Source organism: Telopea speciosissima, chromosome 4, assembly GCF_018873765.1.
Source record: "Telopea speciosissima isolate NSW1024214 ecotype Mountain lineage chromosome 4, Tspe_v1, whole genome shotgun sequence".
Lineage (NCBI taxonomy): Eukaryota > Viridiplantae > Streptophyta > Magnoliopsida > Proteales > Proteaceae > Telopea > Telopea speciosissima.
The window spans coordinates 10,995,504-11,139,682 of NC_057919.1; the positions used below are offsets into that span (position 1 = coordinate 10,995,504).

Sequence of the window (144,179 nt, forward strand, 5' to 3'; positions counted from 1 at the left end):
TCTGTTAAAAGGGCCAACTGATTTCTACATAAGATAAACTCATTCCTTAACAACTGGCAATAATACATGTGTAATTCTCATGTGATTCAATTTAATATATATACTATTTGTGCACTCACATCTGTACCCCTAAAATTACTAGTTGAGAACGTATTAGGTAGAAAACCTAATAAAACCAACCATGTTCCGTTATTAATATATCACGTATAAAAATAATTAAATTAATCCAACTAATTAAATTCGGATCTGATAAATATATAATATTCTAACAGCCCCTATAGTGTTTTTTTTTTTTTTTTTTTTTTTTTCAGGTAAACAACAGCCCCTATAGTGAGAAAAGATAAAAAGTGTCAACAAATACCAAGTAAAAAGGAGAATGTAAAAACTACCTGAAATATGTACATCATTTTCCCAAGAAGAATAATGTAATAGACTTCAATTCCACCATATATACAAACTCTATAGGAAGGATAACACCAAGATCTTAATTGGTTGTGGACCCCGACCCTGTAAGGGCGGTCCCATAAGGTGCCCAAGTTGGTATTAAAATAAATGAAAATGGATCATTAGCACGTAAATACATCTGAGAGGTAACCACATGCCCCTTTTGTTTTCATAAGTACCCCTCCTCTTGTAAATAGCAAAAATGAAACATGTAAGTGCGGAGGAACTAGACTAAAAAAAAACACCTTAATGAGAGAGATTTGGGAAAGTCTTGGCATAATCTTGATGGTGTGTCAACCAATCCACATTTCTCTAATTAGAAATGTTGCAATCACCCACAGGCCTCAACCTTAGCCTGCAAGATATGAGTTATGGGATTCTTATGAGCGTGACACAATGAACAGAGGCGAAGCAGGAGGATTTTTATCCTCTTTAAGTATGGTGCACTGCCCAGTGCATTAGACTTGAGAATCCAACCGTCTACCCAACACTTGAGAAGATGAAAAGACGTCATTATCCATATTTTTATGGTTAAATTCTCAAGTGTGATGCATTGGACAATGCACTGCACTTGAGAGGATAAGAATCCAAGTGTGAGGAGCAACCATTGGCCTTTGATCAAAGAGTCATGGGTGGTCCAACATTGGATACCCTTTCCCCCCTATTGCAAGATGACAAATCACTAAAATTGACTCCATAGGATATGAGCCAACAACGACTGTTGAATTGGAACAAATATCTGTTTAGTAGTACACTTATTTCGTGGAGAATGCCATAGAAGAGACGTGGTAGGAGGTGTCACCCACTCACCCCCTCCTATGAAAATGAACAGAATAGTATTTCTTGGGATTCTAATAGAGAGAACATATTAAAGATTAACTCACATAAAAAATTTAATAGAGAGGAAATGATAAGGATTAGCCATATGTGTGACCGCTATTTAGTTTTCTTTCGTGGTCCTAGATTCTTCAAAGTTGTATTTTTTCACTTGACAAACTCTATTTGGACTGAAATTTAACATGTGGGCAATAAACTTTGGTTGTCTACAATACTTGGACCCCTAACATAGCTTTCATGCGAAAGATATTTGGGTGGCACAAGAAACCCTTCCTAGGTGGTCTGTGCCGAAAGCTAGAAATCTTTCATAATTATTCATAACTTTGGATAAACTTTTGACTCATAACATGTTCACTTTGGATTAGAACTGACCAATGAAATTGACGTGAGGTCTTCTATTACATGACTCCTTTTTTGTTTGGTGGCGTTTGTGACAACGATAGAAATTTACTCATAATTGTGATGTTTTTCATAATCAAAAAATAAAAACAAAATAAAGTTATGTTCATCTTCTTTTTTTTTTAGGGCGGGGTGAGATGAAAGGTGAATCACCCTTGCTTTTAATTTTTAATTTTAATTTTCTACAAAAAAACAAGGGAGAAAGGTATCTATCTAGGAGTGTGGCCTATCTCAACTCTTCCATGAGACAAACTCTCTCCTCCCTAGATGAAAAGATACCTCTACCCCTTTTGTTTTGAAGAGGAGAGAGATAGACACATGAGAGTACTGACATAGGCCACACTCCCGGACAAACCCAAAAGATAAATAGAATAAAACTTATCAGATTGACCCACTTTGATAAACTTATCAATTAAAGTGGTTCTAATATTTTCAAAAAAATGTATGAAAACTCAGTCTAAAACCTTAAAACATTAGGCAAAGAGAACTCCACAAATATTTGAAGGCACCAAGGACCACTTACTATTTGGCCACCGGTCGAGCCTTCGGATTGCCATCAAGTAACCATCCAGAGTAGGTCCTTTATCAGCTCAGTGGCCTAACCTAACCTTTCAGAGAAAATTGTGTTTGCATCTTCTGTGACTTTGTAGGGCAACATGTGTGGCTGTGATTTGGCTAGGTTAAAGGGTAACTATAAACACCTTCCTTTGCAATCAAAGATGAAAACTGGAATGAAAGGAGGAACCAACCCTCTTTGTAGTCTTTGGCTGTTATTGTGAGTGGGGGGACCAAGTAAAACTGATATGGCAATACAACTTCAAAAGGAAGGAACACCACTTTTTCCCATTCTTTCCATTCTAGAAGGATAATAAACAAGGAAACCCTTCATAGTACTAATCAAGGCTATATGGGTTTGGTTAATTTTTCCCTTCTCCCTCTCTCTCTCTCTCTCTCTCTCTCTTAAGTCTCTTATGCCACTTGAAAAGGAAAAGATAAGGAAGACGTCAAATCATCCTTCGAAGGATTTCTACGCCTAAATCCACTTGGAAAAAAGAAGATGAGGAAGGCGTCTACGCCTAGCTTCCAAGGTTGCTTTCATGTCTTCGTCTCAACTTGCTTATAATCCTTCCCTGAATACCTTTTGAAATTTGGTTTTTTTAATAATAAATTTTCCTTCCATAAATATTGAACTTACTTTGTTGCCAAAGTGCCTATATAAGTAGCTTAATTCAAAATAGAGTACGGAGAATCACTAAAATGTGAGGTGGGGTAAGGAACATGGTTTGAGGTGGTTTGAGGAATTGAATTCTGATTGTTAATTTTAGCTGATTCATACTTCATTTCCATGGTTCATGTCGATTCCGTTGCCGATTTCATTTACTTGAACCATGCAAGCAATGAGTCCCATGTTGAAGTGATATCTCACACATACATACACATGGATTATGCCCATGTCAATACATGAATTTTTATTAAAAAAAATATATATATGGATTAATCAATTCACCTTGATGTGATCTTGTGATTGGATTCTTAGCAAATGAATTTCATTATTAATTAATTCTCGTATTTATTAAATATAAAGTCGATAACACCCTTCCTCAATCTACTTCAAAAGTTGATTAGTTGTTGTGGTTGTGATGAAGGGAAACACGGTCCTTAATGTGTTGAATTGTGAAAATCAATTTGATATCTTTAACCCAATACATGTGATTTGTGAAAGAGATTCATGAGACTATTTAGATGGTAGCGATTTGGGAGCAAGGTCTAAAAACCCAGACTCAACATCCAATCGATTTCAGATGATTCTGATCGAGATTGGAATGAAACGATCAGGATCAATGAGAAATCGGTAAGAATTGGTCCAAATATACCCTAACTCTGGTTTTCAAAAGGAATCGACCGAACCAGGTCAGTCAAAATCAAGATCAGCTCAATCCCAATCTTTGAAACCCTAATAGGGAACCCTAAACCAGTTCATGACAAAGATGGTACTTTCTATAAGTATATTTTTGTGCCCGTTCTTAATTAATCCGGTCAGGTTTTGTCCTCAATCGATGGTCAGGTTTAGCCCATCAATGTATTCAAAACAAACTCATTCTATGATAATGATAGATAAAAAAATAAAAAAATAAAAACTATGAAATCATATGGGTCATGTCATTTTTTAAAAATTTCCCCCAAAAGGTTCTGTTTGTTCGATAAATTTCTAATGTTTTTTGGAGAAAGGAAAGAATTAATGACCAGCTGAGATGATGGAGGGGGATGGGGAAAGAGTCTATACAAAAATAGTTTTGTGTATGAGATTGTACAGTATTTGCAAGCCAGTCCTTAGAGTGATTTCCTTCCCTGAAGCAAATATTGAAGGAAGAAGATCTGAGAGTGGAAACTTTGTACTTGATTTGGTGGATGGTCTCCCAGGCTTGCCAGTAGGTAGAGGCGACATCATTTATCCCATTGATAGTAGATTTTGAGTCTAAGTAGATTATCACATCAGAGAAGCCTGAGTCTTTGGCAGCATTAAGACCACGGAGAATGGTGTAAAATTTATCATTGTAAAATTTTTCAATGTTTGCTCGTCTTTTATATTTTTCATGGTAAAATTGATTAAAATAATTGCGTACGAAGCTATTGTAACAAATTTGAATTAGATAGATCATATTATATGGTTGTAAGAACCAAGTATAAGTCATATGTGATCCAAGGCTACAATGCAGTCTCTTTTCATCAAAATGGGTTTCCCACTCCTATCTTTGATTGGGATTTGAGCTTTGATTCTTCTTGTGTGGTGTGGTGCGGTGTAGTTCGGGGCTGAGAGTATGGATTAAAATCCTCTCTAATTCCCGAAAGTGCACATGAAAGTTGTGCTAAAGAGTGCACAGCCCCTTTATGCTAGCATGTGTCATTGATCAGAACCCGACCCAAAAACATGATTCTAAATCCAGTTTGGTCCGACCTAAGAACTCGACTGACCCAAGAACGTTAACCCAGTTTTGAACTGGCTTTGTTGTGAATCAGAATATATGGCCTACGTTTTGTGTCACTAAGAAGGACCATTTTCTGTACTCTTATGGTCTCTACGTATCACATGGAAAGACAGTTTCTATCCTACGAGAGTACAAATTTTGTGCTTCATGAAGGTTTCGGAGGATATTTTTTTGTGCTATCATGGTGATACATGTAATATAATGTGTTCTATTTGTAAGAAACGTCACCTAAATTGTGAATTATAAAAATGTCTTGAGGAAACTTATCATGTGGATTAAGTGCCTATAGTTCGTGACAACAGGAAATTTCACAAGGAAGTCTATGTCACAACATTATAATGTTTAAATGGATCATGTGATGATTCAAAATGTCACGATTACATAAGGTAGTTTTTGATGAATTTTAAGGATCTCATATGTCACATAAAAAATTTTTAGTGACAATTTTTAGTATATTCTTGGGTTCTCAATGCAATTTATTTACAAGATTATCACTAAAGGACTTGAAATTGCCATATTGTCATCAAGTCCATAAAAATTAAGTTACAAACAATCTTTTGAGTCTAATTTAAGGATTACAGATCCATGCTATGGTTTAGACTTGTATTAATTTCCCTAATTGCATTCAAGGACGGATAACCTATTTTGACTCCTATTCTTCTTATTATTATTGTTGTCATTGGTGCTCTTGGCATTGTTTTCATGTTTTGAGACGGCTTTTGGTTTTAAGTAGGAATACAAGAACAAGAACAGACCAACAACCTGAGTCTATGGCCTATATACCTGATCTAGATTGGATGAAACTTATGGGGTCTTGTAGTATGATTTGTAAATTATTTGTAAAATAATTTGAAACCTTATTATATATTAATAATTATTTTTTGAGGTTTTAGAATATATTTATGTCCAATCGATGGTTCAGATTCTCTGAATATGATCATTGAACTGGCGGACTAAGATGATGACAACAATTAATTCCATGTGTGTCGATCCATTATGTAATATTATAAAGTAGAGGGACTAAATAATAATAAAACTATAATTTTGGTGCTTAAATGTTAATATCTTATGTGGGTGATCTTATCTACAATTATCTTTATTTCGGAAATAAATATTAATTCAGACAAGAAAACCTACGTAGAATCATCAAATAGGATTCCACCACTTAGCAATTTGAGAAATACAATGATACTAGAACAGGACAAGTATAATTATATTCAACGGAGACCTAAAGACACCTTAATAACAAGAAGTGAAATGATTCCGATTGAAGGAGCTAAAAAAGCGAGGGACAGGCAAAAAATGACCATTTGAGAAATGGTGAGGAAGGACATGTATAGTCTAGGTCTTTGTCCCAAGTATCACCTTTGTTAGAGCCTATTGGAGGGCAATGATCCATGTAGCAAAGTCCATTTAGCTGAGATTCTCTTGATGTGCTAAGTTGTGCTTCTTTCCTCTTGTCATTTTTTTATTTATTTCCATTTTTCATTTGATATTTTCCATTCTTCATTTCTCTTCTATTTTTTCATCCTTTTTTCACCATCTTTTCTTTCCTTTTTTTGTCAGAACTCAATTTTTCTTACTTTGTTTTATTTGGATTCATATAACCAACCCCATTAAGTTGAGATAAAATTGAATTTGTTGTTATTTGTAAGTATATATTAGATCGGATTTTCTAAAAATAAACAGCCGAAGGGGAGGAGAAAGAGACTAATTCCAACATGGAAACCCCCCTCTCTCTCTCTCTCTCTCTCTCTCTACGTTTCAAAATTTTTTTGAAAGACAACACCTCTCACATTGCATTGGCGGTGAAGAAATACTTGTCGGCTGACATGTTTAAATGTGAAAAGCGAATAAAAAATAATACTTTGACCTTGGGACTGTTTAGAGATTGCTAATCACCTATTATTTAGTCAAGAATTACTTCATTTTCTCAGAACCCAATAAATATAACTTCAAACCTTCTACGGGCTTCCCACAAGCCAACAAAACCCAAATCTTTTGATCTTAATAAAGAACGCTGGAACAAAGATTTGGCAAAAAGATACTCCTTTCATGTATTCATTGGATTCTTTCTTTTCCCTTTCTCTCTATATATCCTCGGACCACCTCCCAGGCTCCCACTCCATAGGGATGTGTGCAGCGGCAGAGGCAGCCTATGCATGTTCAGCTCTGAGAGGTTAAAGATTTGTTATTACAACCTAATCAAACAGTTGGAGATTATAAGAAATTTCTATCTAGAAAAACCCAGTAAAATCATGTGAAACTAAGTATGAATCACATGACTCCTCTGAAACTATAGGTTTAAAATTAACCAAGTTGGAAAACTTGATCTCCAGTCAAATGATGCAGAGAGAGAAAGATAGGTATAGAGGTTATAAATCAAACATATGTGACCCTCAATAATCATCTCCAAAACTCACTAAGCAGACAAGGAGAGCAAGAGAATTATGATGGGTTGGTACTGCAGATCATGGGTAGTTTTCCTTGCATTTACACTACTACTGTTTTCTCTAGAAGCTACCCAAGTCCAAGCGAGAGTTCTTCCATTACAACCACAATCTTCAATCATGCATTCCCAAGCTAAGGACTTGCAGGGAAGCATGAAGAAACAGCCCATGAAACAGGTGGAAGAAAGCTTCCGCAAGATACCTCCGAGCACATCAAATCCAATCCAGAACAAGTAACCTCCCTGCCACAATACCCAATCGTCCCTTCCCTTACGTGTTTAGTTTTTCTCTTCAATAAAACAAGGCTAGGATTGAAATGTGTTATCATCTCGACATTGAACTGTTCTTGTTTCCATTCATGCAAGGTCAAAGCCTAGTTCTAATGGCTGGAGGAGAAGAAAATCAAATAGTAGTTGAAGGTTTTTCTTCCACCACAAAACCATCCCCAACTTTCTGTGCCGCCGAGTGTGGAAGTGGCATCTTTTTGGCAGTCTTATAGTTTATACTTTTTGTAGGCTTTACTGTACAACAAACAAGGCATTCCTTCTTTTATATACTTGTATTTCTTATATAGCAATACAGAGAAAAAAATGGGGAAAATCAAGAAGCTAAATATAAATTCCAAAATCTGCTTTGCCACACACCACAGTTTTAGCATTGGCGATAGGTTATTTGATAATTCACATGATAAACAATTCAATGAAGTGATTCTATGTGACTAACGATTCTCAGGATTGATTCTATACCCAAAAGACATACCAAGTGCTTGAAAGTTTTGCAAAAAAAAACAGGGAGGGAATGAAAAGGAGCTGATAGAAACAGTTTTGGTTAAAAAAATTCACTCAAAAGATCCACAAAATTGTTCCCAGTAGTTTACTGACTCAGGGTCGCTCCTGAGATATAGAATCCTCAAGGATCATACCAATGACCTATTTATAAAGGCAGCCAATTTCTTGGCTTCTCCTTTCCTATTGTTATTCTGCTTGATGAGTCCAGAATCTTGGCTGCGGCCTCTCTATCTCATATTTAGAGAATGGAAACTTGCAGCACAACTAAAAATTAAATAAAATTCAAAAAATAAAAATAATAGTTGAATCATTCGTTTATAATGAAATATTTCATAAAACACAATTCAATGTTTATATAAGATAGATGGTTTAGCCATAATGTTCAAAACTGGACCAGACTGCCAGTCAAACTTGGTTTCACCAGTTTTCTGGTTGTCTGAGTCCCAGCTAAATCCCTCATTTCCCCACCCCCCCTTTCTCCAAACCAAAAAAAGCAGCGAGTGCATCAAATCAAGATTATACATAAATTGTTCATCAAGCAAAACTGATAGAGCTAATAAGAAATCTTTGATATTTAAGAATATGCAAATAAATGTATAAATAAGAAAATCATAAGGTTAGGGAACATGTCTCAACTCAACTATTAGTGACCTCCATGAATGTAGATTGTAGACAGGTCGATCTCATTATAAAACATCACTGGGATCTACTAAACCATCCTTTCAATTTGCTTTTACCTGGGTTAAACAATCCCCACCTCTAATTCAGTTTCCATGACTGCAGTACTTCTTGATCATATCCTCACAATTAACAATACAATATCCAGGGACTTGTTAGAGGAAATATTAATTTTATCTTCAAGCCGACGTAGAAATTGTGAATCATTTGCTACAACTCGAAATGCATATGTTCAGGCCAGAGTACAGGAAGTTGCGAGATGTGCCCTCGGAGGCTCTTTCCCAACTCCCATTCGTTCTCATCCATTCCCTATTTTTTTCCCCCTCAGTTTCTCTATGCCAGGACTCTGGTTACATAGAACATACTTCAATCTAAAGCATGTTCAGACATTTGCAGGAATCGTAAACCCAAATTACCATGTCGTAAACAGGGAAGTTTTCTAAGGTTGACTTGATCATATTATCCAATCCCTACCTGAAAGATAATTTATTACCATTTCAAAGCCACCTCTCTGCCGATGCCTGAAAAATTGCTAAGGATTATTCAGGTTATGCAAATATTCCAGATTAGCTTCAGGACTATCAGTCTATAACCACGCATCCTATCTGCCCCATTATAATACATTACTGATAGTAATTTTTTTTTTAAAAAGGCTCAATGTCTTAAATAATTCCAAGGTGATAACCAGCAAAAGATTATGATTAGATCATAAATTCACAAGTAATATTCTTTCAATAAAGCAAAGTTATTGAGGGAAATCCACTAAATGATGGGCATTCATGTTTCTACATCCTCAATACAATATTTGGTAACTATAAATATTGAATACACATGGTGTATCTAATTGAGCTTTGGGTTCCTTCTTCCCAAGGTCAGCAACAAATTTATTTTTTTTTTAATTTATTTTATTTTGAGGGGGCAGTGGAGGACAGATATGGAATTTCTGATTCTTTCACCTTTTTTCCAGGTTTTGGACAGTTTTAAAACTAAGAAACATCATATGACATGGCTCATCACCTGCTTCCACGTGCTGCAACAGGGAGAGGTTGGACGGCTGCCAGAGGATTCACCTGGACAGAAAATGCCAGTTGCCACATATCTACCAGCGCTTTTTTCACAGATGAAACTTTCCTGCTAGCAATCCTGAAAGAAAACAGATAAACAAATCTGATGTGGTCATACCTCTATTAAACATTATCAATCATGCCTATCTTTCAAACCATTAGCATTTTTTGTTCACAAGCTAACATGAAGGCAAGAGTAGATCAGGATCAAACTGAGATGACTTGAAGTGATTCTTCAGTACTGTCAAATTTGATTTATTCCCCCCCACCCCACCGGGCACCCAAAAAAAAAGGCACTGTCAAGTCAAGTTCCAGACCCCGCAGTGGCGGGAGCCTCATGCACTGGGTATGCCCTTTAAGTCAAGTTCCAGACCCAAGCAAAACTAGTTTCTTTGTGGCTCCTTGTCTAGGACATGAATGAAAATGAATACATTTATCAGGAGGGGTTCTAATCAAATGTAAGAGTAAGTCAACAGCAACTTTTGAGTCATAAATGAAGTGAGTTCATCCGCTTGTTTTGGAGGGGACTGGGGAGAACTCAATAAGAACATGAAATCACCTACCGTATTTTGGGGTATGACTATAATTTATTTTTCTACGATACACAATCATATTACAATGAACCTTTAAGAAAAGATGCAGAAATCCCCCAACAGAACTTATATAAAGTCTTTCCATATCACAGTGAAGTGAACAAGAAGTAAACATAAAGTAAAATGCTGAATCTAGGATCCCATTTACTAAATTTCATACATGACCTTTTGGTGCTCCATATTTGAAATATACAAGTAGAATGGCAACAGGAGAATATCTTACCGCCTCAAAGTAACCCGTTTCTGCCGAAGAACATAATAAATAACAACAATTAATGAGCTCCAAAGCACAATCTTTCCATGAGTTAAGACCAACCGAGCATTCCCAAACTTCAGGTTGACAGTACGGGACCACCAGAAGCATTGGTGCATCCGTTCTGAAAGTTTTAGAATGGCCTGGCCCTGTTTTCTTCCAATCATCCCATCAGATGAATATCCAGCTTTTGAAGATCTCAAAGATTCATCAACTTCAGATATACTTCTCTCTTTGACAAAAGCAGCATGAGCCTTATTTACTTCTGATAACGAAAGTGAGTCCACAGCTCGTGATGATTTGGTGGCTGATGGAGAATACAAGGAGCATAATCTTCTCAAAAGTTCCTGCAAAGTATGGCACCAACTAAAGAACATGAATCGAATTTTAGAAATAAATAGCAGAACAATAAGTATACTATCCTCCATCTGCTGACTTTGTAAGGTCTCTCACTCTACTATTCTAAATCTGCAAACTTTCTAATGCCCATCAATATGGTCCACACCAGCTGATTAAACACAATCCACTTGCCAACTGGAAGCATGAAAAGGAAATTAATCTACAGATGCCTTGAACTTGTAATTCTAAAAATAATAAACAATTTATAAAAAAAAAAAAAAAACAATGCCTTCAACAAGAGGCCAAAATACAGGGTAGTTGTGTGCATAGTTGTCACGGCGTCACCTAGGTGCCTTGTTGGTGTCTCCTTGGTTTTTTTGCCTAGCCTCATTAACAACTATGGTTGTGTGGTGTCAATACCTCTGCAGGATTTCATCAACATAATATAGCAATAGCCAGTCTGAAACAGATCATGTCTTACTTGTCGTTTTTCCTCAGGCAATTCAGCTTTCTCCAACCAGGATATAGCAACATCTTTTTCATTTAAAACCATCCCAAGAAGTGTTATGGTGTAGACCTCCACAACTTCCAGGTACTTGTCCACTCCCAGTACAGAATGTCCATCATATCTTTCATAATGATCCCCAAATTGTCCAGCCTGGCCATCCACGTATCGCCAATTACTCAAGAACTCTGAAAGGAATTCCTGAAGACCAGAACAAGAACTTTCTGATATCTGGAAGCAGGCCCTGACAAGTAAAAAAGTGCAAGAGAATACCCACTTTCATGAACACTTCAAAGCCACATAATTCCCTCCAAATATGTAAAATAATAATTCATCGATAAGTTTCAAAAATCCATGTCACATCAAAGGAGTAACCTAAATGGTAAAATAATAAATAATTCATCCAGGGGAGATGAATAGATACCCGGTAAGTACAACTTGAACGGGTATAGCAGTCACAGAACCGAACAGAAATTTAAGTTCATTCAGCATTTCAGGTGTCCTGCATGATTGAAAAAGAAGGATGATAGCAATAAATTAGATTCAACTAGACAATTTTATTCCATAGGAGCCATGCAATAAGAGACATAGCATGTATGCCTAGGGCACCTAGGCAACCTTTCATCGCCTTAAGTCGTCTTGTTGACAACAATGGTTGATCCATTGGATTAATAATCAGTTTTATATAATCCAAATAATAAATAGATTCGAATTCGGATAATTGTCAACTTAGGTTGCCTTGTTGACAACCATGGTTGATCCATTGGATTAATAATCAGTTTTATATAATCCAATTAATAAACAGATTCGAATTCGGATCATTGTCAACTCACAGGTCCTCGGGCCAAGTATAGTTGTTTTATCATCAAAAGCATCCCAACCCTAAGAACTGAAACTTCAAACCACAATCATGTGTAATTCAATTTAAACAAGCTCCATCAAGATCTAAATTACCTACTTAAAACCTGCCAGATCAAACCCAACATTCATGTTGGTTTTGAATGGAGATGAAAATATCTTTAGTCACAAGTGGGAGTATCAAAGCTACAATAATAAAGTGGTTTGGAACATTTACAACTCATTATCAACAACAGATTGAACTCAAAATAAATTGGATTTGATTTCTCAATGACTCAACATGAGTTCAACTAACTACTTGAAAAACCAAATGCAAGCACAGTTAGAATCAGGTCTCTCCCCCACCCTTTTTCTCTTCCATAGTGAATATTATGACGATGGATGAGAAGAGAAAAATTCAAAGGAGAAAGAATGAGCTGAGTGTAGAAAACATATATTGTACCTCCTCAATTCCTTTAGGCCTTGTTGGTTAGTAAGTGAAGGGAAATAAAATATTAACAGGCAAAATGAAGTGAAGTGAAGTGTATGGGGAAAAAAAAAGACTTTCTGAATGAGGTGTGGTTGGAAGAAAACTGAAAAAAAAACCCGTAAAAAAAATACTATTACACTTTCACCAACTTCACACCTAACCAAAAAACCTTAAGGACTGAACCCTCCCTCCCCTCTCTCCTAGTGAAAATTATGATAAAGCATGAAGAAAAATTCATAGGAGAAAATGTAGAAAAAAGAATTAAGTTACCTCCCCAATTCCTTCAAGGACTGAACCAGTATCATACCAGAAGACTCCATCATATCCTCCAGTTGAATTTCATCTATTGGTGCATCTGAATTACAAATATGCCTCAAGATAGAAGAAGCAAGAGACACCGCCTCCTCAAACATACAACACACGAGAAAACTGCAGAAAGAAAATAAAAATAAAAATAAAAAATATTAACAGTAATAGAAAATGGTAAAAAAGTAATAAATTATACCAAACAAAGTCAACCATAGATCAATATGACCACATTCAGGGGCTCCTGAAGTAGCTATCCACTTGGAAAACATATTTCCTAAAGAAAGACATACTGTCATGGGATTGACGAGGACAGAAAAATAAGAAACTGAATGGACAAATAGAACATCAACAAAGTTTATTGGTACTAATGAGTAATATCGATTTAAACTGTTGAAAAATAAAAAATAACATAGAGATAAAATATTCTGCATACTTAGAATATAAAGAAGACTAGAGCCAAAAAAAATATGCCCATTGAAATGAAAAATACAAATCTTTTGGCTATACATCAAAGGGGAAGAAGAAAATTGGGGTAAACAAGATAAACACAGACGTGCCGTGCCTTAAGCTGAAATTGTCAGGGACACTAATGCATTTCATCCATACCTAAAGGAAGAAGTTAACTGAGTGGCTAAGAAAAATAAATGAAGGGTTAACCTACCTTTTGGCATGAAGCAATCATATTAAAATTGATGTTACTTTAATGAAGATTTCAGAGGTGAAGGGATTAATTCATCTCCGACCAAACTCACAAGGAACTTAAATTTTAGTATTGTGTATAATAGCTAGTGATAGCACAAATTTAATGTGAATAAAAATTTATCATAAGGGGAAAAAACGGGACTTCAAATGAGGGGAATAAGTATATTGACAAATATAGAAAATTGATGCATAAAGCCAGCAATTCGGCAGTTTTCTCTGTTACAGATATTGTGCGTGTGTGTGCGCGCAGTCAAAATGAGAGAGAGAGTAATTGAATAAATATGAGAAACATGTAAAATCCATAATTTTGCAATATAATTAAACTAGAAAACTCTGCTGACCACAATTAAATTTTTAAAATTTTGGGCTGAAGTTAGAAAAATTCAATTAATGGGTGCAACAAATTAAGGGGAATCGACATTATGTTTGTAACTATTAAAGGTATAGTTTTTGTCCAGAGAGAGACAGACACATGGGAGTGCAGGCATAAGCCACACTCCTGGGCAGAGTTCTTTTTCACAGCTAGGTGTGAAAAAAGATGGAAAAGGAAGAAAGCTGTCGCTTATATTACTAAAAAAGCAAAAAATATCAATTTCTTCCGAGTATCAACATTTTGCTTCTTTTTTTTAAGTAACCATTTCCTTATGAATGATAAGATATAAACCAAATGAAACAACATCGAAATCTAAAATTCTTCCAAAAGAATTCCCAATTTGAGATAATGACTTGCACAGAAAATGAAAACAAAAAGTATTTTACGCTGTGATTCTTCCACCAATATAGGTAGGACAGAAATATCAGATGAACAAAATAAATACAGAAAAATAGATTAAAACATAGATACAAACAGCGTTTAAGAGCTAATTATTAAAATTTCCAATAGAGATTAAACGGAAGGAAATTTGCATTACTATTACTTTTCTGAGCGCTCGATTTCTTCCCAAATGGAAGAGTTCAGGAGAGATGCTTCCATTGTTCTTCACCGGGAACAGAAGAGTCGGTTCTCTACGTGTCACAACGTGTTTGTCACAAAAGCAAGGTGTCGCCAATGCCTGCTTTGATGCAGTGAGAACATCCGCCTTATACTTCAACTTCGAGCCTTGCATCCATTTAAGACAATAAACTCAGATTGTTGGTCCATTCTTGGATATTAAACCTAAGACGAAAACCCATCTCAAAACATGAAAACGATGCCAAGAGCACCAACGACAACAGCAATAATAAAAATAAGAGTCAAAATGGGTTATCATTCGCACTTGCATCATCTACTGTTGTAGAAAATAATTTCCCTTCAAGTCCTCACTCAACCAATATCTTACTAATTGTTTCTCAACTATATGCACCTAAGTGTGGAGGAGTCAAGAGTCAAGACCATTGGTCAAAACTGTTGGAATTTATATTAATTAACATATATATGATTCCAACTATTAGAGGGTTAAGGGTTTTGTCTTTTCCTAATAGACACCTAAATGACCAATAGGTGGATCAATTGGAAGACTTGTTTGAAAGGTCAGCAAACAAGTCTTGTGAGAAAAGATATGGTTTGTAGGCATATCTTCTGGAGACATCCCTTGAGGGAGTAGAAGTCTTGCCCATTTCTCTAAAAATTGGAGACAATCTCATTTTTTATTTGGCTCTCTCTCTTCTTTGTTTAAATCCAATTGAATCCAACTCTCCGTGCCCTTAGTAGCCTAGGAAGCGAAGTGCATCCCTACTACATAGTTTCATGTTTGGGGTGTTGTTTTATCTTGGAGGCTGATTCGCAAGGACCCCGTTTGCACCATAAGGTGCATCTACAGTCTTAAGGAGAGTGACTTTTGTCACGACTCAGCCCCACCGGTTCCTTAAGTTTCTTCATGACACATTACATGGTGCTTGAGATTGCCGTCATCAACTCCGGTTTTGTCTACAATTAAGATAAGTACTCTATTCCCCTATTTACATATGTTAATATGTATGTTTGGATGAATTATTTCCAACAAAAACTCGCCAAACTTTCGCAAATTTTGATATGTCCGAGATGAAAGATGAGGCAAAACCCAGAATCGGCAATGTTTCACCAAAATTTCGCTCATTTTGGTCACAAAAATGCACTGTTTCATCGAAATTTCAATATTTCAGTTGAAAATTTCGGTCACAACATGCGTGGGACTCTTTAGCTTAGCTTATTTCCTTTTTGTGTAATTGCTATCAAACAATATATAATTATAAGAGCCTTTAGTGCTCCATACAATTTAATGAAGCTTGAATTCTCGTTTTTCCCAATGACTGCGTAAAGCAGTGTAGGAGAGAGTCTTAAGTGAGGTGACAGACCTAGGTGCAAGTGAGAGGCTCAAACCATCCATCCCCTTCTTCTCTATTTTCTGTTTTTCTATTAGTTTCTATTTTGATATTCTGTGATTGACCCATCCCTGAGAGACACTCAAAGCTTTGTTGAGACTACTGATTGCTGATGTTAGACATTAGGAGACTGATCTGTTGCTGCTACTTCGAGTTCTGGTGGAAGACTGAAGAACAACACCTGTGGCTCCACTGGCTGTTGCTATATTGCAGGGAACTTCAATCTTCAAGAACTTCAGATCCAAGCATCTGTTTCAGCCCAGTTCTTAGCTCTGTAATACCCTTCCCTAGACTCTCCTTTGACCTTAATTTCACGTTGATTAAGGCTGGATATGTCCAAGGACAGTAGTTTCCATTTTGGACCCCTACCTTCTAATTCTTCTGATGCAATTTTGAAGAGTTGTTCAGCCTTAGGAGACCTACACTCGAGGGGGTTGTCAGTCCCATCAGGGTTCTCTAGTTACTAAATCTGTAATCACTTTGTTTCCTGAATATTATGTCTGTTTTCTGTGTCAGCCAATAGACCAGACTTGCCCTAGTTGTTTTCCCTGTGGCTGGACATCAATCAAGATACTGTTAAGCATTGTCAAGAGTTTTAAGTGTTTTTTACCTTGCTGCTCACCTACTGTTAGGTCATTATTTATTGCTGAAACCATCGATTAAAGGCCACTATTATCAGTTCCTATGATCTTACTGTAGGTTAGGACTTCATTAACCTGGACCTACATTAGTTTTCCATAAACAACCTTCTATACAAGAATCAATTTGTCATTGAAAGTGGAAAGTATAACGATAAGCATTTCAAAAGATCTTAACTAAAAAAAGGGATGCACCTTCCAAGTCAAAAGTTCCAAAATAGTAGGCAACTCTCCATCCATGAAAAACTAACCTCACGTACATTTCTAGTTCAATTTTGATTTGCCTTTCTTCACTAACAACCCCAGAAACCATGACTACCACTTTCTCCATCAAAGTATGCTTCTCCTCTATCCTTGACCCACTGACAATCCATAAGATCTTTCACACAACAATCCACTGAATATCCCATTTCTTGCACACCCAGTATCTAAATTGGAATCTTTTAAAGAGGAAAAGGTAGCTATAATATAAAACTAGAGCAATTTAAGAACACACACATGAGCTAATCCTAGCATCCTCCAAAGTCTTGGGAGGTCTTCCAGCTCAAGAATACACTCTTTTATAGTTGAAGGAAGATGGGAGGGGGAGGGTAAAGAATCTCGAGGGGAGCTCAGAATTCTATTAGTTTTCCCATACGCAATCACAGATTGGGAGATCATCAAGCGAGTTCCCCAATTGGCGGATCTCCTACAAGATAAAAGATGCTACCATGGCCAGCAGCTAGGTTGATATGATAAAATAATTTATACCCACAGCAGAAACAGAGTATAGTTCTTGCACATGCACAAGGCAATTGAAGATGTGGCAGCACACTGCTATACCCAGGACAACCCCATCAATAGACTGGGAAAACCTTAGAACTTCTTTAAAGATTGAGCACCCGAAGAACAAAAAATCACCCTTATTTTAAGATCAAAGTTGTGGTTAAGGAAGAGGAAACATGCAGAATGCGTTGAATCTCTGGGTTCTGCGAGTAAACACGGCAGCAAATTCTTTGCAAGTGGTGTTGTGCAGCTCTTTATCATGGCTGCTTCATGTCCCCCTCCCCCCCCCCCCCCTTTCCTATCCCCTCTCTTGCTCTAAAGCAACCAAATAGTAGTCGTTATGACATATAAGGAGGAAGCAATAGATCGTTAAAAAATCCCCATCGTATCCATACAACCCCCACCCTCCCCCCAAGCAGGAAGGAAATCCCCATCGCACCCCACAAAACCCCTCAAATTTTTTAACAGAAATAGGAGACGAACCATATACGCAGGAAGCAATAGCTCAGACGCAGGAGGCATCGAGATAACAGGAACCAAGTGTGAGAGAGAGAAAGGGAGAGAGACGTACCTACAGAAGAGATGTCGGATGCCTTAGAAACAAATGGAGTTCAGAAATTTCACAACCGTAAGGACGAAGCACAAAACCTGCAAATTAGGAAAACGTCAGAAATTTGGCGTCACCGAGAAAGAGAGAGGGAAGGAAGGAACTAGACGTTACCTCCAGGAGAATCGACAACCGACGGCCGACGGGTGCGCCTTCGCGATGGTGAATAGGTGGTTCAGACAATCTCAAAGATAGCAGAGAGAGGATTCAGGAAGTTGGGAGAGGGAGAGACAGGAGTCGAATTGGGAGAAGAGCGTCGGGATCCACCGATACCGATTTGTGTTTTTTTTTGGGGGGGGGGGGGGGGGGGGGGGGCGGAATTTCACGGACATCCCTATAATTATATCAAATATCACGAACACCCCAAACATTGTCAAAATATCACAGACATCTCTTGTATTACGACTTTAATTCAACTTAGTCCACTCCGTTAGGTTTGTCCAATTAAGACGCTGTTAACTCTTTCTCTATCATTATCTTCAAGACTAAGATTAGAGTAGTCTTTTAGAGATCTAGTTTCAAAAATAATAAGACAGACAAAAAAAAACAAAAGAAGAACTGAACAAAAGAGCTATCTAGAAATGGATTGGCGCACCCACCTTCTTCTATAGTTGGAAATGCACTCCTCTATGTGAAAGGGATTGGATTTTATAGCTTTAACCACAAGCGATACTGAGACTAAGAGTTATTGGACGAGTTCTTCAGCCGTTTATGGAAGAAGAGGGGAAGAACATGGAATGAGAGGTCGAGAGTTTTTTATTTAAATAACTAAGTGGGTATATTGGATATTTCAACTTTGGGTGTTAACTATTCTTGACGTCAGGGGGAAGGTTGATATTTTGATAATATTTAGGGTATCTGTGGTATTTATTATACTTATAGGGGGTGTCTGTGAAATTTTCCTTTTTGGGGGGGGGAACACAAAAGTTCACTCCCTAGTCGTAGTCGTGTAGCATGCACTACCACAGGGACCAGTGAGAACATGCGCAGTGAAATCAAACTGAATGGGATTGATGTGAATATGAATTTTGGTTTACACGTTTACCCAAAAAAATTAACATGGAAGGTGTTGAACAAAGTTAATTTGATTGGCACATGCAAACAAGATATTCGATGAATTACCTACAAGAAATTCATAGTTGGAAAACCAGATTTATAACAAAATTTTAGAATATCTAATCAAGAATCGTGTAGATTAGGTAGGTCAGGTTAAAAATGACAAGACTCAAATAATTGAGTCAAATAAATATTTTAACCCGAGTCATGACAGACTTGGCGAGTTTAATTGTTTTTAAAAAATCATATGACCGGTTCACTTAGAAACTGAGTTGAGTAAAATAATAGTAAATATGTATTCTAAAACTGTAAGAAACCCTCAACTCTTTGTCTCCCTTCTATTGTTCTATGGTACAAACTCAAAATGTATCAATATGTAATTCTTTGATTTTTTATGGTTTTCCTATATTATTCCTTTTTTTTATTTTTACCAATTTATACATACATATTGCATTAAAAAATACGTGACTCACTTCAACCGGATTTGAGAATTTGACAAGACCAAATCACCAGGTTTTTTTGAAAGATGAGTCAAATAAGAAAACCTGATTTTCCAACCGTGACAAGAGTGCATAGTAGCATTTTGAGCTTCAATTATTTTTTCTTAAGTTAGGGGAAAAGGATTGAGTATGCTTCCTGCACGTAGACATAGGTTGGGGCGAAATGACCGCACCACCTCATGAAAGGCGAAAATCCTGCACTTGTTGATGCTTTTATGTTCTCCCATTGGCTCTGCGTTAGTGCAGGGATCACGCTTCCAGACTGAAAACTCTTTCTCATAAGTTTAATACTGTGCAACTTGCAATGACAGTAAAACTGAACCAAAGAAACCTGGTTGACCTAGGCCCAGCACAACCTGGCTTTGTGTCCGTGAAGTACTTTAGAATTCAGCACCACCTGCTGTTATTGGTTGAGATGGAGGGGTCCTAAGCCTACACCTTGAAACAATATTACCAGAGTCTAGCCAGGTCATATTACATGGTTGCAAGTTGCAACCACCCGTGGGCCATGGTAATCCAATAGGCCCAAAATTTCCAATTTGTCCTGGACCATTTGATTTCAAATACTCTTGGAGAAAGCCCATTCAATAAGGTAAGAAGAGCCCAGGCCCACTCTCCACACAGAGTACCTTATTATTATTGTGTTTGTCCGGATCTTTGTCTCCTCCAGTTCCCTGCCTGACCCAGATCCCCCAGTAAGGGGAAGGGGGGCAATGACCTCCCTACCTTTGTTCGGGTGGGTCCACCCCCTTATTACAAGCAGTGGAGGAATTAGGCCGGGCAGGGTACTGGAAGAGATAATTTTCCGTGTTGTTTTCCTAGCTTTGAACTAAATGTAGTAGAAGGTAGCATTGCTTAAGATTTTCTCAATCAAATTAACACTCAACATATACCCTTCCATTAGAATACAAAAACTTCATCAGCTCATGATCTTAAACGTTCTCAGGCCTTGCCTTCTATCCTAGCCTGTGTAAGGCCAACACAAGCATCCACGAAATCGTCATCGATAAAATCCGTCGAGAAGATCTGCAATCGATCTGCACAACCATGAGAGTAGCATTGCGCAATGAATAGCCTCCCATAATCATGAATCCTACCGGTCACCGGCTTAACACATACGACCGGATTGTCGGCCTGAGGTGTAACTGTGTTTTCCACTCTGTAAAAGAATCTCCTCTTCGACACTACCGGTTGCTCACTTAAATGCTTGAGATTGCTATCAAACTTGGTCGATGGCAAGTCGGTGTTGATCCAACTATCCTTCAAGTACCCGGCACTCCACAATGGGCCTCCGGCCTTGGGCTGAGGAGACTTTCTGGGCTTCCATACACATATAACACGTCTAGGCAGCAAATCGGCCACGGTCTTCTCAAAAACTCGGTTATCTTGGTGGATCAAGAACTCACCGAGTTGATCCACTAGGTACTTGTCAAACTCGGGCGGGTCTTGATGCCCGAACTCGGTGCGTACCTCGAGGATTATGATCTCCGATTTGGTCTCCCCGAGGAACTTCTTGATGTCATTGATGACGACATCTACGCTGTAAGTCTTGAGGATACCATGGCAGACCCGGCGATCCTGTTGGACTCGGATGTCAAAGACTCGGGTGCCCTTGACGAGCTGATGGTAGATGGAGAGAGATTGGCACTGGGCAAAGGGACGAGAGATGCATGGGATGCCGATTTTATTGGTTGCCGAGTCATGGGTGCCGGGCCAAACGATTTGGTTTATGTGAATTCTCTGAGGGTTGAGGCCTTGCATCCAATTCGTCCTATCGGATGGACGGTAGTCTGAACCAGGGAATTCGTTGCTGGAGTTTTGTTGCAGACCTGTAAGAAGCTTCTTCTCGGCGGAGAGCGCCTTCCGGCGCTGCACCTGTTTGGAGACATGGCCACCCATTGTCCAGAATTATAGAAGAAGAAGAAGAAGAAGAAGATGATGATTTCCAATTTTCTTCGTCTTCTTCTAGTTCTTCTTCTCTCCTTTTTTTCTCCTTCTGCTGCTGATGTGAGATTTGAAAAAGAAAGAATGGGTTTTGGGGGTTTTATTACAAGACATGGTAAAGTAGAAAAATAAGGAAAATTGTTAGGGTTTGAAGTTTTGAAGTTTAAAGACAGCCTCTTTGTTTCAATTCTTTGGGTGTCGAATAGTGATCTTCTTCGTTTTCTATCCTTCTCTTTTCTGGTTGTGTTGGGCCACGTGTTTGGTTGTCCGAAGCATTCTCTGAAGTTGGTTGGTGTTTTTTTTTTTATTTCCTAAAATTTGTTGAATTACTGCACGGGTGTCAATTTGTACCGAAACCCTTTACCAAACTGGTACCATACTGAATTACGCATACCGTACCTGGAGAAGATTTCCGAACAAACAAATATTGGAAGGAAATGAAACCCAACATTTTCCGGTGGGATTGTAGTCTCTTATACAACCATACAGGTAGATACAATCCGAACCAAAGCAATTCAAGCACTACTATTGTTTGATGTAGGTTGTTTCTTTCTAATACTAATATGGGAAAATGGTACTGTACTTGGTATGATATGGTATCGATATGGAGGTTGATACTTGCGGCACACACCGATATCGTACCAAATTATCAAATATCAGTACCATATTTTATTACTGGCTATATACTTATATATAGATAATAATTTATATATCTTTACCAAAAAAAAAAACTAATTTATATACAATAAATAATATATAAGTATATATGCATCAAAAGTATAATATATATATATATAAGAATATAGCATACTAAATATAATTTATTTCATATTATATATTCTAATATATATATATACATATATAATATAAGAAACCGTATAATGAATTCCATATACCATACTGAATACATATCAAATAAACCTGGACAATAAACCAAAACTATACAATATCGGTATAGGTATAGATATGGGAAAATGGTACCATACTCGATACGATATCAGAATGGGGTGTGACTTACTGTATCAAATACGATACCATACCAAATTATTACCCCTTTTTTTTTTTGTCGGGGTAAAGCTGATTTGACACCCTTAGGTGCACATACATATGAGAGGCAACCACATACCCTATTTTTGCCATTTACAAGAGGAGGGGTATTTATGAAAAAAGGGACATGTGGTTGCCTCTAAGATGTGCACGTACAATGATCCATTCTCACAAAAAGAGTTTAGTTTCTCTGCACATACATATGAGAGGTGAAGGCAAGAAAAGAAGAAAAAATTCAAAATATTTTGAATTTGAGGAGAGAGACGGACACAAATCAATCTTTGTTTCATATTTCGAATTTGAGAAATAGACACATAAATCAATCATTGTTTCTTTATTTCATCATGATTTTTGTCTTTTATATTTTTTCTTTTCTTTTCTTGAATTCCAAACATATCTTCAAGGTTCATTTTACTCAAGACCGGCTTTAAATGTTCACTGTTTTTCATTTAAATTAATATTTCAAAACTTTGGCAAATTCAAAAACCTCACATGTCTACCTTTTCAACTTCTCTCATGACTTTCCATATATTCAAAAAAAACAAAAAAAAGGTTAACATATTGAAAAGTTCACTTCAGTTGTATTTTCTAGAAGTTTTTAAACTATTGGCTCTATCTCTTCCTCTTCTTGACAAATAATTATCTCTTTGTCTTCCTCCTTTATAAATAGATGGGACCTATAGGAATTGAGGTTACCAAGTTCCCCTTAAATTATGGGTGAGTGTTGATTTTAAGTAGGGATGTAAACGGAATGGATTCAGCTTGGATAGTGCTATATCCGCATCCGCATCCAATTAGCTTTCGGATGGATTCAGATAGTACTAAACGGATACGAACACGGATATGGATTGGATATTTTATCCGTTTACATGTAATATAGCTTTTCGGATAGCTATAGCCTATCCATATCCGTATCCGTTTAGCTTTCGGATGGATTCAGATAGTGCTAAATAGATACGGACACGGATACGGAAACGGATTGAGGTATTGAGGTTTTCAACTTCTCTCAAGGTTCGCGATTCTTATTTTAAGTCCCTTAACTTAAACTTGTTTTGTGTGTTTTACTTTGGTTTGAGCACAACGTGGTTAGCACTCAAGTAGTCGAGTGCGCGAATATTAAAGATGCCATTGAGTTGTTTTATCTTGGAGAACGATTCGCGATTCACCCGGTTGTATCATTAGGGGTGTCTACGATCTTAAGGAGAGTGTCAAGTGGCATGACTCAACTCGTCAATTTTTTGCTAGCATATTTTGTTACAGGATCCCCAAGAGTTCGTGGAGCAAAGATTGTTAGAAGTCTCAACAGCTTGAAAGATAAGTATGTTCTTTCAAAATTTTGACAAAATTTTTCAACATTAACAGAAGAATTTTGATTAAAAAAATGCAGTGTACGCTTCCCAATTCCATTGAGCAACCTAGATGTAACTCCCCCTCCACTGAAAACCTTTTTCCCTTCCCTAAATGCTTTCTATCCCCCATATCCAGTCCCACCTATTGCTGAGGGGTAGTCCCATGGAGCACTTCATCTCCTTCCCCGCACCTAAACTCGTATTCTCTCTCTTTCTCTCTCCCTCTCTCTACACCCCTCTTATTTTCTCGGAGATCTTCTGAGTCTGGATCAGCTTCCCATATGGGGTGCTACCCCACATGTTGTTTATCATTCTCTCTCCCCCTCTTGTTTATTTCTTCTATTAGAAAGTAGGGTTTTGTTAATCCATTTTAACAGTACATTGTTTTCAATTCATACTTGAACAAATGTACTATATAGTTAACCCATGAAATTTTACTTATTTTATGTTTCAAGTATGATGCAATAATTATTATTTATTAAGTCAATTATATGTTATTAATTAATCCAATTGATGCATGGCTAGTATTTGACTAAGAGGTACCGATTTTTAATCGGTTTTTTGGGTTCCTTATTCGGTTTAAAACCAAACAGGTTTTGTGGTGCAAATCAAAACCAAACAGGGAAGAGATTCTATTAAATCAAAACCAAATCATTTTTCTGCGGTGTAGTTTGGTTTTAATGACAATGTTCTCTCTATCAAGAGAAGAAGAGAAGTTAATGAGGCTTTTCCGTATTTGTCATGACGGGTTTTAAGGTGAGAGTATAATGACCTTGTGAATCCACATTTGTTTGGTAAATTGCTTTGTAACTCAAGAGAGTATTTTTCTCTTATTGTTTTGGTAGCACCTAGTATTGTTTAAAGAAAAGATCTTGTAACTCCATTATTTATTATAGTGGAAGTTTTACCTAGACAAGGTCTCATGGTTTTTTCCTTTAGCCTTAAAAGAATTTTCCACCTTAAAATCTGTGTGGAAAATTCAAAGATCTCTGTGTCATCAAGGTGGTCATGGTATCATTTCAATCTCTCTAACTCAGGGTAAAAAAAAATCACCGCATGAATATGTGTTTGGTTGCAAAGAGTAGATGTAGTCGGAGATTATAGTGAGCTCATAGAGGATTCCTTCAATCACAGTAGGTAATCAAAGACCCATGCCCGGACCCCATTCTAATAGCTAAGTTGCCTCAAATATGGGGTTCCCCTACCCATCCTTTTCTTAAGCTCAATTGTGACGCTTCTTGGATATTAGAAGACTAGCAAGACACTATTGTGGTGCTCATCCGTGGCCATACAGGAGCCCCAATTTCTAATAAGTCTAAGATTGGTGTTTTCGATTATAATTTCTGTTTCATTCCTAAGGAGATTAACACAATAGTTAACATTCGACTTAAGAAAGTCGTGTCTGTATTCTATACTGTGTACGATAATTTGATCAAATTTCACTTTATGGTTACCGAAACCTGTATCCCACCACCCACGTGTTCAACATGTTCTGATCAAATACATATTATCATCCAAAAAAATTGTTTGTCACATACCATATGTATTATTAGCTCCAACCACCTGACATGTTAGGGTACAACTACACTGGCTCGCAAGGTTTAAAGCCTACATTATTTTGAATCATCATCGTACGGTTGGAAAGTGAACAACCCACGATGGATCTGATGGTCTACGTTTAAGATTGGAAATTGGATAGGTATTTTATCAAGCAAACTGTTTAAGTGGAAAAAAAGATCAAATAAAAACCTAACGTCATTTTTCAATATGAAATAGAAGAAGCAAACCCCAACCGTTCGATCTAAATCACGAGCTTTCATTATCTATCGATTAGTCCTGTGTTATTATGTTTTTTTTCTGCCATTGTTGAGATCTACTACTGCTATTATCCGCAGAGCTGATGCATCGATGGCCATTCATAAGGTTGGCGGATTAGCCGAATAGGTAGAGGAGCGAAAAAGAAGTGAGAATATCCGCTTTGGACTGCCAAGAAAATACATCTTTAATCTTCTTTTTCTTTCACCCCCTTCTTGCTCTCTCTCTCTCTCTCCTCCCATATCTGTGGCTGCAACAAGCCGAGCACTCTGTTTCTTCTCTATCTAACCAGGTTCGATCTTCTTTTCTTCGATAATTATGTATTAATTCCGTTATTTTGTTCGCTTTCAATTCCTGTAGAAACATTTTATCACTCGTTGAAAACCCTAGAAATGAAAAGCTAATACCGGAAAGAAATGTATAAAACGGAATTCATGGACCTGTATGGTTTGAGACCTTCAACTTATCTTGTTTTTTTTTGTTGTTTTCCTTTGAACGGACAGAATCAGTGTCAATATTTTTTGTTTTGATTTTTTGGAATTTTCAATTATTATTCGTTTCTGCGAATCGGTGGTACATTTGTTGATAGAGCAGTTCTTGCTGGTCGTATGTTTTATTCTAGGGTTTTGATCTCCATGTAGCTGTAGTTCTTTTCCTTGAGAAGTTCTTTACTTGTTCAGGTGATCATAGGGTTTTTGAAGCTATTGTCAGAGAAAACTGATGGAAAATGGGGTTGCAACCGATGGTAAATCTCATTTTGGAGAAACATTGGCTATCAGAGATGGGATTTCTAATCCCGAAGTAGGAGATAGAGATGTTCATGGGCTTCATGAATCGAAGGATTCTGAAGGGCAACTTTTTGTGGAGGCTTCAGAAGAAATTCATTCGCTGGAGTCGCCTGTAAATCTTGATGCGGATCAAGCTGTTAAATGGGAGGTACATGTAGACAAGACCAGAGATTCTGGTTCTTTGGTAGTCAATGGAATGCCTAACGGAGACCATGAGATGGAAAATTTTGAAGAGGCTATCGGGCTTCCACTCAATGAACGTCATGATCCTGTTGATGAGATTGGAGTCGCCTATGGATATGCCAATGTGGAAGGTAATCCTGAGGAAGTTTTGCCCGTGGAATCAAATGGGTTGGATAATTTTTGTTCGGTTGGTAATGCAGAAGCTGTTGTCAATCTGGGCAATGTGGGAGGTAATGCTGAGGAAGTTTTGCCCGTGGAATCAAATGGGTTGGATAATTTTTGTTCGGTTGGTAATGCAGAAGCTGTTGTCCATCTGGGCAATGATCTGTCTCAGGAGGGGGAACAACAGCTCGCTATTGAGAAGATGATCACGGGTTTGGTTTTGGAGGAGCCTGTTGATGAAATTATCCCTGCAGATGAAACTGGCAATGTGGAGCGTTATGCCGAGGAAGTTTTGCCTGTGGAATCAAAGAGGTTTGATGGTGGTGTTTCAGAAGCTGAGTTGAGGGACGTTTCAGACACTTTGGCTGATAGAGATGCAGAACCTTCTAGGGACGGGACTGAGGCAGAAGGAAGGAGTGATTTAGTTACTGACAAATCTGAAACTGGGGATTTGGATGACATGAGTTTCGAGGAATCACCTGTTCTTTTTGAAAAAGCAGATGCTGTGAAGATCAAACAGGTGGAGTCTGATGTGGTTGGGCCTTCTCATGGAGATGAACCTGATGAATTGATTGTGCATCAAGATGGTGAAAGTGGTGAGTTACAGGAACCTTCTGCAAACTTGGCTGGGGAAGGCCAGGATCACCAGAGTGTACATTTGAAGAACTCTTCAACTGAACAAGATCCTTCTCTCACTGAGACTGGAACTCGAGAAGTTGAAATCCTGAAGTCTGTGGAAGAATCTAATACTGTTAAAGCCGGTGCAGCTGAACCAGAGGCAAAAGGTTTACACGACTCTCAGCCTCAGTTTGTTGACAGAAATATCAAAGAAGGTTCATCTGGCCATACTGTGGTGGAGGAACCTGTTTCTCAGGAAACCAAAAAGGTTGAGAACAGAGGACCAGAAATTCAGTCTGCACGAAATGTTGGTTCATCAACTGAAAGTTCCACAAATCCTCCTCTTCCACCTCGTCCTGCTGGCCTTGGGAGTGCGCCACTGTTGGGAGCTGCTCATCGTGCACTGCAGCAGTCTCGAGCAAATGGATCTATACCTGTGCGTCAATCTCAACTTGTTGAAGACCCTATGAATGGTGAGGCTGAGGAGAATGATGAAACTCGTGAAAAACTCCAGATGATCCGGGTAAAGTTTCTGCGTCTTGCTCATCGGCTTGGTCAGACTCCCCATAATGTTGTTGTTGCTCAGGTACTATACAGGCTAGGGTTAGCAGAACAGCTGCGAGGGAGAAACACAACTCGTGCTGGTGCCTTTAGCTTTGACACTGCAAGTGCAATGGCTGAGCAGCTTGAGGCAGCTGGGCAGGAAGCCCTTGATTTTTCGTGCACAATCATGGTTATTGGAAAGACAGGAGTTGGTAAAAGTGCAACCATCAATTCAATATTTGATGAAGTCAAGTTCGACACTGATGCATTCGACATGGGCACTAAGAAGGTTCAGGATGTGGTTGGAACGGTTCAGGGGATCAAGGTACGGGTGATTGATACGCCTGGCCTCCTATCTTCCTGGTCAGATCAACGTCAAAATGAGAAGATCCTACATTCTGTTAAGCGTTTCATCAAGAAGACACCTCCAGATATTGTTTTGTATCTCGATAGATTGGACATGCAAAGCAGGGATTTTGGTGATATGCCACTTTTGCAAACTATTACAGAGATATTTGGACCATCTATTTGGTTCAATGCAATTGTAGTTCTGACCCATGCAGCTTCTGCACCTCCTGATGGTCCGAATGGTACTGCTTCAAGTTATGAGATGTTTGTAACCCAGCGTTCCCATGTGGTTCAGCAAGCCATTCGTCAAGCAGCAGGGGACATGCGACTCATGAACCCTGTTTCATTAGTGGAGAATCACTCTGCATGCAGAACAAACAGGGCTGGGCAGAGAGTCTTGCCAAATGGTCAAGTCTGGAAGCCTCATTTGTTATTGCTCTCCTTTGCATCAAAGATTCTGGCTGAGGCAAACACACTTCTAAATATGCAAGATAGTCCCCCAGGAAGGCCTTTTGTGACTCGATCTAGGGCACCACCTTTACCATTCCTCTTGTCATCCCTTCTCCAATCAAGGCCCCAGTTGAAACTGCCTGAGGAGCAGTTTGGCGATGATGAGGATGCTCTTGATGAGGACTTGGATGAGGCATCAGATTCAGATGAAGAGACAGATTATGATGAATTGCCACCTTTCAAGCGATTGACCAAGGCTCAACTGGCGAAGTTGAGTAGAGCACAGAAGAAGGCTTATTTTGATGAGCTAGAATATAGAGAGAAGCTTTTTATGAAGAAACAACTGAAAGAGGAGAGAAAGCGGCGTAAATTTTTAAAGAAAATGGCAGCTTCTGCTAAGGATTTGCCAAATGAGTACAATGAGAATGCTGAAGAAGAAAGTGGAGGAGCTGCATCTGTGCCAGTTCCGATGCCTGATTTGGCCTTGCCAACTTCGTTTGATTCAGACAATCCCACTCACAGATACCGGTTTCTGGATTCTTCTAACCAGTGGCTTGTGAGGCCAGTTCTAGAAACTCATGGTTGGGATCATGATGTTGGCTATGAGGGTATAAATGTAGAAAGATTATTTGTGGTTAAAGACAAAATACCCTTGTCCTTTTCTGGTCAGGTTACGAAGGATAAGAAAGAGGCTAACATCCAGATGGAATTAGCTGGTTCTGTCAAGCATGGGGAAGGGAAAGCAACCTCATTAGGTTTTGACATGCAGACTGTTGGAAAAGACATGGCATATACTTTGCGCAGTGAGACAAGATTTAGCAACTTCAAACACAACAAGACAGCAGCTGGTTTCTCAGTTACTCAGCTGGGTGATGCCTTATCAGCGGGAGTGAAGGTTGAAGACAAATTGATTGTTAACAAATGGTTCCGGTTGGTTATGACTGGGGGTGCAATGACCAGTCGTGGTGATGTGGCTTATGGAGGCAGTCTTGAGGCAACCTTAAGAGATAAAGACTATCCTTTGGGTCGTATGTTATCGACTCTTGGACTTTCTATTATGGATTGGCATGGAGATCTTGCAATTGGATGCAATGTACAGTCTCAACTACCAATAGGACGTGCAGCAAACATTATTGCTCGGGCAAATTTGAATAACAGGGGTGCGGGGCAAGTTAGTATTCGTTTGAATAGTTCAGAACACCTTCAGATTGCTTTGATCGGTCTTATACCCCTACTGAGAAAGGTAGTTGGTTATTCTCAACAACTACAGTTTGGTCAATGAGGAGCATTGTGATAAATGGTCGGCAGCTGTGCGATAGTTAGGAAATATCCCTCGAAGGATCTATGGTCGCCAAATGTGAGTGAAACTAAGCTGCTGGTTTTTTCCTTTCTTTGCTTTACTTTATGATGTTGTAGTTTCTACAAATAGAATTCCTCTTTTGATGAGTTGAGGTCCTCATTAAAGTTGATGTCCTTGTCCGGAACTTGTCTTCCTCAAGCAGTTGCAGACTCTGCTTCTAATGCAGTATATTTCACCTTTTTTTTTTTTTTTCTCACTGTGTATCTTCTAAATTTTTTTGCTGATCCGCTCTCCATGATCTCCTACGGTGGAAAATCCATGTACGTACATCGTACACATGTTACCCAATATTTTGAACCTTCTAATGCAGGACTAATTTGAGCTCACCTTGCCCCGAAATGTTCTCTTCTAGTGTAGGACTAATTTGAGGTCACAACCTCACTGCATCACATTTATCCAAACCTACAGTTTAGGGAATCTGCTTGTATGGGCACAAGGAATACTTGTAATTTTTGAGGAGACATCTTACATATTCCTTTTCTTATCTGAACCCCAATTAAGTGGTAAACAAGCAATCAGTTGTTTCTTCCCAACTCCCCCTCCCCCTCCCAATGCCCCGAAAAAAAAAAAAAAAAAAACAATTAGTTGTTTCGAGGGTCTGGTCAATGTTCTTTTAGCCATATCATCTGTTTCTATATCTTGTTCTGCAGCATGGGTTAGATCTCAGCTTTTTTTTAAAAAAAATATATATATTTTTGTAGTATGATTACTGTACATTTATTTGGGAGTTGGGACTGCGAGTTTCTCTTACCAGCTTACATTGTATACATGCACAAACATACTTTTCATAGTTAGACCCATTCTTGCCATTTGCCTCTGTACACATCTGTCTATTGCAAGTAAATTTGTTTGAATCTGGGATGTGATGCAGGAGCACTTACATGGACAGGCCCAGACCCATTTGGGAGCCCAGATGGAGAAGAATCAGGTCCCAATTTAGTTTTGGTCGAGTAGGTTATAATTTATTTATTTATCTGGATTTATCTTTCTTGTAATCTTTTACTTTGGCTAGAGTTCCTTTCCATTTATAATTTTAGAGTTTGATTTAGAGTTTGTTTCAGTTCTAGAGTCTAGTTAGGAGTTTTTTATTTTCCTCTTTAAATACGAGCTTGTAATCAACGTTTAGACAGATTTGGATGAATAAGATTTGAGTTGTTTATGGTACCAGATTTGGATGAATAATATTCAAGTTGTTTATGGTACCAGATTTGGATGAATAATATTCGAGTTGTTCATGGTACCAGATTGGTATGATAGCAGATTGTGTGACCTTCCTCCTGCCTCTTCGATATCTTCTTCCTCTCTCTCTTAGTTGTTTTCTCTCCGCCCTTGTTCTTTCTTCTTCTTTCTATTTCAGTTTCTCCTTATTCCTTCCCTGTTCAGGCGTTAACATGGGACTGCAAATGTGAGTTTTTTTGTCTCTGTCATTCTTAGTCTTCCCACCCAAAAAATTGGGTGTGTCGTGTCCTATCCCTAGGGCGATTCGTACCCTGGGTCCCTGCTCCCGATTGGTTCATCATTTCTGAGTTACAACTCAAGTTTAGACCTGGTTCTTGTTTCACTGCCAAGTGTAGTTGCAGGTGTTGAATCTTCTCTCTTCATGTGTTGTTCGAGTCTGTTGATATCTGAATGGAGATAACTTCTAGTTGCGGCTCGAATCTGAACTCCCAACTCCATTGAGGTTTTCGTAAGAGAGATCTCCTCTTTGAAGATCCCTTCCTACTGCTGACCTGCACCTTCAAGAGGTTGAAGACAACCCAACTGTCTTCTCCTCATATAATTAACTTATCTTTTTGATTTCCTCTAGCCTAGTTTGTCCATGTTTCATATACCCTTCCTTGTTTGTCCTTTTACAGTACATACTGATCTCCATTGTGTCCTTTCCTATTGAGTAGCACTTTTATGACTCTGTTTATTACATGTTTTGCTACTTCCCTTTTGCAATCTTTGTTATTTTTGCAGAATTGCCATTTTTCCTCTACTTTTGGTTGGCTATTGTACACTTGTGTGGGCCCATAAGCAAACCCTATAAGGTCTTCCAAAATCGAGTTTTTGGCATCAGTATGACATTTACCCCATGAGTTACTGCTTTCCAGTGTTACTGTAATGTTTAATCTGCTCTGTGGTTGATTACAACGTATAATTACAATTGAATTTTGCTGGGTGGGAAGCTGAAATAACCTTATGTTTTCCAGCCATTTACTGTGTAACATTAATTGAATTCCTTCACCTTTTATTTTTTGTTATTGCTAATTGTGGTTGGAATGGTGGATAGAGTAGCATTTTTGGACGTAATTCGCATAAACTATTAACCTGGGTCTGTCTCTGATATGGGCAAGGGTATAGCCTATTAAGTACTGGTTAAAAGAAGGAAAATAAATCCTCTTCAATCCCCTAAAAGTGCAGTGCAGTGCAGTTCAGTTCGGGGTTGAGAGGTTGACATCTGGCAGGTGAGACATCCAATGGTGCCAAGGTTGAGAAGAAAAAAAACTAGGTCAATCGAGCTTGGACCATTGGATGTCGTGCCTGCCAGGTCTCGTTCTCTCAGCCCCGAACTGCACCATTAGGGAAATTGGAAAGGATTTGAATTCTAAAAGTGATGGATGTTGCAGTTAAAACTACATCTTGTGACCCTGACACCAGCATATGGGGGCCAAACAGCACAGGTGTGGATTTCATTGCACAACTTAATACTGATAAAATCGTCATCCCTCACAGTCACAGTACCGATTATTGGCAATATGGCTTGAGTAGCAAGTCTCTCGTATCAGGCAGCGCCCATCGAGTGGTAAGTCACATTTTGGTATTGACTAGTGGGTAAAGGGTCTAATACATGACATTTACCGGATACCATTACTGTTCCTACTTCCCCTGGCATTGATGCTAACCTAACAGTCCAACTAACACCAAGAGTGCCAACAGTAGATCATCTCATTATCCTCACAAATGAAAGTTTTGATCCACAAATCAAGGAAGCCTGATAGGCCTCATTGTTCTTTGTGGAATATGGCACACCATCAGCACAAGCTCTCTTGAATTTTGGTTGTACAGGGAATGCGTACGAGGTGAGGCCGAGGCCGAGGCTAAGGCCAGTGCCATCGAGCGGCAGGGAGTGCTCTGTGAAATATCAATGGGAGCATCAAAGCCAACTCATAGTAGATGAAAGACCTTGAAGGCAGTCATAAGGTGGCCACAGAATCTGATTTTACATGACATCATACTACTATGTCAGTTTTTCTCGGTTTGTAATCTGCACATGTTCATATAAGCACATAACGAACGATTCTAAGATGTGACCGCACAAACTGGGCTTGGCCCTATGAAAATGCCAAGGCTTTGGGCATGGTTTTGTAGAATGGGTGGGAAGGTGAGGCGTGATTCGTGAATCTTCATCTATTCTGAGCTGAACGAAGCGAAGCTAGTGCCTAGTGGGTTGGGTTTAGCTTTTGGAGAGGTGGGATGAAAAGAGGAAAACTTATTAATCCCACATCGGTAAGGGAGGAAAGGATTGATATGGCCCAACCTTATAAATAAGTAAGGTAGTCAATATAATTAAGTATGATCCTTCAGGCAGTAACGGGATGTGATGAGTGGTCATAGCTCGCAACGACGTTGTGAGATGAGTGCCCGCCCCAAGCCTGGTTACGACACAGGGGCACTCTCTTCGGTACCAATCTGATCCCTATTTTGAGCCACAATTTTCATTGTATGCCAATCCTGCCCCAGCTTTGCCCGACATTTGGATCAGGATTTCTCAACCTTCTAGGGTTAGTTCGGGGGCTGAAAACCCTAATCGAATCCTGGCAAATATCGGGCTGGCTAAGTTAGATTTAGTGCGGGAGTTCTAAATGTGGTTATGTTTGTACTGGCTTAAGTTGGACCCAACGGGTACCATGGATGCAACTTGGGCCGGTACTCAGTCAGGCTCAACCGCTCAACTTTAAACCAAATAGGGTTCAATTTTGTTAGGCCTTGCTCAATTTGGTCAGAATTTATCAATCTCCCAACATGATTAGCTTGGCCGCTTGAGTTGCACACCCTATGGATGTGTGAAATAGAAATAAATGATTAAATTTAATTATATTCGATAATTATATTTTTCAAATGCAAGAAATTTAGTTGCAAAGTAAAGTAAAATTTTATGAGGGAGAAAAGGTTGGGCATACCGTAAACTTATGAAGTTAGCAGCATTCACAAATCACAGGGTTGGATACAAGAAGACAATGACATTTGGGCACGTTAGCATGTGCATAACTTTTCTCATTTATGCTAAGTGTTCCTTACTTTAAACACATAATCATATTTCATAGTGATTACAAAAATTTTCTTGTTAGTATATAATTTGATTTTATTTCTCTTTCGTTTACTTACATTGTAATTAAGGAACCGTATTGGTGCATTCTAGTTACCATCTTGTACCTGACGAGTAGGTAGTTTCAACGAAGGAGAGAAGGAAGAAAAAATGTCAAGAAGTCTTTCCTATATAAATATAGTGAGAAGGTTCTCTAAGCAAGCGACATAGAACAACACCAATGAGAGGTGATAAAACGGTTTCAAGAATAAAGGGGCATAGAGGTCAGTTCATTTAAGGATGTGTGTTTGAGAGAGAGAGAGAGAGAGAACACCGCGCTTAGAAAACCTTTTCCCATAAATATATTAAGGGCAAGGGTTCTCTCAGCCATCGGGGATCAGGATCCTTTATGCTTGCAGGTAGTAGGCCAGGGAAGGAAGGGATCGAGTTGCACTTCAAAAAGGGCACATGTCAACGTTAAGAGTGCACAAAAGGATATTTATGATAGCAAAAAGGACACATGTTACCACCCAACCATACATGAAGCAAATCAATACATGTATGTGATCTGAATGCAAAGGATGAACATTACCTATGGGGCAGATACATCATAAGTCAAAAATGGATCTTAAGCAAGTGAAATGGATGCTTGACAAAATTGTATCATATATAAATATATAATAGGGCAGCCAAGTCATTTCATGTTAGGAGGAGAAATATATACACAGAGGTACTACTCGCCCTTGTCCCAAGGCTCATAAAATCTTTTTCCAAAAGAAAAGGAAACAGCTTTCTATGTGTGCGTGTGGGGGGGGGGGAAGAGTGTTTCCACTGCACATGCGACAACCAATGGGAACGCATACAGAAGCATCAAATGGGTGGTCATTACCATCTTCCATGTGTAGCGGAGCAGGCATTTCGCCCCTCTTTGTGCCTACACATGGGCAATATACTCTCCCATACGAAACTTTCTTCCATAAAAAAACATAAAAACTCTTAACAATAAAAATGAAAAGTATCCACATATGATAAAAGAACATAGAACCGCCTTTTCTTTTTTTTCGGTTAAAAACTGCCTTTTCTTCTCGACTAGAACATTAAATTGCAAGCTAAAATCACCCACACCGAGGAAAAGCAGGTCAAAAGGGTGAAAAAACCAGAAGGTTACAATCGCACAAACAAAAAGCTAATTCACTTTTACTATTGTTTTGAGGCTCACGATATAAGTAAAAGGTATCAGACATCAATAATGGAAAGCTGTAACATTATACTCGACAATGGCGTCACCAGTGGTCTCATCAAACCAATAGGTCTGACCCACGGCAATCCCTCGAGCCCTCTGGAAGAGACCGGTTCCCCCAACGATCGGCATTTCCCGGATCGGATGCAGTGCTGAGTTTCGCCCCAGAATGCATAGGCTGCTACCGTTATAAATGCTGTCCGTGAAACCGTAGTTCATGGCCATGATGAGGCCGAATTCCTCCTGGCCGGCTGAGCCGTACAAACCCTGGGCTCGGCCCACAACTTTGGAGGTTGGTTCTGGGCCTTCCGTCAATGGGTCGTCAGCCATCATCACCACTCCAAAGAGGGTTGGCGATTTCTCCGACTCCATCGCTTGAGCCACCCTCACCGCGCTGGGTTGCTTTCCACTAACTGTGTCGTGGAAGTAGAAGTGCAGCTCCGTCACCTTCTCTTCTTCCTTCTCCACCCTTACTACGCTCTTGTGCCAGTCCTCGGGTTGACTACCACCCAACGCCGCCATGGTAACAATTAGGAAGGAAAGTAACAATGTTACCACTCCAAGTTTTCCCATCTCTCTCTCTCTCTCTCTCTGTGATACAGGTTCTTGTAAGAAGAAAGGGAGCTAAGGATGCTTTTATAGATGGAAGTACCCAAAGAAAAGGAAAAAGAGCACTCCAACCACAAGAGTGTGTGTTTCCATTTGTGTTGTCAACCCATCATGCTCTACCTCCAAAAAGAGTTTTGGACTCTTGATGTTGTCTGGGGCAATTAGTCGAACGAATCATGTGCTTGGATCAGGGAAACCAGGCGGGATGACTCGTGAGTTGGCCAATCCCTTGCCTGTTCACCTCTCTTTACATGGAAAAAACATATAAAACAGGGCCCCAACTCCTCCCTCCAATTACCTCAAATCAAAATCGAACCAAATCGATTGCGCTTTTATTCAGTTTCTATACTCGGTTTTGTTCAGTTGGTATATGGTCTCAATAATTTGGTTTAAATTTGGTCCAAGTCAAATAACTTGATGAAATAAATAAAGTTAAGAATGAAATTACAACCTCATGAAAAAAAAATCCCATAATATCATTTTTCAGTCCTTTTGATACAACTCAACAAAGACTCATGATTGTAGGGTTTAGATTCAGTTTACACAAATACACTTAATTTGGTCCGGTCAGTCGAAGTGACAAATTTATTCTAACTCAAATTTGAATCAAAGTTGAATCGTATTTTTTCGATTCAATTTGATTTCATTGTAATCGATCGTTTTTTGTTCTGATTCAAAATTGACACCCTTACTTTTTTATGAACAAAATCAAGGATTTCAATCTGTACCTCCTCATCTCTCTTATATTATAAAAATGAAAACAGGGGCTTCGCCTCATCTTCTTGTACCAAAATGTTTGCAACCTCTTATGTATGTCTGTGTGAGAGAGAATTGGAGTTGGAGTTAGAGTTGAGAGTTTTTTGCGCGCATAAGAGAGAAAGAGAGATTAAGATCATAGGGGAAAGATTTGACGAGAGAAAGATTTGAGGAGAGAAACATTGGGACTGTATCAGTCTTTGCAGATATCAATTCGGATCAAAGGTACAACCACTAGCATAGTGACACATGGATGCCGATTCCACAAAGGTTTAAGAAATTAATAAATAATAATAATAATCAGTATCAGATCAGTATTGGTCTCCCCTCCGTCAATACAGATACGAATTGAGGTACACGCATTGCTCAACGCTTGTCCCATGACTCACATCAAGTTCATTTAGAATGTGCATAGGACATTTCTATAGAGTCCAATTCCTCTGGTGCATGCACATGTGAGAAGTAAGTAACCATTTGTTCCATATTTAGCATTTACAAGGGGAGGAAGGGCATTAATGAAAAGAAAAAGACAAGTGATTAACTCTCACATGTACGCTCAAGTATGTACGTTCACTTGCATCTATGTGCAGATGATCCATTCTCATTATATAACCAAAAAGAGCAGAGATTGAGTGATGCCCATGGTTTTAGGGATCGGAAGTGAATGAGTAAATCATTTCGTTTCAGAATGATATGCAGCAATTCATATCGATATCAGCCAAGACCAATCCTGGTATCTGATACGGATTCTTAAAACCCAGGTGCTGCCCATACTTGCAACAGAGCCGAAAACCAAGAAGGGATGAACTCATGGACTACACTACACGAGCCCACAACTCCAGACGAAATCCCACTGAAATCTAAAGGCAAAAACAGCTTGGCAAATGGCAATCAATCTAAAGAGGTAAAAAATAAAATCCTTCAACCATTTTGGACCATTGGGCACAAATCGAACTGACAATTCATGTCTGGATAATTAATTAGCCTTAGGCTCATCTCCCTGCAACCCACTATATATATATATTCGTTCTTGAACAAGTCTAATCTGCCCATTATTACTAAAAACAAAAGGTTCCTTAGAGGGAGGGGTTTCTTAAACTAGGTATGATGGAGGCTTCCTGGCCTTTGTAGCTTGCTCGAAAGCATAAGCAATTTCAATCAACCTTGGCTCATAACCCTGCAATCCACTAAAACAGATGCCGAATGGTGTTCCATCTACTTCATAACCAGCTGGAACACTAATTCCTGGGAATCCCCCAATTGCTAGCAAAGGGGTAACAGTAGAATTTGCAGTAACCAATGCATCCAAGTTATTCTCTGTCATTAGTTTCACAATTCCATTTTCTGTCAAGCTTTGCATACTCTTTAGTGCTGCTTGATATGCAGGATTGCTGGTATCTGTGGTGTTCTCAGCTGCTAAAAAGACGGCTTGCCCAAATTCTGGAATCATTTCCTGCACACCACCCCCAACACACATCATCAATTTTGTTACTTGAAGATTCAATTCGATCATTTCAGACAATCAAAGCCCTAAAATTAAACCAAAAGGGGAATGAAATTTAAAAAAAAAAAAAGAAAGACTTTATAATTACCAAGGTAGAGTGGTTCAGGTTGAAGGCTATTGCATCTGCCAGTGTTCTGATTGGAGAAGAAACCAATTCTGAAAGGTAAGAATTCAAAGCGATCTTGAACTCGGTCGACAATGCAATTGATTCACCACTTTCACTGGAATTCAGTATTACGCTGATGTTGGCTATTTGCAAATTATCTACCAAAATTGCTCCGTTTTGGCTTTAGAGAGATCAGGAAAGAATAAGAATTGAAGCAAGGAAATAGCTAGAAACATCAACATTAATGGATCGAGTTGATTTCTTTCAATTTTGTTACCTTAGTTGTTGGAAATGATTGTTGAAAGCTTGCCCCAAATAGGTGCTGTTGGGGAAGTTGAAGAATGGATTCCTCACTATTCCCAATCTCTTCCCTTTAAGTCCACTTGCATTCAAGAATTGCTTGTAGCCACCCGAGGGAATGAACTTTGACGCCAATAAAGTCGCGTTGTCGTAAGGATCGTAGCCTGCAATTGCATCAAGTACATATGCTGCATCCGACACTGTGCGACAGATTGGCCTATCACATGCAATAGAGAAATAACCAGAGTTTCTTAAAAGCAATAAAATCAATCTTGATATTTATTTTAGGGAAACATGAAACCTGATAAAAAAAAAATCAGAAACATTCACCCAGGTTTAAGAAATGAGTTGGGCTCAAGTTCATATACGAGAACCATCTTTAATGCTTCTGAATTGACGAGATGGAATTCACAAAGTACGTGAACCATCTCGTACGCCCCTGAGTTGACGAGATACGTCCATCAGCTCAGGGGTGTACGAGATGGTTTTTGCACGTGAAATGAAATAACCAGACAAAGTCGAAGTTAATTCGAGTTTTTATTAAACTCGATGTTTTTACTTATTTTGGAATTAAAGAGTTTTAATAGGAGGGGGGGGGGGGGGAAATAGGGGATGGGGACAGACCCCAAGGTGGTTGAGCTCATGACCTCTTATTTGAGATTGAACTTGGTGTTTTGTTCAAGTCATGTGAACTCACCCAATGGTGTCCTGCCTGGGACTAATGGGAACGACCCCAGCTCGGCTAGTGAGTCCGAGAGTGGGTTTGATTCCAACCACTGAGTTAGCAAATGCTGGACCGAGTATTGAACCGTCTGTCTCAGTCCCGAGTGACACTGCTACCATATTTGTTGCCACTGATATTGCTGATCCAGTACTTGACCCATGAGGATCCGCCGACATTACATACGGGTTCTGCAAATAAGTTATGTTATTTCATAATAAATAAATAAAAATTTCTTCTCTTCAGGCTTAGGTGAATGAATGAATCGGGTTGACCCCAAAATTAATTTCTTCTCACCAGGGCTTGGCCACCTCGAGCGCTCCAACCGTTGGGTCCAGGACGATAATGAGCCCACTCGCTAAGAGCAGCTTTTCCAAAGATGATGGCACCGGCAGCTCTAAGCTTCGCCACAACACCAGCGTCACGAGGGACAACAGAGCCCAACAGTGCAAAGGAACCGGCGGTGGTGTTAAGCTTGTCTTTTGTGGCTATATTGTCCTTGACCAGCACCGGTATGCCATGCAACGCGGACGTGGAGATAGGAGCCCCGGCCTTCCTTTCATTGTCGGCCTGTTCGGCGAGGGCGAGCACATCAGGGTTCACCTCAATAATACCTCGAATCTTTGAATTGAGTTTAAGAATCTGTGAGAGATAGAATTCGACAAGCTGCGTAGAGGTTAGGGTGTTCTGTTTGAAGGCCTGCTGTAGCTCTGCCACCGTTGCTTCCTCTAAGGAAAAATTGGAGGCAGAGACATTGAAGCCAAAAGAAGAGAAGGTAGTCATTAGAAACAGTAGTAGTAAAGCGCACGGGAGAATCGGGTGGTAAGAGTGAGATTGAGACGCCATATGGTGGTAGTATATGAAAGAAGATTGGAACTGTCTGAGTACGTCTCTCTCCACTGGTCGTTTTCTTTCTTTATCGATCCTACTTTACCCTAATAAATGAATGGGCCTCTCTTCTTTATCGATCCTACATTATCCTAATAAATGAATGGGTCTCCCTAAGGAAAAATCCAAGAAGGGAGAGAGATGATGGACACACTGCCAGTATCATGCATGCATCCTTTCTCACACTCTTGTCGTCTCTGACCTATGGCCTATGGCCTATGGCCTATGGATGCTCTCTCTCTCTCTCCTACCATGGTGTGGGATATTTCATATCAAATTGGCCACTTGTGGATCCCCTACGCCAAAAGGAACTAGCATGACTATTGTTGCCGCTAGAATTTGATCTCTCACGTAAGTGGGGAGATCTGGCCACCACAAGTTAGGAATAGAGCAGCTGAGAGGGTTGGAGTTGGCTCAGAGGTGGATCTTTCGATGCAAAAATTAGTTATCCGAACAACGACAGTAAGAGTTGGGAACTGAGTGAATAATTAGGTGATAATATTAAATGTGACTAAGTAACCCGTTACCTTGTACAATGTCTTCATATATATAGGGTGTATGAGCATAGAATTGGGTATCAAGTAAAGTAATTAAGTTCTCCCGTGAAAAATCCCTTGTCACAATGGCAGTTATATGACTCGAAGACTTATGCTTAGATGGATGATAGTAATATTCATCTTAATCTTTCATTTTGGTTGGAGCTTACACCACGTGTCAACCAACTATAGGTGGGTCGTTTTTATGCATATCAACTATATTTCAAATTTTTTTTTTGTTTAATTGACGAACCAATATGATATGAAATCATTAAAACTTTGGTGAAATTTTAAGTAGTATTCAATTTTTAAATTTGCATTAGAGATTATCTGAATTACACCTTTAAAATTTGTATAACATGTAATATTCTTTTGATTGTCCCTTGTCTTATTCCAAAAGTTCCTTAAATGAAGAGTAAAAAAGGGTTTTCAAAATTATTGGAAAGGTACCTTACCATTATGTCAGTTTCAAGAATTGTTATTGTACCTTCAAAGAAAACAATGTTAAACTACGTGGGTAAAAAAGTAATGTTATAAAATTATTTGACACATTAAAGGGTGTCAATAAGAAAATCCCCTTACACGTATGATATTATTTTAGTTATTTCAATTCTTTTTATTATTCTTTCTCTAAATTTGGCATGCAAATTGCATGAAAGAAAGTATGATTGGCATGCAACATGAGAAATTTCAAGAGTACTAATATCGTAGATCATCTGTAGGAACTCCCAATTTATTCCCCCTTGTATATTGTATTTCCTTCCTAATCTCTATAGTTGAATAAGTTCAGAGTAGTATTAAAAATCTTTGCTGTTAAAGCTTGATTCATGACAATTTGCATTATTTGTCTAGTTCATTGTCTAACAGTCTAAGCTCAAAAGGGATGATTCATGTGTACCAGACAAAGTGGTTATAGAATGGCCTCTCAACACTGATGTAGTCCCAGACACTTTCTTTTGAATAAATGAAGATTAAGGGGTAAATTGCCAATTACTATGTACTATTGTGTCATTTTAAAAAATTATCGTTGTCTTCTATGAACTCTTTTTAAGTACACATGTGAGAGAACAGGTTTTACCTTCATTGAAAAAAATATCTGTTACATTAAAAGGAAAAAAAATAAGATTATAAATTATTTGACACCTTAAGGAATATCGATAAGAAAATCAATTTTCTTACCAAAAAAAAAAAAAATAAGAAAACCAATTTAATTTATGTCAAATTTTATTTCATCTTTCTATGCTCAATGTGTAATAATATATATAGAAGGAAAAAAGTGAACTAACAAGCATGTGGTAGGGACACCTCATTTAGAGCGTCACAAGTTGTCATGTCAACTATGCAGAGCAGGGTTTTAGTAATAATAGGTATGATCTCGAGCGGTCAGGTTTACTCCGTTTTTGTGTTTTTTTTTTAAAAAGAAAGATTTTAAAATAAATATTTTTACACTTGTTCATACCAATCCACCGATATAGGATCGGCTAAGAATCGATATTGGTCTTAAAACATATTCATACGAATCAACCAATTTGATACCAATTCCTAAACCATGATGTAGAGAGCAACTTTTGATCCATCATGTATATTTTGCATTTTGCTTTACAGCTTTGACAAGAACAACACCATTGTTAGGGCACACTGCATCTTAAAAAGGATTTTTTTTCATACATAGCAAATCTAGTTCATATGAAATCATGAATTTGTCTCATACGAACTCAATTTTTTGTTCACCAAAAAATTGCCAAGAAGGAAATTGAGCTCTATCCAGGAACGTGGCCCCTATGCCAATGCCCCGATCAATGAACACGCACGAGTATCAAACAGGAGGGGTGCATGGTCATTTCGTAGTGTCTGGGCACAAGAGCGAGATAGAAGCATACCAATTTAAAGGAAGAGAAACATGGATGTTTGTTGGTATATTTTTTAAAATATGGGACATTGCCAATCGCGGGAGCTATCACTAGGCAAGGTGGAGTGTACCCCATCAACCCTAGGTCTCTTTAGCTCAACGCCCAGCCCTATTGAGCTCAATCCAACCCAACCTGGCCATGATTGACCCTGACAAACTCAATTTTTTTGTTTGCCATTTCAGGGCTAGGCAAGGCCAGGACTAACCATGTTATTTGACCTTATATATGATATTATTTTATATAATTATATACAAGATCAAGTCGGGCCAGGCTCAATTGAGGCTGCAACCTAGCCTGGATCGACCCTACCTCAAGCCTAAAAATCTCAACCCTAGCCTAACCCGTGGACTAAAAAAGCCCAACCCAGACCATGTCGGGCACAGGGTGGGTTTGGCTCTCCGACCAAACTACACACCAACGCATTACATTCTCCTCCCTTTAATAGAGAACAACACTACAGGAACTATTGGAGAAAGCTGAACCCACAACGAAAAACCATAAAGAGAAGCGAAACAAAATGGGCCGCAAAGGACCACCATCACAGGAAGAATTGTATCCATGTTGTTTCTCCCCCCTTATTTTTTTTAACTACTTTAGTTTTAATCATTTGTCTATGTAGCCAACCCCAAAAAGTTGGGATAAGGCTTGGATGTTCTTGTAAAGGACCATCATCACACGGTCTGGTTTATGAGGGACCACCACCAATGCACAAATATTGTACACAACCCAAAATGGGAAAGGTTAGGGTTGGTTGGGCTTCAGAAGCGAATTTCTTCATCATTCCATAGGTGCATTACCCTTGAACCTGCGGTTAAAAATCGTTAGAATACTTAATCTAATATGATTAAGAAAATCAAGATTTGAACAAATAATGTGTCACAATTATTCAATAAGTGATTCTGATAAAATTGAGTAGGTAAACCTTGGCGAAACAGTTAAGTTACGCTATTACAACCATCATGTTGCCGGTTCGGCACTAGAAAACGCATTTGACCTCTACTCTTGGAAAAGCAAATCCATCAAAGTATTTCCATTTCACATCCCAAAATATCTATACATTTGTTAAAAAGGAAAATTTTTATCATACACGGAAATAAGGTGCACATCAATGGGAATGAGATTTCATTAAATAGGAACAATTTCAGCACTTCCTACAACTATAAAACCAACCTTGTATCCAAGTTTACTTCCATACAATACTACAAGGGATTGACCACAGCGAAAATCCATGACATTTTATTACATGCTTTGAATCATTCTAAATTCATAGGAGTAAACCAAAGTAAGCTAGCAGAATGACCTCAAAAACCAAAACAACCCCAAACTTGAATGAAGATTCCCTTGAAGATCCACTATCGAAAGGATTATTATCCACAAGGGGTTGCTGTTGGTAATTACCCACCCCACCAAAAGGCTGTGGTTGGTTCACTGAAGAGAATGGCTGGTTAATTGCCACTGCCTGTTGAGGTGGTTCTTCATAACCCACCTGCCCTTGTGGTGCCTGTGGCAGCTGATCAGGAACTCCAACACCCACAGGTCCAACACCTACTGGAACTGGGAGCTGAGGAACTCCTTGTGGTGCCTGTGGCAGAGGAACTCCACCTAGAGCTCCCACTGAGCCTGCTGGAAGCAACTGCCCTGTTTGGCTGGGCGCAGGTTGCCCAAATGGAGCATTGTTCTCAATAGGCTTTGCAAATGGAGGAGTTTCAGGAGCCAATCCAGGAGACCCAATTGATCCACAATTCTGATTAGCTTGTGGGTTGTCACTTGCCTTCCATGCCAAATTCCCATCTTTGTCTATCAATCTCATGTCACCACTGTCCACCAACTCCAATGTCTGCAAAAAGTTATTAGCATTTGCATTTGTGTTCCACATAGAAGTGCTCCCATCAAAGACCTCAAGACCCTGATCATCAAACACCAAGCTACAAGTATTTACACTGCTCACTGGAACACAATCCGATTCCCACATACTCTGCCCTGCTTCCTGCACTTGAATGTAACAGAAATCATTGCCAAAGCCTCCGGCGCCGAGCACGGTTGGCCGTCGGAGTAGGAAAGCTGCGTATTTCCCTGAAGGAGAGGTTAGGAATAGTTGAGATGGACCGGAAGAAACTAATGTTGTTGGGTTTGTTCCATCGTGTTGTTCTGGAGGAAGGCTTGCGAGGATTTGTTGCTTCACTGTCCTGTCTATGGTTCCAGCAGGAACCAGGGCTTGAACAAGGGAGACAGATGATGAGAGGAGGATTAGAAGAGACAGGAAGAGGCTTGTCTCTTGGGTTTTCTGGTTCTTCATCTTTTGAGTTGAATATCACTGCAAGAGCTCTGTTGTGTTGTGTTTTTGTATTCTCTGATTGGTGGTGGATGTGCTGCTGCTTCTGCTGCTCTTTGGAGGGTTAAATAGGGAAGGATTTCATCATATGAACTTTCTGAGTTTCGTTAATCCGAGTAGGAGCAGTTGAGAGGTGACGAGGAAGATGATGATCGATGAAGCTGATGAAGGATTCAATTGACTAAGAGAAATTTAACTAAACCCAAACAATAGGTAAGGGTGTCAATCCGTTCGGTTCAAGATACAAATTATAAAAACCAAAATCACACCAAACCGAGAATAGGCACACATTTTCAAAATGAGTTGGTTCAATACGATTTCAGTTTACTCGGTTTCATATTTGGTTTTTTATTCAATTTTAATTCAGTTTAGGTCCTATTTTAAGTGTTTGGGTCAAAATCTTTTACATTTTCATCAGCAAAAATATCCTTATTTGTTAGGGTCATAATTCATCAAACTTATTTTTAGGGTTTTTTTTCATATATCCCCCTTGAGGTTTGATGTAATTATAAAAATATTTTTTAATTTTGAAAAATTCTATGTGCCCCCTTGAGATTCTTAAAAGTTAATTTTATTCCGTTTGTCTAAGTCTAATAGTGTTAAATTCAAAAGGTGAATTGACAAAAATGCTTTTACAAGAAAAAATAAAAAAAAAACCTGCAACTCATCTTTCTCAAACGATTTGAGTAAAAAACGATTTGAAAAAGATGAGTTGCAGGTCTGAACACCATTGAGTTCTTGAGGTTTTGGGTGTGGATTCCAACAATTTTATAGACAGAGATACACACACAAGAATCATCAGAGGAGGAAGTGATGAAGCGAAAGCTTGACACTGACGAAGATCCGGCGGTGGATGCCGAGAAGACGAAGAAGAGGAAGGGAGACTTGGAAGAGAAGCAGCGTCAGGAGACAGGGTTTGAAAGATCGAGCGATTTGTGTGTCAAAATCGGTTATTTTTATGAACCCTAGTAATTTTTTACTGGAAATCATCCATGTATCAATCTCAAATCGAAATAAAAAATCAACAAGACTGAGATTTCCTTCCAAACCCTGTCCGATTCTCGTTTTGTTTTTTGGTTCTTTTCTCTCATTAGCGAGTGTTTTCAGTTTCAGAAGGAGATTAAGAAATGGAGAGAGGCAAAACCACAAAGGGAACAGGAGGGAGACGAGGTGGTGACAAGAAGAAGGCAGTTTCGGTGGGGTTACCATTGCTAGCAGTGGTGTTCTTCCAAATATCCACACTGTCTTGATGCCCAAGAAGACTGAGAAGGCTTCTCAATCCTAATCTCCCAAGATGGTCGCTGCTTAGAACCTAGAAAATTTAAGCCAGCAAAGCTTAGATATTATGCTCTGTAATCAGAAATGTTTTTATTTGGTTAATGGAAAATTAGATCTTTTGCCAGTTCAAATTCTGTCATTTTGGTTTTGAAGTCTGTTCTCCCACTAGTTTCTGATTTTGTTTTCCTTGCAAAATTGTTGGAATCTAGGCTCAAAACCTCAAAAGCCCAATGGTGTTCATACCTGCAACTCATCTTTCCCATACGATATGGGGGGAGATGAGTTGTAGGGTTTTTTTTTTCTTCTTATAAGGGCATTTTTGTCAGTTTACCCTTGATTTTAACATTGTTAAACCTAGAATAACGGAATGAGGGCATCTGTTATCTGTTAAGAATTTCAGGGGGGCACACAGAATTTTTCAAAACTGAGGAATGTGTTCATAATTACATCAAACCTCAGGGGTACATGAAAAAAACCTTTTTTTTATATATTAAAAAAGAATAGAATTTAGCATCCACATTTGATTGAAATATTAAAAAATAATTTTATTTTATTCGATTTGAAAATAGGTTATTTGGTTCAAATTAACGGTTTTAATCATAAAACCGAAATCAAACTGAATCGAGAAAAGACTTCAACTTTTGAAATAAAACCGAATCGATTTGCTTTGGATCGATTCGGTTCAATTTTAAGATTAGGTTTTCTCTGTGTAGATGATACTAGAGACTTAGTGGTTCATGGTTTACAAATCAATTCAAACGTTACACACCTTGAATTTAGTTTTCTGGTGAAGCGAACGTATAAATGCTGTTGGTAGCCCTATAAAATATGGGGCAGTTCAAACTTTTTACAGAGTGTAGTAGGCCTAACTAATGCAATAACAATATGTTCTAACACACATTGATCAATTAGATTAGCCAGATTAAGAAACTATAAAGACTGACTGGATATAAGAAATAAATTATAGATACTGTAGAGATTATGAGAATGTAACACATTTTGGGAGTCGGCAAAGAAAATAAAGTCAAAAAGTTCCAACTAAGGTGGACAAGGATGTCATATGTTTGGCATGCAGGAATATTAACTATTCAGTCAACCTGATTTGGCCACGTGGAGGGTTGAGGTGGGTCACGCCTCAACTGTCATATTGATGATGACGTATAATGTAGACTGTTTACTTTATACATGTGATATTTTATTGAACTGAATCGAGATTCTCTACCCACATGGGGTGTTACTTCACATGGATCTCATCGTCTATGGGGGTATGATACCCACCTTTGATGCGTACGAAATCCACATCTCATGGACGGTGAGAACCATGTGGACTGACATCCCATGTGGGGAACTGATCCCAACTAATTTGAGCCAAAAAACGTTTCAAAATTGCCTTAATATTGGATCATCCCATTAATAAACGGAACAATATTGGGATTTGCTTTTAGTACCAAATAATAAATGGAATAGAACAATTTTAAGATAGGATTCCCAATAGTATCAGTACCAGATGGAATTGGAACCACTAGAACCATTTCAAAGGATATATTTCAAGTTCTTGTGTTGTTTTATGGATGTAGTTTGATGTATTTGAATGGTATTTTCTCTTATGAAGGTTTCAAATGGACCTTTAGTTCTTGTTCAGTGAGGGTAGTAAAACATATATGTGCTTGTTTATTTGGTCATCATTAATTCTCGAATGTAGATATAGAAGTTCAATAAACTTCTTTACCAAAAAAAAAATAAAAATTCAACAAACTTCTTTTCCCTTTTTTTCAACCATTTTAATAACTATTTATAAAGCATAAAACCAGCACACAGTTTATTTACATCATTTTTTTTTGGAACGTAAAATTGAAATTGGACTTGGACTTAGTAAGGAAGGAGTCTGTATTTACTCCCCATGTCGGGAAGGTTCACATCTCATCCGCACCGTCTATGAGATATGGATCCTACACACCAAAGGTGGGTCTCACATCCCGTGTACGGTGTGAATGTGGTGGGGACCATCCCACGTGGGGAGCGGATGCAGACCCGAAGAAGTGGATCCCATACCCCTTGTAAGGTGTGGATGGTACGGGGAGCGTCCTTACGTGAGGAGCTATGAATGCTCCTGGTACCCATCCATCACATTAGTCCTGGCACCCTCGGCGTCTTATGATGCACTAAATTCACTGGACAGCTAAGATTGCTCCTGGTCGGCTTCAAACCTTGCTTTCCTTTCTTTTTGCCTGCACCTAATTCATGGTTTTTGCGTATTCTAGGAACCAGCTTTCTCCACTTGACCTCCAACAAATCTCTGTCTTCTTGGGATAATTTAGCTGCCTTATTGATTTTACTATTGTTACGCATTAGAGGCGGCGAGCCTTGCTGCCTTTCAGGCTGTGAATGTGGATTCTTGATGTTGGTTTCACTATAATTATGCACTTTGGAAAAGCATTGCTGGGATTCAAGCTGTAAAAGCTGAGGCAGTACTTGGCTATTGGTTTTACCATCTTCATTCACTGGGGATGAAACTTGCTGGGTTTTAGGCTGTAAAAGCTGAAGTGAGACCTTGCTATTGGGTTGACCATTAATATTCACAGTGGATGAAGTTCTATGGGTTTCAGGCTGTAAATGCAGGGAATTAATATGCATTGGGGATGAGCTTTGATGGGTTTCAGGCTGTAAAATCAGGGCTTTGGTATTGATTTGACCATTATTAAGCACTTGTAATGAGCCTCGCTGGGTGACAGTCCGTAAAAATAGAGCATTACGTGTTGGAGATCGAACAGGCATGTGTAGCTTGAATCCATAGTCTCTGGGTCTTACATGGCTGATCAGACGGTGAAGCCATGTTACCAGTTCGATGATACATAGATCTGTCTTCTCCCTATCTGCATGGTAGAGTGTCTGAAGACGCAATGGATTATTAGGTGCAGATGTTCTCTTGTTGAACTCAGAACTACAAGTCAATAAGAATAATTGTCAAACCAATAGAGATAGGATGCAGTTTGTCTATTTTTCCCAACAGCAAAAGAAATGGTGTTTGATTCAAAAAGAAACATATGAAAAACAAACAATGGGGCATGGGAGAAAGCAGGAAGAAAATAACAAGGGAAAACTAAAATTTGAATCTCAACTGACCAATTGTTTGCCCATTCTCCAACCCAGCCAAAAGCTTTATGTGCTCTGATTTGGATTGCCACAAGTCAAAAAGAAAACAAAGAAAAGCATATGAATATAAGCTTTGAAGCAAAAAGTCACTAGAATAAAAAGAAGGCATCTACTTAATTGCCAAAAAAATAGATAAATAACGAAAGATGGCAAAGCAACTGGTATATGTTCATAACAGGACTTAGTTAATTAGCCAAATAATAAACATACACATAATGCAGGGTAAGAGAACTTCCATTGACCTACTTGTTTGTATTTGCAGCTACAGGCACAAGCCACTTAAGTATTTTTTCCAGCTCATCTTTGATCTGCGCAATTGTGAGCTGCAAGCATGCAAATGGAGTTGCAGATATAAATATACTGTGCAAGAGAGAGTCTTAAGGTTTAAAAAAAAAAAAGTCAATCCCTATGGTTCTCTTTGTTCTAATTTAAAATATATTCCTGAAAAATAATTGCAATTTATAAATTTTAACATAGTTTTTTACCTTTATTTTCCGTTGGATATGAGTAAGAAGCATATTTAAACATGATTATGTGAGAAAAAGAACCTATCGATATGGTGGTAGTGGAGTCCTCCATGAGTGCCAAAAGTATCAATGATCGAGATACCATCACTATTTTGGTAAGAAAAAAATCCTGAATTTTAAAATGGATGTTGTTTTCAAATCTTTTGTATTGCATTTCAGTAAAATAAAATTCCAATTTTTTATTCCTTGTATAATTTTGTATCGGACTTCAACAAATTCTGTAAAATATTTTACGAAAAAACAAACACAGCTATGGGAATAGCTACGTTTCCAGTTTCTCTATGTACTAAGGCATGCAATAAAAATTTTCCATGTATGCCATCTTTATCTGTCCTTGCATGTTCATACAGGCATGCACTTTAGGGAACCAAACCTTCTAATGCTTAAAAGCCAATCCAGTACATGGTGGAATGACTTGTTTACAGGAGATGAAGTTTACCTAAATGAAGCATACCTCTTCCTTGGCCTGAAATGGCTGTAACTGAGAACGTAGAACTGTTTTAACACTGGGCGGCAGTGCATGATACAGTGTATCCCTTGCATTAGGAGGAAGAGAACTTGGCCGAGCCACCTAGCAAACAAAGATAAATAGATTAGAGATAACTATCAGAATGCAGAATGAAAACCTCTTGGTTTAAGACAAGCACATCTCCAACCATTCAGAAAATATAGTTTTTGTTGTGAAATAACTATTATTTTGTCAAAGGACCAAAAAATTTCTAAGGAGTGCAGAGTGTCTATCATTGCAAACACAAACAAGTATTTTGAATAAGAAATTTCCATTTTTAATATTTTCCCAGAGAAAAAAAAAAGCGAAACAGAAGAAAAATACGGAAAGAATCAAGGGGGGATAGATTAAAATCAACAACTTCTTTTAGTTGAATATGGAACATCATGGATGTAATTGAAAGCTGAAGAGCCAGACAAGCTTGAAAGATAACTAAACCTTATCCCAACTAAATGGGGCCAGGTACATCAATCATGTTTTGCTATTTAACTATATTTTAAGTCATTCCTAAAGGGTTGAAATGCACCAACAAAAATCTTAGTAAGTTAATGAATTTGTGAAGCTAGCATACCATCAGCCTTAAGAGTGAAGTCAATAAAAAAAGACCAACCAAGGAAGAAAGGAACCCCAAATCTAAATAAGAATAAGAAAAAGAGGAATCGGCCAAGCTGAAAAACAGATACATGTACAAGGCTATAAGCTTAGTTATTTTCTTTAGAAAAAAGGATGCTTCTTCACTTATATGTTTCTTTTATCATTTTTATTAGTTGAATATTATTATGATTTTATGACACAAAATCATTATATTAAAATTCATAAAGTAGAAACACATGTCGCACAGATGCACTTTGCTCACCATTTCATTACTTTTGTTGGGGGGGGGGGGTGTTATCTTTTACTGCATCAACAAAAAGGTGACGACTGCCAAACTAGAAACTACTCTTCAAGTGCCCAGTAACAGTGGAACACAATACCCTGGAAGCTCTAATGCTTTCGAAACTCTAACCTAATAACCACTCAACTTATTCTCACTTTACTTCACATGATCTTTCTGGACCTACTTTGAATTTATTATATATTGTCTAACAGCCCTCGTCTCATGAGGTTTTCCTCATTTGACAACTACTCAAGCCCCCCAACATCCAACTCCAGTTCTCCAAAGGTCTGGATTAGATGTCTATTTCATCCTTAAAATAAACCCTAATTTGCAGAAAAAAATACACACTTGGATTCCATACTCCCATCCTGCATCAGTTGTTCAATTTCAAAGTGGAATGATGTGATAGGCAGCTAGTATATTAAATAAAACTTGAATCCTGGTCATGGGGTAAGAAATTAATTAAATTCATTAACTTTTGTGATTACTATCCCCTACAAATTTGCTTGTTCTCAGATGGTAAAATTGACAGTCAATGCCACAATATTTATATCCTGTCCAGTTAATAGATGTGTTATGTCCAACATGTCATTACCTGGTCCTGAGCACTAGTAATAATCATGTTCCCAGAATTATTTTATATGGAAAATAATGCCGCAAGACATTCAAGCTATCTGTTTAAATATGCATCCATACTTGTTGAGCTAAATTGAATGAGGCGCATTAATTGAATGTGGTTGACTGGTTGGTGCACAAAGAGGATGTTAGAGGTTACTCACGATAAGGATAGTGTCCCTATCGTGGTGTGTGTTGAGTTATAGAGCTGCGTTTTAAGTTATATTTCTTTTAGTTCTTTAGCTATTTACTTTCCTTATAATTAGACTTGTACTCTTAGTAGGTTTCCTGATAAGAGTCAATTAACTAACGTAATAAATGTTGGGATGGACCACGATAGGAGTATCCTGAATCCTATCATGGTCTAGTGTTTTCCCTTTCTTCTTCCATAGAGTATTCTCTCTCTTTATCTTTCTCTTCTTCTCTTCTTCAAACTTTCTAAGGACTGGTTATTAGTTTCTCTGTTGCTACAGAAGACAATTGAAAGATGGAAGTCAAGGTGGAATCATTAGAGAGTGTATGGACCATAAAGAGAAGATGTTAGTTACCTTTCCTTATTCTTCTAATAACGGACTGAAGCCATGAAATACTTTTGCTGGCTTGAGGATACACAATTAGATGATCTATGGATGCATAATGTTAAGGGTTTGAAGGTAACAGATGATTTCATCACCACTTCTGTATGCCAAAAGAATAGATTTTTAATGATGCAAGTATGTAGTTTTGTTTATTTATTTACTTTATATTTCACATCTCTCTGAACATTATATACTTGTCAACTCAGATTGATCCCTTCTCATACTTCATTTATATAGTATAATCTATACACCTAGATATTAGAATGACATTAGCAAACAAAAACCTATTTGAACAAATTGCAGGCAAAATGTTTTTTTGATTACAAATACCATAAGGAAAAGAACACCATAATTAGTTAAAGGTTGGTTATGAAAAAGAGAATTGGCAAGAAAATTAATACAATTTAATGCATGTTACCATCAAATGAGAGCCAAAAGAATGCTAGTGAGTGGCACATGTTATTCTGGATTGCACTTGATTATATGGTAATGGCTTTCCTTATTTCTATTTTTATTTGATATGGTAATAACTTTCCTTATTTCTATTTTTATTTTTTTAACAGACACTACTATGACTTACACCCTGAACCCACAATTGAAGAGTTGTATGATCACCATTTTCACATGACGAAGTTAGAACCTGTAAATTCAGAAAATTTTTGTAGATATAACTGTAGAGCGTTATGCTCAAAAAAAGGAATGAAGGCATTTATATACTTACAATACGATCTATCTGACTGATGATGTTTGCGTAGTGTAATGCAAGACCACATACACCTAGTCTTTCAGATTTGTGAATTACATCCTTGCTAATCAATGCTGTACCTGCCATCATTGAACTGACATTATGGCGAAGAAAACAGCCACGGTAACAGAAGGGTCGAGGAATAGAAAATAGGATTTAAGATGGAAAATTGAAAAGCATTTGCAGATCAACTATAGTAATGATGCATTAACGCATTTGACTAATAATGTAAAATCATAGAGCTGTTTGGGTACTTGTCGGCTGAAAAGGCAGCTTTTGTTTCTTGTACCATGCCATCAAGAAGATGACGAGTAGGAGAAGAGGCCATAGACAAAACAGATAGTCGTAGATTTTTATGGTGGTATGAAACTCTCCAACTACCTCCATTATATCATGATTTTTAATATCCAACAACTGATCGTTTTTATAAACCAGGAACTTCTTTCTATAGAATGGCAGCTACAAGGACATCCAAAACGAAGAGATCGAGAAACTCATTCTTCTAATGCATGTAACTCAGTCCAGACTCCAGATGTGGTCACCAAGGAGCTCCAGACATATATCCATACAGTCTTATGAGCTTGATTTAGATCCCTTTGAGGAAAAGTTAATGAGGGAGTTGAACATGGTATGCCAGAAAATTTTAGAATCATAATTCAAAATTTTAAAAGGAATTAATTAATATAAAATTTTGACTTACGATATTCCTGAATGAAACAAAAATTTCGACAATGATATTTTGTAATGTATAATTCCATATTTTACTAAATTTTAGAGGCAAATAGGTATCACCACTCCAAAAAAAAATTGCTAATATCTTGAATGAGTTTCTTAGGCAGCTCGGATAAGGTGTTTTTTTAAGTGTCCAAAAGGTGGATTATGCAAGGACGGAGGACCACAATAGAACTAACTCTTCTACAATTTTTACATACATGAAGAAAGTCAATAAGTTTCAAACAGGATGTGCACCAGAGGAAACACACTGTAGCTCTTGTAAAGATATCATTATTGATAAAATGCAGTCACTCCCTGGATGATGATGGGTTCAAATACTACATTTTATCTCCCCAACACAATACCAACTACTTATGATTGGATACAAAACTCTGCTCACAAATCCTCTTCCACCATCCACTCTATTTAGGGCCATATCTTCTGTTAACTGACAAGTATTCATGTCCTTTCCCACCATTTCAACCTAAGTCATTTTGCTTTCCTCTTTTATTTTTTTTCCCCAATATCTTCAATTTGCAGATAGCGCCGGTCCACTGTGGTTTTCATTGCACATGGTTGAAGCATTGCAATGAATTGTTTCTCATCTTGCCAACCATTTTTGCTATTCCCAAAATCCCTCAAATGCTCATTTCTGATTTTGCCAATTATTGATCTCAACATCTTCATCTTAGCTATGCTCATTCTATGTACATTATGTTTCTTTTTTTTCCAGCAGACAGTTCCCTAAATCATGGCTTGACTTACACTGTCTTATAAATTTACCTATAATATTGACGTAATTCATCAATCAGATAATACTGGTGAAGCACCTCATCACTTCATCCACCCAATTTAATTGTTTGGATGCCCATCTATACAACTCTAGTTTATGTGGATCTAGCATTGTTGTCTAGGCGACGCTAGGCACATCTATACAACTCTAGTTTATGTGGATCTAGCATTGTTGTCCTAGGCGACGCTAGGCGGGCACCTAGGCCCCTTGTTGGTGTCACCTTGCGTTCAGGCCTCCTCCAACACCTTCGGTTGCCTAGACACTGTGACAACTAGGGGATCTAGAATTGTAAATCAAAATAGAAGCACCAGGTGAAAAATCATAACCACTCATATTGCTTAGGATAGCGAATGAAAAACCACTAACTGAGCATTTCTACATGATGCCAAGGACTCAGTCCAGGGTTACTCTATGCGCCCCAAATCAGCAATGAGGAGTTCCTGACCCTACCTTATGGGGCTCAGTTTAATGTGCCACAACACCTTTGGCACTTGCCATCTTAAAATACTGTCCACGTGCTAATATTTTTTAGGTCCTTGCTGTTATTTTGCCAAGTCAAAATAAAAAACTATGCGGGGTATGTTCACATCACCTCATGAATAGATTCAAGTTTGTGTTCATATAATGAGAAATAAGCCTAAAAGGCCATAACAGATTAACAGGGCAGAATTCTACATTGGCTCTGCTTGTCTCCAGGTACAAGATTCATAAAAAGGAAACTTTCCAAGTAAAATCCTTGACCTTTTGTATTGATTTTACTTGCAAATTTTACCTTTCCATGGCTTTTACCTGGAATGAAAAACAGAGACATATCAAATTGAATCTTGTTTGAATCTTGTTCATCATCCTTCACAAACACGTATTAGCCATACTAAAACTGCAATATATGGACTCCCGGCACCACTAAAGGAGAGAGATCCCAATATACTTTCTAAGAAAAGTGCACCTCAAGATAAGATAGCAGATGTTCCTATTCAAACCTTCGCAACTTTTACTTCGTGTTTTTCCTTCAAAAGGAGGTTAGCATCTATAATTATTGACTAGAAAGCAAATTCTTTTATTGTTTGTTTAGTTTTAATACACAAAAATGATGACTGATTGATTTAACATTATTTTTATCCCATTGTACAAATCATCATTATCAGTCCATCCAGATATGATAATCCACCCTGACTTAAAAACTTTTAGAGCTCATCGAACCACTTAAAACAACCTAAATCATCTCCCTTTTTGATCAATCTCACCTAAAGGAAGAACATGAACACCCTTTTCCATCATTGTCATTATCCACCATCAGGCCCTTGATGGGAAACAACCCATAAAATTGTCTAACAATCACTTTTGAATAGCTGTAAACAGGGGTAGAGAACCAGGCTGCACAACTAGAACTGCATAAAGCCTCAAATCTTAGATTACTGCTACACTTACCTGGCTGGAAACATCAAAGATACATTATGGAACATCATTTTGTACTTAATAGTGAAGTGCCAGAAATGGGTAGGGCTCCTATTAAGAAGTGTCCAGGTAAAAGAGGGATGTACTAGAGGGGTGAGACAGTATTTATAGCCAATCCAGATAAATGAGACAAGGCTTTATTGATTGGCTGATTGATTTTTAAGTCATCAAAATCAACATTTAAATAGACAAGAAAAACTTTGAACTATAAGGAAAATCAAGTGCATCAATGAAAACTAAGACAACAAAAAATACAATGTTAGTCAACTACAAGCACAGCCTATAATTTTGTGGAAGGATGATGATGATTACATGCATAAATAGAAACATTAAATGCATGACAAAGATCAGCATATTTATCATATTCATATGCTAAAATGAACTACTAGTTTACGAGCACATACCTTTATTTCCAAAGGCTTCCATGATCTCTTTATGAATGAAAGTAACAATGTCAACAAGCTTTCCCATGACCTGCAATGGATTTCATAGTATTAATGCAAAAATCATTAATGTTGACTACCAAATACATATTTTATATGAACACTGTAAAAAGTTTGTCCTGAGTAGATTCTGTAAGATTAATTCCTAATATGTTCAATGTTAAAAGTTAAAACAAGTAAAACGTTCTCTGACCTTCAACCTCATGACTTGTTGTAAACTACTAAATTCAGAGTAAAAAGTTAACACAGGAAGATCCGACAAAATTCAAAATGGCTTCACAAGAAAATCATAAAGGTGGTGGCGAATGAATCCCATCGAAAACTTCTCCAAAAATCATCAAGTATTTTAACAATAAAGGATAACAAATGATGCAGCATCAAATACCTCTTCCAAATTTTTCGACCAAAGAGATTTCTTTTCCAAGCTCCTCACAAGCTTTCTTTGTTGTTTTAGTTCACTCCGCAATATCATGAGATTCTCTCCTAGAAAATCAAACAAAGTTTCCCATTGATTAGAAATCACACTTTACTATATACAGAGACCATACATGATTCTTATTATCAAACAGAGAATGTTCCAATAAAATATATGCAAAAGAAGTCCAAAAATATATTTTGCAATTCTAACAATGATGATGAAGTGAAAGAATTCCATTAATATTAAGACTATATCATCACAAACAAAAACCAAAGAGATAAACAATTGATTATGAATGAATATGTTGAACCAACAAAGAGAGAGAGAGAGAAATACTGGGAGATAAGATATGCTGAGAAAGTAAATATTTTGAGAAAAGAAAATACTGTGATAAGAGAATTTCAGAATGAGCATAAGACCATGAAATGAGAGTACTGACAGTAAAGTCTTTAGAGCAACAATCCAAAAATGGAAGACCTCAAACAAGCTTCTGCTTGTACGTAATTTCAAGTTGCTTAGGTGAATAAGGATTTTACTTTGGTAGAATCAGACACGAGGCTCCTGCTACTGCAGGGTTTGGGAGGGGAAAATGTTCACAGCCTTACCCTCTGCTATGCAGCAGAGGCTGTTTCCAAGTTTTGAACCCACAACCTATGGGTTGCAATAGCACAACTTAACCGTTTTGCCAAGGCTCGCCCACTAATCAGACATTATAATAGAATGTGAAAAAAATTATAAATGAGACATAAGCAAATGAAATTACTTTTATGTTGATGTGCTTCAATTCATCAGAATTTTGCAGAATTTCAAATAGTAAAAAACTAGGTATATAGTGTTGATATATTCTAATTTGGATGCGTGTTAGATTTGGATCAGATGCCTGTAGATCTGAATCCAGTTCTGGTACAGGCACCACCTAGAATCAGATGAGAAGGCCTCCGATGCATTATTTGCATTCAAAATTCAAAATCTGATCGCGATATCAAGATATCTCTTTCAATTTAGACACTTGGGACTTAAGTTCATGTTTGAAGTTAACTACAGGTATAGTGGTGGTGTAATTCAGACAGTAATCTTGTCATAATCACTATACTATTTCACTATAGTTACTTAGGTCCCAAGTGAGGGTTTTACATCAAACGTTGCATCCATCTGAAGCATATTTGAGATTTCGATTTCATTCGAAACGGATACAGTTCGTTGGTCATTTTGGTGGTCCTAATTAAGCATTTCTAAACATATTTAAACCTTTAGATGGTTTAAAAAAAACATGCCCCATTGGCTTAAGATCCTAGGTTGGTATTGTACGCTGTATGTTGTTGTATCCTTTCTCTTATATAACCTATTCTACACATAATTTGGTATTATAAACACAACATTTAATAAAAATAATTGAAATATGTATTAAGAATGAAAAAAAAAAACCATTTAATCGTGCACCAATTTAAAAAAGTACCATCAAAGACAATTAATAGGGATAGCATATTTAAGCATGTTTACATCTGTTTGAAGCATTAGATTGAAAAAAAGGAACACCCAAAGTGATAGTTTGGCTTTGGATCCTATGACATATGGTGGCAATGTTGTCCTCTCCTTGAAAAATCTCTCAAATTCCATCACAACAGATCTGAAAGTGAAATTTTGGCCAAATGATGCTTCAAATCCACCCAAATGTTGAAGTGGATACTCCACAGTTGACCACCAAGTCTTGATTCAGTAGCAAAATGAAGGACTATGACAAAAAAAATAAAACTGAAGTTTTCTAGTAGCTCTGGAATCTTAGAGAAAGTGAGCGAAATCTCAAAATTTTTCTGAAATGAGTAGAAATTTCAGTGAAATCTTACCAAAATGAGTTGAAATGGACATTTTTCAGCTGAAATTTCAGTCAAAATCTGGTTTGCCTATAGATTCAACTCCTGTTTCATTTCGAAGCTTCTCAAAACTCAAATTTCGGTCATTTCGACCAAAATTTTGAACCATGGCCTGAAGTCTCGACAAATGAGATCTACTTGTAACTTTTATTAAATCATAGAAATATGGTCATTGACACAATTTTAGATTATTGTTCAATCTTGAACTAATTTTATGGCTTTAGACTTTATTGGTGAAAGAATCTGATATAAATTGCCTGTTAAGAAGAATTTGATTATTGATAAAATCCCAAAAACTAGCTGAAAAAGTTACATGGAATTGTTCGATAAGTCTTTGAGAGATTACAGTAAGAGAATAATGACAAAGAGATTCAACCTTTTTGAGTGATATGCAAGGACTCTAGTTCCTCCATCTTCCTTTGATAATCTTTTTCAAATCTATCCAATGTATGTAGCTCGTGGTACAATTCCTACATGTGAAAATGAGTTTGTTCGTCAATATGGGAAACCAATCTCAGAGGACTAGCATAATAAATTAAATAAATTGTGCTTCTATTGATAGAGAAAATCTTCCAAAATGCGACTATAAAAAATAAATGTATCACAGCATAATGTTTAATTTTTTTGGGCAAGAGATCGCCCCTGCACAAGTGTGGGGGCCAATGAGAGTACCTGCAGGGGCATCAACATAAATGAGATTTTTTATTTCATAGGGGGTGGGGTGGTAATTTCAGGTGCTCCTATGTCTAGGCATAGGGGCAATATGACCAGGCAGCGTTCTTTTTCCCCTTTTTCTTTTTTATATAAGTAGGCCCCGGAAAAAGTTGAACTCTTGACCTCTTAATTGTCAACTGTTGGTCCTTGCCAACTGAGCTACCCCCTTGGGGTTATCACAGCAGGAATTATATGGCTCATAATAGCCAGCTTTGCAGTAAGCTGGCAACTTAAAGGACGTGGATGGGATGAAGTAATTGCTTCCAATAGTATGGGATGGACCCCTCCAGTTGACCTTTTTGCCCTTTCCTAAAGTCAGCTACTCAGCATCTTAAGGGTATGTGGCAATGGATGTTATTTCCAGGAGCTTTAATTTTATGCCTTTGTAGGACCAGAACCAGTAGAGTCTTCAACAAGACAACAACCATGCTGTGATTGCCCATGTGCTGGTAAAAAGGATTAAAAACATTCTCTTATGGTGTGCTTGTCAGACTTCCAAACTTTTTCTATTAATAATTTAATATCTATGATTAGGTCTCAGTGCAAGTATGCCGCACTTCTTTTGTACAAGGGTGTGATGCAGTTCAGTCACAGAAAGGAGCGAACAGGACCTGTGATAGGAAGAGGGAGATGGCTGAAGAACCAAGCTTACAGTTCTGGTTCTGTTTGAACCAGAATTGGTTCCTTACCTGAAGACACCCGTTACTCGTCTCTGCTTACAGTTCTAGTTTGTTCCAAGTCTCTACACTATTCTGTGAACCCTCCTTGATGACTACATGAGTGAAGTGGAAGATTTGGTGTTGGGATATTTAGCATATTTTGCTGAATATTCTTTCCTAGTTGTTACTTATCTAGTTTCTAATTTTGTAACTGCTTTCTTAGTCTTTTAAGTTATAGCAAGTAAGAGTTCTATTTTTGAGTTGTTTCTTAATTCTTGTAATAGCAAGGATCCTCCTTTTGGAAAGATCCTAGTTTTGAAATTCTCTTGCTATTTGGCACCCTTCCCACGCAAGAAAGGGTTTCTATTCTTGTAATTGCTGCCAATTATTATAAATTAAAAAGAAGTAGGACTACAGCCCATGATTTTGGTGATTGAAATTATGTTCTCTTGTGAGACTTTGCTGCTGTGGTGAATCAGTTGCATACCTTAGGTGGTGAAACCTATGTTGGTGGATGGTGAAACCTACTGCAGGCCAGTGGTGGTGAAGCCCTGGTCATATCTTATCTCCCCTTCTTATTTTATCTTATTTCTTCTTCTTTTTTTCTCTCAAATTTCTCAAGTTCACACAGCAGGTCCAGTAATTGTGTGGGAGTTTTGGACATTCTAAGGTCCTGTTTTCTGGTGTTTAATTATACTCTTAAGCCTTTCCTTTTTTCCCCTATCTTTTTAGTTGTTACTCGTCTCTGTTCTGCCCAGTTCTGTCTTCAGTTTCTGACCCTGTGATAATAGAGAAGAGTCTATTCTGGTGTCCACTTTGGACCTGCAACTCCATCCCATCCAGTCATCGAATTGGACTGAAGATAGTCTGTCCTTGTCTGTTACAGCTACCTTCGACCAGAATTGGGAGATCATCCGACCTGAGGATTGAGAGTTATTGGTGATCTAAGTCATTACTAAATTCTGGTCTTCTTAACTTTCTATTTTCTGTTACCTATTGTTTCTGCAGATCCGACCATTAGATCAGCTTGATCTTTGGAGGGATGATACCACCTATTGAGAGACCTACTTGATCCAAGTTTCAGCCCCATCCGACTGTTAAATTCTGAATTATCATTACCTTATATTCTGCCCTATTTTGTCCTAACTTATCTTTCACTGCTACCCTGTCCTGTGGTTTAGTTCCATGAATCTGTCCGACAAGGTTAGTGGAATGCATCAGGGTGGATATAATTGTGCACTCTGTCCTTTGGGCTGTATATGTGTATATTTTTTTTGGGCTCTGTATCCTTATCTCCTTTTCTCTTCCTCCAAAATACATGAATAAAATTTCTCTTGACTTAGTAAAAAAAAATCATCATTTTCTTCAGACAAATGAAAATCCTATAGACTCTGAAATTGTTTCCTATATGATGACACTGGTGGAAGGAGCAAGTCACGTGAAAAATCTCCAGCTCATTATCCACTTGGGCCTAATCCACAAATAATTCATCATTTTCTTCAGATAAATGAAAATCCTATAGACTCTGAAATTGTTTCCTATATGATGACTGGTGGAAGAAGCAAGTCACGTAAAAAATCTCCAGCTCATTATCCACTTGGGCCTAGTCCACAAATAATTCATCATTTTCTTCAGATAAATGAAAATCCTATAGACTCTGAAATTGTTTCCTATATGATGACACTGGTGGAAGAAGCAAGTCACGTGAAAAATCTCCAGCTCATTATCCACTTGCTCCTAATCCACAAATAATTCAGTAGCATTTCTGTTGGAATTCTGGACTAAAACTAAGTTACCCATGATAATTAGATACAGGAAAAAATAGTTGTTGAAATGCCGATTTTTACATAGTATGTAACTCACTGGCCATGTATAGTTGCAGTTCGGGATTCAGCCCTCTTTCTCTCAGTAAAACCTTCACCTTATTTCTAAAAAAAATAACAAGGACGCACTCATTACTATTTCTTCTTATTTCTTTGAACAAGAAATAACAAGGTATAAATCTCAATGAGTACTAATCCAATTAATACATTTGTACTTTTGATTTATCTATGTGGGTCCATACTTCTGTGTGTGTTTGTGGTAGCAGGAAACCTCCAAGACACTTAAATACTTAAAGGGTTATAGTTTTCTTTTTCAAAAACTGATTGATTTCATCAATTGATTTTCAAAATCAGAAAATCAAACAGCCTACTGAAAATGGGAGAAATTTGTGACAATGGAAAGAACTGCCTAGTTTCTAAGCAAACATATGTGCACAGACATCAACAATGGATTCTTATCTTCTTTTCTTCTTTTTCAGAAGAATTATAACAAATAGTTAGGCTGCTCCAGTGTTGTACACATGTAACCTGTGATTCTAGGCATTAAGCCACAGGAAAATATGAGCATCTCTGACCCTCGGGCCAGAAGCCTGTCTTTACTGACTTATAACACAATAGCTACAATAACTTCCCGATGCAAACATTGAAAGATCAATGCTCATCCACTCCAATTTTATCCTTCTCTCTCTCCACAAAACTGACATCAAGAACACAGTGAGGTAGACCCAGTTCTTTCCATGATCCCCAAAACAACTCAACTCAACTCAGCTTTATCCCAACTAAATTGCGTCAGCTGCATGTGTAACCAAACACAACCTAGTGATCAGTCCACACCAAGGGTTGCATATAAAAGATAGAGAGAGAAGAAGAAGAAGCTGCGTACATTATGACCCTCCCTAGACCCCACGGTGGTGGGAGTGTCGTGCACAGGACACGCCCTTTTTTAGAGAGAGAAGAAGAAGAAGAAGTCGATGGAAAGAGGAGAAGATGGACTGCAGAACACGATAGACTGGAATGCCTATCGTTTTCTGCCCATGTATTTATAATACCAAAATAATATTGTACCTCTAGTAGGAATAGGAAACCTACCTTGAGAACAATAGATTACATAATTACATAAGCAAAGAAGGAAACTAACTATGAAGGAAGAAAACTTCCTAAGATACCACGATAAGGACACTCCCCCTACCCCTATCGTGTTTACTAAATAACATCCACGCTGACTAAGCTTCTACTTTACCACAGGGAATTTAGACATAAATACCCTTGCGGTAGTGAACACAACTTAACAGCATGGATCCTCTTTCAACTAAGATCCATGCTAAAAGGTTTGGCTAAAGTTTTACAATGCCAGTCGTCAACCTGATGCACCAACCCTCCTCTATCTGTGCTTGGGACCGGTAGCTAAAAAACACTGGCGGAGTTCTATGATCCACAAAACATTGAGCTAACTATACAAGTTTTAGAACGCTTCCAGACATAATTTTCCCTAATCAGAGAGTGCTTGAAAGATAATAAAAACATCAAATAAGAAAAATAGAGTGACACACTTGTAGAATGGATGCATTAACAATGTGAATTCTCCCATCAAAAAGGTACCTAACAACCTACCACATATCATATATAACAGAAAGCCATCCATAGCAGTTGCTATTTTTCTCTGAACTACAATTTGGTATAGTGTCAATTAAAGTGGAAATGTTCTAATAGTAATCATGCAGCACGTGTATGCTTGACCAAGAGCAAAGTTAATCATACAGTATCAATTCAACAAACTGACCCTGTGAAGATGGGCTGCAAGAACCAAACACATTGCGGAAAACATACACAGAAATAAAACATGAGCACTATAATGAAACTTACAGCAGTGTTCAGAGCTAAAGTTTCTAGTTCTTGCATTGTCATTTCTACCTCCTGTTTGATCTGCCCACGGGTTGAAATTTCTGAATCTAGACTGTAAAGTCAAACAATTGAAGATACTCATTCCCTTTATCAGAAACCGTCACGAATTTAATTTGCAAAGTTCAAAAATCTATTAAGTATCTACCTACTTTTAAAAATAGAGAGACCCCCTTACTTTAGAAAATAGAGACCCAGGTTGTGCCACTGTGGATTTTTACATAGGTTCCCAAACCTAATTACTTCTCTGGAGAACACATCAAATTCCTCTCTGAGAAAAAGGAAACAGGAAATAAGAACAAAAAACAAAAATGAGGCATAAAATAACGTAAAAAGGAAAAGGACCACCAAAACAAAATCCTTAGATTTGTATTTAAAAACCATCAAAAAATTTTCATAAGACAGAATATTTAAAATGAAGTTGAAAGCTTCAAGCTCACACAAGTCCCTCCCACACCTTTTGTCAGCAGCGGCAATGCTTAGCAATTCCTCCAAATCGGTTGATATTAGTTGTTGTACTCCATCAGAGTGTAGGATCTCCCTTTTTAGGAACTGGATATTTCCTTTAGACAGAGATTGCAAAAGAGTTACACCTTTGACAATTGTATTAGCTACTTCAAATGCCAAGATAGATATTTTGTTTTTCTTGAAAGCCATCCCAGAATTAAATCCTGTACTGGCATTCAAATTTGATACACTACTTCTCAGGGTGTCTAAGGCCTCCACAGCCCTCTCCAGTCCAACAAAGCCAGCCTTTCCCAAAACTGAGCTCATTTGTGGCACCTAAAAAGGGTAAAACAATCAAGGTTGATCTACAAACTCCATTAAGAGATTACATCTCAAAACAAATCATGACAGCATACTCCAAATAAATCAACAAAACTTTTGCACTTTAGTATGAAAATAAAACAGAATGCTAAAATAATTATATAGATGTCATAAACAGCCACATAACCAAATGCCAAGGCAGAAGGCACAGATACTCAACTCCATAATGAATATTTGGCTTTACCTGTCCACTTAACAGAAACTATTCATCAAGATGATAACAATTGCAGAAGAAACAAAAGACCACCTTTTCAATAAGCAATCTTTCTACCTAACATTTATAAGGATCAGCAGCTGAGATCCCATAAAAGGACCATAAGGGAGCAAAAAACAGGCAACACTTCAAGACCTTTCAGGGTTAAATTACTAGTGAAGCTCCAAAGGCATTAGTGGGTTAGTAGACCCCACCCCCAAATGTAGCATCTTGGTCAAGCTAACTTTTATCATGCAGCAAGTATTTATAGCTCTTCCCTTTTTTCTTTTCTTTTCTTTTTTTTTTTTTCGGGGGGGGGGGGGGGAGAGGGGGAAATTGGGATGACAAGCTAAATAATTTTTTAACATTCATATAAATCGCTTAGAGATGCATAAGATCTACTGGTGAAGTTACAGTGGATATTTTTTCCTTAGTTTTGGATTCATATGCTGTTGAATTGCCCTTTTTCACAACAACATTTGTCACTGTTAATAAGCAGTTTGGTTCTCATCCCTCTCCCTCACTCTCTGTTTCTCTTTTCTTATTAAATAATCGACACCAAAAATCATATTGATCTCAAAGGCTTCCAGCCGCTAAATCATCTAGTAAACAAGCAATCAAAAGTTTGCCAGGGACTCATTGCCAAACGAAATGATGGCCTACATTTAACTCATTAGATCATGTTTGTCCATAACATTGCTATTTCATGCAACCAACAAAAGAATCTGGATCACCTCCAAATTCCATACACTTATAGTACTGTAACTTTGAGTTTTCTAAGTAAAACATCTATCATTCCTATGCATTTGTAGATTCCCAAACCACAACCCTCCCCTCCCCCCCCCCAAAAAAAATAAAAATCAGAGTCAACTGTGCACAGCAATGCCATTTGTTTCAGATTCCATGGAACAGACGGATAAACAAATGCTCCTAATCTATTCCATGGTTATACCAATGGATACCTATACCACTTTTCAGCAGTTGTATTCCAAATTTTCAGGCCACTGGATTCCCTTTCTCCGTAGCACAACCACTTATACTTGACAATCGGCCAAAGAGGCATGCAAAACTGCAAGAAATCCTCCTTCATGATATCTAATAAACACATTGATTCCTGCTAACCTGCATGCCCTAGACATTTGCTCCATCAGCCACAAGCCATTACCGGTTTGAGTTTATCAACTGACCAGCATCTATTCTCTCGATGTCTCACTACATGCCTGCTGTTGAGAAAGTATCATAACACATTTTTCCTTGATCACTTATTTGCCAAAGAGGATTAGTTGGTTATGATTATATATCAACTGGTTCATTCAACTACATATCTGTTTTTAAGCTTTTAAGTCTATAGCTTTCTCTGACATCTGATGGAAAAGGGAGGACAGGGGAGAACTATAAAAAGAAAAATCCCAGATTTCTTTCCCAAACTAATATTATTGACTCTAAGTGATCAGCTTAATTCTGGATACTGGTTATCTGCAGATAATTGATCAAGCATCTCTATTGAATATTGACATCAATGATATTATTTCCAGCATTTAATTGTCCGTAAGGTAGAGGGGACAAGTAGAAAATATCACATGCCCTCTTTAACAAGTTTCATAACTGAGATGTTGTTATCAGCTAGATTTCAAAAAATCTTTGATAGGCCAGGAGTCATATAGATTTTCCTCCACTAATGTATTTGTTCAAGGCATCACCTCTCCTAAGATAATAGGCAGCTTTATTTGTAACATGACCTGATGTATAATTTTAGGCTATTCAGTTGGGGGGGATAGATAAAAGAAATTTTTGTGATTGATCAGAACAAAGGTGTCACATCAAGGATGGGAGCCCTTCTATGCGTGATCTTCCATCTAGTCCTCCAGAAGATGGTTCCTACATATAGATTCATTACCAACGAAAAAAGCGAACTAGATCTGATGGTGTTTTCAGAAAGGTCAGCAAAATGATTGGAGAAAGATTTACTAAGATTTTCGAAAGTTAAAACCATGAGAAACAACATTGTTCTGCCCAACCATCAACCAAAGAATGCTTTCTTTCTTAATTAAATGCCACTCTCATCAATTACAAGCATTAGCAAAATCCAACTTGTAACACAATCCATCCAGATCTTCCTTTTCTTCTTATAATGAGCTGCCTCATTGGCAATCAGGATTTAATAGTGATGCTCTAAAGTCAAAAAGGCTCCTTAATTTTGAAAATAAATTTTTCATTCTGTAAACCAAAATTTTGACTACAACACATAAGTTAGACAGGTTAATGGGTAAGAATTGCTGGATGGTTTCTGGGTTGTATCTACCTGAGGGGGGAGTGGTTAAGTTTCACATTCCCAGAAACTAGCAAAGATCTGGCTAAGATAAGCTTCTAAATATTTTGCAAACATTAGAACCAACTATACCCAGTAAGTCTTCAAGACAGAAACCTGGTAATCCATCAGCGCGACAAGGACAAATTTTTTTTCCGTCATCTCATCTATGATTATCCTTGTAATGAAAGTATCCAGATATGCTTCTAAATATATTGCAACCATTAGAACCAACTATACCCAGTAAGTCTTCAAGACAGGAACCTAGTAATCCATCCAGGGCTACAAGGACAATTTCTTGTTTTTTTCCCTCGTCTCATCTATGATTATCCTTGTAATGAAAGTATGCTTTTACTAGGATTTCTAGTTTGCCAAGATGGTGAGAATAACTGTCCGAATACTCTTAAATGATTTTGGAGAATGTCGAGAACCCCGGGATATCCATTGGCTGATTTTCAAAAGTCAGATGAACAAGCAATTGTAATAAAAATGCTGATATGTCTGAAAGATTTCAAGTTAGAGCAGTATAAGAGGAAAAAAATCTGTATGCTGAGGCTCATAAATTGCTCGTCGTGGTAGTAATGAATGGAAAGTTATCGTGAAAATTATCCGGAAAATGTACCATGGGTTATGAAGATATCACCACCATGAAAACCAAAATCCATTCCCCTTTGAAAACAAATAAAAGAAAGAAAAAGAACATTACATAGCGGAACTACCTTGCTGGACGCTGTTCTTGCTGGTGGTGACGGCTTCGGTTCACCAGAGAAGGATAATGGAAGCACGGCAGGATCGCTCTTTGGCTGGACCATTTCATTATCATCTACATCGGAAAACAAGAGATCATCTTTTGTCTTCTTTCCAGAGTTCTTAACCCTTTTGCGGTCTTCAGTATAATCGGAATCATCCTCTTCATCTGAGTTCGACAATTCAGCCGAACAGATCCCTCCCATTGCACTATTACGATGAAATTATAACAGAGTCTCTGAAAATAACAACTCAATTCAAAAGAAAAAACTCGACAAGAACAAACTTCCAACCTTTACGAGCTATCCCGCTAATGGATAAACATCTACTACAGACTGTAACAGACGACGACTACTTGTCGGAGCAATCCATTGAGTTGAACAGAAGCGATAGGGTGGGTTGTAAGGACTACATGAAATAGAAACCTAGAAAGCTGGCAATCGAAAAAGAAGAGAACGCAAAAAACTGAAAAGAATGAGTAATCGTTATCATCGAAGAAATTGTGAGAAAGAGAGATAGAAACAAAGATTATTTGACCGAAAAGTAGGTTCTGAGATAGATCTCAGGACTGATTGATTCGTGTTTGAACTTCAATTGTTGTTGTTTATCGCCAAAACGTTAGATATCTCGTGCATCAATTGAATGGAATTTGAATTGAAATACACAGTGACTACTGCCGAGCTGCCGAAGCCTTGACCAGGTAGAGAAGAACTCGGGAGAGCGCGAAAGGACTGTAGTTCCTTCCTTTTATATATATATGAATGTTAAGAATTCCCAACGTCGGGTGTCTAATGTAACTTTACTATCCTACCCTTTCCCCCTCGTATATCCTTGGATTTCCAATTTTTTGCCCTTTTTTCTTTTCATTTTCCAATCACTATTTATTTGTAAGAATACTCAATCATTTTTTTCAACCAAAAATAAAATAAAAATTAACAAAACGGTAAAAGGGCATTGTCGTCTCCCTAAAAAACAACATTTGCGTTAATTCCAGGAAGAGAGAGCCAGAGAGGGAGGGGGGTTATTTAGTAGTTGACTAATAGTTAGGGGAAAGGAAACATATCCTCTACGGCACAGCTGCCCAAGCGGCCATTGCAGTGGAGGCACAATGATGCACGCAATGACTGCCTTACCTCTGCTTGAGCAAGGCGCTCGGGTAGGGGTAAGGCGGTAAATGCACACCTCACATGAACTGTGCTGTTATGGCCGCTCGAGCAGCTGGGCCGTAGAAGATCTGGATCCTAGGGGAAATTAATAAATAAATAAATAGTAGAAGATCACAGTCCGGCTTTGTGGCCCCCTACACAAACGGAGGCCAGTGAGAGCGTATATAGGAGCATCAATTGTTCATTAAGGTGGGGCGATCATTTTGTGTGGTTCTATGTGAAAGGCACAAGTTTAATGCATCCTGGAAGGGAGGGATCTTTTTTCTATAAATTAAACTTGTGAGAGAGAGGGTTTCCACTTTCCACACCATTGGTGATGCAAGAAAGAGCTATTATACTTTTAAGATGTTACACTTGTTATACTTAAGGAAACTGTAATCTTTTTAAATGAAATGAAATTCAAATTTTGAATGCCAAAGAGATGGCTCTTGGTCGTGTAGCCCCTACACCATTGCGGGAATCATACATAGAGGCATTTGTCTAGATGGAATTTTTTTTTTTAAGTTCATTGTTGGTTGGATGATAATTTCGTATGCTCTTCTTATGTTTGGGTATAGGAACCTTGCAAACATTTAGCATTCTTTTTCCCTAAAGCTGTGTTTGGAAGCCAAGAAAATAAACAATTCAAAAATTTTTGAATTTGGTTTTTTTTGAATTTGGGAAGAGATATAGATACACATAAATCAATGATTCTGTTATCATGTTTTTTCTTTTCATTTCTTGGTTTCCAAACATAACCCAAATTTTTCAGGGGTGGGAAATCATGATTTATGGACACAGGGACATGGTGGGAAAATGGTGACAGAAGATTGGTAGGCGAAAATTCTTCACCAACACGCATCGGATGGCTGGAGTTGTCCTTTGTCAGGTTTCAGGCACATGTCGAACAACTCGATAGATAGGGGGATCCAGATCTTCTATGGCGCACTGCCCTATCCTGCCTGTGCTACGTAGACACAAGGTGGCGTGCATTGACCACCTTACCCCTGTCCGAACACTTTGCCCGAACAGGGATAAGGCGATCATTGCATACGGTCTTGTGTCTACACAACGCAGACAGGACAGGGCAACATGCCGTAGAAGACCTGTGTTGTGGACAAGGGCTGGCGGCCTTCCTTGGGGAGGGGTCGATGAATTAGGAAACGCGGTGCGCCGTGGAAAACGCCAATCACAAGGTATAATATCTGAATATACTTCGAAGCCATAGTTCCCGACCTTCACAGGAAAACGACAAAACAAAAAAGTGTTTATTTTGGTCAATGACTTATGGCCCTTTGACTTTTATTGGGAAAGTATTTACAATACGATTGGTCCAATGGTCCCTAGGGGAGAGAGAGTGAGAGAGATGGGGAAATTTTGATTTTTGAATCGTGGCGTTTTGTTTTCGATTAGCAACGCCTTTGCCCTTTGACTTTTGAAAGAAAATTAAATTACGTTTCTATTGCTTTCTCTTCTTCTTTTCCCTTTTCTTAAGAATGCAAAAAAAAAAACCTAAGGTTAGAACGGATCACGCCTCTTCCACAAAAAAAAAAAAATAAGATATTTATGGACAAGTTCAATAAATCAGTTTAAAATGAACAACAAATGCATAGATGTAAAAATAGCAACATCGGTATACTTTTTTTGGGAGAGGGTTCCCAATGAGAAAGGGACCACTGAAGTGAGGTGAAATGGTATCACATATTAGAGGACAGTAACATCATTTTATGCAAGAAATAGAAAAAGAGAAGAGTAAACATATCCAACACAAACGCAGCTCAAAGAACTTTTTCTCATTTTTTTCCTTGGTTTAAAAGAGTAGGATTAAGTTTTCTTCACCAGAATAATGGTGACGTGATGCTATGATTAGACTATGATTATTATTAATATCTACCCCAATTATTTATGGTATGAAATACTTTTTTTTACTCCAATCAAGATCATATGGATGAGAAGATTTTCTCTTTATCATGGGTGGAGAGAAATTAATCAAAAGAGTTTTCTGTTAATTCACTATAAAATAATGTGATAAAAAATAAAATTTGAGAGATTCGAATCTAACGAACGAGTACAATGTCAAACAAACAATGCTTAAAAACTTGGGGGAGGGGGGAGAGAGGCTTTACACAAGCTAGCTTCAAAAAGTCCAAAGAACACATTGCAACAAATAAACAAATCATTTATGCCTAATTTTTTAGAGTAAAAGAAGAGTTTTGCCATGTGTAACTTTAGTTATTTGGTTACATATAGAGATTGTCGCCATAGCGAATTTGTCTTCCTTTGTACAAGTAGGGTTTGATATTCTTCATATTATAAAGGATAGAAATAATATTATATATCATAATTGAAAATTTTGTACACTCAAATTACATAATTATCTGTATCTTATTTAGTCTACGTCAAATGATCACAACTCCGTGTAATAAGGCATGGATACATAGAGAATATCCCTTAAAAAAAATAATTGACCATAACATACAAGACAAAAATTGGAAAGCTAAGGGAAGCTATGTCTTGAGTCTCGAGTCTTTAGTCCTTACTTGAGTTTATTCCCTTTTAGGCTTTGTTTAGAAGGCGAGAAAAATAATAAAAATAAAATTTGAAAATGAGAAAAGAGAAAAACACATAAATCAATCATTATCTCATCGTTACTTTTATCTTATTATGTTTTTTTATTCTTCATTTCTTACCATCCAAACATAGCCTTAATTCCTGGACAAGAATCTGATTCAATCAATCTATCTTCTATCTATCTAGCTTATATAAGCTGTTGACTCTTTACTCATGGCAACCATGAAAAGAAGATAGAATTCCGACCAATTCAAGAGAAAATTCTTTTGTTAATAAACGATCACTAATGCTTATTTTAATCCCAATCACATCCATTGACATTCCATCATCTTTTTTGTTAAAGTTTGTCTTTATTGGTCTCTCTCTCTCTCCCCTCCCATCCTTTGAAATCTTTAATGTTAGGCAGAGAATAATCCTGATCCATTTTAATCTAATTGGCATCTCTGATCGTGCAAATTGAAAAATTGCAGAAATGTTCCTTGGTAATCCATAAAGCCAAGTTTGAAGGGTACCCCTATAGAGCAGTTTTGCTGGTACATAGTAGGTAACCACTCTATTCCATCTCATATCGTCCATGGGTTGTGGGGACTACACTCATAGATGACGTGAGATATATTCTCGATAATATGCCCCTTTCTATGCACGTGTGAAATTTCACATCCAAACAAATTTCTATGCTAGGTGGAGTAAAGCCCTGAAAATGATTGAAGAGTATCTATAGCATCTTGAGATAAAATTAAGAAATCGGATACACAACCATAGCTAATATAGAATTCCGACTGTTGGATGATAGGGACCCTAAGTAGGGATGACATATGCCAAGCTTGATGCTCCACCATCTATGGGATTTGCTCTTCTTGTCTTTTCAATAATTTTTAGGGAATGAGATTTGTATGCTTTTAGGGGGAGAGATTTATATGATAGCTTTGTGGGCTGGAATCTAATACGCTATCATTTTATTGATTGTTAAATCTCTTCTCTGCATCTCAATCATTCAACCCGTACATTGTTGCAAGTTGTCATTGCAAGCCTGCCATTGTAATTGGGTTTCATTCCTCACAACAAACTACCCTAAAAAAAAAAGTTTCCCAATTCAACATTCAAGCGCAAAGTTATGACCTCTGAAAGTTTTTACAGTCGAAGTCATTTTCATTTTCTAATAAGTTCGAGATATGCAATCATGACCAATTCCATCTCATAGATCTTGAAAAATAAACCCAAATCGATTGGTCGCACCATCTGAACTGATCAACGGTCCCAAAGTTATGCATTCTCAACTTGAAAAGACATAGGAGAAATTTAATTCAGTTTATTTAGAGACAATTTGTATAAAACCGTCACTATTGATATATATATATATATATATATATATATATATCGTGGTAGTTTTAAAAACCACCATTAAATCCACAACATTTGTGTCCCAAATGCCATTTTTTATTTTTATTTTTGCAGTGGCATGTTTATTAATGATTTTTAAAATAAATTTTACTTTAACAAAAATTAAGGTTTTTATAATTTTAACTAAAAAAATCCAAAAAATCTAAATGTTGTAGGATTTATTACCAAGTATGCCTGATTTTGTATAAATATATCTTTTCATGCTTATTAAAATTTAGTTTATCAGTTTATAAATTGCTGACAAAAGGTTTGATGCATCCTGAATGGATATATCTGACTAAATAATCCTGACGAGAGGAAGGTGAAGTATCTCCTATCCTATGTCATCGGATCATCTTAGGGGACATCACGAGAAATTTGTAGTCTGATAGTGCGAAATTGGAGGTCTATGCGGTCTTTTTTTTTTTTTGGGGGAGACAGGAGGGGTATCCAACTTTAGGCCGATTAAATCCTCCATGGACTCATACATGACCCCCGCGCCATGCACGAATCGGGAGCTTCTAGACCCTAATGAGCCTCAGACGAGTGGCCCCAAGAAATTATGCTGCGGGCCCTAGTGAGCTTCTACACAATCTTTTTTCCCAATGGTCTACAAGGATCGATCATCTCGTACACTCGCAAGGACCATATGGGGAGAATCTCTACTGGGCCTCAGGCGCTGCTAAGTTAGAGACTGCCGCAGCTGCCGTGAAGGCATGGGTAGATGAGAAGAGCCACTACGACTATGCCACCAACACCTGCGTCAATGGCAAGATGTGCGGGCACTACACCCAGGTTGTGTGGAAGGGCTGTGCCTTCGTCAGATGCTCCGACAATGCTTACTTATCTGTCTGTAGCTATTACCCTCCTGGGAATTACATTGGAGAACGCCCTTACTAAAGAGATACAGTTATTTCCTTATTATCTCATCGAGGCTTATAGCATGTAATATTATAATTTGGATTCTCTACTGTCAAGCTGTCCGGACACGGTGAGGCGTGCAATAACTGCCATACCCCTGCCCGAACACCTTACACATGAAGCAGAATACACCCATTGGTTTAGGTATATATGGTGTGACACACTGACACCTGCAGTTATCATGTTGTCTTGATCTCCATAAATAATACTAGAATGTATACAATTGACGAGGCTGCTTGTTGGTCTAATTTGCCACTAGCAGTCTTGCTTCCTGGCCTTCTGGTTTAATTAGTTTAATCCTTTAATTTTTGGGTAAATTACTCTCCCCTCCCCTCGATGATGCTCGAATGAGTAATAACTCTCCCCTCCCCTGAATTAAAAAGATTCTATCAATCGGAGGTCTATAAATAGGAAAAGATTATGTTTTGAGGATTGATATTGGTCGAAACAGAATATAAATGAATAAACCAGAAAGGGTACAATAGGGAAACTGGAAACTGGAAACTGTTATGGGAGTTAAGAAGTGCAGTACTTTTTCTTTCTTATTTGAGCAAGTTTATAGGTATAGGTATTTGTATCAGTCTAAGCCGATACCAATACAAAATTGATACGGATCGTTTCAGGGGTAAATTAAAAACAAACTGAACCAATTTTTAATCGATATAACCGGTCCATATTCATAAGATGTCCTTCATGGTCTTTTTCTTTTTTTTTGAAGGCCTTTTCTCTGGGTATATATATGCATATGTAGATTATAAGAGGGAGATTTTTTACTTTCTCCATAATAATTTTTGTCATTAGAAAAATGCCATACTCATCACTTTATGTATGTAATTATTGGCAAAAGGGCTTTTAAGTGCCCCTTGGGAGGAAAATAATCCTCTCCAATTCCTTAAAAGTGTGTAGTGCGGCAGTGCCAGGTGGAGATGTCAACACCTGGCAACTGGGACATCCAACGGTGCCGAGCTCAAGAAGAAAATAAAAATTGGATTGTTGAATGTCCGAGCTATCTGGTGTCAATATCTCCACCTGACACTGCCGCACTACACACGTTTAGGAATTGAAGAGGATTAAAATCCCCCCTTCGGAAGGGTTTCTCATGTGGCCCTAATATCATTCTGCCATGTGTGAAATTTAATACTCAAATTCAAGTAAACACCCTCCCATGTATTGGCATGCATCTTCATAACCCTAAAAACAAATTGACCCTATCTAATTTGCCATGTGACAAATATTTGGGTTACACAAGGAACACTTCCTAGGTGAGCCATCCATGAACCAGAGCTTCTACGTAACATCAGATTGTCAATAAGATATATTTCACAATTTAAAAAAAAAGTATGCATTAATACATACTACAAAATACTATGGAAAGTAACGGTCTCCAATCCAAAAGCCCACGCTTCACAGTAGAGAGGTTTTTTCTAAGATCATAAGCCAAATTATAGTACACTATTTGACTAATGTGAAACAAAACTCCACTCTCATTCTTAGCCCACACATTCACTGCATTAGGAAGCATAATAGGAGATGACTTTTACGTTTTTTACGCTGCATTAATAAATCTTTAGTTTGTTTGGCTTTTGAGTTCATCGTACAAGTATGCGGAAGGAAAATTGAAGGAAAATTTTGTCTTTTGTAGATCATTTTTTTTCCTTCTTAATACGATTATTGTGGGTAGACGTGGACCACGAGCCATGTTTGTCTAATGCAAAATTATCTTATTAAAGTATGATAATGCACTGTAAGTTGAAAAGATATGGAGTTGAGGAATAGCATTCTAATAACTAATAATATAAAAATAATATTTTTAAATTGTTATTACTGAGGAGGTATTTGTTGAATGTTATTGGTCATCTACTATAAAACCTATATGTTCATGCATGCTTGTACAAGTCATATATTTTGCCCGCTTCTTTTATCTTATATATTTTTTTAGCTTTGTTTGTTTTAATGGCAAAAAATATATACATTCCTCAAAAACTCAACTTTCATTTACATAATTTAATGAAAAAAGGCTTTTGATGGTAGTAATGTGGGACATATTCCCTTATTACGAAAAGCATATTCTGTCATTTGGAAAAATGAATTAATCATTTTAATAACCATTGATGGTACCTCTGATATGAGAAAAATAAACATTACCAAAAATAAAGTATTGGCTTGCAAATAAGAGTGCCATGATCAAGGCACGCAAGTAAGGTAGCTAGCATGTTTTCTGGAACATCCTCATTGTTGCATGTATTTCAACATTTTTATATATTTTGATAAAGTATTTGAATTGAAATAAAATCAATATTAAACAATATATAAAATTTCATTTCATAGGAAGGAGGAGAGAGAGAGAGATACACGGAAGCGCTAGTGTACTCTATGCAATCCGACGGGGAACATTATCTCATATTAATAATAATTAAGGGAGGGAATCACTGCCAGGCTGCATGCCCTACACCAGTGCAAGGGCCAATGAGAACATAAGGGCATCCAACTGAATGGAGATTTTCATTTCATAGGGGCAAGGCAGCATTTCATCCTTCTTGTGTCTGGGTCAAGTAGCCTGACAACCTTTTTTTCCCCCTAATAATAATAAGGGGAAGATTTTTCTGGGGGAGCAAGTCCCCACACACAGGGGCCAATAGGAACACACACAAAGGCATATATCAACATGGTGGTCATTACAACCATTCATGGAGGCCGGGTGGTCATTTTATACCTTTTGTGCTTTGTATCTTGGAATATGGTGCATACTCCCAATAGAAAACTTTCTAATTATAATAACATAAACTTATAGCGTAGTGTTTCTAACAAGTCGTCCTAGCATAGAGGATACAAGTCGTCCTATTAGCATCATAGCATGTGGAATTGGAACCTAAAAGATATACGTTCGACATTTGATTAATTGAATAAAACTCCGAAGAGGGAAATCACAGCGGGAATTTGCAGTAATGGCGCTTGCGGAGTGCCGGAGCTGAAACGAACAATAAAAATAACAAGGGAAAAAGATATAGAAGGATAGTTTGATGAAATTTGTTGGACAAAGTTTTCCTCCACCCATAGAAGACGGTTCATAAACCCCTCCTAGAGTTTTGGTACATTTCAAAACATCCTCCCGATAACCATTTCCACCCTCTCTTGCCCCTCGGTGAATAGGATCCCATTCACCATGGGTGAAGGGAAACTCAATCCAAATTTGAAACTCTAGACCGCATCAAACTGTTATTTGTTTTCCTGTTATCTCACCCCATTACATGTGGGGGAGGGGCAGAGACCATGGTCCGTGGAATTTCTGACAGGGAGAAGAAAACAACAGTACCAAAATCATAGTTCAATTCGTACATGTGAAAGGCAACCACATGTCCCAATTTTATCATTTACAAGGGGACAAGGGGGAGTTCGGCTCCGGCATGTACGTACATGTGAGAGGCAACCACCTGTCATATTTTTTTACCTTTTACAAGGGCAGGACAGGTATTTATGAAAACAAAAATATACATTCAACCATTTACCTTTCCATCAATGGCATACACTCCTGTGCATCTTTCTTGGTAGTCCTACATTCTTCTCGACTTGTTTCACCGCGTGAAAAACTCCTGTTCCAATCCTTCTTGACAGTCCTGCATTTTTCTGTACTCTGTCTCATCGCGTGAATAACTCCTACTACAATTGGTTGCAAGTGAAATTTTCGAACCTAAAAAAGAAACTTTTGTAATGATTTACGCCATTAACAGCCAGCAGTACATAGGGTCTTTCAAGGGTACTCATATCAAAATGACATACATATGATCTGATGATGTCCACAGGATTCACAAACCGAATACAACCAACGTAAATACAACAGGTTCACTTTGGACAAGTTTTCAAGCGACAAAATAATTCCTATTCAAAAAAAATATGGGAAAAATAGTTCACAAAAATTTGGGGTTAGAACAAACCAAAATCCCTCCTACACGTATCACCCTTGAGTCATGAAACCAAAATGAAAATTTTAAATAATAATCACGCCGAACATTCCAAATTAATGACATCTCTACTACACAACTAAGCACCCCTATTATAACAAAGCTAAGCTATATATCAAAAAGAAAAGCTACCAAAATTGTCTCCGTCCTGCATTTCAATGTAACCACGAAAAGCAAATCGAATGCTGAAGCTAGAAAGACACTTGGATTGCGATACCCTGCCTCTGCTGTACTTTTGGTTCACATCTCGCATCCTTATTCTTGTGCCACTCCTCCCTCCTCGTCGGTTTTCACCACTCCTCCCTCCACGTCGGTTTTCCCAGCACTACACACAAGGTTCACAGCTAAGAACCAAAGCAATAATATAGATATAATTCAGACCACAAAGCTTAGCCAGTTGGGAAAAAGCTGAACTGAGGCAGTCATGGTATTTTGCAGTATGAAAAACATGTACAAAACTAATACTTGGACATAATATATTGCAAAATCAGGCAACAGACATGAAATAGATAAGCAGGCAGTCAAGGGTCATTCTATGCTAGGAGGAGTTTAACATCAAAACAGAAGGCTCCAGAAACAATCAATCTCTGGAACTTGAATCTGCAAAACTCATGAATGTTCTCATCTTCTACAGATTCAAATCTGCAAAACTCATGAATGCTCTCATCTTCTACAGATTCAATGCAGTTACCAGAAAGAACTAAATCACCCACAATCGCAAACATCCCACCTGCAGAAGATGCCTTCAGCAAAATATCAATCGAGAAAATCTTCTCCTTGAACAATGACATCTTAAAAGTAGACAAAAAATCACTTCTTTGTTACCCTCCTCATATAGAAATTGAATTAGGGTTGGAAATAGCACCTGCAAACAAACAAATCTCTCTGCTATCCTCATATAGAAATTGTTAATGCATGAAAAAACAATCCCCAAAGAGTCTAAATCATTTGTCAAATCCCCTCATTACCTGTACACTAAAAGCATGTTTTCCTCTCATAGTTGGTTTAAAACCGAAGTTTCAGAATTTGGGGCCAGAAGTCTAATGCCTCCAAATTATCCATTCACTTGAGTAATGAGTCTCTAGGTTGCAACACTAAGTTCTCAACCACTACCTCAACTTTTCCCGTTTCAGCCTTGTCTGCTTTGTTCTCTTCAATGTATACTTCCACATGAGAATCCCCTACTTGTAGATCTTCAATCTTAGAATTGTCAAGCACTGCCTCTTTGTAGACTTTGTGTGTCATCTTGGCGTCGCTGCAGTGTCCCTTGATCAAAGTAATGATACACATGCTCCTCAAAAGCATAGTTGTCACGACGTCTAGGTGACCCAAGGCATTGGAGAGGGGCCAAAATCAAGGCGACACCAACAAGGCAACCAAGGCGTCCAAGGTGCCCATCTAGGCAACCAAGGCACCTGGACGCCTTGACAACTATACTCAAAAATGGGTTGCAGATGAGTGTTTCTAAACGTTGGTTGGTTCATGAACCGATGAGTGTTATTGGATGTTGATTAGACTGGTTGACCATCACTCCATGAAGATATGGGATCACAATCAACTGCTTCAACATGTCAATTACTCGTGCCATGGAGTCTTGGGTCTGGTTTAGAGTATTAGACCTACCATCAACTATGGCTCTGCTATTAAATTAATGAATCCTGGTTTAGTCCTGGCAACATAATCAAAATCCTAAATAAACAGACAGCAGGGAGGTGAGGATACAACCAGAATTGAGCAATAAGAAAGAGATAAGAGGGATATAACCAAGGATTCTCCCCAAGGCCTAGGTTAGCATCTCACTAGGCTCTACTGCATCTTACAGCTATTGGCATAAAACCAGTAATTTCATTATACTTTTTTAACTAGTTAAAAATGTTATGGGTAAACCCTTTTACAGAGTGGCTAGGAGGGTCTTAGACTCTCATTGGGACTTTCTCCTAGACTCTTTTAACAATTTAATGGACTGCATATTTTCAAAAACTTACACAACCATCAATGTACTGACTTACATTTTTAAGGGCTTATAAAACCATCAATGGAATGACTAATAACTAGATAATGCTTCCAAAATTCTACACATATATTAATTACTTTTGATCCTTCTTTGACCAAGACTTGGACCGGATTTGACTGAGACTTGAAAAGGATTGAAGAGGACTGGACATATCCTAGCCTCAATAACAACCTAATAACAAAAAAATAAGAGAATAAAACTGGCATAAACAATAGCAGATGAACAGTAACACAGGCCAGGCTTAAACTAGGGACTGATTCAATATTAAACCCGACCAACCCAAATCGCAGAAAAACCTTCTCTTCTTTCTAGCTGAATACTGCATCAGGAAACCTCTCCAGACCGACCCATATCTAATCGTTGCCTTAAAATCTGTCCCTTCCATATGGGACCTGACTCAATCAATAACCTCATCCACAGGAATTCAATTGGTAGAAAAAATAGGAGAGCACTTCATTTTCTCTTGCACATAAGTTGCAGAAGTGATGTAGATCAACTAAGGATGAAGAGAAGAAAGGTACAGCCAACCAGCCCATTGAGCCAAGCTCAATGTACTAATTTGAAAGGGAATTACGCTTGTCCACGCAAGAGAGGATCCTACTTGCTGTTATTAATAGAAAGAGGGGCTGTTACTACACCCCCATGATTTGAAGATTCAAAAAAGAGACTGGCTTTATGCTTGGTTTGATGTGAGAGACATGGTGAGGGATGAGAGACCCTATAAGTTGGTGACAAACTGACCAAGGCCATAGGTGAAGACTTCTGTAGTCTTTTCTTTTCTGGTTTGAGAACTTCAGTCCTACGCATACCCTTGACGAGGAGATTTTCCTTTGATTTTCTATCGTTTGAGGACTATTTTGAAGACTGCTGCTGCTGCTGCTGCTCTTTGAAGTTGTTAAGTTGAAACCCAAATCTCTGCTGCAACCATGCCTGTGGATTCTCTGTTTTTTAGGTAAAGTCCAGCAACCAAACTTCAATCATAACACATCATCTAGCCATCGGAAGGGCTGAAATTTTGAAGGTTTCTATTTATGTGTTGCTGCTGTATTGAAGAATCCAGCCATCAGATTGTGGTAGGTTTTTGAAGTTTTCAACTGTTGGCACTAGCCTCTCTTCGACTGGAATTTTGGGTTATTCTGTCTTCTGAGTTCTGGATTGAGGAATACTGTTAACTTCTAAATCTGGCCTTGAGTTTCTATTTCGTGTATTGCTGATCCGGAACATCTAGCCATTGTAATGAATTGGTTTTTACATATGTTCATTAACTAATGGAGTAATGTTTGTGTCCATGTTTTGATGCTAATCAGTCATATGGATGTGGAGATTTAATGTTGTTACTTAATTTGAAAGTTACTTTCTACTTTCAAGCTCTGGGCATAACTAAGAATCCAACCATTGGATTGGATCCAAATTTTGTGAGGTTGAAGGACTTGAGGAAACCTAGTTATACTATTAATTTGGGACTGGCCTGTAATGTAGTCCTAGATAGGTAGGAGACCTACTAGGAGCCAAACAACAGGATCAAATAAAAAAAGGGGCTGCTGGTTCGAATGGACAGCACTAGGATTTAGGTCAATTCCTAGGGTTAGGGTTGGATATTGGGAAAGGGGTTTATAGGGTATTAATGGGCAGGTCTAGGAGGTCAATATGGTATAAAAATAATAGGATCTGGGAACGTTTTAAAATTCTGCAGTTCTGGACAGAATTGTGTTGCAGGTTTTGGGTTTTAATGGAGTGAAGGAATGGAAGGGATAAAGTGGGAGTTTGGGGCTGAAACTTGGATCGAGTGTCAACAATGATGTAAGGGATGTATGCTGAAAGTTTGGTTTGAAACTGATGGACAGATTTGGAGTTATGGAGGTTTCCTAGTAGAAGTAGGAGAGAGGGGTAAAACTGTAATTTCAGACAATCGGCTGGGTGGATGGTGCTGAAATTTGAATCGAGTCTCTCTTAGGGTTTGAGAAAGACTTGATCAAATTTTTAGAAGATTCTAATGGTTAGATTTGGCTGGGCAGAATTCTCACGAAAATCACCTTGTATGTGACCTTCTAGAAGGAAGAAGAATAGTTGCAGAATTTCTTACTTGTTACAGGTCTTCAATGGCAACAACTTTGAAGATGAACAATGGGGTCTCCCGATCTTCACAATGCAAGGAGATAAGTAGTAGCCCTCCGATCTTCACAATGCAAGGAGTCGATTGGAGATCCACCAATCCCTTCAACCTTGATATTACTCACAAGGCACACTCACGATGGAGCAAAGGCAGCAACAAAGGCAGCAAGCATAAAGCTAAGTTTTATTAATCAAATTCGTATACAATGCTGGCCTCCCTTACAAACTTATATAGAAGACTCAAAAATAGACTTAGACACTAAAAAGGAATGGCCTAACCTTATCCCTAACCTATTAGGCAACTTAAACCGACTAGGAAACTCAAATAGACTCAAAATAGAGTCCTAATGACTTAAAACAACTTAAACTACTTAAAATAAAGAAGATCACCTCTACCATTCTGTTCTGGGTAGGATTCTGAATTCTACGATGGATGTTAAATTGAATCAACCAAGGAGACATCATAGACAAACTAATGGGACATTGAGTCATCAAAAAAATTTACATGGGCAAGGATTTCACTTTTCCTTTTTGCAGTATAAAAATAGCTTACCTGAAAGAACTGTTGTAGCAGGAGCATGGTCAGAATGAAACGTGATGCAGGAAGGTTTCAGCAACCTCCTTTACCCAGTGGGTTGGAACCCAGAAGAGCAAATCATACATGACTAGGGTTAAGTTACAAATGTTATCAATAAATTAAATAAACAAGAATTTTTAAAGGAATATAAGTAGGGAGCAATATACGTTGGGGTTAAATTAAAGAAACAGAGCTAACTGATTACCAAATCCCATCAAATTAGAAACACAAAGCCCGGGAAACCAAAACACACCATGCAGCTTGTGTGGGAAAGATACCACTCACCCTTAGTGGAAGCTGGCTGTTATAGCCTTATAAGTGGGGATATTAAAAGAAAAGGCAAGTCTCAAGGAAAGAACGTGATTGGCCAGCAAAGATCCAAAGATGATATGAACTCAATTAGTAGATAACATCAACATCAAAGATTTGGCTTCAAAACTGGAGGAGGATTTAGAACAATCTGGAATGGTTTCAAAAACAGTTCAAGAAATAGTAGAAACAGGGCAAGAAATTAAATATATTAACTGTAGATAATTCTAGGATAAAAGGAGAATTGACATGTGATGATCTGATAAAAAAAATATAACATCAAATATGCAAAAAAAATTCTCCAATCCAGTGGAGGTTTTGAGGTGAGAGTTGTTTATAACCCCTCAATAGAAGCATTCTTATGAAATATTAACAGTAAAATAATACCATGAGAGACTTAATCGCCCTCTTTCTGAAGGACTTTGTTTCTAGGAAATCTTCTTATGATTACGTAACCAACCATTAGAGGTACAACTAGAAGACAGGAATCCATGACCATGAGCAAATTGCACTCAACTAATGTAATTTTCTCTTCCTATGCAGTGCGCACGGCATCCAACTCAAATCCACCAGAGTAGGAATAGAACAGATTAATTATAATCAATTGCATCAAAGGTTAAAGCATGAATGAAATTACTCCACCTAAATTGAATACATTATAAGCTTTTGAGTAAAACCATAAGCTACAAGGATAGAGCCAGAATTAGCAACCACCTGTAAGTTAAATTTCAGAGATTCAACAAAAAGGAAAAGGAATTTCAAACATCAGGTGATGTAGTTCAAAGGAATAAGAAGGCTAACAGCAAAACAGACCATCAAACTAGACCAAGAATGGACTAATATCTGTAATTTTGAGTGTCCAATGGGTTGTATGGGCCATGGGCTTTATACTTTGGGTTTACTTTTGTAATGGGCCAATCTATAAGCCCAAATATTAGGAATTTAAGCCCTATACGGGATTAAGTAGTTAGATTTTATTTTGTAATGTTCTAGAATAACTTTCTATTTTGAAAAAAGTTACATAGGGGTTTCCTATTTTTCTTGTTTCCATGAAGTTATAAAAAGAGTAGGGGATCATACCAACTAACATTGATTTGAGAAATAATTTAGCCTTGAGCTTGTGAGTTCTGTGAGAGAGGGAGCATGGTTTTGTGGGATTCAAAAATGCTCTACCATGGGATGCAGTAGGGAAACCTTGGTGGGATCCTATTCGGCAGTTAGGTGAAAGGCCTAACATATCCTTTCTTCTTTTATTTTCCTTCAGTTATTAAGATCAGTTTCTGAACTCAACATCATAGAGTTGGTTCTGAGATCCTTTCTGAACATCAACCACGGGTTCTAGTGAGGCCTGCATGTGCTGCTTCTGAAGTTCTGCTGAGCAAAAGTTATACTACTGCAGTTATTAAACAGGATTCAGTTACACTTTTTAATTTCCTGAAGTTTCTAATTCCATCTATTGTTACTGCAGGTTCGAACTTCAGTTTCTAAATCTGATAAGTGGTTACTTTCTATTCTGGCTTTGGTTACCAATTTCGAATATGTTTCTAATTTTGGGCCTGGTTTTTATTCTGATTTATTAATTAGATGATTTCCCGTCACATAAACATTTAAGTAATCAAACGTGAGTAGCACTGAACAGTCCAGTTCTTAGACGATTCTATGACGTTGCCAACAAGTAACTATATACAGCAAGCACAAAATAAGAGCTCATAAACGCTTAGGGACTAGCTTCTACTCAATATAACAGTACAATTCGAACAAATTAAAAGTGAGTTATCAACCAAGAACAACAAACCTTTGGGTAGGGATATCAACTCCATCTGTCTTCCTCCAACTTCTCTCATTATCACTTCCATTATCACTTCCCAAACTCTTCTTTCTCAATGATGCGCCGTCATGAGCCCCAGAACCCATCTCCTTAAGTTTCATTGACTCAAGCTGTTCATCAATCTTCTTCCAATCTTGTCCTTTCTCCGCCAAAACCTCCTCTCTTGGCCGCGCTGCTCCAAATGGGTTGGACCCTTTACTTCTCATCGTGGTCGACCCAGACCCCAGCTGCTCCTGTTGCTGCTGATCTTCATTATTCACTGGCAAAGTACGAGGCTGCAAAACAAGTCTCCGCCTTCCACTTCCGATTCCATCTCCAATCCCTTCTTCCCTCCTCCTCCCCCAAGTATCTGAATCCGCACCTCCTCCATTAGATGTCTCTTTCAGACCCATATCGAAACCTCCTCGCCGGTCCCTATGGTTCTCAAATCCACCGCCAAATCTGCGACCTTCCGAAGGTGTGTAGCTTTTGTTGGACACCCAACTGTCGGATTCATCAGCCCTAGTCTGCGAATCGAAGAAGCCAACTCTCTCCCTCCGCTCAGAGGAGGGAGCAGGCGTAGATTTCTTTGTGGCGCCCCAATCATCGGTCTCATCAGCACGAGAAGGAGCAGAATCCCTGTTAAATCCGCCGTTCCTACGCTGCTCATCCGAAACCCTAGAAGAGCCCCACTTTGAGTTTGAAGAATCGTCGCCGTTGGAATACCTGTTTCGACCGGAGCTTTCGTTGAGGCCGTAGGAACGGAAGCCATGGCGGGAGCGCTCGAGCTCTTCGGCGGTACGCTCGCGGGGTCCGGTGGGGAGGATGAGAAGTTGGTCGGTGGTCAGGCGGTTGAGTTGGGTGGTGGTTTGAGCCGCTTTACCAGTGCCAGGCCCGACCGGCTTACCGGTGTTGAATTCGGCGAGAGAGATGGCCTGGCCTTTCTTCTTCTTGGACTTGGTGGTGGCGGCAGCGGCTGCCAGGGATGGGAAATCGAATTGGACGTTCTCTCTGTTGGTGCCGTCCTTCTGCTGATGCTGTTGTGGTCGTTCGAGAAGCTCTGCTTCGTGTTCTTCCGAATCAAGTGCCCACTTCCCCGGCTTCGACCAAGCGGATGACAAATCTGTCGCCATTTTCTCGCCTCGCGTCTTCTGTCTCTCTCTCTCGCTCCCTCTTGCTTGCTCTTTAGTCTATAGACTCTAGAGTTTAATGCTCTAATCTTTATAAACCCCAAACGTTCTGGTGGTGCTTCGTGACTTTGTCGACCCGTTCGTACGAAAAAACTTTAACTGGAATCTGGAAAGGAACTCTATTCCCAGTCCACTTAGGAATACGTGTGGGCCAGTGGCCCTGTGGCCGTGTGTGGGCAAGTGAAGAGTAACTCCTTGGATGCTTTGGTGAGAAAACTACTGGAGGATCTTGTTTTCCTTCCAAGATGAGGAGAGAATCTCTTCACCTGCGGGAGTTGACACATGGTTTGGTCAGAAAGGGTAAATATTCCAATCATAATATCAGATCACCATAAATGAAGAGATTCTCTTTTCACCCCGAGTGACGAAAAACTTCGGCCAATATGTGAACTGATTAAATGAAACCTAAACTTTTACTTGAGGAGGGAGTAATCCGGATTGAGCTAGTATGCGGTCTAAAGTTGAGCGGTCATCGTGTTGTGCTCAACTCACGGGTTGTCATGTGGATTCCATGTTGATCCAATGGTTGGTAGACGAGCTTCGCGGTGGTCTGGCTTTTTTTGAATTTTGAGCGACAATTTTAAATTTTGAATTGAGCTTGTTCTACTAACCATTGGATCGGCATGAAATCCACGTAGTGGCCTATAAGTTGAGCGCAATAGGATGGCCGCTCAACCCCAGGCCGCAAACGAGCTCAATCAAATAGTAAAATAAAACAATGAAAAAAATTCAAAACTACCCATGAGAAACAAGTATGGAAAGAAAGTATATATAATAGGAGGCTATGCCATCACAAGGGAGTGTATGTGATTCATTCTATGAGTTTGAAATTTTATGTGTGGCTAATTCACACCATTACCTAGTTTTTTATATGATTGAAATTGTCACATTACCTTATAAGTGGCAAATTTTTGGGTGTTTGTAAGAAAAAGTTTTCAATTTGTTTTTGGCAAAGGTTTTTGGTCCAGAAATACATCCCTCTATTGATATCATGTTTTGCCATGTGTATGGGTGAAATGGCAATCTTGACCTTTTGGATATATATAGAAAATGGATATATAGGCCCACATGCTAAATTTCAAACTTATATTTAACCAAATTCTGTTTTTATTTTTAGCCGTCCGTTTCTTCTTCCTTTTTATCCCCTTTTTTCAGGATATGTAGATGGCCCATCCATATTTTGTTATGTGGATGAAACACCTAGTTGTGCCACATGGTAGTTAGAAGGGTTGAAATTTGGCAAACATATAGACCCCAAGGTCTCTTGCCTACATGTGAACTTCCAACCCAAAAGAAATTTGCCATGTGGTAAAATGAAGTATTTATAAAATTTAAGATTACTAAGAGGATTGTACATTGAGTGTGGGCCTTGGTGCAACGGTACGGTTGTTCCATTGTGACCAATTGGTCATGGCAGAAGTAAAAACTGTGTACATTATGAACCTCCCCAGACCCCAGAGTGATCACGAATTTACATTATCATTTGAGTTATATAAAGAAACAAGATCACAGTTCAAAAGGTAGGTTCAGTTTCCATGGCAGGTTGGTTTGCATTTTTATGCAAGTAAGCATCAAGACTTCGACAGCACAAAATAGCGTACAAAGTAAGCTTGAGCAGTGGGCAAGAATCAGAACATAACGATGTATGGGTCATTGGCGTTCATAGAATAAAAAGAAATTCAAAGAAAACGGAAAAAAAAAAAAAAGAAAGGTCTTTTTCTTTCTAAAGCAACGAACAAGATCTTTGGTGTCTAGAACTTGAGTCACTTGAGCTGCAATGTGCAAGAATACACGAAGGTTCCCAACTATGCAACTAGTTCTGAGTAAAAGGTCATCAAAGCTTTTGCATTTTGGATTCGGGGGAAAAGAAAGGAACAGAGCATTCACTGTAAAGCTTTTACATTTTAACCATTCACCATTTTTTAAGCAACTCTTCTGCAATAAAGCATCGATTCCCTCCTTTACTTTCCTCTATATTTATAGGGAAGCAGTTTTCTATATGGGAGTGTGGTCTATGCCAGCACTGGGGAGAGACAGATTCATGGGAGTGCTGGCGTAGGCCACACTCTTGGGCAGAGATCTTTTTCCCATATTTATATTTGTTATTCTATTTGTTTGTCTCTCTACTCTACCTCTTACATCATCAGTCATCATTCATACAAGAACTAACAATGACTTCAACATATTGATGTATGATGAATCATTGAACCAATGGCTCAAATACAATATTGGAGTGTTGAAACCAAAACCTTAAAAATTAGGAAAAATTATAGTACGACCCCCTGAGGTTTATCTTAAATACAGAACAACCTCTTATATTTTTAAATTATAGGTTGCACCTCCTTGAGTTTAGGTTAGTTGTTACAGTCAGCCCCAATTTGTTAGTTTGGTGTTACAGTGTTAGTTAAGTTTGCCTTCAAATGACTAATCTAATCCTCATGAGTTGTGAGCTTACCATTCTGCCCACAGGGCATCCCTAACCTCACACCCCCTGCCCACTCCCCTTCCCCTGTTACTCAAATCAAAAAGAGGGTTTCACTCCACGATCTTCCCGGCGAGCTCGACGGACGCCAAACTTCCAATAGCTCCTGTGCAAAGGACAAGAACAAAAGCTCAGGTTCTTTCTCATAAAAAGCCAATCTTTTTTTCTTTCTTCGTTTCTATCTGAATCTCATCTCTATAGCAGACAAATCTGAGAAGACAACGAAACAGGGGCCGGTCCAGGGCCTGGCTTTAATTCCTCTGATCTTTGATTCTGGAACAGGGTTTTGTGAAATATAAGGTAAATGAGGTATAAGAGGCACCCTACCGACACCAACACCAACACCAACAGCAACACCGCAGGCGAGAGCATGCGACAATTTGTGTGCAGACTCCGGTGACTATTCTGACGCTGATTCAAATACTTACTCCACATTATCATCCATTACTAGGAACTGTTTGTTTGTGATTTATTAATGATAGAAACCAAACCAAAATAAAAACCAGTTCAATAACTTCAGCCAAACACTTCTTTAAGTTTTACAGAACCCCAATAACTATCATACACGGAAACTGTAAATTAAGGGCCCATTAACATCCTCAAGTATAACAAAACTTACCCTTTCCAATACGAACAGTTTTTTGAGTTAGGGCCATAGGCATAATTTACCCAACTGCGCATGTTAGCTCACCGACGACCACCGGAATCTACCAGCGTATATTAGTAAAACGGAAAGAGAAGAGCAGAGCCTATAACCTAACCTAAAGCGACTCACTGAGCCTTCTTCTTAGGAAGCAAAAACTCTCTCGGCAGCTAATAAAACCATGAAAATAGCGAAGGAATCTATTATACTGATCAGAGATTTGTACAATATTCAATGAAGAACAGATAAGAAAAGAGAAAATACAACATAGAGAAAGGGAGGAGAAGAGAAATTAAGAAACCAAGATTAATCTCTAACTAAATGTACTGATCTCACTCACAGCCACAGATTTCCGAGTCGAAGCAGGAAGCCTAGAAGTGAAGTTCCTCGGAGGTAATTCTTCATTCCGATGATCATCATCTGTTCCTTCATCGAAATTGATAGCGTAATTTAACGGATCGTACTTGAAATCGGCCGAGTGTCTACGACCTCTACCCGTCCGAAAGATAAGATTCCGGCATTTTTCTTTGAATTCAGGGAACTCGTGAGCCCTGGATTTCAGCCACAGTGAGAGAATCACCGGAGAAGATAGCCGGCCTTCAGCCAAGAAGGATTGAATAGGTTTTTTGTTTATGATCTTAGAAAGAGGGTAAAGTTGGTATTTTATATTGAAATTTTTTTTCTTTTGGTAAGAATATTGAATTATTTAACAACAAATTAGAAAGAGAGTAAAATTGATATTTTATATTATAGTATTTAACACCGTCCACTCAGGGGGTGCGGCTGTATAATTTAGAAACACGAGATTATTCTATATTTAAGACAAACCTTAGGGGCTACAATGTAATTTTTTCTAATATTATAACCAACCGATGTGAAGCTATAACTCTGTGACTCTGTGACTCTCAAGTCCCAACATGGATGCTACTCTCAATCCATGTTAGGAGAGGACACCAATATGTCATAATGCTTACTTATCTTCATTTATTCAGGTTCTCAATTTAAGACTGATGAATAGGGCTCCAATAAGGTCGGGTTGGGCCGGGCTTTATAGAACCCTAGCCCAACCCTAAGTCCCCTTAGCTAGGCCCAGGCCTGACCCGACCCTGACTTATGGTCAAAAAAATCCAACCCTGACCCGCCCTCGGGGTCGGGCCGGGCTGACCTTGATTGGCCCTTATCATGGGGAGGGAGAAAGAAATGCATGGGCTAGAATGGGCCGGGAGAACATTATCAATTTTATATAAAATTACACTAATAAAATATATTATATCACTTATTGTCTTCATATATAATATAGGTCAAATGTTCTCTCTGCAGCAGCACAGGCTACGCCTTGACACATGGGGGTAGGTGAAATGATCAACCCGCCCCCCTAATGGGCAGCCCATGTATCTAGGCACAGCTTGCGCTGCTGCACAGAGAGCTTCCTCTCTATAATATATTATATAAAAAAATGTGGGTGACATTTAAAGTTTATAATGTATATATTGTATCAAAATATATTTTATAGTATAATTTAAATTAGGGCCGGGCCTGACCGAGCCAAGCTTAGCCTGAGGCCTCAACCCCAACCTGACCCGACCCTGACTCAGGGCCAAAAATTTCCAACCCTGACCCGCCCTCAGGGCCAAATATCTCAATCCAAGCCTTGTTCGGGCTCAAGGCGGGCTAGGGTGGGTTTGGACCGACAAGGCCAAACTTGCACCCCTAATGATGAACAAGGTCTCTAGCTTAGTTATAATATTGTGGGAAGTTATAGAGTTATAGTCTCATACCGGTTTGTTCTGATCATCTTCACATATTATTGGGCTATATGCACCTAACATAAGCTTTTGGGTTGGACCTCCAAATGGGATTTCGTGGGTTTTCCCACTTTATTTAATAGTCCAACCTACAAACTTAAGCTATTAGTTGGAAATAGCTCCTCAAGTATATGAAGATGACCAAAATTTCAATCAAAAAGAAAAAAAGAAGATGATCAGAACATATCGATGTGAGACTATCTCAACCCTAGGGCGAGGGTGGTTTTCCAGAGTTTGACCCTCAGGTATTAGGCCATTGTGACAATACCATCTGCCTTCGGGTCATTCAATAATTTGATTCCCAAACACCTGGAAGCCATAGTTAAACTATAAAAATAAAGCTTCCGAAATAAGTATCATATTCCACTGCGAAAATTTCAATAAAACCATTGATGACATATGGACAAATACGAGTACAATCAACTCAAATGACTAAACCTTATGCCCATTGGTTGGATCATCACAAGATTCCTGTCTCACCGTTCCAATCTATTGAAGGCCATATCTGCAAATACAATCATAATTACATTAAAAAATTTATACATCATGTTCCAAAAATTACCACAAAGGTATACTTGACCGTCACAATTTTCCCCCGATCTCCTCTCATGATCAAGAACCATTTTGGCATGGACATCCCAAACTTTGTTTTGGTCTCACAACAGTATGTCAGATGAATGCAAGCCAGAGATCATTCTAAACCAACTCTCTTCCAAACAGGTGTGCTTCTCCGCAAAATGGATTCATCTTGTCTTGAGTAACGAGAAGCATCAGCTTACTCCACCATGAATCATGATTTCACAAACCAAAAGTTCAAGAACTGCACTAATCATAGTAGTCTGAACTCTGAAGGGCAATGAAATGGTCATTTTCTATACTCTTTGTTGAATCCCCGCGAACATACCATGAAATATTTCCTGGATATAGTACCAAATATTAATCATTAAGCTGAGGTTTTGTTATCACGCTTCAGTGGGAAGTATGTGAAGGAACCATCCTTTGCTAAAGTAATAAAGAAACAAGACTGCATTCAGAAACCAGTTAATAATGTGAGTACTTCATTTTGAATTTCTAATGGGGGATTGGAAGTCCAAAGAGTAAGAGAAATTAGAGTCACAGCATGATGCTGTAGATCTTTTATGACCACCATTCATGGCTGTGGGGCCCACAGAAATACAATAGTACTTAGTTTTATGCGAAGTCACTGCAGTTCTAATATTTCTCCCTTGATCCCTTTTTAGCTGGGGAACTACATGGGACAGAGTACAGCAAACCCCTGCCATTTTAATTCTGGGTTTTTGTTTGCTTCTCTACAGCTGGACAACCAGTATGGTCCAAGTTTGATGCGAGTCTTGATAGAAGCTAGTTTAAGTCATAAGCTCATAATATCATAGGCGCTGATCTGAGCCCAAGTAGCACTTACTTGGGTATCTATATAAGGGACTCTACCTATGCACTTAACTACTGAAACTTCCCTGCAAGTTCAGTTGTTTGTGTCACATGGATTCAGAGTTCAGCTATTTGAAGTCATAATATAAACAGACATTGATTCAAGTCCAGAAAAGAGTTTTATTTTATTGCTTATATAAGGGGCTGTTCATCCATGCTTTGGCTAGTGGCGACACAACAGAGTCTTTTTCAGCTAAATTTGCTTCATCTTGTACAGATTCATGACTTGAAGGATGTATCTCTCTCATTTGCAGGAATTTTTGTTCTCATTTTTACCAAAATTTTCTTACTCTTGCTACAGAAACAATCCACACGATGAGGGAACCCTAGGAGAGCTGCCGACTCCAACTACCATCCACGTACGATCCATACTAGATCTGACCAACTGCCCATCCTACCTCCTCTATGTTCTTGACAGCCAATCTGTCTCAGTGGAATTCAAAATAAGATGAGAGGGAGCAGGATAGGTCTTGCTGCTGGCCGGGGATACTAAGGGGACGCCCTTGGGAACTTCCAAATTGGGGAATATAAATAAAGATCTATTTTTTATATGGGCAAGAGATCTCTACTTGGTCACATAGTCTCTACACAAGCATCTAGGCCAATGGGTGAGCATGCCTGAGTATCTACTCAAGGGGCAGAGGCATCATCTCACGGTGCCCTGTGAGAGGGCATAGGAAACACCACCAAGTAGAGATCTTTTTCCCTTTTTTTATTTAGCCCGCTCTACTTATGTGAGTTTAACCCTCCTTTGACCTTGTTTGCTTCTGACTCCCTTGATTTCAGGCCTTATTCATTATCCATTATCATGAAACTCATCTTTCTTTTCATTATATCTTTGTTTCATGTGTTCCTGGGAAAAATTTGATCTCTTCAATCTCCGGATACCAACTAAAAAACTGTGGCCAGACTCAAATAGGTCGGGTCCACAAGTTCAGGAGAGAAAGACTGAGCAAGTGGTAAAACAAGCAATGACCAATTGACAATAGCGCATGTTAGCTTAGGAGGCTTTTGATTAGCTCTGCAGGTGCACGTTAGCATCGTATTTTTTAGGGCTCCATGGTGGATCCTCCCAATGTTAGGGAGGATCGCCCACCAGATCCTCCACGGACGGCGGTTGCGGGTGGTGGTGAGGCCAGATCCTTTGCTTCGGTGGTGGCGTCAGGCGTTGCTGCAGTTCCCCAGGGTATTGCATTGAGAGATCCTTCCCTCCATTTTGGTTCTCCAGCTATTTTCTTCTCCGAGGCAGAAATTTCTTTGTCTGTTGAACCATTCCAAATGGCTCTGGTTGCGAAGTGCGTGTACGGAAGACCGGCGATCTTTGACGTGAAACAATCGCTGCAAGTTTCTTTTCATCTCTCGGCTGATGTCCAGGTTTCGTCGCTGGATTCTTGGCATCTTCTCTTACGCTTCGTGAATCACTCGGATTTCGTTCGAGTTTGGTTAAAAGAACAGACGGTGATCAAAGGGTTTCCATTCATGTTCTTCAAATGGACAAGATTTTTCAAATCAGGGATGGAATCTTCTGTTGTGCCAATTTGGATTTCGTTTCCCAACTTGCCGATTAATCTATATCAAGGAAACTTCTTCAGATCAATTGCAGGGGCAGTTTGGAAAGTGTTGACAGTCGATGGGGGTAGCCTCTGGCTGCACTCGAACTGTTGCCGCTAGGGCCTGCGTGGAGGTGGATCTTCGTTGCGAGTTACCAGAGAAAATCTGGATCGGCTGTGGTGACTCGGGCTTCTTCCAGAATGTGCTCTATAAGCGGTTGCCTTCTTTTTGCCTAGAATGTTCTAAATTGGGGCATTCAAAAGAAGTTTGCCGCAAAGGCCGTGGTGGTTTACAGGTGTCTCCTAATCAATTAATGGGTCAAGAAAAGTCTTCGACGGTGGTGGAAGGTATGGGAGGTGAGAATGAGGTGGATGGTTTGTGCCTTGAGGATAAGGGGTGTGCTGGTGCAGCGTTCAATAAGGGGAAAGAACTGCTTTTAGAGGAAGGGGTGGAGAAGAGGGGTTTTGGCCGTGGCGTGTTGCGAAGAAAGGAGATTGGGGAGTCGTCTTTGGCGGTCCTTGATAAGGCGCTTTCTCTGCAGGGGTTGGACAAGGGGAATGGTCCTCGATGTTTGTGGCGGCCTACTGGAAAGCTTTTTTATTCTTGGCAGGTAGGCTCGAGGGAGGTTCGTTCGGTGGCCAGTGACTTTGAATCTGATTCTGAATCGGAGGAGGAGCGGGGTTTGGAGGTTAATCCAACTGACATCAGGTCCTTGAGGAGTTCGAAGGGGCAAACCCGTGAGAGATATAAGGTGTCAACCACGAAGGATGACTGGTTTGTGGGGTTGGGAAGAGATACGAGCTTGGATTGGAAATCTACCTTGGATGATCTACATAAATCCAGCTCTGTGGTGAACAGGAATTTTGTTGCTTTTGTTAAACGATGTGGGGAGGAGATTGGGGCTCTAAGCTCCAAAGGAACCCCTGACAGCCCTCCTATTGAAAGCATTTCTAATACTGTGGTTCCGGTTGAAAGAAACATAATGGCTGTGATGCCACAAAGAATGATTACGAGGTCTATGGGACCTGTGCCACCTCCCCGTCGTGTTTATCATGAACGTGCTATTTTGGAACATTAGAGGATTGGGGAACAAGCCGTCTTTGAGGCGTTTGAAAGCTAATATTATGTCAGAAATATAAAATTGGTCGTGCTTTTGGAACCTAAAATCCATTTCTCTAAGGCATCGCGCATTACGAGGAGGATTGGAATGGATGAGGTGTGTTCTAGTGGGGTGGAGAATGGTGAGAGACTTGGGGTTTTCTTGAAAAACGAGATTCTTGTTAGGGTAGTCAATTTGCATGAGCAGTTTATCACTTTGGAGTGCACCCTTCAAAATTTTTCTATCTGTTTGTTTTCGTTTGTTCATGCGCTCTGTTCGGTAGGGGAGCGTAGGCTTCTCTGGGATGGTTTGTTGGATTTTGCTAATTCGGTTAATTTGCCATGGGCCGTTGGGGGAGATTTCAATGCTGTGTTGGACCTATTTGAGAAGGTTGGAGGAAGACCGGCTTGCCCTATTTCTCTAGAGGAGTTTGGGAATTTTGTGAGTGCGGCAGGCTTGGTGGATGGAGGTTTCCTAGGTAACTCTTTCACGTGGTCGAACAACCAGAATGGCGGGCGAAAAGTGGCAGCTCGGTTGGATCTATTTTTATTTAATGGCCTTTGGGTTAATTGCTTTGTTAATTCTTCTATGAATCGTTTATGTCGGGTTTGCTTCGACCATGCTCCTCTTCAATTGGTTTGAGAGTCACAAATGACAAAAAGGTGCTCTGGCTTTAAATTCCAGCAAATGTGGCTCTCTCACCCAGGTTTTATGGACTGTGTAAGAGACCGTTGGTCAGCTCCGTGCTACGGATCCCCTCTACACATACTATATGCAAAACTGAAAAATCTTAGAGGTCATCTTCGACTATGGAATAGAACGGTGTTTGGTAATATTCATCAGAATGCTAGAAATGCTGAAGATAGAGTTTGCAGAGCGGAGGTGGAGTTTGAACGAAATCCTAACAGTTCACCAGGGGAGAATTGGAAGAGGCGAAGACTGCTCTTAATAACGTGCTCTTGCAGGAGGAAATTTTTTGGAAACAGAAGTCAAGAGTGAGATGGCTTCAGGAGGGAGAAAGGAACACAAAATTTTTCCATACTTTAGTTAATGTTCGAAGACGTCAGAGCTTGACCAAGATTAAAGATGTTAATGGTGTTTAGGTTACAGACTCTATGGACATTGCAACGGAAGCGGTTAGATTTTTCACTGGGATTTTCTCTTCTCAGGGCTCCCAGCAAGATGATGATTTGTTGCAGTTCATTCGTTCATTAATTTCTGCAGAGGATAATAGACTTCTGTTGGCTTCTCCTTATTTGGAGGAAGTTAGAAAGCTCCTGGTCCTGACGGCTTCATTGGTTACTTCTTTACTGTTTGTTGGGGGATTATTGGAAATGATGTCTGGGAGGCAGTCAAAGATTTTTTTGCTGGAGGTTTTCAACCGCGTTGTTACACGTCGACGAATCTAATATTAATTCCTAAGAAAGATAACCCAGAGGTAATGTCTGATTTTTGCCCTATTAGTTTGTGTAATTTCTCGTATAAAATAATTGCAAAAATTATCTCTCTAAGGTTGGCAAATTTTCTCCCCAAGATTATCTCGGAGGAGCAGGATGCTTTTATTCAAGGAAGGAACATTCACAATAATGTTGCTCTGGTTCAGGAAGTGGTTCAAGACATTAGTAGGGGAACCCGTGGTAGTAATGTGGTCCTTAAATTGGACATGGCGAAGGCGTACAACCGTCATGAATGGGACTTCTTATACCAAGTTTTGAGAAAGTTTGGTTTTGTAGAAAATTGGGTGAACTTGATAAAAAAGACGGTGGTGAACAGTTGGTTTTCTGTGGTCTTGGAGGACGGTCCTTCGGGTTTTTTTTAAATCAACGAGGGGGGTGCGCCAGGGGGACCCTTTATGTCCATCTCTTTTTATCTTAGCGGAGGAAGTCCTTAGCCAGGATTTGCGATCCCTATTTGTGGAGGGGAGAGCAAAATTTTTTTAGCTTCCTAGAGGTTGCCCAGGAATCTTGCATAGCCTGTTTGCTGAGGGTACGATAATTTTTTCCAAGGGTTTAAAGTCGTCGTTGAAACAAATCATGGGGTTCATTGTTAGATATGAAGGTTTCTCGGGGCAGCTAGTAAACAAAGAGAAGAGTTGTTTTGTGATGAGTGAGAAAGCCATCGAGCGCAAATGTCGATTGGTGGAAATGGTTACTGGCTTTTCTAGGAAGAAGTTGCCAATTACTTATCTTGGGGCACCATTGTTTACAGGGAGGCTGCGTGTTTATTTTTTCGATGATTTTTTGGCCAAAATGAAGAAAAGATTACTGGATGGAAAGGGAAGCTGCTTTCGGCAGGAGGGAGAGTGGTGTTACTTAAGTATGTCCTTTCCTCTATGCCAATTCACATTATTTCAACGCTCGACATTCCAAAAACGGTGGTTAGAAGATTTAATAGCATTTGCTTTGATTTTCTGTGGGGCCATTTAGAGTGGGGCAAGTGACATCACTAGGTGGGATGGGAAAAGGTTTGTAGACCGATCACTGAAGGTGGTCTCGGTATCCGTCAGTTGAAGATATGTGTCTTGCGTTACGGCTGAAGGGGCTGTGGAGGACTTTATCGGGGAAGTCTCTGTGGAACTCTTTTTTTAGAGCTAAATATCTTAAAAACAATCACATTACCTTGGCAGGGGGGAGGGTAACTGGTTCAACTTCTTGGAGAAAGGCTTTAACCCATAAAGAAATCCTTCTTACTAACTCTCGGTGGCTTTTTGGGAAAGGTGAGATTAGCTTTTGGTTGGATAATTGATCAGGTTGGGGTGCCCTTGTGGATTACGTTGATGGGGCCCTACAACTTGACTTAGACCTAAAGGTTAAGAATGCTCTTTGTGCGACAGAGGTCTGGAATCAAGATGTGATTGAGAAAATTGATTCCAACATGGTTCAAGATAGTTTGATGACTGGTAAATATTTACTATCTGATATGGAGGATAAGTTGGTGTGGTTCCGGACAAGGGATGGTAACTTTTCTACTAAATCGATATGGAATGAAATCAGAATTGGTGCCCCAGATTGCCCTTTTTCTAAATGGTGTTGGAATCGTTCGATTCCCACCAAGATTGGATTCTTCAATTGGCAAATTTTATGTGGGGGAGTTTCTACGGATGATGCCATCATGAAAATGGGTGTGTCGCTTACATCCAAGTGTTGTTGTTGTGGTGCTCCTAGGTGTGAATCGGCTTATCATTGTCTGGTTGCAGGTGGGACAGCTTTGAAAGTGTGGAAATTTTATTCGGAGCTATGTGATGTGGAGGTTGTCGCTTTGCAGGAGGTGAGGAGCAGAATTTTGTTCTGGCATAGTCATGCCAAAAGGAAGAGCCTATGTGGCATGGTTATTGGTTTACTTCCAGCTTTCATTGTTTGGGAATTATGGAAGGAAAGAAATAATCGCAAACATAGGGAAAAGGCTCGGTTGGCCAGCCGTATTGTCAAAGTTATTAAAATTTGGATTAAAGAAATTCCTTATTTCCCTAAGTTTAAGAAGGCGCCTTCGTTCAAGGAATCTCTTATTTTGAATTTTTTTGTGATATCTCACCCCCCTCTTGTGCAGAAACCGCCAATTCCGGTTTACTGGTGCCCGTCATTTTCTTCAGTTATGCTTAATGTGGATGGTGCTTGTAAAGGCAATCCTGGGAGTGGGGGGGGGGGGGGGGTGGGGGTATTATTAGAAATATGGAGGGTGTGGTTATTGCGGCTTTTTCAAATTACTACGGTCACTGTACTAATTCGATCGCTGAACTTCGAGCCTTAAGGGATGGCTTAATGCTTTGTGCGACGTTGGACTTTGTTGATTTCCATGTCAGATCAGATTCTGCAGCTACTGTGCGTTGCACTTTTTTTTGGAGAAGTTGAGGTTTTTCGGAGGGTTGGTACTGGTTTCAGGAAATTTTGGGGTTGATTGACTCTCTTAGACCGATGATTTCTTTTGTTTTCGTGAAGGGAACAGAGCGGCGGATTTATTGGCCAACCGAGCTTGTGAGACAGAGTCGGATTGGGTGTGTTACGGGGAAGCTCAATTATCTCACAGCTTGCGGCGAATTCTTCGTGAAGATGTGATGGGCTCTCCTATATTAAGGAAATAAGGTGTATTTTGTTTTTTGGGAATCGGGATGTGAGTTTTTCCTTTTGAGCGGTGGTTAAATAGTTGTATTCCTGGGCTGGGGTAAGGCGGGAATGTCCCCCCCTTGTATTCATCCTTTATTTGAGTTCTTTTTTAATAAAAGCTTAGGGGCTGGCCCGGGTCCCAGAGAATAATCGGGTTTAAAAAAAAGGTGGTAAAACAAACAAGTGTATGGTGTTAATTACTTGGACACTTTTTCTCCTATGGCTAAGCTTACTTTTGTTCGTATATTGATTTCTCTTGTTGCTACTCACCATTGGCCCCTATTTCAGTTGGACCTTAAAAATGCTTTCTTGCATGGGGATCTCCATGAGGAGGTTTATATGGAGCAACCTCCTGGGTTTATTGCTCAGGGGGAGTATGGGATGGTGTGTAAGCTCAAGAAGTCTTTGTATGGGCTGAAACAATCGCCTTGAGCTTGGTTTGGTTGGTTCACTGAAGTTGCTTTGGATTTGGACTTTGGACTGATACATTGTTGTAGTGATCATTCTGTATTTTCCAGCATTCTGATACAGGAAGAATATTTCTTATTGTATATGTAGATGAAATTGTTATTACAGGAGATGACTCTTCAGGAATTGAGAAGTTGAAGATGCATTTACAATAGAAATTTCAGACTAAAGATTTGGGAAGATTGAAATATTTTGTGGGTGTGGAGGTGGCTCAGTCGAGGAAAGGAATTTCACTTTCACAATAGAAGTATGTTATTGATCTTCTTTCAGAGATAGGATTGTTAGGCTCTAATTCTCTAGATACTCTTATGGATCCTAATTTAAAACTTACAGCTGATGGTGGTGATGTACTAGTGATCTTGAGAAGTATCGGAGACTTGTTGGGAAAATAAATTATTTGACTATTTTAGCATCTTACATTAGGTTAAATTAGGGTTTCACTTTATTTTTCCTTTTTACTCCCTTTGGGTTGTAACTCTATTATAAATAAAGAGGACCTCTGTCATTAATGACAAACAAAGTTTTAGGTCTCGGTGATTGCATATTCACCACCAAATAGGGCTAGTTTCATTGGGAATAAGTCTAGGGTTGGGTTACATACATGTTGGGCCTTTGATCCCATGGGTTTCTAATGTAATAGGCCACTTTTATGGGCCTAAAATATGGGTAAATAGGTTGCATACGGGATTAGCTCCCATACTTAGCTTTTTATTTGATGTTTTAAATTGAACCGGTTCAACCAATAGTTCAATTTAAGTGATTTTAGTAACTTCCTTTTAAATATTTAAGTTGAGCTAGATTAGGACTCTAAAAGGCCAGCTATGTTTTGAGTCTATTTCCTTTAGTATTTCAGTTTCCTAGTTAGTTTAGGTTACCTAATAGGTTAAGGATTGGGTTAGGCCTTTCCTTTTTAGAGTAGAAGTCTATTTTGAGTCTTTTATATAAGGTTGTAAGGGGGCAAAACCTTGAACACAAATTTGATTAATAAAAACTCAGCTTAATGCTTGCTACCTTTGCTCCTTGTGGTTCTATCAAGGTGGAAAGGGATTGGTGGAATCCGATCGACTCCTTATGCCATGACGGCTGGGAGGATCCTCTACAGCTTGAAGGTGGTTCTATCCTTCTATCACAGAGCTACTGCCTCCATTGAAGACTTGCAACAAATCAGATCCTGGTTGAACTGGCTCCTAGTAGGTCTCCTACCTATCTAGGACTACATTACTCGGTTTCACCAGGCCACAAAACCAAGATATACCGAGATCTCGGCGAGATCTTGCATTTTTTCTGGCTCAACTCGATGGTTGGTTTCAGTGGCCATATGGCCAAGATAGGTCCTAAAATTTGATATTCACCCTATTTTAGGCCTTCTAAACATAGTGGAATCATTAGTTTTTACAAATTCAAACCCAAAATGGTACTTTGACTTCGGATCCTATGTTGATAGTCTACGGTGTACGTGAGGTCTACCTTAGGCTGAGCCACACAATATTTCGAACTCATATAATTAAAGTAGAGGTGTAAAACAACTTAATTAAACATTAGGAATTAAAAAACATCAAACCATAAACCATTTAAACATTAGCCATCATATTCATATTTCATAATTAGACATGGTGCTCCAATCGACGGTTTACTAATAATTGACTAATTGTTTTGGATCTTGGAAAGAGACATAGATTAATCAAATACAAGCTAGTACTGAAACGAGTGTCAGGCCGGATCATCATAATGACCACGTTGTTGTTGAAGCTTCAATCTTCAGTTGGCGGTGAGATTTACCTAAAACAATCACAAAACTTCCACTTTATATGAGTTTTCCCTTCACAGTAGACCAACAGAGGCAAGATTTCGACTTTGGGGTCGAAATCTCGTCGAGAGGGGGGATTTTATAAGACTTAAGTTGGTCGACACCGAGATATGTGGTGAGATCTCAGCGAGACATGGAGATCTCAGCCGAGATATTGTAGTATTTAGGTATCGCCTGTGATCTCGTCTCGAGGTCCACTGAAACCGAGATAATAGCGAGATCTCGCCAAGATCTTGTACCATGATGACAAGTCATATTATTCTCCCAACTCTGATTCTGAACTTGTTCCTTATGATCATAAGTCTTGATATATTCCCAATAGGATAACAAATTCTTTTTGGGGTAAGGAAAAGATGATAAACTGAAACTTATAGCAAATTAGCAATAACTTTCTGGAATATTGATGTAGATTGAAATATGAAGGAAAAAAAAGACCAAACATTGTTCAGGTTACTGTTCACATGAACAATATCACATCCCATATTTGCCTTGTGTGGGGATGCCTTTTAGAAGATATTGTGGCCCCATCAAGTGGAGAAAGATTCTATCCTAATGCTGCCATAGTTTAGTTTCTATTTTCAGTTTTAGAAAATTTATTTTATTTCATTTAAGTAGCTTCTAATTTTAGTTAGTTTCTATTTTTGTTTCCTTGTTTGTTTAGAAGGCTGGATCCTATAAAGCCTTAGTAGTTTCCATTTTATTTTAGGAAGTTTCTATTTTCTTACTTTCTATTTTGTAAGCATTGCCTAAGATATAAAATTGGCACCCATTGTAAGAAAGAGTCACCAATTGATTAACGAAATTTACAAGCAATTGCTTGCCTCAAATTCTGAGAAAGAATTTGCCTTTCAGCAGCGGAGATAGCTGTGGGTGAGAGACCCAAGGCTGAGATAGCCTACCCCCCCCTACCCCTATCCCTGTTTCTATCTATCCTTCTATTTTCTTTTTTTTTTTCTTTTTTGTTCTTCCAATCGACCCCTACTGTTGTTGCCATCTTGTGACTGCAACAAACTGCTGCTGGAGAACTCTTTGAAGACTTGAATCAATCCACAACCATAACCAAGTACTGCTGCTGCTGTTTACACAATCAAGTGAAGGACTGCTGCACCTGTGATCTCAGTTCTGCCCAGAATCTGTTGCAAACTTCAGACTTGAATAACTTCACAACCAGCTGTTAGAATTGGCTGATATTTGGAGCACAAACCACCCTTGCCTAGGCCTTCACTCGATCCTACTTTGGAGCCATTCCTGCTGCTGGTTTAGTCCTTATTCACTAAGTTACTAATTCGGATTTAGTTTCTATTTTGGTGTTCTGCTGCAACTATTATCGATCCTACTGTAGAGTGGTTCTTAGTTGAACCCTATCTACATTAAATATTTCAAAGTTTCAGTCAAAATATTCAAGATTTGTTTGTAGTTCGTTTCCCCAAATTACATGTACAATTTAATTTGTGAGCTAATTTTAATATGCGAACTGGAGTATGAGAATACTATTTAACGATGTTTTATTGATGATAAATTATATATAACACAATGATGTGCAAGTGTTCTAACTAATAATAAAATTTAACAGTAGAATGATTAAATTATGCATTGGATGAATAATATATGAGGATGGGGCCACAGGGAATGGACTACATAAGGAAGCATGCAAGGGTTTTTGACATGACAAGACAGTTGGAAAATGGTGCAAATTTTCAAAAAGAAATTCAGAAGACTCTATGCAAAACCCATAGAAGGAAGAAACCACCCTTTGGCCGAAACTCTACATCTAAATTAAACAGCCATTTAAAGCCAAAACTTTGATCACTCAAATAAAATTCCGTTGGGCAACAGCAAAACTGAAATTTCTATAGTTATCAATTAATCTGTTGGTTGGGTGGTTCACCTAATTCCGCCATGTGGCATGTCAGTGTGACTGGAATTTGGTGGACAGATAGACCACAAGGTCCACTGTTCATTTGTCAAGTTTCATCCAAAAGGAGTTTGCCAATTGGAAAAACAAAGCATTGAAAAATCCGGGACTACCAAAAGTGTGCATAAACATACATCAGAGGGTAAACGTTCAATTAGAGGCTGAAATTTGACACATGGACAATCTAGACTATGTCCAAGATATCCAACGGTTGGAATTGCCACGTCATCTTTCCATGTGGCATGACTAGACGAGCCACCTAGACAAATTTAGGTGGACAAACTCCCAAGCCAAATTTAGGTGGACGAAAATTTTCCCTTCTTAAACCATGTATGCTGTAGATTAGATGGTTATAATCTCCAAAAGAATGAAGCAGATAGGATGATCATGATAATCCTACTAGATCAAATTTAACTTAGAATCAAGGATTCTCACCACCCAGATGGGTACCTGTTGCAGGAGTTGCCTCTTGTTCTCTAGTTGAATGCAATATGATCGTCCCAGAAAGCACAGTAATAAATCCACATAGTTCAGAAGCTATACTACTCGCATCCTGACACGACCAATCCTACAAACACAACATAAAGGACAACTCAAACTTACTGTCACATTGCTGTTGGAACTTAAAATAAATGTATAATGGGTTGAAGAGATAAATTACCTTAAACATTATTGCACTTGCAATGATTGTAAGTGTTGTGAACATTACATAATAAATTGGAGAAACAACTGCTGTATTAAAAGTATCCAATGCCTAGAATAGGGAAACTACACACATTAGAGAATCTGATATATTCTATTAGATGAAAAGCATAAACACCACTCATTTCAAACTGCAAAGCTTGAAGAGCACATTTTCATAGCATATTGAAAGTTCAGCTCTGCTGTTGACTATAACAAGCTCAAGTCCTGGAAAAAATAAAACAAAACAACAGTTCTAATAGAAGATACTGTTTAAAAATGCAACATAATGGAAGCCTAAGAAAACAAGAATAGGACTACAGTCGAACACCATAAAAACCTTCGGTTTCTATGGCTGAAATCAAAGAAAAGTCAAGGAAAGATGATACAAAAGGGATATAGCCCCAGAAAAGAGCTGCTGCTCTGCAAAATTCTTCAATCAACTGAGAGAATAACCAATTCTTACAAATATTTATAGCTGAGCCCTAATCACATTTCAAATTATCAATAAAGCCCCATTATATCATAACTAGACAAAGACAAAACTGACTCTTAACATAAAAGGACAAGAAAGAAACTTCAACTGATTAAATTTGAAGAAATAGAAACCTTGTCACAGACTAACAACCCTTCAGTAAATCATCCATGCCTCTCCCAATACAACTCGTGATTGCAAAACAGACTAGTTTTGGCCTTTCGAAAGCCCCCCAAAAAATGATAAAGGTAGAAAGAGAATAGACATGACCGGGGCCCTAATGGACTCTATTCCATGGTACAAGGTTTTGACAAAATTTCAGGAAACCAACCGAAATATTTCAGTTTCGCAGGCTGTCGAAACTAAACGGACTGTGATACTGAAGAATTGCAATGTTTCAACTTTAAACTGAAATTTCATAGTTTCAGCAAAATTTTGACCATGTTTTGGATTTTGGTATCGTTTCAGCCAGATCATTTGTATAAAATGCATGGTTTCAATCGAAATTTCGTAGTTTTGATAAAATTTCGACCATGTTTCAAGTTTCAGTGCTGTTTCGCTAGTTTCAACTCCAAAGAAGGAAACTTCCTAGAAAACCTCTGTTTTTGTGATTTTTGGCCAAATCACTGCCATATCTTTTTAATGAACCACGAATAACATTTGATAATTATAAAATAGTTTCTAATTTTATGTTTATTCATTCTGAAAGCATATTTAGTTGTTTTAATTGAATTATGTGTATTCTAGTACTAAATTTTGTGTATACAACATCGTACAGTGTACCGTGTACACTACCAACCTAGGGTCCAAAGCCAAACTATCATTTTGTATGTGTTTTTTAAAATCAAGGTTTAAAATCTTGTCTCATTTCGGTGTTTCGATCTAACCGAAATTTCGTCGAATCCAAGATACCGAAATTTCGTCGAAATATGGTAGTTTTTCTATATAAGTTTTGCTTGGCCATTTGTGGGTGTAAAATGCCGAAATAACCGAAATTTCCAAAACGAGATGACCGAAAATTTCAAAATATTGCATTTTTTGAATTTGAACTTGCATTTCGTTTCGACTCAACCGAAATACTCGAAATATTCGAGACTTCGAATGAGACAAAACAAGTTTTTGAACTATGCTTTAAATAGGGTTTCCTAAAAGTTTTGGGAACTATTTGACCATTTGGGCCTCGAAATCATCAATCAAAACCAGCAACCAGAACCTTCCAGGTTTCAACTGAGATTTCATGGTTTTGCGAAATATTTCAGTTTTGAGCCTAATCGAAACCAAAGCCTTGAACTTTTCTCTATTTTATGCTTCTCCAATCCCATTAAATCTTGTATGGATGATTTTCTCTCCAAAATGGTGTTATCAAAAAAGTCCTAGACTAAATAAAATACACCACAGTCAAAAATCAACTCGAACATTTTGTTTCAAGTCTTCTTGCGTCTTTCCAATCCACTATAAGTTGATAATGTTACTACCGATCCTCCTGCATCACAAGGTTATGTTTTCAATAATAACATCAATGTAGGAAAAATGCAAGAAACCAAGTTGTCAGACATTGATATTGTTCCTATTGAGGCAAAGGATTTCATTTCCACATTATTGAATGTTAATGGTTTAATGTTTTGGTGATCACATTCTATTTGTGAATGAAAAAGCTACAATGCTCTTCCTAGTGCTTTAATGAGTATACAGGTTACAAGTATTGAGAAGCATATCCTTAAGCTAGAGCAACAAAACTTGAAGATATCAAGATTGAAGATATTCAGTGATGCAAATTTATCACCAAACTGAGCTTCTTTACTTAGGAATAAGTCTAGGGTTGGGTTATATACATGTTGGTCCTTTGATCCCATGGCTTTTCTATGTAATAAGCCACTTTTATGAGCCTAAAATATGGGTAATTAGGTTGCATACGGGATTAGCTGTTTTAGTTTCATACTTAGTTTTTTTTTTGGTGTTTTTCTTTTAAGTGTTTAGTTGGGCTGGATTAGGACTTTGTTTTGTTCTATTTCAGTTTCTTAGTAAGTTTAGGTTACCTAATAGGTTAAGGATTGGGTTAGGCCTTTCCTTTTTAGTGTAGGAGTATTTTTGAGTCTTTTATAAAGTTGTAAGGGGGGCAAGTATTGGACACGAATTTTGATATTAAAGAAAAGCTTTTTGCTGCTCTTCTTCTCCTTTGAAGATTTGTCTTGTGTTTGATCAAGGCTGGTGGGATTGGTGTTTGATCCGATTGACACCTTGAGGTGGGAAGCCCGGGTGATTCGTTTTGGTTACTTTGTTTTCTCCATTGTTGTTCTACATTCAAACTATCTGATCTCAAGGTTTATTCATCATCAACAAGTAAGTTCAAATCCCCAAACCCTTGGAACTACAGAAAGATGGAAGGAAATGCTCTTTTCAAAGATGAGAAACTTGAGTAGTACTTATGATTTATTACCCCCATTCCTAACCTAATATATTTGGGTTCCCATTGTTATCTTGGTTTCCTTATATGATTTAGTTCCCATTGTTCTCTAGGTTTCCTCATACAATTTAGTTCCCATTATTCTCTTGGTTCCCTAATATGATTTCTTGTTTATTGGAGTGTTTTCCTTGACCTAATTTTTTTCATGGTTTTAAAATTGGTTTCCTTATAGGATTTAGTTCCCATTGTTCTCTTGGTTCCCTCATATGATTTCTTGTTTATTGGGGTGTTTTCACTGGCCTAATTTTTTTTCATGGTTTTAAACCCTAAACTGAACCTATCCTTTGGTAAAGATCCTCTTTTGGTTCCTAGTTTGAGCAATTCAAATCTAGGACTACATTATTCAACTGCTCAAGTGACTTTGTCATAGATTGGTGGAGCTAAAATTGGAAGATCAAATAAAAGCCATCCATGAAGATTCAAGCAACTAGAGCTGAAGATTGATGATATTTTTTAGTTTGCTTGAATGTTTCCTAGGTGTTTCAATCTCATCTTGTAATATACAGATCGTAGGATGTAATGATCTCTACGTTCAAGCTCAACTCAATCACCTATGGACCTAAATAGTTTATCATGATCAATGGCTTAGACCTCTGGTAACCCTAATGAACCTTACTTTGGTTCACTTTCCATGGCATGCAAGCCTATTCATATATATATATGTAAGTGATGTACTTATTAATTTGAGAAAAGGTCATTCTGCAATAGGCAGTCGACCGGTTGATAACTGGGCAAACGACTAGATGACAGTCTACTGGTTACCAAGAGCACTTTTTGCAGACAGATGCATGGACGGTCATCTGAAACATTGTCCAGAGGATGTTTGGGAGGAGTGTCTCTCAGTCTACACGGTAACGGCCGACCGACTTTGAAAAGCGGTCGACTGGGGTTCAAAAATTATAACTAGTGATCTAGTAATGTAGTCCTAGAATGGTAGAGGACCAATTAGGAGCCAAACAACCAGGATCTGATATGAATAGGTAGTCCGAATAGGTCAAAATAAGGGTTTGGGTTAGGTTAGGGTTAGGGTTTGAGGTGTTGGTTATGGTAGGCAAGTGTAGGGGAGTGAAGGTCCTGAGATGTTTTAATGAGCGGAAGTGTGTAAACTAGAATGGCAGCAGGTTATAGGGTTAGGGTTTTGGGTTTCTTGAAAAGGAATCAAGGGAGTTTTAGGGTTTAGGATGAGTGGATGGTACTAGGGTTTGGATCGATTGCTAATGGGGCTGTGATGGTAATTTGGTTCTAGTTTGGTATGGTTCTGATAGTTGAATTGGTCTGTGAAGAATTTGGGTAATGGGATGATCTCCAGAAATAGGTGAGATGTTGTGGTTTGAATGGGGTAATGAGAAAACAGCTTGGTTCAAGTATTCCAATTAATCAGGACGCAGGAGAATACTCGATCCAATTATGTGAAGCTATTGTTAGCTGGATGGTTTGTTAAGAATATTGGGAAATGGGTGGGAAAATTAGGGTTTTGGGGTGGTTTTGAGGATTAGGAGAAGAATGGTTATTGATGGGATGATTCAAACTTACTGTTGTTGCAAGGGCAGCTTAGTTGGTTAGAGGATCTTAAATAATTCTTGAGTCTTGATTTTGAAATTGAAGGAGAGCTTCAAAAGAACCACCTAGGCTTCACACCGCAAGGTGTCGATTGGATCAAACACCAATCCCACCAACGAACCACTCGGGCTTCCCACCGCAAAGTGTCAATTGGATCAAACACTGATCCCACCAGCCTTGATCAAACACAAGATAAAAATCTTCAATGGAGAAGAAGAGCATCAAAAAGGCTTTCATTAATATCAAAATTCGTGTTCAATGTTTGCCCCCCTTACAACCTTATATAAAAGACTCAAAAATAGACTCCTACACTAAAAAGGAAAGTCCTAACCCAATCCTTAACCTATTAGGTAACTTAAACTGATTAGGAAACTGAAATAGACTCAAAATATAGTCCTAATCCAACCCCACTAAACACTTAAAAGAAAACTACTAAAATTACTTAAATTGAACCATTGGTTGAACTGGTTCAATTTATGAACTAAAACTCCAAAATAAAACCAAGTACAGAACTAAAACAACTAATCCCGTATGCAACCTAATTAACCATATTTTAGAACCATAAAAATGGCCTATTACATGGAAAACCCATGGGATCAAAGGCCCAACATGTATATAACCCAACCCCAGATTTATTCCTAAGCAAAGAAGCCCAGTTTGGTGATAAAACTGCATCATCTAGCCTATGTTTGCGTAAGAGACTAATAGCAAAATATATGGAAACGCTTCCGGACTAGAATCTTGATTCCAACCATCATATGTGCTAAAACTTGCATATCTAATGGGATAAGAGCAAAAGGCTGAAGAACAAGAGCTGCAACTTGAATATTCAGATCAGCCATTGAGCAATGAGCACTTGAGATAAGAGATCAGAGAAAAGCTACATTTGTATATCTGCCTAACAAGAGGTAACTTTGTATTTGGCCTGTGTGCCATTTGTTTTCACGTTTGGGTGATTGCGGTGGAAGGGTATTGAGGCCCTTAATCTGTGTTGAGTGTTTCTCTTACTCAGCAAGGAGAGTGTATGGTGATCTGTGGTATTGAGGGCCAGATCTTGGTGTGTGGGTGTTTCACCTACCCTGCAAAGAGATTGGGAATTCCAAGCCGGCAAGGGTTTTGGGAGAGGACATAGGATGATAGTGAGGACGTGCCGAACCACTATAAAACTTGTGTGTGTTGTCTCTTTCATTGTCTCTTCATCTCCTCTATTTGTTATATTGTGTTTTACTAACTTCTGTTGGAGATTTGAGATAGCATACATTCGAGGGGTTGAAAGAAATTTTATTTGGGCTAAGATTCCGCAATAACACACTTCACCTCCTCTCGGGTTGCTTACACGATACTACAGTTCCATTAGTTCATAGTATACAAGCTCTTCCATCTAGCATTCGCTTACTATAGGTTCACATATTTTCCCTTCCAACAGTGTCCCTGTGGTTTTATTGGAAGCATAGTTGTCACGTCGTCACGGCGATCCAAGTCAGTGGAGGGGTGTCATGTCGATATATTGACATGTCGCCCGCCTTGGCGTTGCCATGGCGATCATATCGACCATGTTTTATTTTTTATTTTCTCTATTTTTAATGTCATTTAGTATGCTATAATATATACCCTATAACATCAACAATTAACATGAAAGTGTACTACTAATCTCCTATGGTTTAATTCATAAAAGTGTAATATCCATTAGTGTATATGAAATCATGAATTATCAAATAATTGATAGCAATAGTCTTGCTGATAATAAAGTTGAAAAATCATGAGAGTTGAGATATGATTCATATGAAAGTAACTACAAAAGTAACAAAACAAAAAAACAATTACAAGAATGTAATTTATATTGAGTGAATAAAGCTAATAAACAACCCATCTAAATAAATAAAAAATTGCTGATGTGAGTATGTGATTGTGTATTAGTCAATAGTGTATTAGTGTTTTATGTTTGATGTTTTTTTAATTTTTTTTATGTTAAGGAAAAAGCATTAAAGTAAAAAATAGTTTAAAAAAATTAAGTTGCATAATTTGAAACAACCATGTCGCCCGATATTGCGATATGTCGTGGTATGGCGTCCATGGCAGTGCCATGGCGACGACATGGAGGCCATATCGGTCGATATTCTTACATCATCCATATCGGTGGTCGATATGCCCACTTCTCCAGTGATATGATGCCATGGCGGCGATCTGGCGACGCCATGACAACTATGATTGGAAGCATATCAGAAGTCATCGGTTTGGAGATGCATCAGCAAACATTAGGAATTCTTTGTTGCATCAACTCTTCTAAACGATAAAGTACTTGTGTCGAGCGTGCATTGGTTTCTGGCACACCATAGTCAGATTCTCATACTCCCTTTTTCCTTATTTTTGTGCCTCCTTGCACAATATTTGTTAAAACTCTAAAATACATCAAGAGTGTACATGATAAAGAAAGCTCCATTGAAGCAAGGATATCATTGGTTTTTTTTTTTTTATACTGATGCCGTGTATATATATAAATATAAATTTCAATACAACCCATTGTTTATTTGAAGCATTTTAAATAAGTTTGGATTGAATGCATAACAACTATGGAATGAAACTCGTACTTAATACCCACTAGATATTTTAAAGAAAGTACAAAGTATCAAATTTGTTTTCAGAAAAATAACTACAAGGAACAAGAAGTGAACATAGCTGCACTGACCTTGTTAAGGTAATTTAATTGTGTGATGACACATATGACTGCAACTGCAACAAAGAACCACGTTTGAGGATATGCAATCTGACTCATCCCCTCTAGTGTAAGTTTTATTGCAATTCCAATGGCTTTTATGCTTACAACCTGCATATCATACAATGAAAGTGATGCAGTTCAAAAGAACAAGGCCAGCAGCAAACCAAGCCATCAAACTGGACCAAGAATTGACTAATATGTTCGATTTTGAGTGTCCAATGGGTTATATGGGCCATGGGCTTAATATTTTTGGGTTCACTATTGTAATGGGCGCCTTTCTTTTTTTTTTTTGGGTAAAGGTAATGGGCCAATCTATAACCCAAATATTAAGGATTTAAGTCCTATACAGGATTAAGTAGTTTCTATTTTGTAATGTTCCAGAATAGCTTCTATTTTGAAGAGAGACTTAAATTGTGAGGAATTCTCCCTACCATATATAGGAGTTTCCTATTTTGCTTATTTTCATGAAGTTATAACAAAGAGTATGGGATCATACCCACAACCAATGATTTTTTGACAAAACTATAGCTCTCTGGTGTGATTTTCTGTGAGATGCTAGTCAAGTTCTAGGTGAGAGGCCTATTCCATATTCTTCTTCCACTTTTATTTTTTAAGGTCAGTTTCTGATTTTTCCACCCTAGCTATTGCTATTGCTTCATTCTGTCCACAGATTCTAAGTTTTTGTTCACTGCAATCCTGATTTTCTGCAAGTGTGGTAGTGTTGTTTACTTGTTTTCCAACCTACCATACCTACATTACTGTAGCAAAAGATGAAAGATGAATTACCGTCAGTGAACCCATTAGAGAACATATTCCCAAGTAGATCAATATGTTTGTTTGCCCATAACGAGGTTCAAAGTGCAGCACCAGAACTAATACTACTGAAACTGTAGCTACCGAATACAATAGAAAAGCTGCAGAAAAAGCACATGAGGAGGAACGAACAATTAATCATGTCTAAAAACAACCTAGTGATAGAATTGATTAAAAGGGGCAGATGAGGGCTTAAACCAATATTACCAGGTTGAGTTGCCAGAGTCCAGATTTCTTGCACAGAATTTGGAGTACGCTCCTGGGGTGCATGGATTACAATCACCACTGAACCAACAATACATGACACACATCCCAAGACACCTAGTTTCTGCAGTCGCTCCTTCAGCATGAAATGTGCCAGAACCGCACTACTCAGATCCACCTAAGAGTGTTAGCTCAAAACGCGATTGAAACTCTTTATTAACATATAAAGCTAATAATCTATCCCCTGTTACCTGATAATTATGCTCAATGCACCTAATGGGGTCACTAGAACAGCCGGAGCAAAAACATAAGCCACTGAGTTTGCAGCCTCTCCAATAATCACTGCTTGTCAAGAAACTTCAGGGCCCAAGATATTTATGAAGAAAAAATCAGCATATAGATAAATAACTTGCTATCAGGTTCATGAGCTTACTTGTCACCATGCCCGCCCACCAAAGTGGCTCTAACAAGTAAGTATATCCTCCAATTCCTACATGTTAAAACAATTAAGAAATATCAATAGCCAATAAACTACAATTCAGTTGGTGAAACCTCTGTTCACAGCTCATTTATTAACAGAAAATGTGGATAAAGTTTACGTTTAAAATGGAGGCTAACAGACTCTTCAAATATAGTAAAAAAACCTTTACGATTGATAGACAAAGAGAGAGGAACCCCAAAACATTGAGGCTAAAACTGCAACTCATTTCACCAAAAATACGACACAACTTTAATGACCTGTACCAGAAACGAATATTTGAAGCCTCAAAATTGGAGAGGTCAGTTGATATCAGGGACAACTGCCATTAGGTGGCATTATTCTTTCAACCTCGGAGCTGTATAATTTTCTTCTAAGTTTTTAATCTCTCACAGTTATAGTTCAGACTACATATCTATAATCTATTTCGACTTGGAAGGCTCGAACTACAAATATCCGTTGTGAAGAAAAGAAAATAGGGGCTCTCGCCATTTGATACTTCTCTGATGGGAAGAACTTACCCAATTAGTCAAATAGAACGAATGGAAATTCAATCCGAAACAAATCAAGTTGAGATCTAATATTTAAGCAGATCCCAAAGGAAGGGCAAAAAGAACAATATATAAAGATTACACAATTCAAGTTCCTTTTCTTTCTCTTTTTTGGCGGTTTCTTCCTTTACCTGCGCGAGTACCAGAAGCACCAGCACGCTTGAGACCTTTCTTCTTCAATATGAAGCTCGCACCAATAAAAGAGCTCGAGAGGACCGCGAGAACGAGTCCTCTCGTATTGTCCGAAATCGTCATCTCTGCTCCCTCTGCGTGCTTCGACACGAATTGCTTTCTCCTCCCCGTCTCCGAAATTGAAATGCCCCGCAAATTACAAAAGGAGCATTTGGGTTTCGCGCCAGCAAAATTCGAATTCCAGCACTTGCCCGAAGGTCCTCTGCAACTTGACGGTTTTCTCTTTCCAAGAGAGAGAGAGATCTCAGATCATGTCGACGAAAACCAACCACGGCTCACCCTCTTGTCGGGAAGTTCTTTAATTGGAGTAATGCTGTGATAGTGACCCGATGGCCCGGGTCTCGAATTATCGATAGAGTCCAATATGGTATACAGAAATTCCACAGGATCGCCGCTTTGGCGGCGTTCGACCCAAAAACAAAATATGGATTTCCGGAACGTACGTTACCAATTTTGTTTTAGGGTAATCCCTTTTCTAAATCTGCCGTATAAGAAAAAGTATTACAATACAAATAATAAGTTTATAATATGAAGAAGGACCGACTCTATGATGGTGGGTGAATATCCTCTATGGGTGGAGAAAAATTTTGTCCTACATATAGAAAGTGTAAAACAAAATCAAATTTATTCGTTTTATAATTAGTTTTTTTTATTTTGTAGATCTAGGCAAACTCCCTCACCCTTCTTCGGGCACTGAAAATCCCATTTATTAGATCATATAAATCAGATCCAAATAAATTTGGGTTTGGATCATACTTGAATATGTACGGAAACGTAGCGGAAGAAGGATCAAAAGCCAAGCTTATGGTTACGAGCACACGAGAATCTCCACGATCACAATAGGCTTCTCCATAGAGAACTCTCCACACCACAAATCCTTGGAAAGAGATGGAATCCCACAGAGAACACAAACATTTGGAGAGCAGAGATAAATTGAAAATTGATTGAATAATAGCCTAGTCTTAGAGTTAGGGAGGTTATCTATTTATAACCTAAAACCTTAAAACTCCCTTCTCCTTGTAGACTCCCTCTAGGAATCGTCCAAGAGGGGGGGAGGGGGAGGAGAGAGTCAGCCACTTAAGTGGCTGGCTTTCTCCCATGCTCATGGGTTGGACCGGCCTACCCCATGTGGGCAGCCTAGACCGGGCCTCCTGCCCATATTCGATTAACACTATTAAAAGGAGAATTTTTTCCAAGAAAAATGATTTCTGGAGCCAATGCTTCCCCAACAATTGCAGAGCTTGGGAAAACTGATCCATGGCCATAAAAAAGAGCATCATGATCATCCAAGGTGAGAGGGCCTAGACCTATAACTCTTGGGGATGGAGAAATAGAAGCATCAACAAAGACTTGTTATTAAACCCCAAGAACTAGGATCATACCTTTGCTAGTGAGGTGGGGCGGAGCAGTTAGGACTGGAGAAGAGTGTGGGGGCCCACAAGTGGTGACATAATCATCCACATATCTGTTAACCAACACCATCTAAGGATGAAAGGTTGGGAACAAGCTCTTGAAAGCCATAACATTCTTACGCTTTCAGATTTCTAATATAATAATTGCATGTATTGTGAAGCACTCTCTGCTCCTCCTTTGTCAAACCTGGAGAATCATTGGAAGAGGCGTCTCAACTTTAAAATGTCCCATTGTGCAATAGAGGTGATGATCTCTAAAACCAAAATAAGCATACCAGATATGGGCCTTCTTACCAAAACAATAAAAATATATGGGCCTAGGAGATTGCATTTTATAGCCTGGGATCCAAGGGTCATGCCAGATGTAGATTTTTTTTTTTTTTCTTCCCATTTTCAACATTTTTCCAAAGCAGCCATTAAGGAGTAAAGTCATGCCCTGTAGAATGCTTTTCCATGCCCAGGAACGTTGAGACCCAAGTGGATCTTGGAATAGTTTCCATCTAAGTATTAGATACTACCAGGGAGTCTGGTCGTAAGGAATTCTAATAACTAAAGAGTTGTCATCCCAGCCTCTCTTCCAGTTTTGTCTTGCATAGGCAATCCAATGGATTTTCCTTTCATTTCTCTTTCTCTACCTTGGCTGAAGTGAACTTGTTAGGGTTTAGGATTTAAGCACAAGGTTGCTTAAAGCATTACACCCTGAGTATTTAGTTTGGAATACCCAGACTGCTGTCTCCAGCTAGTATTTATAGGAAACTAGGGTTTAGGTCAAATTGGCTAATTACTAGATTGTCCCTCACAGCCTGAGTATTAATACAAGTAGGATTATATTAGAACATATGAAGGGATATTACATAAATACCCTTACAATCTCCTCCTATGTTCTACATATATCCACCACACATGTATAGAAACCATTGTTCAATCAATAATTGAATCAATATAAATTGAATATCAATAATCCAATAAATCAAATAAGTAAACTTCAAGAAATAAAACTAGGGTTTTAGATCAAAACTAAAACCCAACAATAAATCCGAAGTTCCACATGCAAGTGGCTAAACCAAAAGAAATAGTCAAAAGGAAAAGTCTGTGCAATCCATGTGACTTTACTCATCAAGTAAGTCATCCTTATCGAGATCTAGATTCAACCGGTCTCCTTCATCTTCGCCATTCTCTGTAATTTGTCAAATATGAATTTCATAAGATAATATGAATTCAATCATTTGTACAATAGTATCTAGTTCAACAATAAGAACTTAGTACATTCCATATATGGTTGAAGATAAATAAAAAACAATAAGCATTATCATCAAGTTTCTTTACAAGAACTCAATCCTATATAGTCTCTATCATAAGGACCATACCTTGTTTCCATTTAGAATACTGTGTTCGTTATATCAGTCATAGATTTATGTTGTATCATCAAATTTGGAATGGTACACCATACTATGAAAGACATGTCATCAAATTTGGAATGACATAAAGACTAGCACAATATCATTGAAACATATCAGACATTTTTCATATTCCTTTGTGGAATAACAAAGTAAGGAAATTTCACATGAAAATTTACTACACCGTCAAATTTGGAATGGTTTCACAAACCCCCATACTTAGTAACCTAACTAAGTTATCTGAAATATGTAAACTATCCCCAATGCTTACCAAGACTAGATGAGATTCGAATAATTCAAAATAATACTAGGTTAGGTTAAGACCTGACTAAATGGTCTTTAACCCCATCTCCCCCGTAGTTTTGAATGTTCGATTTTTGTTCAATCCCTTTGTAAGGACATCTGTCATATTATCCTTCGATCTCACATCAAACAAAGTGATAATCCCTTGTTCTATTCGATAATTCAGCATGGCCTGTTGCAGCCTGATGTGTCTCCTCTTACCATTAAAGAGTGAGTTATTCACTATCGTCTTTGTTGCTTGATTATCACAGAATATAGATATAGAGTTTAACTTTAAACTCCTCAATGGAATGTCCATGATCAGATCCTTTATCCACTCTGCTTCATCTCCTGCAGAAGCTAGAGCATAAAGTTTCGATTCCATAGATGACACAGCAATACCAGTCTGTCTCTTAGATTTTCATATTACAGCTATTCCTCCTAGTGTAAATATATAACCACTAGTGGATCTGCTGTCTCCCAAATCTGAGCACCAAGATGCATCAGAATATCCTTCCAAAGTTGGAGGATGTCCAGTATAACATAGAGCATAACCAAGAGTACCCTTACGGTATCTCATCAACCTCGTCAGGGCATCCCGATGCTCTTTTCCAGGATTACTAGTGAAATGACTCAGCAGGCCTACCGTAAGGCTATGTCTAGCCTAGTATAACTCATTGCATACATGAGACTACCAATCAGTTTAGAATATTCTAACTGATTCATAATGTCGCCTGTGTTAGGTTTCAACCGTTTGTTATAGTCATAGGGTGTCTCAATCGGTTTACAATCACTGTATCCCCAATTAAAAAATAGACTCTCAATATAATGAGACTGACTAAGGGTGATCCCTTGCTCATCGAAGCTTACTCTCATTCCAAGAATGGTGTCTACCACACCAAGATCTTTCATGTCTAATTATTTGGACAAGGTTTCTTTAATGTCACTCACTACAGAGAGATCAGAACCTATAATAAACATGTCGTCTATATACAAGTAAATAATCGTGACCTTGTTTGACTCAGACAAAAAATAAAGGCACTTATCCGAGTTACTGGTTTGAAAATCAAGGCTCTTTACTGTCTTGTCAAATTTCTCATGCCACAATTTAGGTGCTTGTTTAAGACCATAGAGAGATTTATTTAATTTATAAACTCTTTTTTCAGAACCTTCCATGACAAACCCTTCAGGTTGGTTCATGTAGATTTCTTCTGTTAGGTCTCCATTAAGGAAAGTCGTTTTTACATCCATTTGATGCACAACATAATGCTCAATAGATGCTATGGCAAAAAGAATCCTTATCGTTGCCAAATGGCAGACCAGGGAGTAGATGTCAAAATAGTCTATCCCTCTCACCTGGGTATAGCCCTTAGCTATTAACCGTGTTTTATACCTGGCTATAGACCCATCCGGATTAAGTTTCTTCTTCAGTACCCACTTACACCCTATTATCTTGGCCCCTCTAGGCAGATCAACAAGGTGTCAGGTCTCATTCTGCATTAAAGAGCTTATTTCCTCATCAATGGTTTCTTTTCATAGTAGTGAGTCCCTAAATCTCATCGCTTCCTCATAGGTGGATGGATCAGCCTCTAAATGGTAGGTCACAAAATCCTCACCAAAATCTTTGGGTACTCTATCTCTAGTAGATATTCTTCTAGGTTCTGATGCAGGGAGCATTGTGGGAGTAGTGTCAGAAACAATTGATTCAGATTTCAAAGGTGATTCTGTAACCATTTCAGTCAAACCAGGCAAGGTCAAGCCTTTATCTCTGAGGAATTTATCTTCAAAGAATATGGCATCCCTAGATTCAATCACCACATTAGTTGATAGATTCAAAAACCGGTCTACAGCACTGTCTTCTGCACAACTTAGATACACACAAATGTTTATTCTAGGTCCCACCTTAGATCTCCTAGGGTCTTGTATCATAACATAAGCTATACAACCCCAAACTTTAAGAGTGTCATATCTACAGGGATGGTTATGCCATAGTTCATAAGGTGTAGAAGTCAGTTTTGAATGTGGTAATCTATTTAGAATGTGATTAGCAGTCAACACTTCTTCTCCCCAATAGCAAGAGGGCATGCCAGCTGTCAATAACATGGAGTTTAACATATCTGTTAACGTCATGTTCTTTCTTTCAGCTATGCCATTTGATTGAGGTGAGTAAGGAGCAGTAGTTTCAAGGATTATGCCTTCTAAATCTTTTGATTTTCAAGTTTAACTGATTTTCTACCCTGTTCTTAAAAATTTTCAAATTTTCAAATGCTTCATCTTTAGATTTTAACAGGTGTAAATGATAATATCTAGAAAAATCGTCTATAAATGTTATCAAATACTTCCGACCTCCTCTAATTGTGTAGTTTTTAAAGTCACAAATGTCAAAATGTATAAGTTCAAGAAGTTGAGTGCTCCTAGAAATCGATCTAAAATATTTTCTAGTTATTTTGGTGTGAGCACACACTTCACATCTGTTAAATCTAATTGACGTGTCTAATGGTAAATTATGAGTTTTAGCTAGTTTGAGCATTTTCCTATAGTTCACATGTCCTAACCTACAGTGTAGTATTTTGGGATCAAGTGAAGTATGGTTAACCTGGTTTATTGTTTCATTAGCTAAACTCAACCTAAACATACCATTCAAATTATAAGCACATCCAAAATAAAAAGATTTAACAGACAGTGTTACTCTACTACTACTAAAAGTAATAGACATGCCAGCATCAAGCAAAATTTCAATTGAAATTAAATTCTTTTCAAAATCAAGAAAGATTTTAACATTTTTCAAAGTAAGTATTTTACCTGATGAAAGAACCATGTTCGTTGTCCCTTGTTGAAGCACTTCCACGATATTTGCAACAGTGACAATCTCTGCTACTTGAACAACATCAGTGAGTAGGTTCTTGCTATTGCAAACATGACAAGTCGCTCCAGAGTCTAACCACCAATCTGAAGATGTACTAGCCAACCCCTTACCCTTGCCAACCATGGCAACAAAATTAGTAGGCTTAGTCTTGTCCACAAACATGTGAACTTCCTTCTATGGTGTGTCAGTGTTCCCTTTCTTAGGACCCCTACACTCAGCTGCATAGTGAACCCCCTTTCCACAGTTGTGGCACTTGCCCTTCTTTTTAAAGTTAGTCTTTTTGACCTCCAACTGTTGGGGTTCTTTCTTAGGTGACTTAGACTGCCTAAGATTTTTCTTGGGTTGTGAAACGAAATTGACAGATGCATGTTGTTGTTTCACGATCTCCAAGTTATTCCTGGCTCTGTTCTCATTTTCGATTCTAATGAACCGTTTGAGATCATCTAGCCCCACTTGTGTTTTCTTCCTATGCATCTCAGTTTTAAAGGAATACCAGGTAGAGGGTAACTTAAAAATAATTGCACCCACTAAGAATGCATCAACAATAGGGATATTTTCTTGGTTCAGTTTTATTTTCAAGTTCTCAAAGTCTGTTACTTGTGGAAGTATTTCCTTGTCTTCTTGAAACTTGAAATCCATAAACTTGTCAACCAAGTGAGTCTTTGATAGGTCCTCATCCTTTTTGAATCGGGCTTCTAGGTTTTCCCAAATCTCTTTTGCAGTCCCATATTTACTATAGGTCTTTACCAGCCTATCTGATAGGTAGTTCAATAAATAGTCTTTGCAAAAGTCCTCATCACTTATCCATTCGGCTTCAGGTTGGTCCGTACAATCAGAAAATGTATTTACTACAGTGTAGAAAATATTGAGGTACTTTAGTCCAAACTGAGTCCTCCTTTTCCAAGAACTGAACTCAGAGCCACTAAAGCTTTCCAATTTGATCATCTCAATTGGAACAACATGTTTCTCCATTGTTAAGTGATTTGTTTATATGCCCAAGTAAAAATTCAAATAAAATAAATACTTCAAGAAACAATCACACTTGAGATGGAGAACCCTGAATTTAGACGACGAAGGAAAGAATCGCAAAGTTACAGTGGTGTTGGCTCTGATGCGGTATAGACTGCTTGCGGGTAGTAGCCGAACCCAAGAAAAAAAAACTTTATGCCAAAAGCTGTTTGTTTTTTTTTTTTTTTTTTTTTTTTTTTCAAGCAACCAAAAGTTTGGTAAAGATAAAAGCTACCAAAAGTAATCTTCCAAAAAACAACCAAAACGGCTTTGATTTGTTTTTTTTATTTTTTATATTAAAAAACTAACAATCAATAGCAATTAATGCTTTGTGAAAAGCATTCATCCTGAATTGCTTTTTTGTCACTTTCTCCATTTTTTTTTTCTTTTCAAAATTCAAAGTACTCAAAGAAGCTTTGGTTAAAGCTTACGAACAAAATGGTTTCGGCCAACAGCAATACCTGCAAACTCCTGTCGCACGATCATGATTATTTCTTTTGAGTTAAAATAATCAAGGAAAACTTGATTAAAATCTACAATTGCCACGTTTGAAGCAGAACTCGATCTCTCAAAAGAAAACCTGCGCTGATCTCTCAAGAGAAAAAAAAAACTACAGAATCGTGACGTACGATCAACCCCAAACTTGATTCAAAAATTCAAAGCCAATCTTGATCGCAGAGAAACGAAAATCTTAATGCTTTATATATACTAGCTGGAGAACATATGAAGGGATATTACATAAATACCCTTACAGAACTTTCATTAGATCTGAAAAAAGGTATTGGGTCGGCTTGCAAATGATAATGATGATGTTTTCTATGAGTAATCCTATTTCTCATTATTTATAATTTCTTGCTTACTCATCTCAAATGATGAAACTGTTTACCAAGCTAAAGAAAAATGCAGGATTTTCATCCTCTCCAATTCCTAAAGCTCAGAAGGGCGGTAGTGCTAGGTGGAGATGTCAACACATGGCAGCTTGAACATTCAACGGTCCGAGTTCAACATAGTCAATGAACTTGGACCATTGAATGTCCGAGCTGCCATGTGTCAGCTTCTTCACCTAGCACTACCACAAACTTTAGGGAATTGGAGAGGATTATTTTCCAAAAATGCATGCCAAATACTCAGATGTAAAATCATGGCCTGCAAGGCATACAAGACAACTAATAAACTAATCAATAAATAGATACAGGAAATGGTAATTGCTGTTAAAAGGGAAAATTATCTTCAGGTTCTCTGCCCCATATAGTTCCCTAGTACCACTAATAAGAGGGGGGTGGACCTCATCGGGTAAGGGGTAAAGTGGTCATTTCTACCGCCTTATGAGAGGAACAAGGGAAAATTATCCTCAGGTTCTCTACCCCATACAGTTCCTTAGTGTCTCTAATAAGAGGGGGGTGGACCTCATCGGATAAGGGATAAAGTGGTCATTTCTACTCCCTTATGAGAGGAACCAGATAAACTGTACCTAATGGGGAACCTAAGAGGATAAATGTTGCGTCAAGAAATTGTTCGATGGTCCCTCGAGTGCCGTAACCTGTAAAAGGACCAGGGTGACAAGGGAGAACTGGTGTGGTTCCGGCCTAGGACTCTCCGATGCCTAAGTTAGATCTCTCTGAGCAAACAGACGAATGATTAGAATTCAAGATGGGTGATGGGGTAGAGTACCTTCCCTTTTATAGTGGAGTGTGGCGGTGTGGAGAGTCCCAGTCGATGGCGAGTAGTCCTCATAGTTGATAGAGTCCCTAGGTAGCAGGGTTCTTCCTTTATTGGTTGTCCCCTACAGGTGGTAGTCTCCTTGTAGGGCAGATGTACCTAGCGGATAGACGCTGATACGTTGTGAGATAAGGTGCCTGGTGTTTGTGTCTGTCTGGGACTGTACAGCTAATAGGCGGTGGTCTAGAGTCCTGGAGATGATGCATGTCTTGTTGATGGTGGCAGTGGTACCTTGACCTTAGACCAGGGTCTACGCCTGTGCTTGTCCGAGGTCATGCCTGTAGGCTGTCTGCGCCCGAGGGTGGTCATGCAGATAGGCGCCTGCGAAGGGTGGTCATTCAGATCGACGCCCGCAGAGGGTGGTCATTCAGATCGACGCCCGTGGAGGGTGGTCATTCTGATCGGCACCCGCAGAGGGTGGTCATTTAGATCGGCGCCCGCGGAGGGTGGTCATTCGGATCGACACCCGTGGAGGGTGGTCATTCAGATCAGCACCTGCGGAGGGTGGTCATTCAGATCGATGCCCGTGGAGGGTGGTCATTCGGATCGGCGCCCGTGGAGGGGGAAGTCATGCGGTCCGCGCCCATGGAGGGCCATGCGGTCCGCGCTCGTGGTTGGTCCTGTCATGGTCCACCTCCATGGGTCGAGACACATGGCGGCCTCTGATTGGTTGGTGTGAATTTGGGTTTATCATTTGCCCCCCACTCTCTTAGATCAGAATGTCCAAGAGAGTAGACTTTACATTTTTGCACTCATAGGGGGTTTGTTGAGAATTCCTTCTTGTTGGAGGGTGTACCTATGAATCATTTGGTGAAGTGGGAGAGCTTGTGTCACGCCCCCATCCCAACAAGGGATAAAATACATTATAAGGGGTGACTAGGACGACGCTTGTCATCCTACTAAGCTGCCAGGATCACTGACACAGTGTCCCAACGCACAGTCATAACTAATATTAAAACAATATAATATCAGAGTGCGGAAAGGGAAATATTACATTCCAAATGATCAGTAGTTTTGCGGAAGCGTATAAAATCAATAGTTACAAGATGATCAAAGCCTAGATGATAAATACTGTAGTTAATCCATTTTTCATTACCACCTAATAATGATTAACAAGGGTATAACAGTAAATGTTTTTACATGGGCCTACGCCCTAAAATAAACAAAAGGGGAACAAGTCCCTAGAATTCTCACGGCCCGTAGGCGCAATCGTCACAAGGACACCCGTTGCCATGTTCCTCTAACACAGCTTCTGGCTCCTCCGTTCCTGCATCATAATCTAAAAATTGTGTACACGAGGGGGTTAGCTCTCCACTGAGCCAGTGAGGGGATGGGGATGCACAAACACACAATTCACATAGTCCAATGATGCATGCATATGTTAAGTAATTTTTCCACCTAACATCACAACTAAGTCAATGGCATATGCTCTTGTGACAACTCGGGAGACACTGTGGGTCACTTAACTTATTGCCACAATGAAACCTCAATTGTCACGTGGGACCTACGCCGATCGAAGCCTCCAAGACCACTCAGTGGCAGACCCCTGATAACCAATACTACCATGACTGGCCTCTCCCACCTCCACAGAATCCGGTGTACTGATTACCCAACACCTAAACCCCTGTTGGTAAGGGTCGTAGCATAAGGGTGTAAAATCCTAGCCACGACTACATGCAAGTCCTATCGTCCCGAGAGGTAATCCGGCGCATCAACTTTTCATCCGGTTTAGTGCCCGGTTACGGACGGCACGCAGCGCATACGATTCAACATGACATTCAACATAATTTCTTCATAAATATATATATTATCCGGGGTTTCGGCAGCACCCACCGCACCGAGACCCATCAAAGTAAAGCATCTCCAATTAACATCATAACATTCATATATAAAAGTATGCAATATGCGCAAGCATGCTTAATAATTTATAATGATGACATAATATACAATGCAATAATAATATCAAGCCCAAACAACCAAACCCACTCACTACGTATACGCCAAGCACCACGATTATCAGTTGTCGCCTCGATCAAGCAATAAGCCACAAAAGTGAATATATTAACCTACACAAAGAGTGGAATAAGGTTACACGAGCGAAAGGAACGGATCCCCAAAAGGTCTCCCATAAACACTTAAGTATAAGGTTTCAGAGACGAAGTGGTTGCAGGAGTGGTTTCATGCCCAAATTCTGCAACCACATGTAAATCCTAGGAAACCGGGGGTTCGGGACAGTTTTAGTCAAGGTCGGATGCAGATGTGGTTTCAGAAAACTGAATCCGAGTGTAAATCCGAGCTTCACAGGGGCTCAGGACAATTTTTGTCAAGGTCGGATGCAGATGTGGTTTCAGAAAAACTGAATCCGAGTGTAAATCCGACCTTCACAGAATCCTTCTCGGGAAGGTAATTTCAGGGTGGTTTCTTGCAGGTCTGAAACCACATGTAAATCCTAGCTAACCAGGGGCTTAGGATAGTTTTAGTCAAGGTCGGTTGCGGTGTGGTTTGGCGAATCCAGTGTAAAACCACATACCTGCAGAACCGAAAATTGAAGGGTTTCTCACTAGGGATTCATTTTCCAAGGGGTTTAAAGGTAGGGAGGCTTCAAGAAAGCTTCCTCCTAGGTCCATTAGGGTTCTAAGACCTCATTAGGTCCATGTAATCCCATGGATTTAAGAGAAAACAAAGAGAACCTAAATTAGGACATAATATGGTAGAAACCTTAAATTTCTTAAATGGAAAGAGATTACTTAGGCTTAGGGCTTGTAATGGAGTGAAATAACTCCACCATAGTCTAGGTTTAGAGGTTCCATCGATTCCTTGGGTTCCAAGAGAACCCTAGGTTGAATTTCTCCCATTTCCCAAACCTCAAAAATCAAAATAGATGAAGAGATGTGGGTTTGAATGACTTACCTACCCCCAATATAGAAGGCTCCATGTTGAGGCTCCAAGAAGTGCTCTTCCAACCTCCAACCAAGTTTCTCCACCCTTCTTCCTCCTTCTCTCCTTCCTTCTTCCTTCTTTCTTCTTTCTTCTTTCTCCTTTCTCTCCTCTTTCTCTTCTCCACGATTTAGGTTAGATGGGAGAAGAAATGAAATGAATGCTTCTCCCCCCCCCTTTGTCTTATTTAAAGAAAATGGACCTTGGATCCTCTAAGTTAAATGGGTCAAATAGCTAAATGGATAGTTTAAGTTAAATGGGTCAAGAGTTAAATGGGTGGATCCAAGTTAAATGGGTCATTAGGCTAAATGGGTAGTTTAAGTTAAATGGGTCACCCAAGTTAAATGGGTACTCTAAGTTAGATGGGTCAAATAGAGTCAAATGGGCCTCTTAACTAAATGGGCCTGCCCACAGGTTTCAAATAGAAAAGAACCCACTTGGGGATGGGTCCATCCACCATGGGATTATAAGCCCATCACACGCTCCCTTAAATAAGTGGGACCCACAAATGGAATATTCCCAACTCAACTAAAATAGCCCGGGCTGTCCAAATCTTGACCCGCACTTCGAGGGCATCGAGGGAAAGGGTAAATAAATAAACTTAAGGGCTAGAACTTACTATTTCCTTGTCATGGTTTGTCCCCCATGACCCCGAATAGTTTCCTCCACAGGTAAAACCGCACTGTGGTCAATAATTTTGTAGCTGGGTTTGACCACCAGTGAGAACAGCTCACCAGCATACGTGGCAGTGATAACCACACGTCACGGGGAAGAAATAATAATTAATTATGATCCGGGGTGCGGGTGTAACATCCTCCCCACCTTACAAGAAATTTCGTCCCCGAAATTTGAGGCAACTAGGGTCTTAAGTGAGAAGGGCTGTTGGATAACAACATCCCAAGTCACCCACATCTTGAACTAAGTCAAAGGTCGGGTCAAGATGAGGCAGTGCCTACGTGGCACACAGAAGTCAGGTTCCACAATTCTCTTTTCCTTACAGGGTCACATTACCACGGGGGTGTGGTTCACAATAACCCTAGAAAAACAGGGTTCCAACTACTAAGTTAAGTCTCAAGGAACAGAGTTCCCTAAATCTTCCAGATCGGTGATACCATTCTAGCCTTCACTACTCTGGTCATTCTTGGGTTACAGGACTTAACCCTTCCATGCCCCAACATAGGGTTCACATTCTGAAGGCTTTCACATCTGGTTGTCTCATTACCTAACCCAACTTTAGAATGATTTGGAATATTGATGGAATCTCCTATTGTTCACTCCCGATGACGGAGGGAACGCATTTGGTGATCCATTACCCCATTCTCATATCTGTCGTTGGAGAAGGTCTTGTTACATCCTTCAGTTTTAGCTTTCACAACCTTTAAACCTACTACACAGTTATCCCACAGGGAAGAATCCACATCAGTCCTCTTTCGAGAACCAACAACCTTTACTAGCTTTTGTCCAAGTCAACTCTTCAAGCAGTCTCCATAATTTAACCTATCCGGTCATTAAATTCATTATTCATTACCCTAAGGTTTGGTCAACCGAGGTCAGGGCTCCAGCTAGTTTCACAGCAAGGTCGAGGTAAGTCATACTTGTAGTACCAGAGAATCACTCTAGTCACACAAGTCCAAGGTTCTAAGGTATATCTATATATATTTATCACACCAATATGTAGGCATAGATTCAATAATTACATTCAAATCCCTATGGACATATCTGTCATCTAGGTCAATCCACAAGAACAAGAAGTTCTCAGGTACGGTTCACTAAGTCTTTTTTTTTTTTTTTTTTTTTTTTTTTGGAAAGTCAAATCACGGTGTAGGACTTTCTCTATGAGTCTAAACAAGGTTTGGATAAACCAAGTAAAGTTCAAATAGAGTCGTCACTAGCTTGAGGTGTTATGAATGACTTCCAAATACACGTGACCTTCATGGCTCAATCACATAGACCAGCCCAAACCAGCCTATTACTTTCCTTTCTTAGTACCTACCCATAAGGTTTGGGTCCTTAAATTCATAGGATCGAAGGTCTTCATCCTCAAAGGTAACTCTTCTTCCTTTATGTAAGAGAGGAGTCACAGCGGTTACCAATGCCTGCTACTTTTTATTAGCTGGCCCAATCGGGTACAAGTCCTAACCTCTTTCAATTCAAGGTATTGACTAGACTTAGGTGGTTCCCACAAATGGGTCACACAACGGGGTGTCCGATCTAGGGTATAGGCACATAATCATCACATATAAGTGTAGTCAAAGGTCTCCAAAACAAGCTAAAAATCCTAAAAGAAATCGGGTGGACTCACGAGCGACGTCGGCACTCCGGTGCATTCATGGCCCCTCCGCGAAAATAGGGAGAGTGGACTAACGGGCGGATGTGGAATGCGAATCCGTTCGTTTGTCCAATCTCAAAAGTCTCAATGGCCGAGAGGGTTTAAGTCAAACGGATTTACGGACGGATGCATGAGTGTGGATCCGTTCGTTGATCCGCATGATTTATAATGATAATTTCAAGTTTTATGCGAAGCGGATTCACGATAAGTGGATTCGCTCGTTCGTTCATTTGGAAATTTAACATAACAGAGCCGCGAGTTTTAAAACTCACTTTTGGCTCCAAAGAAAGGAACATAACCGCAGGGAGAAAAAGCTCTACAGGGACTTCCGTTCAAGCTTCCCTCGGGTGGTTTTCTTGTAATCTTAAGCCTCAAGGTTTAACTCTCACTTGTTCAAGATATGGCTTTCTTCCCATTTCTACTTTCTCTTTTCTTAGATTTGGGATGAATCATCTTAAGTTGTGATCATGTCTTGATTTTGCTTGTAATCCCATAGCCATGTACACCAAATCCATACCAAAATTGATTGGCCGAAACTAGGGTTTTTGGGTGTAATCAAGTCCTATTTGATCGATGGCACTAAGTTGTTGGATCCTTGTTTGATTATTGCACCTTTTATAAATTTCAAGTCTTTGCAAGTATTTTAGAGATTGTTGCTAGGTTTATCATATATAGTTGAATTTTACTTGGATTATGTTCAAGTTTTGGTTGTAGTAAAGTCCTCAATTCACAGTATTTTGGGAAAACTCTCCAAGTTCAAATCTAATTCTTTTACATGCCATAAAATTCTCATAGAAAATTATCACATTGTCTTATCTTCAAGCATATTCTCTTGTACACATGATTGTTGATAAAATCCTTAAAATCTTTCCTCTTTTCCTCAAATAAATAATTCTTGTCTCTTGTTGAGGTATTTTCATCCAGCAATTTGCTTGGTTGGCATTGGTTGGAATGTAAAGTAGCCAAAAGTACATGTTGTTCACATTGATCTCATTATTCACATCCACACATTAGGAATGTCACATGAATTTTACATGTGCATTGATCTTATTCATTTCTCTTCACTCCAAACATCTTCCTATGGTTATCATGTCTCATTTTCCTTATATGATCTTGTCACAATACCATTTTCACATCTTGTATATATTTCACTTCTATACTTTTATTTGTCAAGCATAAAGTTTAAGTTACCGGGGTAAGATATGCCACAAGAGGGGCGAGGAAAACATCAAATAGAGGTAATAAAAGCCTAACATAGGTTGGTTCATCAAGACAGGGCAAGAAAATCCTTTCTGGCTTGGGCGGTTTTAGGTGTGGTTTCAGTAAGTTGCAACCACAGGTAAATCCGAGCTTTTACAAAACCAATTTTGTTCTCAGAAATTCGTGGATTCTCAATGGGTTTCACAAAATTGAATCCGCGGGTGAAACCGCATGGCCCAAAAATTAAAATTTTAAAACCCGCAACTTAGGGGTTTATTTCCCTCCTTCGAAACACAATCCTAATACATTTGAAGAACCAAAAGTCGTGATCGTTCTTGCTCTCTCTTCCCTCGGTGGATTTTAGTGCTCCCAATTACTCCTCAACAACATCCAATCGCATTCGGGTAAGATCTCTCTCTCTCCCATTGATTTCTCTCAAGGAGAAACCCCAAAATCGATTTCAGGTTTATAAAACTTGGGGTTTTTGTTTCCTTTTGCTTGGTAGGTTACTCACAACCTAATCTTAACCATTTTCTCATCATAAGCAACCTATACAAGGGCTTGCATACAATCTTGGCATCTAACTCAAGGATTTAGGTTGGATTTTGGAAAAACCAAAACCTACTCGAATTTTCCTCTTCTCTTTTGCCATGTATGAATCGGTCTTACTAGATAGGGCTTAGTTTACATCCTTTGAGTGGTCACAAGCCAACTTTACTTGTTTCTCAAGATTCAAACTTCCAATCACAAAATCTGAAATTTCTTTTTGGGTTTCATAGTATAATTTTTTTTTTCTTTCAATTCAGTCCAACTTTGTTTGAACTAATTGCTTGTATAATGCTCTCTAAGCATAAATGTGGCCATGTACTTTTATCCTCTATGATTGCATCTACATGTTGGCCATGCATTCCCCTTTTCCCTAACTCCTTAGACCATTCACAACAAACTTTTCCTAGTACATTCCCTGCTGTAATTTGGTTAATCTGTTGTAGAAATCAAGGTCTAGGTTCTAACTCCTTGTCTCCTTTCATTGTATACCTACTTAGACCTTAATATCCATGCATGGACTTAATGTGTTTCTGTATTCTTGGCCTTCTTTGGTTGCAGGTTAGGGAATCTAAATGGCTCCTAGAACAAGGCGTGCACGGGCCGAACAAGCTGCCCCAGCTGCTTTGGATGCACTATGGTTCCAAGACCTAGAGAAACAGGAGATGTACCAAGACCACTTTCGCTTTAAGAGTATCTTGGAGGGGAGAGATGTGGTACTGGAAGACCTCAAGGCCTACAAAGTAGGGCCGAGATTTGAAGCACTGGGGTGGTCCAACCTCCTCAACCTTCCAGAGCCATTCTATCCCAAGCTCGTTCGTCACTTCTACGCCAACCGCACACCGAGAACCTAGGCACGCGAGATTACCGGATCCTCTCTTATGTCAAGGAGTCACCATATCCTTCACGGAGCACAGTTGGCGGGCATCCTCAATGTATCTATCTGGGGAGAGAAGACCATCTCGCACCATGGAAGAATCCCTACTCCTTTCTCGGAGAGAGGCATACGGGAATTATACAGGAGCTTACACGTGGGGCATTCGAGAAGAAAGTGCTCGAGACTTCTTTTGCCAATTCTCCCGGGATATCGAGCGGATTGTGCAAGACAACATCGTGCCTATAGCAGGTCACCGCACCATGCCTTCCATCTTCGTAGGCTATGTGGCCTATCACCTCTACAAAGGCATTCCCATCCGCCGCCCTACATTATCATGCGGACCATGGATCATGCGGGCGAAATCCCAGGAGGAACTTAGATTTACCCTATGGGAGGTTGCTCACCACTATTTTTCAGCATTTTGGAGTTGACTTGAGTGAGGAGGATCAAGACTTAACCGAAGATCCACCTCTAGATCGTCTGCAGTGGCGAGGATGCGAAGTGCGATGGATGCATATAGTGATGGGGAGCCATTGGTCCCAGCAGAGGTCACGGGCCCGAGCCTCGAGTGCAGGAGCCTCCTCCTTAGCCGGCAGTGCATGCGGCCTCTTCATCCGGCATCGCTCCTAGTGGGTCTCGACATCGACAGGATTCTTGCAACTCGGGCCGGATGAGCACCGCGATGGCTCAGGGGTTTGAAGGAGTGAACACTAGGCTCGATGCATCGGATGCACGCATGGAGAGCCTCGAGCGGCGAGATGGAGGACTTGCACTCCTACCTCCATGATGAGGGCACGAGGACGAGCCCAGAGTGATGATGAGATGGAGCAGAGACCTCCCGTCCATTCCCACCATGCTCTCAATGGACCCCTAGCTTTTTGTCTTACCATGCAGCAAATTTATTTTTCTTTTTCTTGGTTGTAAGAATTTGAAGTCTACAGTTCAGCTGAATTTTGTTGTAATCACTCGTTTGGCTTATGGAAAATGTTTCACAGCTGGAATTAAGGAATATATATATAAATATATACACATGTCTTTTCCTTCCACTGTTGTGCCTATTATTTGCTATTGTCTTCGGCTTTCTCCCTAAGCTAGTCTTCTCCCTAGCATTCACACACATTCCAATTATGCATTGTTAGCAGCTTTTATTTTAGCAACCTATTGTGTAGAGTAAATCACAATTCCGCTAGACTGTGGCTGGTGCAGAGCATCTCGCTCTGATACCACGCTGTCACGCCCCCATCCCAACAAGGGATAAAATACATTATAAGGGGTGACTAGGACGACGCTTGTCATCCTACTAAGCTGCCAGGATCACTGACACAGTGTCCCAACGCACAGTCATAACTAATATTAAAACAATATAATATCAGAGTGCGGAAAGGGAAATATTACATTCCAAATGATCAGTAGTTTTGCGGAAGCGTATAAAATCAATAGTTACAAGATGATCAAAGCCTAGATGATAAATACCGTAGTTAATCCATTTTTCATTACCACCTAATAATGATTAACAAGGGTATAACAAGAATGTTTTTACATGGGCCTACGCCTAAAATAAACAAAAGGGGAACAAGTCCCTAGAATTCTCACGGCCCGTAGGCGCAATCGTCACAAGGACACCGTGCCATGTTCCTCTAACACACTTCCGCTCCTCCGTCTCGCATCATAATCTAAAAATTGTGTACACGAGGGGTTAGCTCTCCACCGAGCCGTGAGGGGATGGGGATGCACAAACACACAATTCACATAGTCCAATGATGCATGCATATGTTAAGTAATTTTTCCACCTAACATCACAACTAAGTCAATGGCATATGCTATCGTGACAACTCGGGAGACATCGTGGGTCACTTAACTTATCGCCACAATGAAACCTCAATTGTCACGTGGGACCTACGCCGATCGAAGCCTCCAAGACCACTCTGGCGACCCCGATAACCAATACTACCATGATCGGCCTCTCCCACCTCCACGAATCCGGTGCATCGATTACCCAACACCTAAACCCCTGTTGGTAAGGGTCGTAGCATAAGGGTGTAAAATCCTAGCCACGGCTACATGCAAGTCCTATCGCCCCAGAGGTAATCCGGGCGCATCAACTTTTCATCCGGTTTAGTGCCCGGTTACAAGACGGCACGGCGCATACATTCAACATGACATTCAACATAATTTCTTCATAAATATATATATTATCCGGGAGTTTAGACCGCACCCACCGCACCGAGACCCATCAAAGTAAAGCATCTCCAATTAACATCATAACATTCATATATAAAAGTATGCAATATGCGCAAGCATGCTTAATAATTTATAATGATGACATAATATACAATGCAATAATAATATCAAGCCCAAACAACCAAACCCACTCACTACGTATACGCCAAGCACCACGATTATCAGTTGTCGCCTCGATCAAGCAATAAGCCACAAAAGTGAATATATTAACCTACACAAAGAGTGGAATAAGGTTACACGAGCGAAAGGAACGGATCCCCAAAAGGTCTCCCATAAACACTTAAGTATAAGGTTTCGTAGACGAAGTGGTTGCAGGAGTGGTTTCATGCCCAAATTTCGCAACCACATGTAAATCCTAGGAAACCGGGGTTCGGGACGTTTTAGTCAAGGTCGGATGCGGATGTGGTTTTAAAACTGAATCCGAGTGTAAATCCGAGCTTCACAGGGCTCAGGACAATTTTTGTCAAGGTCGGATGCAGATGTGGTTTCAGAAAAACTGAATCCGAGTGTAAATCCGACCTTCACAGAATCCTTCTCGGGAAGGTAATTTCAGGGTGGTTTCTTGCAGGTCTGAAACCACATGTAAATCCTAGCTAACCAGGGGCTTAGGATAGTTTTAGTCAAGGTCGGTTGCAGGTGTGGTTTCAGAAAACTGAATCCGAGTGTAAAACCACATACCTGCAGAACCGAAAATTGAAGGGTTTCTCACTAGGGATTCATTTTCCAAGGGGTTTAAAGGTAGGGAGGCTTCAAGAAAGCTTCCTCCTAGGTCCATTAGGGTTCTAAGACCTCATTAGGTCCATGTAATCCCATGGATTTAAGAGAAAACAAAGAGAACCTAAATTAGGACATAATATGGTAGAAACCTTAAATTTCTTAAATGGAAAGAGATTACTTAGGCTTAGGGCTTGTAATGGAGTGAAATAACTCCACCATAGTCTAGGTTTAGAGGTTCCATCGATTCCTTGGGTTCCAAGAGAACCCTAGGTTGAATTTCTCCCATTTCCCAAACCTCAAAAATCAAAATAGATGAAGAGATGTGGGTTTGAATGACTTACCTACCCCCAATATAGAAGGCTCCATGTTGAGGCTCCAAGAAGTGCTCTTCCAACCTCCAACCAAGTTTCTCCACCCTTCTTCCTCCTTCTCTCCTTCCTTCTTCCTTCTTTCTTCTTTCTTCTTTCTCCTTTCTCTCCTCTTTCTCTTCTCCACGATTTAGGTTAGATGGGAGAAGAAATGAAATGAATGCTTCTCCCCCCCCCCTTTGTCTTATTTAAAGAAAATGGACCTTGGATCCTCTAAGTTAAATGGGTCAAATAGCTAAATGGATAGTTTAAGTTAAATGGGTCAAGAGTTAAATGGGTGGATCCAAGTTAAATGGGTCATTAGGCTAAATGGGTAGTTTAAGTTAAATGGGTCACCCAAGTTAAATGGGTACTCTAAGTTAGATGGGTCAAATAGAGTCAAATGGGCCTCTTAACTAAATGGGCCTGCCCACAGGTTTCAAATAGAAAAGAACCCACTTGGGGATGGGTCCATCCACCATGGGATTATAAGCCCATCACACGCTCCCTTAAATAAGTGGGACCCACAAATGGAATATTCCCAACTCAACTAAAATAGCCCGGGCTGTCCAAATCTTGACCCGCACTTCGAGGGCATCGAGGGAAAGGATAAATAAATAAACTTAAGGGCTAGAACTTACTATTTCCTTGTCATGGTTTGTCCCCCATGACCCCGAATAGTTTCCTCCACAGGTAAAACCGCACTGTGGTCAATAATTTTGTAGCTGGGTTTGACCACCAGTGAGAACAGCTCACCAGCATACGTGGCAGTGATAACCACACGTCACGGGGAAGAAATAATAATTAATTATGATCCGGGGTGCGGGTGTAACAGCTTGTGGGTTCAAACCTCTCCCCTTACACTTTTTTATCTTTTTCCTACTCTTTCTCCTTTTGTAGATATATCTCTTTTTCTTTTTTGCTTTTCACTTTTCTTTCTTGGAATCTTCTCCCTTCCATTGCACTTGGCATTTGCTTTTTGGTACCTCCCAAGTGTTTGTCTTTGGGTGGCCAAGAATAGTGTGATCCATCATTGGCCTTAGCCTTTTGTTGGCTTGCTTTAGCCTTTGGTTGCTTTGCTAGTTAGCCTAGTGCTCACTTGGTCACGTCCTTGTGCTGTGCTCGTGTCTCGATCTTTGGTTCCTTACTTGAGCTTCGAACTTGCGCCCAAGTCTGTGGCCGAGGCCACACCCTTGGTTAGCGGCTATCTCCAACCCGCGTCCGTCCCTAGTTCGTGCCTGTAAGTCTCGATCTGCGCTAGGTCATCCTCGATCCTCGCCCGTGGGCATCGGTCTGTACCTGTAGGCGTCGATCCGTGCCTGTCGGCACTTGATCCGCGCTCGGTGCTCTCGATCTACCCCCATATATTCGATCCACGCCTGTGCACTCGATCCGTGCCCGGTGCTTTTGCTCTGCGCCCAGTGTACTCGATCTGCTCTTGTGCACTCGAACCGCTCCAAGTGCTTTCGATCTGTGCCCAGTTATCTTGGTCCGTGCCCGTCGCACTCGGTCCGTGCCTGTGGGCATTGGTCAACGCCTGTGTACTCGGTCCGCGCCTGTGCACTCGATCCGTGCTCGGTGCTCTCGATCTGCGCCCGTGTACTCGATCTGCGCCTGTACACTGGATCTGCGCCTGGTGCTCTTGATCCGTGCCCGTGTACTCGATCCACGCCTGTGCACTCAATCCGTGCCCAGTGCTCTCGATCCACCCCCGTGGGCATCGATCGGCGCCCATAGGTCTCCATCCATGCCCGTAGGCATTAGTTCGCGCCTCTATGCTTTGGGTCCGCGCCCCTGGGCCTCGATCTGCTTCGGTCCGCGCTTGTTGCGGTGTACTCCCCTCAATCACCTCTTCTGGTACGTGTGTGCTTCTCCTCTAGTCTCTTCCATTCTTAGCTATTAGCCCTTGGCCTTCCTGGTGGCTTGCCCAGCCTCGGCCTTCCTTAGTGTTGCTTACTCTTGATCTTGATCCTGTCCGTATGGTCTCGATCTGTTTGCGCCCGTTGGCGTAGCTTGACTGTTCGCGCCTGTTGGCTTCGGTCTGCTCCTACCTTCTCTGGTATTGAATTTTTTTTTATTTTTTTTTTGAATGGTACCTTGTCTTACGGGTTCGCTTGTTGATTGTTTGCAGCTTGTCCTCCACTTTCCTAGGTCGGTGGCTTGACGTTGGGGGAGCACTACTCAAGTAAGTAGCCTTCCTTGCCATTGTCCATGATGTCTAATGAATTTGATTCCGACACTGTTGTGGTTGGGTCCACGGATGGGCCCTCTTCAGGGTCGTCTTCTTCTGTAGATACTCTCCCCCCATTGCCTCCTCTCAGACCTGCTTCTAATGATGGGGAGGATGTCGTTGATAGTCCTGGCCCAGATGGTAGTCCTCCTGGAGATGATGCTGGGGTGGCACCCCCGGTCATGGACCCCAATAGTAGGATGGGATAGTTCTTGAGCATCTTGACCGCATCGGACTTGGTGTCTTTTCATCGATTGTACCACATACCTTCTGAGATTGCCCTTCGTGCCTCTGGGGAGTCGATCGTGCCTTCTCCCACCGAGCGAATGAGCTCTGCCTTTATGAGGTTCCCTTCTCCCACAGCCTTCTTTCTGGATTTCTGTGGTTGGATACTCGCTCCTTTGTGTATTGCTCTTCGTCACTTGTATATGGCCGATAGGCCTTGGTAGCCATCGAACCTTGGTGGCCTTACACCTTGGTGGTCCGTGGACCTTGGTGACCTTACGCCTTGGTGGTAAGAGTGTTAAACGGTTCGGTTTGGTTCGGTTTTGACTGCTTGAGGGTAGAAACCATAACCAGACCGTTTAGCTAAACAGTTGCATATCCAAAACCATAACCATTTAGTAAACGATTTCGGTTATACGATTTTTAAATGGTTTCGGTTAAATGGTTATACACGGTTTGGGTTAGCCGATTATGAATAATATCCCTGATTTACTAAATAGTTTAATAGTTTTCAAACCAAACCTCCTGCATTTTTTAATAGAAAATGGGTTGTAGCCTGTAGTGCATCTTTTTTAATTAGTAAATACCTTCAATGGACGATGGATCCCATGAAAATGTTGTACTTTCAACCACTGTTTATCCATTTTTTTCTTCTTTTCTTTTTTTGGGTAGAAAACGGTTTACCTTCTATTTACTAATATTAAATAGTTATAAGTAATTAGTTATAAATTATGAAGTTATTAATTTTTTTTTTTGAAAAAAGGAAATCATTTATTGAAGAAACGTGAGTTAGTGAGTTAGTGAGTTAGTGGTTAGTACTTAGTAGTTGCTATTGCTAGGTTTTGAATCTTTTGATGTTCTATTTAAACGATTATAATCGGTTGTAATTGGATTAAAAGGCTTGAAACCGTTGGATTAATCGGTTAAAATTGGACCGAACCGTTTAGCTAAATGGTTGCATTTCTGAAACCATAATCAGACCATTTATTTAAACGATCTATCGATTTCGATTTAAACGGTTCGGTTCGGTTTTGGTAAACGGTTTCGGTTTTGTTTTGACACCCTTACTTGGTGGTCCGTGGACCTTGGTGGCCTTACGCCTTGGTGGTCTGTAGACCTTAGTGGCATTATGCCTTGGTGGTCATTTGACCTCGGTGGCCTTACGCCTTGGTGGTCCGTGGACTTTGGTGGCTTTGAGCCTTGATGGTTCCTGGACCTTGGTGGTCTGTGGACCTTGGTGGCTTTGCGCCTTGGTGGTCTGCGGACCTTGGTGGCATTGCGCCTTGGTGGTCTACGGACCTTGGTGGCATTGCGCCTTGGTGGTCTACGGACCTTGGTGCTTAAAAGTGCTAAAGTAGATGGCAAAAGTAGACGGATGTAGCCCAGAACAAACTATTTACTTCAAACTCCCAAAAAATTTCAAATCATTCTTGAAAACGGAATACTATAATGCGATACTAGCTGAAAGTCGATACTGCTACTCTACTGGTAGTATTTTTTCAGATGCTCTGAGTTCCAGGCACGGTCTACCTAGTTGCCCCCCAGAATTTTTAAGCGGTAAGTCCCTGGGCATATCTGCTTGGAAATTATATAGGGTCCTTCCCAGTTGGCCGTCAGCTTGCCTCCTTCCTTGGCTGTGATGCTCTAGCCTTCTTTAACTCCTTCTAGCAGTGTTCTATTTTTCACCTCCACCTGACCATTGGCATGTGGGTAGGCTACCAATACAGGCCGATAGTCAATGTTGTTGAGTTGGCAAAAAGCCTTGAACTTTGGATGTCAATTTGGTGGCGGGTTGATGGGGTACTGGGGTGAACAATTGACATTGCTCGCAAGTCTTGGCATACTGTATGGCTTCTTCTTGCATCTGTGGTCAGTAGAACCCCTGGCGGAGGACTTTGTAGGCTAGTGCTTGCCCTCCCATGTAGCTTTCGCATATCCCTAATGGACCTCTGCCAGGGCGTACTTGGCTCCCTTGGGTCGTTGGCACCCGAGTAGTGGTGCAGTGACCCCTCTCTTGTATAGTACCCCGTCCCCGACCGTGTACCTTGCAACTCTCATCCTTATCTTCCTTGCCTCGACCTTGTTCCCTGGTAGGACGTCGTTCTGTAGGTAGTTGAGTATGGAGTCCATCCAGTTTGGCCCCTCCTCAATCTCGACCCTTGGTACTCGATCCTTGGTATTCGAACCATCTCGAACTCCATGAACTTCTTGGATTCTACCTCTAAACCTTGAACTCGCGACAAATCTCGTACTTCCTTTTTTTTTTTTTTTTTTGTATTGACTCGAATTGGTCTTTGGCCACAGACAAATCTTTGCTCGAACCTCAACCTTGAACCTTCACGAACTTCGACCTTGGACCTCGACCTCGAACCTCGTCCATGCCCATGGCCTGTCGCCTACGATCCTTGGATGTGGTAAATTTTTATTTATTTATTTATTTTTTGTTTGGGTATTGACTCGATTTGGTCTTTGGCCACAAACACATCTTTGCTCGAACCTCGACCTCGAACCTTTGCGAACTCTGACCTCAAACCTCGTACCTCGTACCTCGTACCTCAAACTCGAACCCCGATGGTTGCCTGTCGATTAAGGGCAAAATGTCGTCGCTTCTGTTGGATGGGCTTCCTGGTTGAGTCTATGTGTAGCCTATGCTCTACTATGGATCTGGGTATGCCTAGCATGTCGGAGGTCGACCATGCGAAGACATCCTTGTTTGCTTGGCGGAGACGCCCAAGATCATCCTTCTGTTCCTTGCTCAATAGCGAGCCAACCTGTACGAACTTGGAATGGTCTTCCTTGCTGGGTGGCCATGGGACGAGGTCTTCCACTGGCCTTCCTCTTCTCTCTGTCAGTTCATCTCTCTGGTTGCTGACCAGGTTCTCCATGCACAACGCCATTCCACGCATGTTGCCATTGTTTTTCTTGACAAAGGTAGAATAACGTTCTCTAGCTTTCTTTTGATCTCCTCGGACCTCGCCCACCCCATTCTCTGTGGGGAACTTCATCTTCAGATGGATGGGTGATACAACTCCTCTAAGGGCTATTAGAGAAGGTCGCCCTAGGAGGCTGTTGTAGGATACCACGGACTTGACGACCATGAAGTTCACTATGATTGTCATCTGCCGAGTGTGTTCTCCAAAGGTGATGGACAACTCTATGGTACCTCCGATGGAGGCGGTGTCGCCCGAGAACCCATGGAGGTAGGTAAGCTTTGGTTTGAGTTAGTCATCACCGAACCCGAACTGGCAGTAGGCTTCCAATGAGAGCACGCCCACGGATGCCCCAGTGTCTATCAACACCCCATGTACTGGTCTGTTGGCCATCTCCACTTGCACTACCAGGGTGTCCTTATGTGGAAGGCTTACTCCTTCCAAGTCTGCATCTGAGAAGGTGATTACCGTCTCCGTCTTAGTCATCTTGCTTGGCTTCTTTGCTACTCCCACGAATTTGGCATGGGCTTTGGCCTTCCTAGTAGACTCCTGTCCTGGTCCTCCTAATATGGTGAGGATGGGGGCTCCCTTGGTGCCACTTGGCTTTGCTGTATCTCTCCTTCCTTCTGGGCGATCTCTTTCACTATCTCGATCTGTCCTTCTTTCTTCCCTTCTTGGTTCCTCTCTTTCTCGGTCACGACCTTGATCTCCTTGGGTCAAACGATCGTCACGTCCTCCTTTCACATATTTATTCAAACTCTATGCCCTCACAAGCTGTTCTATCTCCCTTTTCAATTGGATGCAATCCTCTGTATCATGCCCTGTGTCTTTATGAAAGAGACTGTAGAACCAAGCGCTTGCCAATCCCCCAAAAGATGCCTTGTGAGGGAAGATGCAACTTTAATTCATTATTGCACACCAGCTAGTGCGCATCGCTCCCTTGCCCGAGCCGGGATCTGGGCAGGGCATTTTGGGTCACTCCCAATAATCCCCCCCCAAATGCACACCCAATAATAGAGCACCTATGGCACCGAGGAGACTCGAACTCGCGACCACCTGCTCTAATACCAATTGTAGGTTTAAGCGCTTGCCAATCCCCCAAAAAATGCCTTGTGAGGGAAGGTGCAACTTTAATTCATTATTGCACACCAGCCAGCGCGCATCGCTCCCTCGCCCTAGCCGGGATCTGGCAGGGCATTTAGGGTCACTCCCAACAAAGACAGTACTTGTTGGGGTTACGATTCTCAGGTCCTGCTAGCATGGGTCATAGCCAACGTAGTAGATCATGATCCTGGATCTGAGACCTGGTGGTATCCAGGGGTGTGAACTCAGGGCTGCTTGCTCAGTCGCTTCTCTCTGGGGGACGGTCGATCCTTCTCCTATCAGCGCTCGATCCTCGATCTCTTGCTCTCCTTCTGGTCGTCCGATGCTGATCTCTTATTATCCTGTGGCTTGGCCTCGATCGCCTTCTTCCGAGCCTGGAGTACCTCGGCCATATTGACGAACTCGTTGCACTGCTCCAGAAGCTCCTTCATGGTCCTGGTCTCATGTCGAGCTAGGTCTTTGATAAAGTCCAAGTCTCTGATGCCCCCAGCCAATGTTGCATGCTGGGTCTGGTCGTCTAAGTCTCGGACCTCCAAGGACTCCTTGGTGAATCTAGTGACGTACTCCCTGAGAGACTCCCCAAGGTTCTGTATCACGTTCAATAGATTGATCGTGATCTTCTTCTGCTTGACGCTGCTCTGGAAGCGGGTAATGAATTGTTCGCACAGTTCCACGAAGGAACCTATCGACCTCTATCGTAGTTTGGAAAACCATGAAGTGGCTGCACCCTTGAGGGATGTAGGGAACGCTCGGTAGGAGACCACATCTGATCCCCCGTATAGGGTCATCATCCCGTTGAAGTAATTAATATGGTCATTAGGGTCTGTGATACCACTGTAGAGTTCAAAGGTGGGTAACCTGAATCTGGAGGGGAGCGAGGCTGACATGATGTCTTTTGAGAATGGCTACTGTCTGGGGATCGAGTGTGTTTCACTCTTGGTTTGCTTCTTCAATCCTTCCAGCTTCTCGTCCAAATCTTGGAGTCTCTTGTCTAGCTCTTCATCCCGTGATTGTCCCTCACGTCTGGCTGGACGCTCACTGCGACCTCGTTCTCGTCCTATTCTTGAAGTCCCCTCCCGCCTTGAGTGCTGGCGGGATGGTGAATGGTCACGTCGCGATGAGCCCTGGCGTGAACGTGAGGGGCTTTCTTCTCGATAGGTCTGGCTCTGCCCTAGTGTGTGACTTCCTCCTAGTCGACCTTGGAACATCGACCTCCTGATAGACCCTTCTGGGCTAGGTACCATGGATCTGTGTGATGGCATCATTTCACGATCTGATCGAACGGGGAGGTCTGCTTTTCTCCTGGGATGTTGGGAGGGATCCCCTCACTGGTGAGTGGCACTTGCACGCCTAGTGTACCTCTCTGACCTGTCACCCCTGGGAGGTGGCCTCCTGGGGCTCTGCTCCTGTCAAGGGACAGGATCTGTCCTTGGTGTTGGCAACGCCCTGTGACGATGGGATGTCACGCGCTGCCTCAAGTAGTCTCGAAAGAGTCGCTGATTGTTGAGGATCTGCCACTGCAAGTCGTTGATCTGACCCACAGTCGTCGGTGCATTAGGATCTGGTGTTGGTTCCACATCTGCTTCAGGGTTGAGGTCAACTACCTCAACTTGTTGGTTCTCTGGGACCTCCCTCTCCTGAGAAACAGGGTCATTGGCTCTGCGACGCGAGCTCTCTAGAGGTGGTGATCCATTCCCCTCCCTCGCAGCGTTGTTGGTGGAGGGAGCGGTCTTCTTACCCCGTGGTGACATTGAGTAATGGTGGAATCGAGCTAGTAGGTCTGATGGCTAGCGTCGTTCCCACAGATGGCGCCAATCTGTTGTGTTAAGAAATCGTTCGATGATCCCTCGAGTGTCGTAACCTGTAAAAGGACCAGGGTGACAAGGGAGAACCGGTGTGGTTCCGGCCTAGGACTCTCCGATGCCTAAGTTAGATCTCTCTGAGCAAACAGACGAATGATTAGAATTCAAGATGGATGATGGGGTAGAGTACCTTCCCTTTTATAGTGGAGTGTGGCGGTGTGGAGAGTCCCCGTTGATGGTGAGTAGTCCTCGTAGTTGATAGAGTCCCTAGGTAGCAGGGTTCTTCCTTGATTGGTTGTCCCTTACAGGTGGCAGTGTCCTTGTAGGGCTGATGTACCTAGCGGACAGACGTTGATACGTTGTCAGATAAGGTGCCTGGTGTTTGTGTCCGTCTGGGACTGTACAACTGTTAGGCAGTGGTCTAGAGTCCTGGAGATGATGCATGTCTTGTTGATGGCAGTAGTGGTACCTTGACCTTAGACCAGGGTCTACGCCTGTGCCTGTCCGAGGTCACGCTTGTAGGCTGTCCGCACCCGAGGGTGGTCATACGGATCGGCGCCCACGGAGGGTGGTCATTCTGATCGGCACCAGGCGAGGGTGGTCATTCGGATCGGCGCTCGAGGAGGGTGGTCATTCGGATTGACACTCGCAGAGGGTGGTCATTCAGATTGGCGTTCGCGGAGGACGGTCATTCGGATCGACACCCGTGGAAGGTGGTCATTCGAATCAGCACCCGCGGAGGGTGGTCATTCGGATCAGCACCCGCGGAAGCTGGTCATTCAAATCGGCGCCTGCGGAGGGTGGTCATTCGGATCGGCGCCCGTGGAGGGAGGTCATTTGGATAGGCACCCGCGAGTCATGCGGTCCGCGCCCTAGAGGGCCAGCGGTCCATGCCCGTTGTTGGTCCTTCACTGGTCCTGTCATGGTTAAGGGTGTTAAACTATCCGATTTCGGTTAAACGGTCCGATTTCACTTAAACGATTTGGTTTGGTTTGATTCGATTTTGACTGTTTGAGGGTAGAAACCGTAACCAGACCGTTTAGCTAAACGGTTGCATATCCAAAACCGTAACCATTTAGTAAACGTTTCGGTTAAATGGTTATACACGATTTTATACGATTTTCGGTTAAATGGTTCTACACAGTTTGGGTTAGCCGATTATGAATAACATCCCTGATTTACTAAATAGTTTAATAGTTTTCAAGCCAAACCTCTTGCACTTTTTAATAGAAAATGGGCTGTAGCCTGTAGTGCATCTCTTTTAATTAGTAAATACTTTCAATGGACGATGAATCCCATAAAAATGTTGTACCATCAATCACTGTTTAACCATTTTTTTTTTGATAGAAAACGGTTTACCTTCTATTTAATAATACTAAATAGTTATTAGTAATTAGTTATTAATTATGAAGTTATTAGTTTTTTTTTTTTTTTGAAAAAAGAAAATCATTTATTGAAGAAGTGACTTAGTGAGTTAGTGTGCTATTGCTAGGTTTTGAATCTTTTGATGTTTGATTTAAATGGTTATAATCGATTGTAATTGGATTAAACAACCTAAAACCGTTGAATTAATCGATTAAAATTGGACCGAACCATTTAGCTAAATGGTAGCATTTCTAAAACCATAACCAGACCATTTATTTAGACGGTTTACCGATTCCGATTTAAACAATTCAATTCGATTTTGGTAAACGATTTCGTTTTGACAGCCTTAAGTCATGATCTACCTCCTTGAATCGGAACACATGGCAACTTCTGATTGGTTGATGTGAATTTAGATTTATCTATAAAATTCTATTATTAAAGGAGATCGAGAAATACCATATACAACCCAAATTGTTAGGTGCTTGACGATATGCCAAAAAGAACCAATAAATCATATTAAATCAAGTCCTTAGACCTGTCCCAGCAGACCTAATCTAACACCTCATAATAATCTATCACCTCTGAGCGGCAGTGCTAGGTGGTGATGCCGGCACATGTTCGAATTCATTAAATATGTTAATTCATTAAATATGTTAAGACCATTGGATGTCTGAGCTACC

The 144,179-nt window shown here is 39.5% G+C and overlaps 9 protein-coding genes and 1 non-coding gene across 14 annotated transcripts; 2 read left to right on the forward strand and 8 right to left on the reverse strand.

Moving 5' to 3' along the window:
• Positions 1-9,499: 9,499 nt before the first annotated feature.
• LOC122660507 (protein APEM9) lies at positions 9,500-18,199 on the reverse strand. Of its 4 annotated transcripts, none has more exons than XM_043855841.1 (8): positions 18,140-18,199; positions 17,994-18,066; positions 16,938-17,015; positions 12,935-13,093; positions 11,762-11,839; positions 11,314-11,581; positions 10,464-10,840; positions 9,500-9,726 (listed from the first exon to the last, which is right to left on the reverse strand). In XM_043855841.1, exons 3-8 carry the CDS (start codon positions 16,982-16,984, stop codon positions 9,597-9,599), a joined length of 1,059 nt encoding a protein of 352 aa, XP_043711776.1. In that variant the 5' UTR covers positions 16,985-17,015; positions 17,994-18,066; positions 18,140-18,199; the 3' UTR covers positions 9,500-9,596. The 4 variants fall into 4 exon arrangements, with proteins under 4 accessions (XP_043711776.1, XP_043711775.1, XP_043711777.1 ...); XM_043855840.1 differs by having other exon boundaries at positions 17,990-18,066; positions 18,140-18,171; XM_043855842.1 differs by lacking the exons at positions 16,938-17,015; positions 18,140-18,199 and having other exon boundaries at positions 17,990-18,066.
• Positions 18,200-20,498: 2,299 nt separating this feature from the next.
• On the reverse strand, positions 20,499-21,509 carry LOC122659706 (PI-PLC X-box domain-containing protein DDB_G0293730-like). Its single transcript, XM_043854811.1, has one exon. The coding sequence runs from the start codon at positions 21,478-21,480 to the stop codon at positions 20,524-20,526; it is 957 nt and encodes a 318-aa protein (XP_043710746.1). The 5' UTR covers positions 21,481-21,509; the 3' UTR covers positions 20,499-20,523.
• Positions 21,510-25,869: 4,360 nt separating this feature from the next.
• On the forward strand, positions 25,870-30,282 carry LOC122657457 (translocase of chloroplast 120, chloroplastic-like). Its single transcript, XM_043852163.1, has 2 exons — positions 25,870-26,028; positions 26,417-30,282. Exon 2 carries the CDS (start codon positions 26,457-26,459, stop codon positions 30,108-30,110), a length of 3,654 nt encoding a protein of 1,217 aa, XP_043708098.1. The 5' UTR covers positions 25,870-26,028; positions 26,417-26,456; the 3' UTR covers positions 30,111-30,282.
• A 3,484-nt stretch (positions 30,283-33,766) lies between these two features.
• Positions 33,767-33,871, forward strand: LOC122660676. The gene has a single exon (XR_006332777.1). It is a non-coding gene; the product is annotated as a small nucleolar RNA Z279/snoR105/snoR108 (small nucleolar RNA).
• A 1,789-nt stretch (positions 33,872-35,660) lies between these two features.
• LOC122657456 (dirigent protein 23-like) lies at positions 35,661-36,323 on the reverse strand. Its single transcript, XM_043852162.1, has one exon. The coding sequence runs from the start codon at positions 36,290-36,292 to the stop codon at positions 35,723-35,725; it is 570 nt and encodes a 189-aa protein (XP_043708097.1). The 5' UTR covers positions 36,293-36,323; the 3' UTR covers positions 35,661-35,722.
• A 1,834-nt stretch (positions 36,324-38,157) lies between these two features.
• LOC122657455 (probable amidase At4g34880) lies at positions 38,158-40,559 on the reverse strand. The gene is made up of 5 exons (XM_043852161.1): positions 40,013-40,559; positions 39,692-39,906; positions 38,972-39,211; positions 38,677-38,875; positions 38,158-38,537 (listed from the first exon to the last, which is right to left on the reverse strand). Exons 1-5 carry the CDS (start codon positions 40,496-40,498, stop codon positions 38,178-38,180), a joined length of 1,500 nt encoding a protein of 499 aa, XP_043708096.1. The 5' UTR covers positions 40,499-40,559; the 3' UTR covers positions 38,158-38,177.
• A 3,754-nt stretch (positions 40,560-44,313) lies between these two features.
• On the reverse strand, positions 44,314-45,345 carry LOC122658955. Its single transcript, XM_043854124.1, has one exon. The coding sequence runs from the start codon at positions 45,343-45,345 to the stop codon at positions 44,314-44,316; it is 1,032 nt and encodes a 343-aa protein (XP_043710059.1).
• Positions 45,346-48,783: 3,438 nt separating this feature from the next.
• Positions 48,784-68,849, reverse strand: LOC122658956 (protein PSK SIMULATOR 2-like). The gene is made up of 12 exons (XM_043854125.1): positions 68,500-68,849; positions 64,909-65,234; positions 64,630-64,722; positions 64,416-64,506; positions 59,733-59,826; positions 57,453-57,550; positions 57,029-57,098; positions 53,639-53,742; positions 50,794-50,910; positions 50,059-50,135; positions 49,783-49,827; positions 48,784-49,600 (listed from the first exon to the last, which is right to left on the reverse strand). The coding sequence occupies exons 1-12, from the start codon at positions 68,731-68,733 to the stop codon at positions 48,784-48,786; spliced, it is 2,166 nt and encodes a 721-aa protein (XP_043710060.1). The 5' UTR covers positions 68,734-68,849.
• Positions 68,850-78,758: 9,909 nt separating this feature from the next.
• On the reverse strand, positions 78,759-88,856 carry LOC122658957 (eukaryotic translation initiation factor 4B3-like). Its single transcript, XM_043854126.1, has 3 exons — positions 88,852-88,856; positions 85,311-86,483; positions 78,759-78,828 (listed from the first exon to the last, which is right to left on the reverse strand). The coding sequence occupies exons 2-3, from the start codon at positions 86,453-86,455 to the stop codon at positions 78,759-78,761; spliced, it is 1,215 nt and encodes a 404-aa protein (XP_043710061.1). The 5' UTR covers positions 86,456-86,483; positions 88,852-88,856.
• A 3,230-nt stretch (positions 88,857-92,086) lies between these two features.
• LOC122660576 (probable magnesium transporter NIPA6) lies at positions 92,087-114,231 on the reverse strand. Of its 2 annotated transcripts, none has more exons than XM_043855945.1 (9): positions 113,905-114,231; positions 113,178-113,234; positions 112,996-113,086; positions 112,748-112,908; positions 112,514-112,641; positions 111,698-111,835; positions 104,493-104,585; positions 104,267-104,399; positions 92,087-92,359 (listed from the first exon to the last, which is right to left on the reverse strand). In XM_043855945.1, exons 1-9 carry the CDS (start codon positions 114,026-114,028, stop codon positions 92,268-92,270), a joined length of 1,017 nt encoding a protein of 338 aa, XP_043711880.1. In that variant the 5' UTR covers positions 114,029-114,231; the 3' UTR covers positions 92,087-92,267. The 2 variants fall into 2 exon arrangements, with proteins under 2 accessions (XP_043711880.1, XP_043711881.1); XM_043855946.1 differs by having other exon boundaries at positions 104,282-104,399; positions 113,905-114,230.
• Positions 114,232-144,179: the final 29,948 nt, after the last annotated feature.

Coding starts and splice junctions, on each gene's coding strand:
- LOC122657457 (XM_043852163.1), top strand. CDS start 26,457: ATGGAAAATGGGGTTGCAACCGATGGTAAATCTCATTTTGGAGAAACA.
- LOC122660507 (XM_043855839.1), bottom strand. CDS start 14,648: ATGGAAGCATCTCTCCTGAACTCTTCCATTTGGGAAGAAATCGAGCGC. Junction 11,840..12,934: donor TCCTTGAAGGAATTGGGGAG/GTAACTTAATTC, acceptor TCAATCATGCAG/GACACCTGAAATGCTGAATG. Junction 11,582..11,761: donor GTTCAAGTTGTACTTACCGG/GTATCTATTCAT, acceptor TTTACTTGTCAG/GGCCTGCTTCCAGATATCAG.
- LOC122658956 (XM_043854125.1), bottom strand. CDS start 68,733: ATGGGAGGGATCTGTTCGGCTGAATTGTCGAACTCAGATGAAGAGGAT. Junction 65,235..68,499: donor CAAGAACAGCGTCCAGCAAG/GTAGTTCCGCTA, acceptor TACCCTTTTTAG/GTGCCACAAATGAGCTCAGT. Junction 57,099..57,452: donor GGTCGAAAAATTTGGAAGAG/GTATTTGATGCT, acceptor AATCCATTGCAG/GTCATGGGAAAGCTTGTTGA.
- LOC122659706 (XM_043854811.1), bottom strand. CDS start 21,480: ATGGGTGGCCATGTCTCCAAACAGGTGCAGCGCCGGAAGGCGCTCTCC.
- LOC122657456 (XM_043852162.1), bottom strand. CDS start 36,292: ATGGGAAAACTTGGAGTGGTAACATTGTTACTTTCCTTCCTAATTGTT.
- LOC122660576 (XM_043855945.1), bottom strand. CDS start 114,028: ATGACGATTTCGGACAATACGAGAGGACTCGTTCTCGCGGTCCTCTCG. Junction 112,642..112,747: donor GACTCTGGCAACTCAACCTG/GTAATATTGGTT, acceptor CTTTTTCTGCAG/CTTTTCTATTGTATTCGGTA. Junction 104,586..111,697: donor AATTAAATTACCTTAACAAG/GTCAGTGCAGCT, acceptor TCCCTATTCTAG/GCATTGGATACTTTTAATAC.
- LOC122657455 (XM_043852161.1), bottom strand. CDS start 40,498: ATGACTACCTTCTCTTCTTTTGGCTTCAATGTCTCTGCCTCCAATTTT. Junction 39,212..39,691: donor CCCAGGCAGGACACCATTGG/GTGAGTTCACAT, acceptor TGCATGTGATAG/GCCAATCTGTCGCACAGTGT. Junction 38,876..38,971: donor AATCATTTCCAACAACTAAG/GTAACAAAATTG, acceptor ATCTCTCTAAAG/CCAAAACGGAGCAATTTTGG.
- LOC122658957 (XM_043854126.1), bottom strand. CDS start 86,455: ATGGCGACAGATTTGTCATCCGCTTGGTCGAAGCCGGGGAAGTGGGCA. Junction 78,829..85,310: donor GTTGATATCCCTACCCAAAG/GTTTGTTGTTCT, acceptor CCTTGTGTGTAG/TGCTGGGAAAACCGACGTGG.
- LOC122658955 (XM_043854124.1), bottom strand. CDS start 45,345: ATGAAGAACCAGAAAACCCAAGAGACAAGCCTCTTCCTGTCTCTTCTA.